At 38.2% G+C, this 144,179-nt stretch overlaps 6 protein-coding genes and 1 pseudogene across 12 annotated transcripts; 1 reads left to right on the plus strand and 6 right to left on the minus strand.

Annotated features, from left to right (window-relative positions):
* The first annotated feature begins 8,357 nt into the window (after positions 1-8,357).
* LOC122008307 (magnesium transporter MRS2-F-like) lies at positions 8,358-12,364 on the plus strand. Its single transcript, XM_042564007.1, has 6 exons — positions 8,358-8,890; positions 9,643-9,885; positions 10,428-10,556; positions 11,245-11,384; positions 11,561-11,693; positions 11,941-12,364. Exons 1-6 carry the CDS (start codon positions 8,492-8,494, stop codon positions 12,217-12,219), a joined length of 1,323 nt encoding a protein of 440 aa, XP_042419941.1. The 5' UTR covers positions 8,358-8,491; the 3' UTR covers positions 12,220-12,364.
* An 828-nt stretch (positions 12,365-13,192) lies between these two features.
* Positions 13,193-15,512, minus strand: LOC122008232 (V-type proton ATPase 16 kDa proteolipid subunit). Its single transcript, XM_042563885.1, has 3 exons — positions 15,298-15,512; positions 14,924-15,209; positions 13,193-13,581 (listed from the first exon to the last, which is right to left on the minus strand). Exons 1-3 carry the CDS (start codon positions 15,371-15,373, stop codon positions 13,449-13,451), a joined length of 495 nt encoding a protein of 164 aa, XP_042419819.1. The 5' UTR covers positions 15,374-15,512; the 3' UTR covers positions 13,193-13,448.
* Positions 15,513-16,430: 918 nt separating this feature from the next.
* On the minus strand, positions 16,431-18,982 carry LOC122008234 (probable alkaline/neutral invertase D). Of its 2 annotated transcripts, none has more exons than XM_042563886.1 (5): positions 18,904-18,969; positions 18,286-18,718; positions 17,675-18,106; positions 17,036-17,594; positions 16,431-16,947 (listed from the first exon to the last, which is right to left on the minus strand). In XM_042563886.1, the coding sequence occupies exons 2-5, from the start codon at positions 18,706-18,708 to the stop codon at positions 16,652-16,654; spliced, it is 1,710 nt and encodes a 569-aa protein (XP_042419820.1). In that variant the 5' UTR covers positions 18,709-18,718; positions 18,904-18,969; the 3' UTR covers positions 16,431-16,651. The 2 variants fall into 2 exon arrangements, with proteins under 2 accessions (XP_042419820.1, XP_042419821.1); XM_042563887.1 differs by having other exon boundaries at positions 16,432-16,947; positions 18,899-18,982.
* Positions 18,983-22,639: 3,657 nt separating this feature from the next.
* On the minus strand, positions 22,640-24,669 carry LOC122010648 (annotated as a pseudogene).
* A 5,920-nt stretch (positions 24,670-30,589) lies between these two features.
* LOC122008235 (protein disulfide isomerase-like 5-2) lies at positions 30,590-35,536 on the minus strand. Its single transcript, XM_042563888.1, has 5 exons — positions 35,207-35,536; positions 34,118-34,221; positions 33,505-33,875; positions 32,811-33,118; positions 30,590-31,014 (listed from the first exon to the last, which is right to left on the minus strand). The coding sequence occupies exons 1-5, from the start codon at positions 35,444-35,446 to the stop codon at positions 30,697-30,699; spliced, it is 1,341 nt and encodes a 446-aa protein (XP_042419822.1). The 5' UTR covers positions 35,447-35,536; the 3' UTR covers positions 30,590-30,696.
* Positions 35,537-47,936: 12,400 nt separating this feature from the next.
* LOC122008236 (ABC transporter D family member 1-like) lies at positions 47,937-88,522 on the minus strand. 5 transcript variants are annotated; one of them, XM_042563892.1, is made up of 26 exons: positions 87,987-88,522; positions 85,274-85,397; positions 84,856-85,144; positions 83,966-84,190; positions 83,194-83,391; positions 82,603-83,057; positions 78,619-78,757; positions 78,464-78,542; positions 76,510-76,748; positions 76,082-76,386; positions 75,895-76,003; positions 75,657-75,815; positions 74,784-74,883; positions 74,606-74,714; positions 73,038-73,128; positions 63,552-63,676; positions 63,293-63,442; positions 63,102-63,174; positions 61,695-61,875; positions 61,456-61,614; positions 51,709-51,855; positions 51,386-51,592; positions 48,898-49,040; positions 48,749-48,801; positions 48,584-48,662; positions 47,937-48,499 (listed from the first exon to the last, which is right to left on the minus strand). In XM_042563892.1, exons 2-26 carry the CDS (start codon positions 85,333-85,335, stop codon positions 48,413-48,415), a joined length of 3,963 nt encoding a protein of 1,320 aa, XP_042419826.1. In that variant the 5' UTR covers positions 85,336-85,397; positions 87,987-88,522; the 3' UTR covers positions 47,937-48,412. The 5 variants fall into 5 exon arrangements, with proteins under 5 accessions (XP_042419826.1, XP_042419825.1, XP_042419824.1 ...); XM_042563891.1 differs by having other exon boundaries at positions 51,709-51,870; XM_042563890.1 differs by having other exon boundaries at positions 51,697-51,870.
* Positions 88,523-113,229: 24,707 nt separating this feature from the next.
* On the minus strand, positions 113,230-115,619 carry LOC122008237 (GDP-L-galactose phosphorylase 1-like). 2 transcript variants are annotated; one of them, XM_042563895.1, is made up of 6 exons: positions 115,141-115,619; positions 114,934-115,046; positions 114,550-114,852; positions 114,246-114,431; positions 113,895-114,158; positions 113,230-113,782 (listed from the first exon to the last, which is right to left on the minus strand). In XM_042563895.1, the coding sequence occupies exons 1-6, from the start codon at positions 115,241-115,243 to the stop codon at positions 113,441-113,443; spliced, it is 1,311 nt and encodes a 436-aa protein (XP_042419829.1). In that variant the 5' UTR covers positions 115,244-115,619; the 3' UTR covers positions 113,230-113,440. The 2 variants fall into 2 exon arrangements, with proteins under 2 accessions (XP_042419829.1, XP_042419830.1); XM_042563896.1 differs by lacking the exon at positions 115,141-115,619 and having other exon boundaries at positions 114,550-114,869.
* Between the last annotated feature and the right edge of the window lie 28,560 nt (positions 115,620-144,179).

Consider the following 144,179-nt stretch of genomic DNA (forward strand, 5'->3'; position numbering starts at 1 on the left):
GGAAGAAAGTGAAGCCGGTCGGCGACGTCCGCAAGCTAGAAGCTCCGTGGGCGAACCCCTTCAAAATCATCGAAAAGCTTCGCTCGGGCGCTTACTATTTGGAGGATGAAGACGGGCGGCAGCTGGACCGACCTTGGAGCGCGAATCATCTCCAGCCTTATCGAGCTGGGTGAAAGGTGCATTGATGTAACTCATTTTTGTGTATATTCTAGTCGCCCATGTCCTTGTAATGCAGGACGCAGAAATGAATTAAAGGATGACTAGTGTGTCCGCCGAGCGGCTGTGTTAAAGATTAGCCCTTAAGGCCGTCGAGCTCCGACGTTAAATATCGAGAGACGAGCCGGCGTCTATAAACCTCCGAACGGAAGACCGTCGAGCTCCGACGTTAAAAATCGAGAGACGAGCCGGCGTCTATAAACCCCCCGGTCGGAAGACCATCGAGCTCCGACGTTAAATATCGAGAGACGAGCCGGCGTCTATAAACCTCCGAGCGGAAGGCCGTCGAACTCCGACGTTAAATATCGAGAGACGAGCCGGCGTCTATAAACCTCCGAGCGGAAGACCGTCGAGCTCCGACGTTAAATATCGAGAGACGAACCGGCGTCTATAAACCCTCCGGTCGGAAGACCGTCGAGCTCCGACGTTAAAAATCGAGAGACGAGCCGGCGTCTATAAACCTCCGAGCGGAAGACCGTCGAGCTCCGACGTTAAAAATCGAGAGACGAGCCGGCGTCTATAAACCTCCGAGCGGAAGACCGTCGAGCTCCGACGTTAAATATCGAGAGACGAGCCGGCGTCTATAAACCTCCGAGCGGAAGACCGTCGAGCTCTAACGTTAAATATCGAGAGACGAGCCAGCGTCTATAAACCTTCGAGCGAAAGACCGTCGAGCTCCGACGTTAAAAATCGAGAGACGAGCCGGCGTCTATAAACCTCCGAGCGGAAGACCGTTGAGCTCCGACGTTAAATATCAAGAGACGAGCCGACGTCTATAAACCTCCGAGCGGAAGACCGTCGAGCTCCGACGTTAAAAATCGAGAGACGAGCCGGCGTCTTTAAACCTCCGAGTGGAAGACCGTCGAGCTCCGACGTTAAAAATCGAGAGACGAGCCGGCATCCATAAACCGCCGAGCGGAAGACCGTCGAGCTCCGACGTTAAATATCGAGAGACGAGCCGGCGTCTATAAACCTCCGAGCGGAAGACCATCGAGCTCCGACGTTAAAAATCGAGAGATGAGCCGGCGTCTATAAACCTCCGAGCGGAAGACCGTCGAGCTGCGACGTTAAATATCGAGAGACGAGCCGGCGTCTATAAACCTCCGAGCGGAAGACCGTCGAGCTCTGACGTTAAATATCGAGAGACGAGCCGGCGTCTATAAACCTCCGAGCGGAAGACCGTCGAGCTCCGATGTTAAAAATCGAGAGACGAGTCGGCGTCTATAAACCTCCGAGCGGAAAACCGTCGAGCTCCGACGTTAAATATCGAGAGACGAGCCGGCGTCTATAAACCGCCGAGCGGAAGACCGTCGAGCTCCGACGTTAAATATCGAGAGACGAGCCGGCGTCTATAAACCGCTGAGCGGAAGACCGTCGAGCTCCGACGTTAAATATCGAGAGACGAGCCGGCGTCTATAAACCGCCGAGCGGAAGACCGTCGAGCTCCGACATTAAATATCGAGAGACGAGCCGGCGTCTATAAATCCCCCAGTCGGAAGACCGTCGAGCTCCGATGTGAAATATCGAGAGACGAGCCGGCGTCTATAAACCTCCGAGCGGAAGACCGTCGAGCTCCGACGTTAAAAATCGAGAGACGAACCGGTGTCTATAAACCTCCGAGTGGAAGACCGTCGAGCTGCGACGTTAAATATCGAGAGACGAGCCGGCGTCTATAAACCCCCCGGTCGGAAGACCGACGAGCCCCGTCGTTAAATATCAAGAGACGAGCCGGCGCCTATAAACCCCTCGGTCGGATAAGTATGCAGCGTGGCACAGGCCAATGGTAAGAGCATATCGACAACAGCTTGCTCTGTGAGGTCAATATACGGCTGAGCGGCACGCTCGTCAGCAAGGCTTTCCAAGTAAGGAGGTAAAGTAAAATATGATTAATGAATAGAGAGCGAGGGAATGAACGAGGTTCGCACGCCGAACGGTAATCGCACAGGCTCTTGGTGAAAAATACTTGCAAATAATCGGCTCTAATCCGAGTTAGCATATCGAACCGAACGGATAACTCGCAGGGAATACTTGGCAAAAACAAATTTCATTCATACCCAGCAACGAACAGACAAAAGTTGATGACAAAAAATATTCTGGCCGCGAGGATACGAAAAAGTTGATAAAAAAAAACACTCCTCACGCGTCAAAATCAAAAAGAGCATCAGGAATGGTGCCCATCACAGTAGCCAGTTCCTCTGGGAGGATGGTCAGCTCGGCGGGAAGGTGACCTTTAGTCTTTAAGTAATCCACCGCCGCCTTGATCGCCTCTTCGAATGTGAGGGAAATCTTGTCGGTGAATTTCTCTCCGAAGTCGTCCGAGCGGACAAATGCCTTCCTCACTTCGTCAAAGCGGGCCGACTCCCCATCCTGATACCCTTTGAGCGCGGCTCGGGAAGCATTGTTAGCGGCATGGAGATCCTTCAAGTCTCCTTCAAATTTGAGCAGATCGGTCGAGCGACTCTCCTTCTCGGTGGCCAGAAGGGCATCCAGATCCTTGATGCGTTGCTCTAGCCCTCTGATCTCCACCTTCATTAGGTCCATGTCGTCGATGGCCTTGCACTTCCGAGAGGTCGTCGTCTTGATCTCTTTATCCCGTTGTTTGACCACAGCTTCAAGCCGAGCGACCTCGCTCACTAGATCGGAAGCTCGTTTCCGTTCGGCTTCCAAAAGCTTTTTGCTTTTCTCTAGAGCAGCCATGGATTGCCCTTGGTTTGCCTCCGAAAGTTTGAATTTTTTCATTTCGTCCTCTAGCTTAGCCAGTCGATTGCTGACTGCGATCTGCTCTACCCAACTCTGCGAATAAAGGCAGTTAAGTTAAAAGCTAAAATAAAAAGTATCAGTAAAGCAAAAAGGCATACCCCGGTCGCCTGCTGCAGGTTACTGTCCCCTAGCTGACTGGGGGACATGAGCGCGACGCGTATGCGCGCGTCCTCCCAAACTTTGGCGAGCGGGCCGATGAGGGTTATTTGTTGTTCAGGGACTGCGGGCCGATCAGCGGCCGATAGATACTCCTCCGAAGGAAATCGGAGAACTGTTTTGATCACCCTCGGGCCGCTCGGATCTTCCTGAGACGCGGCGACCTGGCCAGAAGGCTCGCCGGTCAGGGCAGGACGCTCGCCTAGTCGCTTGAGGCGACGTAGAGGCCGGGAGGTGGAAGGCTGCGTCTCGGGAACGATCAGGGGTAATCCAACCTTCGTCGGAGTGTGCTCTGAAGAGACTGCCTCAGAGACCGCGTGAGCTGCATCACTCCGCTCGGAAGGCTGCGCATCTGATGAGATCGATTGAGGAGCTTGCTCCAGACGCCGGCGCTTTCGAGTCTCCAAAGGTGCCTCGTCAGCCGATCGACCTTCCTCCTCGACCTGGGCAGATGTTGTGATATTGACCGCGGCCTCGTCAGTGGAGACGCGGGCGGCCGAAGCCTCGGGAGCAACTTGAGTTCCCTCGCTCCCTGCAGTTGTAGGGCCGGTCAGGACCAGCCCTCGTTCGGCCGTTTCCTTGTCCTTCACCGCCTCAATATTGGCGGTTTTCAGCTTGAGCTTTTCGGTTGTCTTAGCACGCCACATAACTTCAGCTGCAGAAACAAAGAATAAATCAATTAGAACAAAAGAAAAAGGGGTGATAAGAATCGCTTACTCATGCTACAAGGCAGATCGGCTTGGATGGGAGACAAACCGAATATATACATTACTCCAGGAAGGAGTAACTTGTCGATATCGTAGCGTTGGCCGACCAGCTGGTTGGCCGCATGAAGATACGCCGGATGGCTCTTGAATTTGCCAAGACCCGGTTGATTCGGCACCGCCGTCTGCCACTTCGTTCGGAAGACCCGCCGCTCGGGGAGACGCATAAAAAAGAAATGCTCCTTCCAATGCTTATTGGAGCTCGGCATGTTGGTAAATAGAACGAAACCCGACCTAGATTGAAATATGAAGGTCCCCCACTCGGATTGTTTTGGGTAGAAGAAATAGTGGAAGATTTGGGGGTCCAAGGGAATATCATTCAATTTGAAAAGGACTATCACCCCGCTCAGCAACCTAATTGAGTTCGGGACTAATTGGCCGAGCGGGAGGCGAAAGTGGTTGCATATTTTGAGGATGAACGAATGTGGAGGAAAGCGCAGCCCGGCCAAAAATTGATCACGGAAAAAGCAAATGGTGCCGGGCGGTGGATCATTAGGCCGATCCGAAGGAGTGGCTACAACTATCTCATGGTCGGCCGGAATTTCATACGCCCGAATGAGACGCAGTGCGTCTTCTTCATCGAATCGGCTCTCCATAGTCGTATACCAGAGACTAGGAGCGCCGACTGTAGGCGTAGAAGTACTCACCATGATCGAAACATAAGAGATATTGATAGAAAAACTAAAAGAAAATGCCGACAGAATGAAAAAGAAAGCAATACAGGAGGCAGGGAGCTGAAAAGGAAGGCTTATGGGTACAAGAAAGATCGAGGAAAGGAAGAAGATGGCGAGCACACCAAACAGGCGGAGAATAAGGATCGCCGGAGAAGAAACAACAGCGGGAGGTCGAAGGTCGATGAAGAAGAAGGCGGCGGAGAGAGGGGGCCGCGAGATTTATAACGTTTGCCCCGTACGGCCTTAGCCGTCCGATTCAGGTCGTGAAGAACGAGGTCATCATCCAGCCGTTCATTTCAAACGGCGGCTGTCCCATCGGAGGTGACGCCACTGCCATACCTTGACAAAAGTAAGATTACCACGTGTCAGCAAGATACGGGTTACATTTAATGAGCGCCCCGTACCGCACTCAACGCACGTGGTGGGCAGTAGAGAAGAGGATTCAGCATGGATTCCAAGGGAATACAATGCACGGGCAAGATACCGCCGAACGGATGAGCATCCCTGAGCCTGGCCGAGTGGACTAATGTACCGGTCGTTACTCAGTCAGATCGGCAGTCTAGTCAGGGACTTCGCCTCCTTCGACTAGACTTGAGGGGGAGGCAAGTGATCCGGCGGTTAGAACAGGGGACCCCCATTCTGAGGGGTCAATGCCACGTGGGAGTCAAAAGGCCATGTGGCCGACCGGAGAAGGATGGGTCGACCTCCCGGTCGGCTGACCAGTGAATAACCGATGGCAAGAGGCTCCCCGACTTTTGTCGGGGTTCCGGCGCTCAATTGAACAGTAGCGAAGGGCCGAGCGGAAGGCCAAAGACAAGGTGACATACTGCTAGCAGTCCCCACAGCACCTTACCAGGATCTACCCAGCATACCGAGGCATACGAAGAGCCGGACGGGATGTGATTGTCGTCCGGCCTGGTGTAAGATGAGTGTCGGCCGGACGGACACCTCGTCATGGGGTAGGGAAAGGACAATTTATATCTTATGACAGTGGTCAAGTCCTATGACTAGGCCATACTCCTAATCTGACGACGAGGTGTTCTGCTGTCCCATCGAGAGCGCGCTTGGACTGTAGCAGTATGGTGTCAGGTAAGCTTTCTGACAAACACATACCGAGGTATGAGTTAAGGACACGTGTTTGCATCGATAGGAGTGCGTGAGCTCTTTCACCGTCCTATATAAGAAGCCTTATACTTCGCCGGAGGTACGTGTTCAACAACTTTGAAGCCACTTTTTTCACTGCTAGCTTGCCTGACTTGAGCGTCGGAGGGTCGCCGCCGGGAACCCCTTCCCGGCCCGATTTCTGTGCAAGTTCCCCGGAGGTTCGTGCAACCAGTCGAAGACCCACGTCAGCAACCGGAGAGCGCCACGTGCCCAGCGTCCGTTGATTCAGCATTCGGACGGGATCACGATGGATTCTCGAGTCCATTTAATACTGACTCGAAGGTTCATCGACCTCGGCTAATTTATATAATTACTTTATCTCTATCAATAATCTCAATATTATGTTATAATATTTTAATTTTGATAAAAAAAAAGGTAAGGGGTATTTAGTTGAATGACATAGAAATGGAGAATAGAGAATGTAAAATGAATGGAAAAGTAATACTTAATTTGAGGATTATGATGGGTTCTCGAGCCCATTTAATATTGGCTCGAAAGTTTATCGAGCTCGGCTAATTTAATATTTTAATATTTAAAATAATTATTATTTTAAAATTAAATAGTAAATTGAGGAGGTGTTTATGATTAAAGTATTTCATAAGATTATTAGAGGTTGAAGGTTTGAATTTTGATTTGTACACACTTGTTTTTACATTTAAATTCACAGTTGTTTTCGAATCGAACTTGAACCCAAGATTAAATAGCCGAGCTTGAGCTCAAATTCAAAAATTCGCTCGAGCAGAATCTCTTTAATTTTCTTGAACTCGACTTATTTACAGCCCCTATTCTCATTCTCAATCTCTTCCGAGAATCATGCACCATCTAATAATATTATAATAACTACAGTTATAATTGTTAACATTCAACGTAACTACAAATCATATTTACTACCATATAAAAATTTATTTATAATTAATACTGATAATTATATTATAATAAATACGATCATAACTATTACAATTAACTGGTAGGTTCTATCAAATTATAGATATTGTAGTTGTTATAAGGTAAAATTTGCATGTAGTCTTTATTGGTAAATATAATTTTGCATGTAGTCTTCATTGGAATAAATCTTTGTTTTCACTCCTTAGTCAAATATACTTACCTAATTGTCCCTGATATTTTAAGTATAAAAAATCTAAAAATGAGTATAATTCCTCTTAAATTCAATACATTAAACTAAAATCTAATATATTTTTTATCAAATTAAATACGATTCTTTTTTCACCTCAATTGGATGGAAAATATACTAGATTTTTTTTTAAATGATACTCAATTGGATATAAAATATACTAGATTTTCTTTAAATTGTGCTGAATTTAGATGGAATTATATTATGTAGGAAAAAAGTCGTACTCAATTTAATAGAAAATATACTCGATTCTAGTTTAAAGTGCTGAATTTAATAGGAATTATACTCATTTTTAGACTATTTATACCTAAAAATATGAAGGACAATTTTAATAGAAAATATACTCGAATATACTGGATTTTCTTTAAATGATATTCGATAGAAAATATATACTAAATTTTCTTTAAATAATACTTAATTAGATAGAAAATATACTAGATTTTCTTTAAATAGTATTGAATTTAAGAGGAATTATATTAAAACAGGAAAAAAATCATGCTCAATTTAATAAAAAATATACTCGATTCTAGTATAAAGTGCTGATTTTAAGAGAGATTATACTCATTTTTTGGATCTTTTGTACCTAAAAAAATCTGAGGGGCAGTTACGTAATAATATTTGCATGAGAGAGTTGAAGCAAATAAACTTTACATGCGGAGTGTGGAAACAAAATTTTTTATGAGTGAGAATTACATGTAAAATTCAAATTGTGATTGGAAATTTTTCTCTACTTTACTCTTGTTATAATTATATAGCAGTTATATTTTTATTATTATAATAACATTAAAAATAAAGATTATATATATATATATATATATATATATATATATAAGTAAAAGGACTGTTACCATAATAAATAGGAAAGGAGCATTATTTCTTTTTATGATTCTAATAAAAACATCCTTTTCATTTTTATCTAAAAAAACGTTATATGAAGGAAAATTAAGTTCCATAAAGTGAGACTATATATATATATATATATATATATGCGAAGTAAAAGGACTGTTACCATAATAAATAGGAAAGGAGCATTATTTCTTTTTATGATTCTAATAAAAACATCCTTTTCATTTTTATCTAAAAAAACGTTATATGAAGGAAAATTAAGTTCCATAAAGTAAGAAGTATTATATAAAATTGATACATATTTTAATAATTAAAATTTATTATTTTTTTAATTATTCAGCTACCCAACTCCTTCTATTCATTCTAAAGGTCAGTTCAATTTCACGGGAATATTTTTTATTATAAATCAGAAAGTATTTATGTTGGTGCATTCATTATGGATGTTCATAGATTTATCATTTCATTAACAAAAAAAAATTATGGATTGGGAGAATCGAACTTGAGATGTCTAGTTAACTTAAAATGAGTATTTAGAAAATTTAAGTTACGAAGGAAAAAAAAAGAAAAAAGTAAAATGAAAGTTTTTTCTAAGTTTTATTCAGACCGTAAAACTGCATCGTTTCCGTTAGTCCTTCACCAGTAGAAACTGGAGTCAGTTCGAGGCATCGCCCCTTCCCCAGTTTCCCTCTCGCCGACGACCTCCAACTACTACTACGCCACCATCGTCATCGTTGCCCTAATGTACCGCCACCAAACCCTACCTCTCTCTCACACCCCTCATGGCGACGCGCCGAGCGAGGGGTCTTCTTTTCTCCCGCGTCGCCACCGCCAACGAGACGCCGCTGACCGAAGTCGCCGGACGGAGGAACCCCAGCTCCATCAGGGAGTGGATGGTCATCTCCGCCTCGGGATGCTCGTATCAGGAGGAGGCCGGAAAGCCCTCGATCATGCGCCGCACGGGGATCCCCGCGCGGGATCTGAGGGTCTTGGACACGTTGCTGTCCTACCCCTCCACTATACTCGGACGGGAGCGGGCCATTGTGATCAGTTTTGAGCATATCCGAGCGATCATTACAGCCACGGAGGTTCTCGTCCCCAATTCCAAGGATCCCTTAGTCGCCCCCTTTGTCCGAGATCTCCAATCTAGGATTTTCACGTCGGCTAGTCCTCCTCAACTGGTAGAACATTAGTAATCTTTTATCTTACTCCATTCTTCTATCCAAATTTTTTATAATTAGGAATTATCTTTTTGAAAGGAAAAAAAAAACAATTGCTTTAGCTGAATGGATGTAGGTTCTTTTAGTGACTTGAATTTTGAAAATGTGCGTTGTTATGATCATCAATTAATGAAATCAAATAAAATCGTCAAACTTTTTTGGAAGAAAATGAAGAAGAAGAAAGAATCTCATTTCATTCATTTACTCAACTTTATTTCCACCCAAATAGTGAAAATGCACGGAATTGATATATACACATCTCGTAGACATAATTAAGTTAGAATTCTGCCTACGTATATTTGATACATGAAATAGAGTAAAAATAAGATGATATAATTCATTTCTTTTTTAACATTTCATTTAAACTATTTTATTTCCCTCGATTGCTGGTGTGAGAAAGATCCTTGTCTTGGTAAAGTTTTACTGAAGCTTGATTTAGATGGATAGAAAGATGGAGGATGTATCAGAAAGTAATACAAAAATGTACATGAGTGATTCATACACCAATCATAATTTTTTGACTCTTTTCCTTCTTCCTCGATGTTTACCTCCTGTTTTCGGAGTAAACTCAACCTATGAGATTCATTCAAGAATTAACTTTTCGACTTTTGCCCATGGACTTTATGATTCATAGAATTTTAGATTATACTTTTTTACTCACCTTCATGAACTGATCAAGACTATTGGCTAACACTTGGTTCTGTATTTGGAAGGATGTTGGCATCTCAAGGTCTCCTTCATTTCTGGATACTGATGGGCTGCAAATGGAGATTGCAAGGGATGCTTCAAAAGGTTGTGTGACATTGCAAAGGCTCATGGCGAATGATGATATGAAAGAGAGCAGCCCTCAATGCAATATGGATGAAGCGAGATATTTAGGGACAAAAATTTTGCCTTTTGAGTTCAGAGCACTCGAAGTATGTCTTGTATCTGCATGCGAGTTTCTTGAATTAGAGGTTTGGTTTTCTTCGTGCTAGTTGCCTTTCTCATCTTTTTGTAATTTAATTTAAGGAATAAAATAAAGTCGGCATTTCAAATATTCAGAAAACTAAAGAAAATATTGGAGGGATTCTTTGACAAAGTTTTTCATGTAAAACATTTGCAAAGGCACTATATGGTAGCCTTTCAAATTGTCTGAGAGCTTCTAATGAGTGTAAATCCTTTAGACATGCCCCTTTCCTTTCTTTGCTCAATTTGATTTATAGGCTTTACGATGCCATGCTTTAATATAACATTGATTCTGTTTTTTTCCCTTGAACTAATTATACATTTGATTATAGATGAATATCATGAGACTATGCCAAGCAACCAAGCTAGAAACTTGGATTCATGTAGTTTGATAATAAAATTTACCTTTTTGTTCAGAAATTTAATGTGGCTGGGTTTATTTTACTTGATCTTCAATGATGCAAAAATCCATTGGACAGTCAACTTACACATTGTTTATGCAATTATTTAAGATGCTGGGAACCCAACTTCTTAGGCATTTTCTTTTCAGACTACTGAACTGGAGAAAGAGGCATATCCTGCTTCAGATGAGCTGACTTCTAAACTAAGCACATTGAACCTTGAGCGAGTCAGACAGATAAAGAGTTGTTTAGTTGCACTATCTGGACGTGTGCAGAAGGTACTATACAAGAAAAAGTGAATTAAGAGATTTGTACAATATTTTGGTGGCTAAAGAAGTTAATACGTGGAATTTTGTCTTTAATCAAAAAATCAGTTTACACTTGTTCATAATTGGTTTCCCTTCTGCAATTCAAAGGAAGATATTCTATAGCAAGAACAAACTATACCTCTCAGGTATATCATGAAATTTTTAGACCATTCAATTTGAAGTATAAAAATTTGTAAGTACTTAATACTTTGACTTTTTATTCTGTACCAAATTTATGGATGTTTATTGTCTTGCCACAGACCTGTATGCTGAAAGTTTCATTTATTTCTTCGTTTTCATTTAAAGCAAGCAATTAGTTGGTTGTGAACTTCTTTGTCCTATTAACTTCTAATGAGATAATGTTTTCTATGACCATCCAATAGTCATTAAGAATTTAATAAGTATTTCAAAAATTAAACTTCATTAGCTAAGATATCTCTACTCCGTGAAGGTAGTTGTTGTTCTGTCCCATATGGTATTATTCTGTTAATGTGACTCTGTTTGTCTTTCAGTCATGTTTTATTAGTGTTACTTTTCATCTCCTCTCTTAGCTATGCATCTTCATGCACATCTATTTGACGTGACGAGAAACTTCATAAGGGTTTCATAATTTTGCTTTCCCATTTAGGTTATCATTTTGATTGTATTTTTCCTATAGGTAAGGGATGAAATTGAATGCTTATTGGACAATGAGATGGACATTGCCGGAATGTACTTGACAGAGAAGCTTCTCCATCGGCCAGTTGGAGCATCAGAAAGATTCGGAATGTGCAATAACGTTGAACTGGATGATGAAAGGTGCGCATTTTTAAGGACTTCAAGAAATAAAGGAATCTAAATGGATAAGTGGATAACCCTTTGGTTGAGCTGCTTCATTTAATTCACTGCACCTTTAACTTGAATTCTTTTACTGTTGATTTTAGGCCTACACCTGATCCAGTGCCTTCTATTTAACTTATCTCTTCTCTATGTAGAAATGAACTCGAATCTAATGCTGGAAGCAGTAATGGTGGTATAGTAGGTTTCAATCCTGACATCCATGAACTCGAAATGCTTTTAGAGGCTTACTTTGTTCAGATTGATGGGACTCTACGTAAACTATCCACGGTAAAGTTCTTTTTTTTCATTCAATAATATTTTTTTATATTTTTGTTTCATGTTTAAAGTTGACATTTCTTAACAAATCCTATCTAGTGGGATAAGATTTGGTTGTTGTTGCTTTAAGTTGACATTTCTAATGTGCATTTTGAACTAAACAAAACTGAAACTTCAAATAACTTAGATTTTTGTTCCTAATGTGCACAAGGTGATTGCGAAGACAAAGTCATGGACTGATATCTTTATTTTGATACAGCTAAAGGAATACATGGATGATACGGAGGATTACATCAAAATCATGCTTGATGACAAGCAGAACCAGCTGCTTCAGATGGGAGTTATGCTGACCACTGCGACCGTGGTGACAACTGCAGCCATCGTTGTGACTGCTGTATTCGGAATGAATATACATATACCGCTCTACAAGTCTTCTCCCATCAAATTTTGGCAAACGCTGGGGAGTCTAATAGGAGGTGGAGTAGTTATGTATATATTCGCCTTCTGGTGGGGAACCCAGAGTGGACTACTGCAGTGATCACAAACACAAGCAAATGCCCTTCCATTAATCTGGTCAGGCGATTGCAATTACTTCAGTGTTTTTATGGGTATTCATAATAATCACGGGATATCAACCATTGCCTTTAGCATTTAGTGATTGCCATTGTTGATGAAGCATGATATATGGCATTATGCTGTTTACTTGATTGTAATACTATTTTTATCAAGTTATATGACTTTTACACAGATTGCTAGTCCTGGTGAAGTTCATTGGTTATGATACTCAAGTTTGTACTACTCATATTAGTACTTGATGCCGTGGAAATCTATCACACACCATAGATCGATAACGAAGCTTCCTCTCAGGATGTGGCTGGTACTACATAGATTAACACGTGTTAGAAGACTCGTCAGGAGTTGTCCCAAAGAGGTTCCTCCGATGATTAAGTCATCATATGGTGCAATGGTAGATTTCGCTATATCAAAAAAAATGAGCGAAACACATTGAAAATGATGAAGAAAACCTGAACAAGGATCTTTCTCTCACTCACTCTCAATCTGACCGGCCTAACTCCGGACAAACACTTTAACACATTTTAATCTATGTAGGGCCGACCATAGACTGAGAGAAAGTTTCGTTATCATAGTACACAAAGATCGACCCATCATCATTATTATGTCATGCACTTATCAATTGAACCAGCCCTCAAAAAAGTTTCGTTATTGATCTACAGTTTGAAGGTAGATTTCTGCTGCATTACTCATTTAGAGTTCTAGTAACCAAATGCATTTGATATCTCATTCCTCTATTAGATCACATCTCATAATATTAAAATAAATATGCTATCCTGATTCAATGAGTCAAATGCAGACTCGTCTATACTCGCTAAACTTGACCCAATATGAGCATTCAGTAGAGAAATGATTTCAAAAGAAATAATAACAAGTATGCCTACCAGATATATAATCGAGCGCTACCTAAAGGAAACACAAACCGCAAATACAATTACTAAAGCAAGAAAGCAGAAGCATCTTTGAGTGGATCTCGTATAAGAATAATAACAATTATTTATCCATCAGAGATGATATTAGCAAATCTACATCACAGATTTGCATGGTAACCAAAACAATCTCTCAAAATATGTAGTTTGTGAAAAGTTATAATGGTACAAACATAACCATCAGAATGGATGCAAAATCAAGAAAAGGCCGCAAGTGCAAGGAGCACAAGTCATACGCAGATGCAATAAGTAGCAGCTTAGGTGACTAATCTGCCCTGGATTGACCGGCACGCGAGGAAAGAATGATACCAACAATGAGGCCATAGAGTGCCAGCGCTTCGGCAAAAATGAGAATAAGAATCATGCCGACAAACAACTTTGGCTGCTGTGCATTGGCCCTGAAATCAACACACACAGGTACATCAAACTGTTGATGCTGTCAAATACAGAATGAAATATCTATTTTATGTGATAAGGTTATCACAATAGCCTTAATTATGCTACTTTATCACTTTTACAACAAGAACAAAATGCTAGTGTACATGCTTGATAAGCGGTGATCACAATGACGATTTTTTAATCTTGGATCAAAAAATCTAGTTATTTGGGATTAAGATCTTGTCAACCATTGGGACCCATTTAAATTGGATCATCCACCTCCAAAATCTATGAACCTACAAGGAACAAGCTTGCATAACATGCCTCCAGTTTGGGGATGCAAACATTTTTCCATTATTATTTGCAACTCTAAATTTTTTAAACTGCTGATAAATTCATTTAGCATCTGAACGAGATATTTATTAGACGAAATCACTTAGAGAGGGGTATTTTTTTTGACAATAAAATGAAAATATTAGAGGAAACGGAAGCGCTGTTAGATTGTAAGGATCACTAATATACTAGTAAGAAATTCCACCAAGATATGATGAGGTCATTTGGGAAGTCATCAGGATCCACAGGAAATCAAAGAGAGTTCTAACTCAAAAATATGAGTAATTTTGATCAACAGAAGAGAACTAGTTGTAACTTTATAGGTGAAGAAACATAAACAAATTAAAATAGCTGATCAGAATATGTTGCTACAATAAGATTTAAGATAAATATGTAGAAAAGGATGAATCAAACAATGGAGAGGGAAATTAAGCAAAAAATTTGATAGCAATTCTCGAATCAAATTCCAATCTGGAGAAAGTTACTGCATCTTGAGCTAGAACTATACAGACATCTATATTCCCCATCGACATAAATGTCCAAATAGATCGAGGACGAACTAGAACTAAGAAACTCCAAAGCATTCCACATAGCGAGATCTACTGATTAAAAAGCTAATGCACAAATAAGAAAGTAGAAAATTAGTAATCAAGATGTCTTATATTACAAATTGATAAAGCTAGATGTTCAATGATGCACAAATAAGAAAGTAGAAAATTAGTAATCAAGATGTCTTATATTACAAATTGATAAAGCTAGATGTTCAATGATAGAAGAGATGTGCATCAACAAAATAAGTCTAATGAAACACTACAATGAACTATCCTAGCAGATTATTCAAGTCATTTACTCTGCAGGAAGAATCAAAATTATGGTTCGGAATGTTGAAATCAAAATAATCAGTATTATTTAAGTTGACAACAATCGTAAATGGATGCGTCTGAAGTAATCGTTGATGCGATTAGAATTCAGATCTAGAACTAAAATATGACAGAATTTGTAAAAGGAAAAGAGATCTGATGAAAATACCGGACGCCAGCATCGCCGACGATCCCGATCGCCATGCCCGCAGACAAACCGGCAAGACCGCAAGCGAGCCCGGAAGAGAGATGAGCGTATCCATCAAAGAGGTAGTACGACTTAGCCTTAGGGTTGATCCCGGTGCTGATGATCACAGCGATGATCAACCCGTAGATCCCGAGCACTCCTGCCATGACCACGGGCACGATCGACTTCATGACCAGTTCCGGCCGCATCACGCCCATCGACGCCACACCGACGCCGCTCTTCGCCGTCCCGTACGCCGCTCCCATGCCTAAAAACGGGTGGGAAACATATCATAGGGAAATAACAAGTACATAATCGTATTAACAACAGTCAAGATTGAGGGATCGTGTGATTACAGGAGAAAACGAGGGCGGCTGCGGCCCCGAGGAAACCGAAGAACGGAGCTGTCTCGTCGCCGCTGAAGGATGACATGGCTCCGCCGGGAAGAACAAAGAAACGAATCCTGAGAAAATTTGACCTTCCGATCGCGATCTCTTCCTCAAGTTGGAGATTGAGCTCGCGTTATCGAGGGAGGAAAGTGGAGTCGTCGGAGAAGATTCTCAAAATGCCCTTCGATCTCTTAATAATTACGGATGGCGTTGTGAACGAATTAAGTAATGCAGGGGAGGGTATTAATGGAATTCTAACGACAGCTCCAATAATGATCTCTTTCCTAAAATCTCCACCCCTATAAATCGTGATTATTATTTATTTATTACTTCGGCTACCAGTGCCTGAATTCTAAAAATCCCGTCCGTAATTTTCAATCTAGTTCAGCAATTACCAAAAATACCCTTTCTTTTTGTCGCTTTTCTCCTTTTACAATTGTATAAATTGTTTTTAGTATTTTATATTTTAATTTAGCAACAAAATTCAACTCAAAAGCAATCAAATATTTGATTTGTATTCCAATTGTCGAATTTGGGCCATGTTTGATAATTTTTTAATCGAAGTCGAATGTACGATATTTTATTTTCAGTAGTTAAATTACTATTTCACCCGAGGAGCAATGATATGCATAGTCAACAATTTTAAGAAAATATTTAAAGATAGACATATAAATTTATGCTGATAATTTTATTTTTTATGAACATTATTATTTTATATATTTATCATTTTTCTTCCTCTTAATATCTTTAGATGATCCTAGGGTGATCTCTAGATGATCCTAGGACGATGTTAAATTTATAGTAGTAAAAAATGAATACATTCGTTCCTAGCACCCTTGTCAATCTGTCTCAGGACGAATACGAAGAAGGTAAATCACGGACGATTACTAATCCTTGAAATAGTGATTAACATATAAAGAAAATATTTATTTTAATTTTATCGAAATTCTAATCTCAAATCTTATAATGATAATACTTCATACGTTAATCACTAGATCTACCCTAGCAAAACCTAGGACGATCTCTAGATGACCCTTGGGCGATCCTAAACTCATGTACCTTTTACCTGGGAGAAATCAGGCACGAGGCATTTCTGTTAAAAATGATCCAACCCTATTGCAATAAATACTTATTCAGACATCACTGCATTGACTCCTGTAAATATATTAACTATTTAAAAATTGGTGATGCCAGAGCTGTCCATCTACTGAAAGGAAACTACAAGACTTTTCTATCGCTATATTATACATTTACCATAAGGACATTTATTTGAAAGAACGGTGTAAAGCATTAGTTTTCTCCTTCCCAGGCTCTCCTGCCTTCAGTTAGTCCATGAAGCAGACCTCTTTACGGGGGGCTTCATTGCTCTGTCCTCCTCGAGAGAGACCATACCCAGATGCGAAGGGTCTTCCAGCATCATTTTTGCTACCAAGTAACCTGCGATCGACCATGTCTGAAACTTCCTCGCTTGTTTCCCGATGTACCGACCGAGCTTGCCGTCGTAGTACTCCGGCCAACCGTCCTTGGACAGCCTGCTTTCTGCTAGATGGATCGCGCGTCGGGCAATTTGGGGCCGACCGGTTTTGATACATGCTGCAGTGAAGAGCCAGAGGAGCACTGCATGGAATATCACCGAGCTGGTGTGAGAAATAGATCGATATTCATTCAACCTGCAAATCAACGACGAAAAAAAAATGTAACTCACCGGGCCAACTTCCTCCATTGTGGTAGCTCCATCTGGTGTTTTTAGGGTCAGATCCAGTTATAATCCGCCATTCATGACTCTCCAAAGCAGGGTATGCAATCTTCAGTGGCATCTCTCCGACGAGCTCCTCCCATCTTTCTTCCAGCAGATCCATGATCGCCGCAGACTGCTCCGGAGTCGCGAGAGATGATAGGATGGCAATGCAGTTGCCGAGAGCAAACCACCTAAAGTCCATTTTTGCAGGGCTCACGTTCCCAATGAAGTATCCACCGCGGCTCGGCATGAAGTCGAAGATCCAGTCGGGGATGGAGTCCGGAATGACATTGAACTTGTTGACTGCCGTGTGGGAGTACTCCTCTGTTTTGTATCTGTAAATAACGTTGAGCTGCTGGAAATCGAGCCAGAAATAGCTCCGCATGTGATAGCTCAGGGCTTGCAACCGTATGTCTATTCTCTCGATGAACTCCTTCCCTTCGCCGTCTTCTTTGAGCATGGATAAAGCACATCGCAATGCCATGAAGAAAAGGGCTTGGATTTCGATAGGGTAACCGTAAACGCCCTGCGAGATTAGTTTGTTGAATAGCAGCAACAAAATTGGAGATCAGAATAGAGGGAAAAAGAATCAATGGCTGAACTTACCATTCTTCGATCGATCATAGAGCATCCGTCTGCGCAGAGCAAGGTCGGGAATGTGTCGAAACCTTCGGACAAGCACAGAGCTAGTATGAGCCTCATCCCTCTCTGGCACGCCGGTGATTCTGCCAGAGTCATGTCCCCGGTAGCCTTTGTGTACGCCCGGAGAAGAATGATCCACCAGAAACCAGAATCCACAGGTGCAACCCTTCCGATTGCACTATCACCAAAATCTGCGATCAAATTGTCGGTTTTCCTAATGGGATCGTGGAGAACTTTGAAGCTCGCAGGCATAACACCTTCCCCGAGCTTGAATCGATCGATCTTCTTCTCCCACCCCTGGAGGTGGAGAGTCTTCACGAGGAAGTTTTTCACTATGTCATGCTCTCCGTTCATCAGGAAAGCCATAGCACTTGGTACAAAGTCACGGACGAAAACCTGAGCACAAGAGTGGAAACGAGATTGATTTTGGCATGGATTCCCAAAATAATTGAGTAAAAAAAAATATGTTTCAAGGATTGAATAGGTAAAATCCACGATTTAGGACTAGAAAGAAAGGAAAGGTTAAACTTTTCCTTCTCCATTGTATTATGGAAGCCCTATCGATAATCTGTTACCTGATCATAATTGAGGACCTCTTCAGATGAGTGATCCAAAGCGGCGATGGTGCCCACTGGTTGACCCCGGAAGAGCACGATGGACTTCCGGAGAGCGTCCCAGGCCTCCGCAAGCATCGGATGCGGTTCGAAAGAGAGGTACGTCGACGAGACCGGCGAGTCCAGCACAGATCTCGGCCCGCCGATGGAGAAAATGCTTTCGATGCTGTCGACCTTCCGGAGATTCCCCCCGGCCAAGTGCTCGCTTAGCGAGCGTTCGTCGAACGACCTCTTCCGCTCGATCTTGAGCCGCGGTCGGTCGGGCAGCCGCGCCAGGTCGAGGTCGTCCGCCTCCGTGATGGAGGCGCGCGAGTCAACCTTGCGCAGCACCATGACCTCGCGGCCACCGTTCTCCATTACTTCCACCATTCGCGAGGGAGACATCCCCGACGGTCTGCATCAATCCACCACATTCAGCTCCAGAACCAGAGAAAAATCACAAACTAAACCTAAAAACTAACTCAAATTTCTTCACCCACATACAAGCCATCTATCGGAATCATATTGGTCACGAAATCGCATAAAAAAAAACTCCACGGATATATAATCTGCAGAATAAAGGAGAGAATCGAACCTTACGAGATCAAGAACAGGGCAGCGGAGACGAGGAAGGAGCGATCGACCTTGAAATCTAGAAAACAGAGAGAGAGAAGGGTGAAAGAAGTGGATTAAAGAGAGGAGGGGGAAATTTATAGAGAAGAGGAAGGAAGGAACCGGTCCTTCCAATTTTTCCCCTGTTCTAAATGCGACGGGTCATAGCCGGTAAAAGGCTCGAGGGTGGAATGTCCCAGCACTGAGCGTCAGACATGTTGACTTCTCAACACACGCCGGCAACTTCCGGTTAATTATCCGGATTAGTATTAATAAATTGCCACTCACCAATTAAGTGCGATAAACAAGTTGGTTTATTGTTGTTTTGCGTGGTTCCGGGTGCGATTAACGGGTCACTAAATCCGATTGGAATTGTATCTTATCTCTTTCTATATTTATCAGTGTATAATTAAGGCAGAGAATTAAAAGATTATTGTTTACCTTATATAGTCAAAAGAAATCTTTTTATAATTTATCAAAATAATATTCCATTTACAATTTGATATTCAAAATATCTCTTTGCTTAAGGAGTCTTAAATAATAAATTAAATTAATTGATGTTATTCTTCTAATCAAGGAAATTGATATTTTTTAAGTAAAGAAATATTATTTCCCAAAAAAACTACAAAAAAAATAATGAAATAAAAATGGATAGAAATAAAAGTTGATTCACAGATAGACGTTAAATTTTCAAATCATACCAAATATAATTTAAAATTTCCTTTTGTCAAAAGTGAATTGAATAAATAAAAGTAAAAGGAAGAAAGGAAATGTGCGTTTGATAAACATTGCTACATATATCGCTTTCATATACAAAGACGTGTGTTTATTTTAAGAACAATCTTAAATAGTTTGAATTTTATAAGTCAGAATATATTTTATAAATTATTATTCAAAATATTTTAATAATATCATCTCTATGTATATTAATTATATACATGTATTAAAATTCAAACTTAGATAAATTTATCATTATTTTAATATTATAACAACCAACTATAAATACTACAATATATAATAATAAATTTTAGTTAAATTAATGTATATTATTATTATTATTATTATTATTATTATTATTATTATTATTATTATTATTATTGTGGTTGGTCAGTCAACGCACACGTGAGCATTATCAATGTCCAGAGTTGGCAGACGCGGAAGTCCACGTTAGCAGCAGCTTTGAAATGTGGCAATTGCGATGTGAAGACCGAAATAATAATTAAGATTTTAATTTTTAATTTTTTTTAAAAAAAGTGATATTGACTTGCTTTTCCGGTCAGTTCTATTAAGTAGAGTTGAATCTCAAATGAAGACCCAATCAAAGCTGAATCACAAAGCCAAATTTTATTATTAGAATTTATTTGTTGCATTAAAAAATGTTTGACGTTATCAACAGACCATTAAAAAAATTATCTATTAATTTATCAGACTCAATTTTTATTTATCTGAGAAACTGAGATGATACATCAGACCATTGTATTATTATCCTTTCGATCTTAGATCTTAGGATAAGTAAATAAGAATATTACTACGGATAAGTATTGCAAGCCTCTTAACCTAAAATGGGATCAATATGTCAAGTATTAAAAATATATAATTGTATGATAAAAAATATCATTTTTATAATTGAATTCAAGAAAAGAAAATAATTATTCATTTTTTATTTAATTTGTTAAAAAATACATAAGATAAGTAGATAAGGAAATATTATTTAATTTAACTTAATTTCATACCACACTAATTACCCTCCTAAATAATTATTCATATCCATCCTCTAAGTCCTCTAAAACCATCTATTATCTATCTTTGTGGCAAAAAACAAATACGCTCGTTCCCAGCACCCTCGCCAATCCATCCTAGGGCCAACACGGAGGAGGTAAATCACGGGCGGCTACTAGCCTTTGGAATAGTGACTAGCACATAAGGGAGGCATTTACCTCGACTTTACTGAGATTCGAACCTCAGCCCTTACTGTGAAAGCACCTCATGTGCTAACCACTAGACCCATCCGAGGGGACAAAAACTGTATGGGTAAACTTTTTATAATGATCGATACTATCGCCGAAACGACCCCTTATCAGAAACCCCCGAAGGGATTTTTGGATAAACTTAATTGATAAGAGCTTGTGCAGGGGTGCACCTCAGTCAAAGAGTACAACGTCATAACCAAAGCATCTCTGGTTCAGTTGTCATCTATTATCTATCTTGGACTATGATGTGACGGTATGATATGACAGTAAGAGGTGGAATAGATTCCCTAAATAATGAGGATTTAAATCTCAACATACTACACTTGATACATTTTAAAAAAAACTTATGATATTAAATTCTCTTCGTCTACACATCTAAATTTATCCTATTAATCAATAAAAAATTTATCTCAAACCCTAAAAAATTTCTATAGAATCAAACTAATCATCTCTATTATTATAAATAAATAAATAAATAAAACCGTTATTTTCCTCATGCGTGGTGTTGCATCCCAAGGCCGAAGGATGTCTCTTCTTAAACTTGCAAGGAATTCAGATGTCTCCTTCCGTCGAAGTTTGACCCAATAAAAATGAGAGATAAAGGCCGTTCAAAGCATCCGATTTTGACTTTGACCGCCATTTTTAAGATAACGTGAAGCGTGCAACAAGTGCACGGAATGAACAACTACATAACTCACCAAGACAAACTTTTCCACTTCGTAAAAATCAAACTGATTAATGAATTTGCCTAATAGTCAACGCCTCGTTATCTTTAAACTTTGACTAATGAGTGAATTAGTTTAATGAGCACCACGACTAACACACATTTAACACTTCGTCTTCCTTTTATTATTTTAATTATTCTATTAATTTATTGCCGACGACGTGGGAATGACTTGGATGAGTAAGACGTGAGACATATATTGCTTTCCTACATGCGTTCATTAATTATGTCAAATCCGCGTAGCCTTTTTGTATTAATGACATTTCTGATGTCATCAATACGCAATTTAACCGCCTTTATAAGGATAGAAAATATATAACATTTTACACGCAATTTAACTTGATTTCATGCAAATTTTCATCAGAATAAATCCAAAAATAATCAATCTTCGCGGAGCAACCAATGTTACAAGTAGCCACCTTAATTTAGTAACAGAAAATATTGTCTGAGGGACATTTAGTTCGAATTGATTTGCAATTAGACAAAAGCATAAACTCGTATTTGAGCATTGCATTAATGATGATTTAGCCTAAATGGGTTGGCAACTAGACTAATTAGGCAGGTAATGCCCCACTTAGAGAATTGGTAGTAATTAACCTAAAGTCATATCTTTTGTGGTAATGCCCCCACATAAACAATTAAAGTGAAAAAAAAAATATCTTTTATGATAATTTTAACATGAATGTTATTTAAAAAAGAATAGATATATTATTTGTTTAATAATTTTTAATGCATTATCTAATAAGGGTAAAATTGAAAATTTATTTGATTTTTATTACTAATGTTGATTCGAAATAAATATTATCAATTATAATCATATTTACTGATAATGCAATCCTTATTTTCATTCCTATGAACCCCATAATCAAACTCATAACCATTCTAGTTGATAAATTTGAACCAAATACTGCCCGAGCTGTTCATCTACTGAAAGAAAACTACAAGACTTTTCTATCGCTATATTATAAACATATATTTGAAAGAACGGTGTAAAGCATTTTAGTTTTCTCCTTCCCGGGCTCTCCTGCCTTCAGTTAGTCCATGAAGATGACCTCTTTACGGGGGGCTTCATTGTTCTGTCCTCCTCGAGAGAGACCATACCCAAATGCGAAGGGTCATGCAGCATCATGTTTGCTACCAAGTAACCTGCGATCGACCATGTCTGAAACTTCCTCGCTTGTTTCCCGATGTACCGACCGAGCTTGCCGTCGTAGTACTCCGGCCAACCGTCCTTGGACAGCCTGCTTTCTGCTAGATGGATCGCGCGTTGGGCCATTTGGGGCCGACCGGTTTTGATACATGCTGCAGTGAAAACCCAGAGGAGCACTGCATGGAATATCACCGAGCTGGTATGAGAAATAGATCGATATTCATTCAACCTGCAAATCAACGAGAAAAAAAAATGTAACTCACCGGGCCAACTTCCTCCGTTGTGGTAGCTCCATCTGGTGTTTTTAGGGTCAGATCCAGTCATAACCCGCCATTCATGATCGTCCAAAGTAGGGTATGCAATCTTCAGTGGCATCTCTCCGACGAGCTCCTCCCATCTTTCTTCCAGCAGATCCATGATCGCCGCAGACTGCTCCGGAGTCGAGAGAGATGATAGGATGGCAATGCAGTTGCCGAGAGCAAACCACCTAAAGTCCATTCTCGCAGGGCTCACGTTCCCAATGAAGTATCCACCGCGGCTCGGCATGAAGTCGAAGATCCAGTCGGGGATGGAGTCCGGAATGACATTGAACTTGTTGACTGCCGTGTGAGAGTACTCCTCTGTTTTGTATCTGTAAATAACGTTGAGCTTCTGGAAATCGAGCCAGAAATAGTTCCGCATGTGATAGCTCAGGGCTTGCAACCGTATGCCTATTCTCTCGATGAACTCCTTCCTTCGCCGTCTTCTTTGAGCATGGATAGAGCACATCGCAATGCCATGAAGAAGAGGGCTTGGATTTCGATAGGGTAACCGTAAACGCCCTGCGAGATTAGTTTGTTGAATAGCAGCAACAAAATTGGAGATGAGAATAGAGGGAAACAGAATCAACGGCTGATTTTTTTACCATTCTTCGATCGATCATTGAGCATCCGTCTGCGCAGAGCAAGGTCGGGAATGTGTCGAAACCTTCGGACAAGCACAGAGCTAGTATGAGCCTCATCCCTCTCTGGCACTCCGGTGATTCTGCCAGAGTCATGTCCCCGGTAGCCTTTGTGTACGCCCGGAGAAGAAAGATCCACCAGAAACCAGAATCCACAGGTGCAACCCTTCCGATTGCACTATCACCAAAATCTGCGATCAAATTGTCGGTTTTCCTAATGGGATCATGGAGGACTTTGAAGCTCGCAGGCATAACACCTTCCCCGAGCTTGAATCGATCGATCCTCTTCTCCCATCCCTGGAGGTGGAGGGTCTTCACGAGGAAGTTTTTCACTATGTCATGCTCTCCGTTCATCAGGAAAGCCATAGCACTTGGTACAAAGTCACGGACGAAAACCTGAGCACAAGAGTGGAAACGAGATTGATTTTGGTATGGATTCCCAAAATAATTGAGTAAAAAAAAAAGGTTTCAAGGATGGAATAGGTAAAATCCACAATTTAGGAATAGAAAGAAAGGAAAGGTTCAACTTTTTCTTCTCCATTGTATTATGGAAGCCCTATCGATAATCTGTTACCTGATCATAATTGAGGACCTCTTCTGATGAGTGATCCAAAGCGGCGATGGTGCCCACTGGTTGACCTCGGAAGAGCACGATGGACTCCCAGAGAGCGTCCCAGGCCTCCGCAAGCATCGGATGCGATTCGAAAGAGAGGTACCTCGACGAGACCGGCGAGTCCAGCACAGATCTCGGCCCGCCGCTAGAGAAAATGCTTTCGATGCTGTCAACCTTCGGGAGATTCCCCCCGGCCAAGTGCTCGCTGAGCGAGCGTTCGTCGAACGACCTCTTCCGCTCGATCTTGAGCCGCGGTCGGTCGGGGAGCCGCGCCAGGTCGAGGTCGTCCGCCTCCGTGATGGAGGCGCGCGAGTCAACCTTGAGCAGTACGATCACCTCGCGGCCACCGTTCTCCATTACTTCCACCATTCGCGAGGGAGACATCCCCGACGGTCTGCATCAATCCACCGCATTCAGCTCCAGAACCAGAGAAAAATCATAAACAAAACCTAAAAACTAACTCAAATTTCTTCACCCACATACAAGATATCAATCGGAATCATATTAGTCACGAAATCGACAGCAGAGACGAGGAAAGAGCGATCCGAGATGAGACAAGGGAGAAAGAAGGAGATTAAAGAGAGGAGGGGGAAATTTATAAAGAAGAGGAGGGAAGGAACCAGCAGCACTGAGAGACATATTGAACACAACTTCTTCCGGTTAATTAAGGCAGTGTATAATTAATTAAAAGACCAATTTTTTTTAGTAAAAGTATTCTTTTTATAATTTATCAAAAAAATATTTTATTTACAATTTAATATTCAAAATATCTCTTTCACTCAAATACTAAATTAAATCAATTGATGTTATTCTTATATAATCAGGTAAATTGATATTTTTAAGTAAAGAAATATTATTTCCAAACACAATAATGCATTAAAAGAGGATAGAAATAAAAGTTTACTTATGAAATTTTCAAATCATACCGAATATAATTTAAAATTTCCTTTTATCAAAAGTGATTTGAAGAAAGGCAATGTGTCTTTTATAAACGTTACTGTATCGTTTTCATCCACAAATACGTTTATTTTAATATTATAGCAGTCGGCTATAAATACTACAATATATAATAATTAGTTAAAGAGAATCTTATTGGCACCAGCTAGAAATCTCTATCTCCCAATTAAAATACATGTACATGCATATAATTAATATGTCCATATGAAATTACTAAAATACCCATGCATATATTCTAGCTGACCAGATTCTGACCATTTAGCAATACCCTTAGTTAAATTATTGTATATTATAACTACTATAGTTATAACTGCTATTATTATAATAATAGTTGCCGGTTAATTATTCGGATTAGTATTAATAAATCATTATTGACCATAATTAAGTAAAAAAAGAAGTTAGTTTATTATTGTCTTGTTCCGGGTGATTAACGGATTTACCGAAACCGATTGGATTTGGATCTTATCTCTTTCCATATTTATCCGTGTATAATTAATAAAGGCAGAGAATTAATTTTTTTTTTTACTTATACAGTCAAAAGTATTCTTTTTATAATTTATCAAAAAATATTTCATTTACGAGTCTCAAAGAATATCTCTTAACGAGTCTCAAATAATTATTCTTTTAATAATAGTATTAATAAATCATCATTCACCATAATTAATTGAGATAAAGAAGTTGGTTTATTGTTTTCTTTATGTGGTTCTGGGTGATTTGGATCTTATCTCTTTTCATATTTATCAGTGTATAATTAATTAAGGCAACGAATAAAAAGATCATTTTTTTACTTATATAGTCAAAAGTATTCTTTTTTATAAATTATAAAAAAATATTTCCTTTACATTTGATATTCAAAATATTTGATATTTTTAAGTAAAGAATTATTATTTCCAAAAAAAAACTAAAAAAATAATGCAATAAAAGAGATATAAATAAAAGTATATATGTTAACTTTTTAAATCATACCAAATATAATTTAAAATTTCCTTTTATCAAGTGATTTGAATAAATAAAAGTAAAAGGAAGAAAGACAATGTGCACCAATACGTTTATTTTAATATTATAGCAGCCGCTATAAATACTACGATATATAATAATTAGTTAAATTATTGTATATTACTTTAACTGCTATTATAAAAATAATAGTTAGTTGTCAGTTAATTATCCGGATTAGTATTAATAAATCGTCATTCACCATAATTATGGTGAATTAAGTGCAATAAAGAAGTTGTAGTTCTGGGTACAATTAACGGGTCCACCGAATCGGATTGATTTTGAATTTATCTCTTTCCATATTTATTAATTAATGTAAAATTTTAAAAGACCATTTTTTTACTTATATAGTCAAAAGTATTCTTTTTATAATTTATCAAAAAAATATTTCATTTACAATTTAATATTCAAAATATCTTTGTTTAACAAGTCTTAAATAATAAATTAAATAAATTAATATTATTCTTTTAATAATCAAGGAAATTGATATTTTTAAGTAAAGAAATATTATTTCCAAAAAAAACTACAAAAATAATGCGAGGATAGAAATAAAGTTTACTCACCTTAAATTTTCAAATCATACCAAATACAATTTAAAAAAGCAATGTGCCTTTTATAAATGTTATTGTATCACTTTTTTCCACAAATACGTTTATTTTAATATTATAGCAGCCAGTTATAAATACTTATAACTGCTATTATAATAATAATAGTTGCCAATTAATTATCCGGATTAGTATTAATAAACCACCATTTACCATAATTAAGTGCAATAAAAAAGTTGGTTTATTGTTGCCGCGTGGTACCGGTGTGATTAATGGGTTAACCGAAAGACCATTTTTTTACTTATATAGTCAAAAGTATTCTTTTTATAATTTATTTAAAAAATATTTCATTTACAATTTGATATTCAAAATATCTCTTTACTTAACGAGTCTCAAATAATAAATTAAATCAATTATGTTATTCTTTTAATAATCAGAGAAATTGATATTTTAAGTAAAGAAATATTATTTAAAAAAAACTACAAAAAATAATGCAATAAAATAAAAGAGGATAGAAATAAAAGTATATACGTTAAATTTTCAAATCATACTAAATATAATTTAAAATTTCCTTTTATATTTGAATAAATAAAAGTAAAAGGAAGAAAGACAATGTACCTTTTATAAAGGTTACTAACTTTCATCCACAAATACGTTTGTTTTAATATTACAGCAGCTAGCTATAAATACTATAATATATAATAATTAGTTAAATTATTGTATATTATAGTTATTATAGTTATAACTGCTATTATAATAATAATAATAGTTAGTTGCCGGTTAATTATCGATTAGTATTAATAAATCATTATTCACCATAATTATGTGATAAAGAAATTGTTTATTGTTGTCTTTGCCTGGTTCAGGGTGCGGATGCATGGATCAAATCTCTTTCATATTTATCAGTGTATAATTAATTAAAGCAGAGAATTAAAAGACCTTTTTTTACTTATATATTCAGAAGTGTTCTTTTATAATTTATCAAAAAAATATTTTAATTACAAAAAATATTTAACGAGTCTTAAATAATAAATTAAATCAATTGATGTTATTTTTTTTTTATAAACTATATTGCTTTCATCCACAAATATGTTTATTTTAATATTATAGCCCACTATACATACTATTTAGTTAAATTATTATATATTATAGTTATTATAGTTATAACTGTTGTTAAATTATTGTATATTATAGTTATTAAAATTAAGATTTTAATTTTATTATTATTATTATTTTTTAAAAAGTAATATTGACTTGCTTTTCCGGTCAGTTCTATTAAATAGAGTTGAATCTCAAAAGAAGATCCAATCAAAGCTAAATCACAAAGTCAAATTTTATTATTAGAATTTAGGGGTGTTTGATTGATGGATTTAGGAATGAAAAAAATGAATGATAGTAAAAGATAGTATCCCAATTATAAATTTAGGAATGACAATTTAGAAATAATTTTTAAATTTATGGGAATCAACCAAACTCATATAACTAGGTGGATTTCATTTTCATTCTCATTTTCATTTCACCTTACTATCAAACTTATACCCATTAGTCATTCCTATCATTTAACCAAATGACACCTTATTTGTTGCATTTAAAAAGATTTGGCGTTATCAAAGGACCATTAAAAAAAATTATCTACTAATTTATCAGACGCAATTCTTATTTATTCGAGAAACTGAGATGATACATCGTACCGTTGGATTATTACCCTTTCGATCTTAGATCTTAGTATAAGTAAATAAGAATATTACTACGAATAAGTAGGCAAAACCTCTTAACCTAAAATGGGATCAATATATCAAGTATTAAAAATATATAATTGTATGATAAAAAATATCATTTTTATAACTGAATTTAAGAAAAGAAAATAATTATTAATTTTTTATTTAATTTGTTAAAAACACATAAGATAAGTAGATAAGGAAATATTATTTAATTTAACTTAATTTCATACAACATTAATTCCCCTCCTAAATAATTCATCATATCCTTAGTCCTCTAAAACTATTTATTATCTATTTTTGAGACTATGATGTGACCGTAAGAGGTGGGATAAGTTCTCTAGACAATGAGGATTTAAATCTCAACGCACTACACTTGAGAGAAAAACTTATGATATTAAGTTGTCCATCAAAATACATCTGAATTTATTCTATTGGTTAGCAAAATATTTCTATAAAATCAAATTAATCATCTCTAGAATTATTCAAATCAAGTGGATTTTTATAAATAAATAAATAAAACCTTTATTTTACTCATGTGTGGTGTTGCATCCCAAGTCCGAAGGATGTCTCCTCTAAATTTGCAAGGAATTCAGATGTCTCCTTCCTTCGAAGTTTGACCGAATGAAAATGAGAGATAAAATCGTTCAAAGCATCCGATTTTGACTTTGACTCCCATTTTTAAGATAACGTGAAGCGTGCAACAAGTGCACGGAATCAACAACTACATAACTCACCAAGACAAACTTTTCCACTTCGTAAAAATCAAACTGATCAGTGAATTTGCCTAAAAGTCAACGCCTCATTATCTTTAAACTTTGACTAATGAGTGACTTAGTTTAATGACCACCACGACTAACACACATTTAACACTTCGTCTTCCTTTTATTATTTTAATTATTCTATTAATTTATTGCCGACGACGTGGAAATGACTTGGGTGAGTAAGACGTGAGACATATATTGCTTTCCTACATGCGTTCATTAATTATGTCAAATCCGAGTCGCCTTTTTATATGAATGACAGTTGTGATGTCATCAATACGCAATTTAACTTACTCGATTTCATGCAAATTTTCATCAGAATAAATCCAAAAATAATCAATCTTAGCGGAGCAGCCAATGTTACTAGCCAAAGTAGCCACCTTAATTTAGTAACAGAAAATATTGTATGAGTGAAATTTAGTTCGAATTGATTTGCAATTAGACAAAAGCGTAAACTCGTATTTGAGCATTGCATTAATGATGATTTAGCCTAAATGGGTTGGCAACTAGACTAATTAGGCAGGTAATGATCCACTTAGAGAATTGGTAGTAATTAACCTAAAGTGAGCTAATTGATGTACAAGATTTATGGATTAGAAGGCATCTATCTAGGCCAACCCAAATAAAAAGAGAGGTTTTCTTAGATTGATCGTTCTTACTGATCATTTTCTTATTTCAATAAATTTTGTTGTTTCAATAAATTTTGTTGATTAGAATCTAACCAACTAGAAATGAATTGTAATACATGCATACAATTAATATATAAATATAATATTCCTAAATACCATTGATAATAACTTAGTTGAAACTTCATCAATGAATTTCAGACCCCTAAAAGCAAAATAACCAAAACAACTAAATTTCTTCCCGGAAAGTTTTCATGATAAGCAAGTTTTCGCAGCACCCCGAATGGCCTCCTCCTTTGGAATAAGAATAGAAAGATGAAACTACTCTTTATATCTCAATTTTAATTTCAAATTGTAATGTAACTTCTAAATCATATCAAAACTGTACATATTTAATTACTAAAATTTCTTGCTTGGCCCAAACAATCAATATCTAAAATGGAAGACCATAGAAAGAATGTCAGATGAAATCATAATATGGTTAAAAAAATATAACAATTGTTAAATTAATAAAATATGTTAAAGCTGCATTAATAAGAAAATTTATATGCAAAAATTAAAAGCTAATTTTCTCAGTACTGATAAATTTGTATTAAAAAGTTGATATAATACCCAAAACCACTAATTATTCAGTAAATCTATTCTTTTGTATAAATAATCTAAAGCAAAATGACTGCTGATAAACTATAGATTTCTATCATTAAGTCTCAGGAAGAACTAAAGCGAGTCTTACGTTGGGAAATAAGGAATGATGTAACAAACTATTGAAATGGCCACCATTTCAATCTTCCTTGTCACCTGGTTGATAGCTTCTACTACTTTCGGTCTCGGAAATGCTTGCTTCTGTTCCTTCAGCTGCGTGATATGGTTGGGTTGGCGGGGTATCTTCACTTTGACTAAAGTTTCGAACAGCCATGATGATAACAACTATGAATACAATGAGGTAGACTGTCCTAATGCCGATCAACGAGTTAATGAAGCCAATGAATGAAGGGCCACCAATCTTCTTTTTTATTGTTCTTCCTTCTCTATATCCTTCAAGGAAACGACTTATCTGAGAACCTTGATCATCATCATCTAGGGTTTCCGAGCCAACAACCTTCACCATAAATTAGACACCATCATCAGGATACAGGGAAATATGATAACTGGTTCAGGTTGTTATAAAGGGAACAAACGAATCTTAGTAGTGAAGGCTATCAATAAAATTTTGTTTGACAATAAGGGCATATCTGTGCTAAGATAGAAAATGCACTAAAGCAAGTAAACGTTGCCAACAATATAGAGTTTCTTGTGCAAGATATTGAATGAGTTCATCTGCAATAAACTACTGAAATAAATCCTGTATAGGTTAATTTAGGTAGACATGAACTTCATTCGATATGCAATCTCACTAACAAACAAATTGAGTTTATGGCATCTATAGCAAAAAAAAAAAAAACAAATCACTAACAATCGGATCATATTGTCACAAGTGTGGACAAGTATATTAACTTAAGAAACCTCTGTTTTTCGGAAGAGCTTCTGCATATTACTAAATGTGAATATCTGGTTTCTGCTATGAGTGAAGCAGTTCTTACATTTGGTTTCGGGGAAATCCAAGATGAGGGTTTATCTTTAAGATGGTCTTAAGTAATAAAAAATGTTTTTTTAACTTATGGATGCAATTAATTACAAGTTTACAATCATGAATCAAAATATAAAAATAGATCATGTAAAATATTTGTTCAACCACACACCGCTCTTTATTTTAAAGTATTTAGTGGGTTTACTTAATCATATTCTGAAAAGGGTGGAACTTTGAAGAATATTTCCATGCAGCAACTTTGTTACTAATGTAGAGTATTACTACTATTTAGGGATTGCTGCCATTGCACTCATCTGAGCCAATGTGCGTCTTCCAAATGACGTCAACTAACAAAAGGAGAAGAACCAAGCCAGATCGTAGTCTCTAATTTAAACAAGTTTTTCAGAAAAAAGAGTAAAGTCTGGGAAAGAAGCACATGTCTTTTAGCCTGGATGGTTAGTGCATCTAAGCATGGTCCAATAAGTCTTGGGTTATAGCTCCTTCTATGGTATCTATGAGCACATTAAGTTCTTATAACTATTTTTCATAAATGAGAAAATAATGGAAAGAACTAGAAATAGCATGATGCTTCAATCTATCATCCAAATGAGGATAATACACAGAATGTGATGTCTGGGCCTGTTTTACAAAATATAGAACATGAACACAGTATAACTACTTAGCACAAAATGAAAGGTGAATGAGATGAGTGTTTCTTGTTTTTTACTTTGGAACACTTAGAGAGCGTTTGGTTTCATTTTCATTTTCTGAAAAACACACGTTTTCCCTTTTTAGAAAATGACTTCTAGACATACTCTATTTTCCCATAAAATGATATATCTTTTTCTAGAAAACAAATGTGGAAATTGCCAACCAAATAATGTTTTCCCTTTTCTCAGAAAATGAAAATGGAAAATAACCAAACCAAACGCTGTCTTAATTTCTCCAGTATTTCACATTCATTAGTTGGCTAAGTTTGAAATTCCAAATTACAGGAATTTGGCAGAATATGGTTAGCACTCCATCTGTACATCAAGTAAGCTTCTTATGAATGTAAATGTTTTAATGATAACCATCATAACTTTAAGCAACAGCTTCTGCAGCATAATGTAACTAAAAGTTATTGGTCAACTCAGTGCATAGAAACACTTAAGTAATTGGGACAAGAGATAAGATGAATTATATTTCAACTATTAACAACTAAATAATCAGAAGATTACATCATAGAAGCTTGGATGATAGATATATGACATTGGTTAACAAAAATGACATTCAATTACTAATTTAAAAAACTGGCTTAATTTTTATGAATGCAAGTACCTACTTACCACGTGGTATTCCTCATTTCCATCCCAAACAAGAAGCTTCGGAAGTTTTGAGCTCTTACTGACATCAAATGAATCAACAAAATCTCCCCATTGCTTTAACCCGACATAACCAAATATTAAATCTCGATTAGCATTGGCAGCAGACCTCAATGTTTTGACCAATTTTAGTGAATTTTCATCTAACTCATCCTCCACAACTGTCAACATGATTTTCCTCTCATCATCATTCACTAACTTGAGTGTTTGAAAGTTAATAGGAACAATAAGAGGCAGCTGGTTTTGCCGTATAAAATCTTCCAAGAATTCCCCTGCAAATTCAAGTTTGAGAACCAAATTCAGTCTTGTACGGAAAAGTATAATGTATGCGGTCAAAATATAGATATCTGAGAAGCATTTGATTCTTTTATCACTTCAACCAGCTTAAATATAGGACATGAAAACAAAAACAGATAAGACTTCCTTCTCTACGAATAAATTTAATAATTTCAAGCAACCAGTGATCATAAAGCAACTCACTGGCTTTGTTCAATTATGCCCTTAGCAAGCAGTTAGCAAGCAAAGCAACATAGTTAGACAGGCATTTCTTGAGGAACTATGTTTTATCTTTTATTGTACTACATCCTATCTCAACTTTTGTAGTTTAATAAGACAAAATGCTACCCACATTCTTTAGTTATTCCTTTTTTGAACTCACCTTCAAACGGGCCATAGAAAACTCCTTGTTCATTATATTTGGGATGAAGAGATACCAATGCTGGAACTTTGTCAAAATCGTATGCTACCATCATTTCCTCAGAGAAATCTTTTGCTATGGAAAACCAGGCCTTTCTCTTGTACTTGCGGGCGAGTTCCAGAATAACAGATTCATCCAATCCAAAGCCGATAAACAAAGGGAAATCGGAACCAGTCATTTGAACAAAGTTACGGACTGCATTATCAGATTCAAGGAATGAAACATCAGGAGCAACAAACTTCTTTAGAAATAGCACAAGCAAGTCAGCTTTCCTTGGGCCAGTGTACTCCATAGGCACTCCATACATAAAAACCTTCATTGTAGGAAAGCCACTGCACTTGACATAATGGAAAAAAAATAGCTTAATGTAAAACCAAATGCCACAGATCATGCATGATATATACATAGATAATACACATTTCAGTAAAGAATTAAGATCCCATTAGCCCATCTTCGACTTTCTCAACCTGTATCATATATTGTTTACAAATTTACTTTTTGAACAAGGCAGGATTCATGGTGCAGTGATAGACTAGGTCTTCAAGGAACTCAAAGTGAAAAGAAGAACATATACTCTATGTCGTATTTGGAAGCAAGTTTTCTGTATTTGTCAGCATTTATCTTAGCAATCACTATTGGTTCATTTAGCCGAGCCAGCACTAGAGCAGCCGCATCCAACTGCAAAATTGCAAAAATGTATTATTAATGCATCTTGAAATAATCTCATTGCCAGAATATTATATACATATATTGCTAGAAGAGTGTCCGAGTGTAATTTACAGAGCAAATGTTTTGAGTTCTAGGATAGTAATTTACTATCTTAATTGGATTCCAATCTTGAACCCTCAATCTAGAGGGCCTCATACCTTCAGTTTAATTTTAAAAAAGAAAGCAAAATCAAAAGCTCCAACTAAATATCATATGAACAAAAAGTAGCTTGCAGCATAGTCATTAAAGCTATTTCAAAGATACTGAGATACCACTGCATCTTGAAGTTTAATGTGAAGCATCTTATTGAAGCATGAGGAACTTGGTATGATGTTCGATAAGATTATAGCAATATAATGCAAAAACATACAACTAGTCAAAATCTTGATCTAGCTAAATAATAAACCCAAATATGTCGGAGTTCATGTAGCTATGCACTTGCTGTAGAACATACATAAACGTACTATTTAAGAACCATTAATGTAGAATCCCTCTTGATTTGGCTACCATGGACAATTTGAGAACAAAACTTATAAGACACTAAATCACTTACTTTCATTGTCAAGTCAATCAAGTAGTTAGCGAAAAGAAAAGAAATTTTCCTTTTGTATGCAATCCATAACAATCCAGAAAAACCTATCATTATTCGGTCAGTAAACTCCAATCAAGGTTTTATTGTTTAAAATGATTTGGGAATGTGCACAGTAAGAGATCGGTCAGTTACTGAAACCTAACTCTAGAAACTCCTCGTTAGGTTATTGATTAATCCCGAGCATAACAGAAAAATGCTCGAACCACATCCACTTGCATGAAATTCAAATAAAGGTTAGAAAAATAGGGTGAAAGAAAGTAAAACCCTTTCATCTCCTGACGCTCAGATCTCAGATCCGCTTCTCGAACAAACTCAACATAGATGAGAAAGAAAAAAAAAACGAACTTTGGCAGGGATGCGTACCTCAGGAGCAAGCCTCTTGCAGTGTCCACACCAGGGGGCATAAAAATCAACTAGGATATGGTCGAAGGAGGAGATCGCGCGGTCGAAGTTCTTGTCGTCGAGTTCGATGACGGTGCCATCCCTAGGGAACTCATCGGAAGTAGCCGCTACAGAGGCAACGGTGGAAAGCCACCAAAGGGAGGCGCAAACGGAGATCAGCGGTGGGAGTAGGCGGCGGCGGGCGTGCTTGGTCGTCTTCATCCCCGTCGTTTAGGGTCGGGGAGTTGTTCAGGTCGCAGACTCGCAGTTGGGAGCGTCGATCGGATCGGGTTTTACATTGGCAAAATTATTATTATCATGTAGTTATTTTAACCCCGAAATTATATGATGACGTGTGATTTCAAAGGCTAGATTTTATTTATCAACTTAATATCATTGCATATTAATTCATTTTTAATTAGCTTAATTCTCGGTAAATACGTAGATGAGAAATAATACATTACCAATGTACTCCCTCAGATATATATATATAATATAATAAACAATAAAGACTCCCCGGCTATGGTGCAGCTGTGAAAACTTCCTTGGAGCATCTTAATTATTATTTTTTAACAATTCCTTTCTGATTCACTTATCCGCTATAAATTCAAAACACAGTTTATATATACTTCTGCAAATTACTGAATAATACTCGGTAAATTTTAAAATTACCACATTCATATCACATGCTCAATTTGAGATATTACCACATTCATATCACATGCTCAATTTGAGATACGGTTCATTAATATAGTCTGTTATACTCTAACAATCAATAAAAAAAAATTTTGACAAAAATAATATTACTTCCAAATAATCGAGAGAATTAAATAAATAATTATAATATGATTCTATATCTTTTTTAGCTCTTTAGGTTTATCAATCGATTTTGATCGAAATCACGGATGGATCTAAAATGCTCAGAATAATATGAAATTAAATTTTATGTATTTATTTAATTCTCCTGAGTATATTTATGTCATCATTTTCATATATCTATTGAAAACGATAAATTTTTTTTAGCATGAATTACATTTTTTTTAATATATTAGTGATCAAAATTGATGCTTTTTAACATGACATATGGAAATAATGTTGAAAATCGATTAAAATCAGTTGATAGATTTAGAGAGTTAGTAATTATATGAAATCAAGTCCTATATATTTGTCTAATTTTTCTGATTATATCTATGCACTCAAATATCATTTTCATATGTCATATTGAGAGTAATATTTTTTTAACATAATTAGTTTTTTTTGTGCTAAAAAAATTAATGTTCTCAATATGGGGTATGGAAATGATGTTTGAGAGTGTTGACGCAATATCCCCTGGGTCAAGGTTGCCCGGGTTGACTAAGCTTGAGTTGACTCAAGCTTGACTCTTGATGTTTGGGTTTCGATGTTTGACAATACATGGAGATTGCAGATGCAATCGTCCGTTTAGAGAGATTGCTGGTACAATTCCTCTCTGGTCAAGGTTGACCAATTAGTAAGTGAAGAAGAGTCAAGTAGGTCAAAAGGTTGATCGGATACTTGACTGAGAAAGTCCTATTTGAAGGCTAGGCAGATGAAAAATCCTGGTGAATGAAGCCAGGTGAAAATTCTAGTGAGTAAAGCTAGGTCAAAGTCCTGATGAGTGAAGCCAGGCAGATGGAAAGTCTTGGTGAGTAAAGCCAGGTGAAAACCCTAGTGAGTGAAGCTAGGTGAAAGTCCTGGTAAGTGAAACCAAGTAGATGAAAGTCCTAGTGAGTGAAGCTAGGCAGATGGAAAATCTTGGTGAGTGAAGCCAGGTGAAAACCCTAGTGAGTGAAGCTAGGTGGAAGTCCTGGTGAGTGAAACCGGACATATGGGAAGTCCTAGTGAGTGAAGCTAGGCAGATAGAAAGACCTGGTGAGTGAAGCCAGACATGTGGAAATCTAGGTGGGTCAAGGTTGACCGGACACCTGGTGTTTGGAAGTCCAAGTAAGTCAAAGGATTGACCGGATATTTGGTAAGAGGAAATCCAGATGGGTCAAGGGTGACCGGACATCTGGTGGAAGGAAGTCCAAGTGGGTCATGGAGGACCGGACACGTAGCACGAGATGGTAAGTCCAAGTGAGTCAAGGTTGACTGGACACTTGGCGCGAGGAGAAAAAGTCCAGATGGGTCAAAAGTTGATCGAACACTTAGCGGTCGTAAGTCCAATAGGGAGTTGGCATAGAATTAAGAAGTTCGGACGTAGTAAACTTCCGAAGGCTATAACTTTTGACTCGGATATCGGAATGAGGTAATCTCGGATGCGAAACGAAGTTCATTTCAAGCTCTACACATTTTTCTACTTGCCAATTGATTGGCCAATCGATTGGGGGGTTCAATCGATTGGTTGACGTGATTTCATGCAGAAATGGTCTGGATCGATTGAGTAATCGATCAAAACTTCCTCAATCGATTGGCCAATCGATTGGAAGAGTTTCTAAGTGAACAGTGAGCTTCTGAATCGATCAGTTGATCGATTGGAACCTCCAATCGATCAGGCGATCGATTGGAGCATTGGAAATCATGCGATAAGCCTTGAATCGATCGGGCAATCGATTCAGGCGATTTTCAGAGAGCACATAGGCGCTCTGAATCAATCAACCGATCGATTCAAAGCCTCCCCAATTGATTAAGAGCAATTCAATCGATTGGGATTTGAACGTTGCGCAGGTTATAGCCGTTGGCAAGTGATTCCCTTGGCAGTTCTTCGACTTTCTTCTCCGCACGATCACAGCGACCTTTCTAGCGATTTCTCCACTCTCACAGCCAGATCTTAAAGGCTCTTAGAGATAAGTGTAGGTACACTTTCAAGGTTCAAGAGGCAACAACAAGGAACAAGTAAGCAAGAAGAAGGAGTTTTTATTTGCATCTTTTGTGTTTTCTTCTTGCGTGAGTTGTATTTGTTGTGTGAGTTTGTACAAGGCTTTTCGTCTTCGGTAGTTACTATAAAAGAGTGTTTTCATTAGTGGAGAGTGCTCGTGTGTTTGGATCCTTGGATTAATCACCTGTTCTTGAGGTAGATACCAAGTAAATCCTTGTATTAGCGTTGTATTTTTGTTTCTTGTTCTTTCCGCTGCATATCATCACCAAGAAGCAAGCAACGACGAGCGCGACGAGCTATTCACCCCCTAGCATATTTCGACCCTAACAGAGAGTATGTATATAATCAAAAGAACTAGACAAACACATAGGATCTGATTTTATGTTATTCCGAACACTTTAATTCCATTAGCCGATTTTAGCTAAAATCGATCAAAATCAACCAATGGACTTAGAGAGCTCGGAATGACATGAAATCATGTTATATGTATTCGTCTAGTTCTTTTGATTATATTCATACTCTCGTATATTTTTTTATACGTAAATATTTGAGAGTAATAATTTTTTAAACATGAATTGAATTTTTTAACCGATAGCTATAGTATAATAGTCGATTCGGTACTTTACTGTGCTTGTGAATAGTGTTCCGAATCGATTGCTACACTATAGTAATTGATTGCAGTAAATATAGGGGGACAAAATGAATATAGAGTGCATGATTTGAAATTTTGAATACCTATGTGATTTGGGTATTTGACAACTTTGACTATGTGGTTCAATTATTTATCATATATATTTAATTGACTTTTATAATATTCATCTTTATTAGAATTCAAGACCCCTCGGGGCGGTGCGATGATTAAGCCATGAGGTGTTGTTATATTGGGTCATGATGTTGAAACTCAACGTGTTCAAACATGTCTACCTCCATATCTTGGCCACTACACTAATGGTTAGCTCCTCCATGTTAATCTAAGAATGGGTTGACGGAGACACTGAGAACAAGTAAATTGCCTTTTTTGCCCATTAATTAGGATTGAAACTTTGAGTTTATTATTTATTCTCTTAAATAAAAGGAACCTTAGCCGATAGTAAATTTGATATTATGGAATCTAGAGGTTATGAATTCGAAACTCAAAAATAATCTCGGATAAATCAAGATAAAATTACAATGGATCATTTTCTAAGATCCCATATTAAAGAAAACCTAGACGGCCTTTTATTCTCCTAAGTATTTTATTATTGCATCACACTCATGAAGTGTCGATAATCTTTATTATTAGTTTCATTAAAAATATCCTTTTTAAAAAATCAAGATAATATTTTAATATATGTTTCTTCCTAAAAATATTTATTTATTGTAGTTATTAAAATTAATAGACAAACAAATTATTAAATCAAAATATTCATTAAAAATCTCCCTATTAGTATGGTGTAATAATAAATTATTCATATGAACAAATAGCTTAGAAGTGTCTAAGAATGTGCATAAATTATAATGAATTAGGGGAAAAAATTATCTAAATTAGTTTGACAAAATAAAAAGAACTCAGGGAATATAAAAAAAAATTACTTATTAAAATTATTTCACAATATAAAAAATCATGCAAGTAACGATGGTATCCCCGACTAAATATAATTCAGTTAGAAATTACCGATTGATTTTAATTCACTCAGAAAAATACCGATTGAATTTAATTAATCAGTCGGCGATTCCCGACTGAATGATAATTTCAATCGATAAGTAAAGACTGAATTTAATTCAGTCGGCAAATCAGGGCTTAAGGGTTTACGAGTTTAGGGGTTCATTAGGTGTTTATGGGTTGAGGGGTTATAGTTTACCGATGAAATTCAAATTACGTCAGTAATTACTGATGAAATTTGAATTCTATCGGAAATTGCCAACGGAATTTGAATTCTGTCAGTAAACGTAATTGGAAATTAGGGCACGCGATCTCCCTCTCCTCTCCCCGCGAACTTTCTCGGCAGATCTCTCTCTCCTCTCCCCGTGAACTTTCTCGACAGATCTCCCTCTCCTCTCCCCGCGAACTTTCTCGGTAGATCTCCCTCTCCTCTCCCCCGTGAACTTTCTCGGTGATCTCCTCTCCTCTCCGCGTTCTCGGCGATCGGTAACCAACAACTCAAGTATGCTCCTCTCCTCCTCCCTTATCTCTTCCGTTTCACGCGCACATGAGCGATCAACCGTCCCAGGGGCTTGTTCGCGATCGGCCGACAACCGCAGGGGCCTGCTCGCGGCTGGCCGTAGGGGCTTGCTCGTGGCTGGCCGGAGAGGCCTGCTCACGGCCTCTGTCGACTACTGCAGGAGTCAGCTCGTGGCCGCAACCGACCACCGTAGGAGCTTCTAGCGACCAGTTGTAGGCGCTTGCTCAGCCATAGAGTTCCTTAATTGTTCATTGCATATTTGTGGCTAATATTTATTTGTTTGAACCTATTTAAACTCATGCAGAGGATCTCAAATATTCGAGATAAATAAAACTTAGATATGATGTTCATATGGATTTGATAGTTTGCATGTCCATTGTTTTATATATTAGATTTATTTTACTTGCATTATCTTTTGTTTATTAGAGTTAGTTTCATTATATATATTGTTATTTCATTTAATGATATTCTAAGCAACAACATATGTTTATTAGAAAGTCTAAGTTTGTAATGATTCCCTAAGCAATAACATGATATTCTAAGTTTGTAATGATACTCTAAGCAATACCATTATATTCTAAGTTTATCATTGATTTGCTTTAGTGTAGAGGAGATTTTCGGTAATATGATACGAAGATCGTGAGATGAAATTGAGCTCACATGCTTTATTTAAGCTTATTTCAAATGATACAAATTTAATAACTTTTTAAATTATATTCTCATTAGGTAACAATGTATATGAACAAAGCTTGGATATACAATCGATTAGAAAATGAATTTATCATAGATGATTTTATTGTTGAAGTTGAACAGTTTATGAACTTTGCTAAAAGTCATCCAGAATTTATGAATGGTGCCGAGTTACGATGTCCATGTAATCATAAAAAATATCAAAATAGAGATTTCTATGATGAGGATACTGTAAGAATACATATATATGTAGAAATAATTTTGTGTCAAATTACTACAATTGGTACTGCCACAGAGAGCTTTATTTATATGAAACAATTGAGCCTTCTAGTGGTTCGTCATCTAGGACAACTGTTATCGCTCTTGAAGCATCAACTAATATTGATATTATAATGCAATCAATGGTTCACGATGCGATGAATGCAGTTGATTATTTCAATATAGATGAAATATCAACACCTGAATATCAGCAACTATATGAAATGTTAAAGGCTAGTGAAAGGGAAGTGTGGGAAGACATTCCTTCTGGTCATTCTCAACTATCAGCTACAACAAGGTTATTGAATATGAAAACAGAATATCATTTTTCTGAAAGATGTTACGAAGACATATGTCAAGTAATGTCAGAGTTGATCCCTGCTAATAACATAATGACTGATAGCTTCTATGAAATAAAGAAATTGATCAGAGTTTTAGGTTTGCCTGTAGAGAAGATTGATTGTTGTATAAACAACTGCATGATATTTTGGAATAAAAACAGTGATCTGAATAAATGCAAAATCTGTACTCACCCTCGTTTTAAGCATCGTACTCGCATACCAAGGAAGAAGAAGAAAAATATTGCTTGGAAAGTAATATATTATTTTCCGTTAACTGCTAGACTTCAACGCTTATATGCATTTGCCGCTACAACTTGCCACATGATTTAGCATCATGAGCATGAAGGAGGTATAATGTGTCATCCCTGTGATTCCCCTATATGGAAACATCTTGATATTGCATTTCTCTCCTTTGTAATGGAACTATGTAATATGAGATTGGGGCTTTCTGCAAATATATTTCAGCCATTTGATCAGTCAAGACAACAATATTCATCTTGACCAGTCATATTAACACCTAACAATTTATCGTCATGGATGTGCATGAAAGATGAATTTATGTTCCTTACCGTGTTTATTCCTAGTCCCACCAATCCCAAAGATAAGATAGATATTTTCTTTCAACCTCTGATTGTCGAGCTAAATAAATTATGGAATGTAGGGTCGGTAACGTATGATGTTGCAAGTAAAACTAATTTTACATTACATGCTGCCTTATTATGGACGATCAATGATTTTCCAGCATACTCAATGTTGTCAGGATAGAACACAGCTGGTAAATTAGCATGCCTACATTGCATGATATAGTCCGATGCATTTTCATTACCTTGCAGTGGGAAGGTATCTTGGTTTGATAATCATCATAAATTTTTACCAATTGATCACCCATTTAGGCGAAATAATAAAAATTTTCTAAAGAATATTGTAGTGAGAAAACCTCCCCCAATAGTCCATGCTTCAGGTGAAGAAATCATTGAACAAATAGATAGTTATGGATTTTTCCCAATATCTCAGCCTAATTCTGATGAGATAAATAAATATCTTGTTAGGATGTGCAAATGTGGTTGGAAGAAAAGGAGCAATTTCTAAGAGTTGTCTTATTAGAAGTATCTACTCATTTGACATAATATAAATGTGATGCATGTTAAGAAAAATTTCTTTGATAATATCTTCAACGCTGTGATAAATGTACCTGAAAGAACTAAGGATACTGCAAAATCACTAAGGAATTAAAAGAACTAGTCAACATATCAGAGTTACATCAGAATGAAATAACCAATAAGTTTCCAAAAGCTTGTTATACATTGGACAAAGATGGTAAACAAGCTTTATATAGTTAGTTGAAAGAAATCAAATTCCCAAATGGATATGCTTCAAATATGACTCGATGCATTGATATGAACAAGTTAAAGATGTTTGGAATGAAGAGTCATGACTGCCACGTGTTCATGTAAAGATTTATTTCAATAACTTTTCATGATTTAGTTCCCAATAATATTTGAAAAGCACTTACGGAGTTGAGTCTATTTTTCAGAGATTTGACAGTAAGGTGTATTATGACAATCGATATGTTTCGGTTAAAAGCAGATATTCATCTCATACTTTGTAAGCTGGAGCACATATTTCCACCTAGTTTTTTTTATTCAATGGAACATCTACTAGTATATTTGCTATATGAGACAAGAATAGTTGGTCCTGTGCAGTATAGATGGATGTATCCATTTGAATAATTTTTGAGAAAATTAAAGAATAATGTTCGTAACAAAGCAAGAGTTGAGGGGTCAATATGTAATGCTTATCTGGTTGAGGTAACATCTTCCTTCTGCTCCTATTATTTTGCTGATAATGTTAAAACCAGACATCGCAAGTGTCCTAGAAATTCCGATGATGCTCAGAATATAAACCAACTGATGCTTTCTATTTTCAAATTTTCTAGTAAACCAATGGGTGCAGCTATTTCTAGATGGTTAACTCAACAAGATTACCATGTTGCAAGAACATACATATTCTTAAACTATGATGAAGTTAAATTATATATAAAGTAAGTTGACTTCTCTAATCAAACATTTATCTCATTGTTTTTTTTTGTTTGATATCCTAATTGTCTTAAAATTACCTTCTTTCATAGCTTGTACGAACAACAATTATATCTACAAGATCTATCAATGGGTGCAAGTGAGATAGCTGAAAAGTTAGAGACCGAATTTGTATTATGGTTTCAAATATAGGTAAGTTTGAGAAAGTTTCATAAATCTTCATTAAATTAAGTTCGATCTTAATTTATATAATAACTATTTTGAAAGGTGAAAAATCGCAGAATATCAAATGTGCAAGATGATAGAATATTGAATCTTGCATCAGGACCCCTCCGTCAAATCATAGTTTACTCTAGTTACTATGTTAATGGTCTCAAATTCCACATGACACAATGAGATTCACGAAAATTAACTTATAATTCTGATGTTTGCGTTAAAAGATCTATCGATAACAATAACACTGAGTTTGATTACTATGGTATACTTGAGGAAATCATAGAGGTTGAATATCCTACATTACCTATAAAAAGGTATGTGTTGTTCAAATGTTCATGGTATAATCCGACCCTAAGAACATGCATCAGAATACATCCAAATTATAATTTAGTTGAGCTTAATGCAAATAGAAGGTTCAATAAGTTTGAACCTTTCATTTTGGGGTACAAGCGAGTCAAGTTTTTTATCTTGAATATCCTGCGAAGAGAAGAAGATCTAGTAAATGATTATATGTTTGTCAAATGAAGCCTCGTTCGACCATAGAAATGTCGAACACCATCACTGCTCAAAACCATGATACATTTCAGAATGACGAAGTAGAGAGACATTCCATTGATTCACAATTTGAATCTACATCACAATTACTTGTAGATGTTAATGTCACTTACGAGGAGATAGATGATGGAGAAATATCTAGCAGTGAGGATCTTATTGAACTAACAGAGTCTAGCGACAATGGCTTAGAAATTGTTAATGTTGAGTAGAAATGCCTCTAGAGTCTAGTATTGATTAAATTTTAGCATTATTATTCATCAAGTTGTGCTTCAATCATGTTTTGTTACTTAATTATTATTTAGTAAACTTTATTATGATTGGCATAATTAATGTTATTTTGTAGATATTATATATCATGGCAGAACATCCAACACTACTCTATAGATTTACAGTGCTTAGGGTTGTTGGAGAGTCGTAAGTATTTTTTTATTATTAGTAATTCAACTTTTTTATTTATATAATATATATCTTATTTCTTAATATTTTTTATGTGCAAATTTACTCTTGATGGTCATCGAGTAACATATATTATCAGAAAATTTAAAGAAATAGTTTGCATTTCTACTACTACATGGAGATATGTAGACCAAGAGACCAAAGATTTTATGATTGTATTTTATATTTGAATTTTGGACGGTTATGATTGTATTTTGTATTTGAATTTTGGATAGTTTGATTGTTTGTACGTTGTGAGCATTGTATTTGTATTTGTGAGTATATTATATGGATTGTGATTTATGTGTGGATTGTATTTGTCTCGCCATCGTTTGTGATGATTTTTATTGATATAAAAATTGTATATAGGATACATTCTAAATAAAAGGAGTTATTTTTTATTTTTTATTAAATTTTACCTACGGAAATATGATTTTGTCGGTGAATTTCGACGGAAAATACCATACTGTTGGTAAAATATCGAATTGACACAGTAAACTTTCGATATACCGACAGAATTAACGATTCAGTCAGTAATTACCGACGGAATTGACGATTCCATCGGTAAATTTCGTTATCATCTGTTTACTCTATAACGACGGGATAGTTACTTTATCGTTAAATTTTACTGATAGAATATAATTTTTCATCGCGGAATATCATTTCTATCGGTAATTTGCACTTTCGACGTAATTACTTTCGATATCACAAATTTCATCGTTATTTCATTGATAATTACTTTCTTTGAATAATATAATAAATGAGATGCTTAAACCGATAGTCAATGCAATATGTAATAAAAAGACACTAAGCAACTAAATCATAAAGCAATAGAAATAAAAAGGTAAGGAATCCTTTCAAAACATTTTTTTAAATTTAAATTCATTTGAGAAAAAATCATGCTAAGGCTTAAAATGGTTTTTTTATAAAAAAGGGTTAAAGAGTAAAAATGTCTAAGCAACATTATTTGTTTGTTTACTTGAACTCCTAGTCAGAGCGCACATGGATGAACAATATCATTTCAATTTGATAAGAGAAAATATTTATTTTTTATTTTAAAAACTATAAAAGTAAAACAAAATATTCTAAAGTAGGAGGCATAATAGAAAAGGTAAATAAATTAGGATAAAAACATCCCACATGAAGAGAAACATTAAATTAGCATTTTTTTTAAAAAAAATAAATGGGCGCCCTCCCATGATTTTATTCTAAAGATACTTATGAATTTAACACTAGTGTAAAAACTACCAAGTAGTTTCTATAAGGTGTAAACACTACCAACTAACATTTACAATATGTAAAAATTAATAAGTAGTTGTTACATGTTGTAGAAGCTATATGTTAGTTTCTACACGCACGATTATGATTAGATTACATTTTTGCCCCCACAGATTACCGTAGTTGCTACTTATATGAGTGCTTGCTTCAATAGATCTTAGGGTCAATTCCTAACGAATGTAAAATGTATTTTTGGGTGTCTGACCTCCCTCATACAAAGAGTCACTGCGCTGGGATAAAATACCCTCTATGATTTATCCGCTTGCATCTTGTCGTGGGTCCCACGATACTAGGTCGCTTGGGTGAGCGATATTACCTTTTGCTCTAATGATTAAATTACGTTCATTCAAACTATAATGAGTGTCATAGAGTGTACACATTTATTTTGCTTATTGAAGTATTATTTTAATTAGGTTATCACTCAGAGAAATAAAATCAAAATGATATAAAGTCATTATTGTAGAACTAGCAACTAGCTTCTTCACGTTATAGGCGCGACATGCTAGCTTTTATATGGTCAATCGTGATCAAATAATGTTCATTTTGAAATGTAATAAGTATCATGGAATCCTTATCATTTATTTTACTCATTGAAATATTATTTTAACTAAGTTATCACTAGAGAAACAAATTCAAATTATATAAAATCAATATTATAGGATCAAGCAACTAGCTTCTACCACTTTAGAAGTTAATTGTTAGTTTCTACGTAATCAAATGATCTCATAATGTAAGGATATTTTAGGCCATTCATGTTAAATGGAGCACCTATTTGATTTTAATTAGAAATGGGACGCCCATGACAATTTTACAAATAGTGGGTGCTCATATAATTTTTGCCCAGTAAACTATACGAGAGAAAATCAAAACCTTTTCTGATTATTAGATATCCTTCCTAATGTTTGTTGACATCTGAACCCAATGGGAAAATAATACCATCAAAAATAACTCTCCATGTTTTAACTTAATTGCAGTTGAGATCTTTACACTGATGGTGCTCTTCCTCGCACTCGAGTCGCTCTTCTCCCTTTCTCCTTGGAATTGCAGCGGGTTCATTCTCTGACTAGTCAAAACTCGACGGCCTACAAATCAAAGTGTGTCAAGAGAGGCCAACGTTGTTAGCGTGGCACCTCTGACGATCAAGTCAACTTCGAGATCGATAGAGAGAGCCATAATGAGGGAGAATAGTAGTCTTCACTTGAGAAAAACAAAAATCATATCTTTACCTACCTCAGGAAAACCTTATATAATTGAGGAGAGGGATTATCCACGTAGATTGTCACACGAGTCCTAGGCGGGCCACATTGGCGACTGTGCAAGGGAGGCTTTGCTCGCTGACCACAAGTGTGGGGATAGTGCGTTAAGGCCTTAAGGGCAGTAGCTGTTGAACTGTACCTCTGGCACTGTCGAGCTATTAGCCAGGTATCACTCTTACCGTAGGCTACCTTGTTAAGGGCAATCTCGCGTCAAGGAATGCTAGAAGTTGAGACTGAAGAGAACCCATTCGGTAAGGATTCTCTATAATCAAGGAACCACTGTGGCCGTACGAGTATAAGAGGCCGGGGCATGATGGGACCCGATGATTTTGAGGGCATGTATGAGACAGATGGGGAGCGACAACCCCAATCTGGCCAGGTTTGCCCGGGTTGTATCATACACATTCAAGCTGTCTATCCAATGGCATACACAATGTTTACTCAAAAAAGAAGATAAGAGATAAGGGATAAAGGATAAACACTAATACAGAATTTCTTCCTTCCATACAAGTATTCATAGTCTTCCCATGCAGTCTATGCTATGTTTCCTTCAAGGTGCAGATGGAGGAAGGAAAAGAATCCTTACGGAAACAAAACCCTTCTAGCGAAGGAAGAGAAAAGAAAAGAGAGAGAAGAGAGAAGAGAGAAGAAAGCTGCATCAATCACCATTCTTTGATAAAAGGATGGAGTCAATTCTAAGAACAACTCGATCATAAGAAATGTGGTGACTTGCGTAGGAGTCGGGCTGAAAAAAATGCCAATACTATGAACTAGTTTACATTAATTGGAATGAATCAGACGCAATCTTGCAAAATCCAATCTGTACAATGTGCATTGGTAAAAAGCGCCCTTTAGCATACAACTTGCTGCATGTGTATTGCACTATTCCGTAACTAATCAGAGATTTCTCCATGGCACAAATAGGTATTTTCCATAGATAATAAAGATCATTTGCCTGTAATTGAGAACCATAGTCCACTAGTTAGTCGAGTTGGGAACTGGATCAGTTTATTATCTGAGCTTCAATTTATGTTAACTCGATATAAGGAATCAGAAGCTTTGACATATCTGAAGTGTTAGTGCTAAAAATGCCAATAAATAGTAATCCAGAGTATACAGATAACGTCACTGGCTAAGTTCACATAACACCCACTTTCCCCTGCCATCAACAAGTGTCAACTCCATTGCATGGTATGGTACCAGGGCAGGTCGCTGTAATAAAGCATATCAGTCGATTGACATGAGCAGTACAAGGATTTTGAGTTTTGAAGGGAAATAATGAACGTTGTAGCCTACCTGGGAGGATGTGATAACTGTTATCCCCATTTCTTTTGCTAGGTGGTACAGATGTTCTTCAACATCCACGCTGATGGCACTGTAACACAGTAAAAGAATGGTAGTTTCAGCTAAAACCATTTTAAAAAAGGGTCTGAAAGATTTCAAGGTCAATGATATGGTTACTTTGTGCATTCGTCCAAGATACCAAATTTTGGGTGATGGAAAAATAAGCGAGCCTGGAAAGAATTAAAAAGCAGTCAGTGATTAAGATGCAAAAATTTGAGTAAGAATGGTTATTACGGAATGCATCATAGAAGGATAAATGAAGTTACCACTCCCAGCCTCTGCTGTTCTCCTAAAGAGAGAACTTCTTCCCAATTGGCAATAGCATCCCAGCCTTCTCGTTCAAGAAGATAAACTAATCTAACTCTCTCCAGAATCACCGTCAGATGATCATCTAGAAGGAAGTTGTGACCTGAAGATAATGAACATAAAAGAATGAGAGCTCGGTTCATTGCCGTCGCCTTAGCGGCCCCTCCAAGGCAGCCCCACACTCTCTGGAAGGGGATAAATCACGGGGAATATTTGCCCTAGCGCAGCTGCCCTTTGCATGGGGAGGTCGGGCACCCAGCGAGGCATTCTACACCCGCTGTAAATTAACCCCAAGACCTATTGGAGCAACCACCCATGCAGGTATCAACTGCGCCAACCCGTGAAGGCAATGAGAGCTCTGTTCATGCACAAGATAGTCAAAACATCAATACATGCAGCAGTAAAGAAACCTTACTGGAAATTTTCCAAATACTTGCAGGGGTAGAGATGAAGTCTATATCGATCAATTTAATGCTAAATAATAAAATATCAGAGCACATAGTATTTCATCATAAGGCCATGAAATGTTCATCATCATTAACACAACTTTAGTTATCATTATAAAAGATTTTTGGTAATTAATAGTCTTAGCATTGTTGGCACAGCATGATTTCAATAAAAGAGACATGATAAGAGAATGACATATTTTCATGATGAAATCAATATAGTTCACAAAACACAAAGTAACAAATACCAATAAATGATTAGTTTTTCTACATAGCTTTCTTTATTCCCATCTCCTGCCTTCTAAATACCTAGTGTGATGATTAATTAACATCTTTCTAATATCAGCAATTGTACGAAAAGCAAAAGTAGGAGTCCCTATTAATTATATATTAGTTGAGTGGTATTTTCGTTCTGGATGAAAATTGGCAAGAATAGAGTCAGCATCTGAGTTGCTAAGAAGTGATAATTAATTGAATGATAGTTCTAGCATATGATTCAAATAAATATTGTGCCAAATAAGAATATTGCTCAATATTGTGCCTACTGCCATTATGCAACGTCAGTTGTCCACGTGGTTCAAAAGTTTCAGAAACTAAACATCTTATTGTCTACATTTAAAAGAAAATGAAGCCAGTTTAGAAGTTTGGTGAAGTTGATATAATCCAACTGTGAAAGGAAGCAAGATGATTATATCTCATTTCATTATTCTACTTGATCTAGACTTTTCACTAGTTATTCCCTTATTTTTATGCTAAAAACATGCATTTAGGTATGAACGGAGGTAGAACCATATAAGAAGAATACCCACAGAAGAACAACCGGCTGTATCAGTTCTTAGCATATAGCCTTTTTAGTGTTATTACAGTACAATTATCCTATCGGTCTGACCAGGCATAGGAATAGCTCAAGATGTGAAACCTTAGCAGATACAATCTTCAACTTAATAGTAGGATAGTGTCATCCTTAATTCTTGTTCCCACATGGATAATAGCAATAAATCAAGACAATTCAAAAATTTCTAAAGGACATAAAACATTAATATACATGACTCACGACTAGCCATAAACTCGTAGAACTAAATGTTTTTACTAACACTTATATTTACAAATGACAATGCATTGATAGCAGTAATAATATTTTTTCAGAGTTGTAATAACAATAATACACAAAAGTAGCTAACAAATATTTTCAAAAGTTATATTCGATCATGTAGCAACATTACTAGTTTTCACTGCACAATCTGCGGATGTTTTATACAAACTAATATTTAGTATTCATACATGTCAACAAATTAATTATGAGGTGGATTTAAAATTATTCATTTAAAATGCTCAGAAATAAGATTTGTATTTAAAGATAGTGATAAGTTTATATTTTATTTTAAATTCATAATTGCAAATCTAATCAATAATATTAATAATAGAAGTTTAAAATAAATTTACAAAACATCAAACTACTTAGTAAATTCAGAATTATTTGGACGCATATAGGCCATCTCACTGCATCTTCTAAGAAAGCCTGACATTCTTCACATGCAGTTCAGCAACCCAGCTATGTATTACGTATAAACACTAGCTTTATAAAAGTATGCAAAATGCCCCTCAGAATACATGTAAACAAATTAATTTTAAGGTAGATTTAAAATTATTGATTTAAAATGCTTAGAAATAAGATTTGTATTTAAAGATAGTGATAAGTTTATATTTTATTTTAAATTCATAATTTTGAATCTAATCAATAATATTAATAATAGAAGTTTAAAATAAATTTACAAAACATCAAACTACTTAGTAAATTCAGAATTATTTGGACGCATATAGGCCATCTCACTGCATCTTCTAAGAATGCCAGACATTCTTCACATGCAGTTCAGCAACCCAGCTATGTATTACGTATAAACACTAGCTTTATAAAAGTATGCAAAGTGCCCCTCAGATTTATGCTGAGGAACAAGTTAGGATAAATAAGTACGAACATTGGTGGTTTGAATCAGTGAATTACCAGTTCTCACCATGGTAGTCATTCTCAGTTTTGCTTCATCATGTGAAAAAGGATAAATGATTTGATCCCTCAAAGTCCCCGGACATGTGTATGGTCTCTGTGGAACATAAAACACACTATGGCAGGGCTTCATAAGTCTACCAGATCCAATTGGCCATAAACCTCGAAGAATTCTAAAAATGGATGTTTTCCCACTTCCATTTGGACCTGGAGAATGTCAGAAATCCTATTAAATTTTTGTTAAAATAAAGGAATGTTTTTTTTTATTTTGAGGGAAGTAATGCTTTTGCACTACGGTAAAATATCTGAACCTTTGCACTGACCAGTAACAAGTAGACTTTTTCCAGGAACAACATCACAAGTCATCTGCTTAGCCAACAGCTTCTGAGATGGAGTAACAATGTCCACCTTGCAGAATGTTACAATATCTTGAGAAGCCATTTCGTTTTCTTCAGAGCATACACAAGCATCTGATAATAAAACATCTACACTTTAAAGTAGCATAAAGTGGTCAAAATTTAAACGAATCAGTTCCTTGACACATAGTCATGAAAGAAAAAAGGTAAGTGAGCAAAATTCTCAATAAAGATGGAAAAAAAACTACTTAATGCTGTGGCTTTTGGTCATTAAAAGTCAGCATCTAATGTTCCTATGAAAATGTAATTGGAACCTAAATGAGGAAAATGATAAAACCTGCAACGGAAAGCTTAATCGAAGAACAATGACACGTCAGTGTAACTCATGTTTGTAAGGATACATGCATTTCCTCATAGACATTAGTTGTCGTCATCATCAAGCCATTTAACTCAATTATACAGGATTAGCTACATGAATCTTTATCCTCCATTGAGTTGTATACAAGGCAATATCACTTGGACATTAGTTTAATTGTTTTACATAAAATTTAAGCATGTATTCAATACTTATGTGTTCCTGCAGAAAACTTCACATGTGACCCACTCCCCTCCTCTCTCATGAAATTGCAACACCAAATGTTGTGATCCTAAACACCTCTTCATGAATTTTCTTGCAACAGCCCAGATCTGCGACCGAGCAACCTTGCAACTCTGACTCCTTCACGAAACCATTAGCAGAACTCCCTCTTCCCATGTGTTATCTCAACCTGAGACCGTGCCACTGCCAACCTTATTTATGTCCCACACTTTGCGATGCCACTGGTGTAAGGCCTAGTAGTTGCTGACTCGCTGTCGAACCCCTTCTCCCCTTTGAAGTGCTTTTGATGTGTTTCTTTCTTTAAGCTCTCCTTGTCGGAGCAATTGTTCTCTTTTCCAATGACTTAGCAGAGCTTCCTATCAATGCTATTCATTTTCCTTTCCTTGACTTCTTAGATCAGTGGATCCTATAGAGGGAGCCTTGATCCTTCTTGCGCATCAGTCATAGCGCTTGTTGAGGCTAATACCAGAGAGCCTCTTGTCAGCTTGCTATCATATAATTCGTGTAACTAAAACAAGACAAGAGACAAGTTATGCTCTTTATCTAAGTATCATGTTATGCTCTTCATCAATTTTAGCTACACTAATTATAACAAGAGGCATGCTATAATTAGTGTAACTTAAACAAGACAAGAGACATGTTGTGCTCTTGTTTTAGTTATTGTTTAGTATCATTTTTCCATTTTAGTTATCATAGTCTTCACCATTGGGACCTTTGTTCCACTGCTCAGTAAGACCCCTTCCTTTTCCCTTGTTTTAATTTTTTTACTGTACCGAGAGCTTTCTGTTGATGGAAACACAGCAGGTATTCTTCACAATTGGGAGCCAAACATGTTTTCGTGTGTGAACGTATTAAAGATGATCAACAAGGTACAAATCTGTCCCATACTTGATATTATTTGCTTATGCCTTTAGGGTGACATTTTGTTCCATTTAATTCAAGTAATAGTTGGTATTGATGTTATCGTTTTTCATTTAGGGAAGCAAACAAAGAGGTCTCTCCTAACTTGTATGTTGTTTATTGGGATGATTCTTTTTTCTTATGCCATCTAGTGTAGTATAGCGGCCTACACTTTGTATAGTGTCAACTCTCCCTCTTTATGTACGTTTCTCTTATTCAAAATGTATATAAGAGCAGCATTGTGTTCATAGCTTATTTTCTTGCTTTAACCTTTTATATTATGGTTAGAAAGTAATACGTGTTTCTTTTGGTGTTTCCATGTATAGATCCACCAGTTAAAGCAGTTTAGAGTTTCTTGGGGAGAGCAAGTACAAGTCTGTGTCTTTGTTCATATGGGTGTTTCCTACTTTCTTTAAATATATCTTGTGCATCATTCATTGTATAGCATGGATGATATGAGATAACTTCAAAAGGGATTATCAACTATATTGCTCAATTATGAAATGGGAAATAGATAAGAATGTAGTAGGGTTAAACAAGAGAATTAAAAATCAATTTCTTTTCCTTTATTTTGCCTTATGTGGGTATATTGTGCAGCCGGGTGATACACACGTAAGACATTGTTTTCAAAAGCTACTCTTGCTCTGTCTGTTGCTACTTATCTTTCAGTCCTATTGGTCCTTATATTTATATCTACCTCTAATAATTTTAAACATTTCCATGTGGAATAGTAAATAACAATAAATCATATAATTAGTGTAACTAAAACAAGACAAGAGCTTAACATGATACTTAAAGAAAGATACGGGATAAAGATAAAGATAACGCAAAAATGTGAAACTTGGTGACATTAGCATAACTTATATCGAATTAAGAGAACAATTGGTGATATACATGTTGTGAGCCTGAGCTCTAAGCTCCAAAGGAACCTTGGATGCATTTGCATTTTATGTGGCCTTCAACCATTCCTTACAGGGTGGATTTGGATTATTTCTTACTATGTGGATTATGGGACGTTTACCCTTCAATATGTGGCAAAAGGCGATTCACTCGCCCCCAGCGCCCCCGCCAACCCGTCCCTAGGCAAACACGGAGGAGGTAAATCACGGATGGCTACTAGCCATTAGTGCAAATGGTCAAGACATAGGGGAGGTTATGCTCGATCACGCCGAGTTTCGACCCCAAGACCTCATGTGGCAACACCCCATGCCTTAACCATCGCACCGCCCCGAGGGGACCGTTTACCTTCAATATGAAATATTATATGGGGGCTTTATTCATTCCTTATTGAGTGAATTGTGGATCATTCAATCTTCTATATGATATATTTTTATTTTTAGATAAAATAAAGAGGAATAATCAATAAGAGCGTAGAAGAGAAAACATGAGAACAAAGTGAATTTAAAGAGATAATAACAAGAAATAAGATGCAAATGATTATTTGAAGCTAAGAAAAAATGAAATTCATTTGAGACCAAGGTTCAAAATCTTGAACCATGCTAATTTCGATCTTTGACTCAAACGATACTGTTTTGATATCATGTCGATGTTTCAATGCATGGTGTCGGTAATGGATTAGAGTTGAAGAAGGAGATGAAGCATAGGACAAAGACATTCTTTGTGTCAAACATGATTTTAAATCTTATACCATGCTAGGTGAAACGGTCGAAACATATCATTCCGATAAATTTCCAAACCTCGATACCACTCAACACAAATAATTTTTCCTTTTCTTTATCTCCTTTCTCCTTCAACTTCTAATTTGTCATTGACATTATGTATCAGAGCATCACGATACTAAAATAGTATCTTTCAATCAAAAATCAAAACTACGGTACAGATCGAGATTTTGAACCTTAATGTCGAGTGATATCAAGTTTTAGTGATTTATCATAACAATACGTTTTGAATGCTTCACCCGACAGAATAACACCATACGAGATTTCCCATGTTTAAGACATTGATTTTTTTTGTTTTGTTTATGAGATATTATATCATGCATATCCTCTCTTATTCCACTTTGCACTTGTGTGCTCAAGCCCTACTTCCTTTTAGTTCCAACTTTACAGACTTGAGGTGACCACTTAAGGTTGGATTTTCTGCTTCAGATTAGGTCGTATCCCAGTGACTATACTGGAGACGGATTTAGCGTCATTTCATTTTCATGTTGTCCAATGCCTATATTATTTTTTAATGTAGTTATTTTAGTACATATTCTTTTTTGTCAGCATGAGTTCATTTGTTGGCAGCACGAGTCGAGATAGATGTATCAACATATTTTCAATTTATTAATTAACAATACAGCATTTATTATTATTTTATATTCAAATATTCTTTTGGTGGTGTTACTATTTTGGGGTTATGATGCAATCATGAATATTAACTTTGCCCATAACGAATCAATCATAGCCGATCCCAAGTCCAGATAAAGGAGGAGGGTTACGTTAGGTTGTCCACCAACATTAAAATTATGACAATGAATGGATCCATTAAACTATTGTGTTAATGCTAGATTGTTAATGCGTTATAGCGTCCGACTGTAACGTTTCGGAAAGGACCACTACATCTCCAGAAGTCGGGTGTAACGCTAAATATGCAAAAGTTCATGTTGTACGGTCCGACTGTAACATATCGGCAAGAGTTCTCACACCATAGGTTGAATAATAATAAATATGATAGAAAAACTAATAGTGTAAGATTTGGAACATGAAACATAGGAATTCTTACTAGTAGATCAATGGAGGTAGTAGATATGATGATTAGGAGAAGAATTAGTATTTTGTATGTACAAGAGACAAAATGGGTGGGCGAGAAGGTAAAGATGATAGAGAATTCGGATTTTAAGTTATGGTACGTGAGAAAGAGTAAACCAAGAAAATGGAGTGGCTATTGTTGTAAATAGTTCGTTAAAAGATGAAATTGTAGGAATAGTTAGAAAAAGGAATTGAATTATAACCCTTAAGATAATAGTGGTGAAAGAAACTATAAATATAATAGGGTATATGCACCACAAGTAGGACTAGATGAAGCTACCAAATCAAGGTTTTGGATGACTTAGATGAAATATTATAGAGCATTCCACCAAATGAAATGATTTTAATAGTAGGTGATCTAAATGGACATGTCGGAGTAAAAATTAAAGAATATGAGAGGGTACATGGGATTATGGGTTTGGAACGAGAAATAAAGAAGGGAAAACTATATTAGATTTTACGATAACATATAATCTTATATTAACTAATACATTTTTTTAAAAAAGAGAAGAACACTTAGTGGGAATAATAAATCACAAATTGACTTTCTTATGGTTAGGAAGAAAAATAGAAAGTTTTATAAAAATTACAAAGTCATCCCTAGAGAAAGCTTAACTACCCAACATAGGTTAATAGTATTGGATATACGTCTCAAGCATAATATCAATAGAAAGAAAATATATACGACTCCTAGAATTAAGTGGTGGAAGTTAAAAGATGGAAAGCAAAATATATTTAAGAAAAAGATAAGAGTACAAGTATTAGGTGAAATATATGGTGATTCTAATATGACATGGGATAAGATGGTATCAAAGTTGAAAATAGTAGTTAAGAGTACTCGGTGAGTCAAAGGGACATACACCACTAAATAAGAAATTTTGGTGGTGGAATGAGAGTACAAGAGAAAATGAAGAAAAAACGAACAGCTTATAAAAATTATATATTTATAAGAACGAAAATTTTTTTTTAAAAAAAATACAATAACCCAGAAAAAGACAAAGAAAGTAGTGAATGATGCAATGAATAAAATTTTTGAACAATTATATCAAAAATTTGATATAAAAGAAGGAGAAAGAGATATTTATAGAATAGCTAAAGTGAGAGAAAGGAAGAAAAGATATTTTAGCTAAATAAAATGTATTAAAGATGAATATAATAGGGTACTAGTAAACGATGGAGAAATAAAAGAGCGGTGAAAGAGGTATTTTTATTAACTTTTTAATGAATATTTTGATGACCAACTTAACTTAAGTAATTTAAGTAAATCAAATGAGTATAAAAATTTAAATTTTTATTGTAGATTCAAACTTCAAAAGTAGAATAAGCTTTAAATAGGATGCACAATGGAAAAACCATTGGACTAGAAGATATTTCGATAGAAGTATGAAAGTGTCTAGAGAAATAAAGTATTGAATGATTTACAAAATTATTTAACATGATATTGAAAACGAAAAAAAATATCTAATGAGGGTAAGTACTCTAGTTCCCATATATGAGAATAAAGGAGATAAACAAAATTGTGTCAACTATAAGGGTATTAAACCAATGAGTCATACCATGAAACTTTAGAAAAAAGTAATAGAAAAAAGATTAAAGAGACCGTGGTGACCGAAAATCAATTTGGATTTATACCTAGAAGATCGGCAATAGAAACTATACATCTTCTCAGACAACTAATTGAAAAATATTGGGAGCAAAAACATGATCTACACATGGTATTCATTGACTTAGAAAAAAGCTTATGATAAAGTCCCAAGAGAAATTATATGGAGAATTCTATAAAAGAGAGGTGTTAGCATAACATATATTAAACTAATTAAGGATATATATGAGAATATAACGATCAAAGTATAGACTTCACGTAGAGAAACTGAACCATTTCCAATAAAGATATAATTACATCAAGAATTAGCTCTAAGTTACTATCTTTTTACACTAATTATGGAGGAGCTCACTACACACATTTAAGACATAGTATTGCATGTTGTTTACAGATATTATTTTGATAGATGAAACACGTGAAGGAGTAATTGCTAAACTAGAATCTTGGCAGAAAACACTAGAAGGGAAGCTTTTAAGCTTAGTAGAATAAAGACAGAATATATGGAATTTAAGCTTAACAATATTAGACGTAATAAGACAATTGTTAAGATAGGTGAGGATGAGTTGCCCGAAACCGAGAGCTTTAAATATTTAGAATCATTTTTGCAAAACGATGGAGGAATTGACAAAGATGTCTTATATAGAATGCAAGCAGGATGGTTGAAATGGAAGAGAGCATCGGGTATTTTATATGACCGTAAAGTACCTATAAAACTTAAAGAAAAGTTTTACAAAACCACAACTAGATCTGCTATGTTATATGGAGCTGAATTTTGGACTATAACTCGAGCGCATGAGTAAAAGATAAGAATTACAGAGATAAGGATGTTAAAATGGATGTGTGGACATATGAGGATAGACAGAATAAGAAATGAGAGCATTAGAGAGAAAGTTAGAGTTGCATCTATTGAGGAAAAACTCTGAGAGAAACGTTTAAGATGGTACGAACATTTACTTACACGACCAATAAATACTCTAGTTAGGCGATGTGAAACTGACAAACACACATACAAGGAAGAGGAAGACCAAAAAAAGACTTGATTAGCAACAATAAAACAAGATAAAATTTATTTAAGTATAGATGATATAGTTAGAGATAGCTTAATAGCGTAAAAGGATCCATATAGTCGACCCCACCCACCTAGTGGGATAAGGCTTGGTTGTATTTGTTATTGTATGCAATTATGAATATTGTCATGAGCAAGGAATCTATCCATATAGGAATTGACCCCTTCGGGTTGTAATAAAAAAACATCATCAAGACAGTGACAAACAAGACATACCAACCAAACCAATGTCTCATATCACAATTTTAATAAGTCTGAATGGTACTGCATTGGTGTTGTGTTGACACAAATCCAAGGTTTAAAAATCTTGACCCATGCTGAGGTTTCGACCTTAGACTCGAACAATACAGTTTCGGTATCATATCGTGCCGATACGGTTTCAATATTTTTTTTTTGTTATATAGTAATTATTAGATAAATATGTTTATTGTGTATAATTTAAAAATAAGTTTTATATTGATTTTATATAAGTTCTCTATTATTAAACAACTTAATATTATTAGAAAAAATAATTAAATATAATTTTCTTTAAAGAAAATTGATCTATCAATAACTCGAATTAAAATTGATACATCATAATATGTTACTTTACTTGATGCGGATGTATAAAAGGGGGCCCCACGAGGATTAAGAGAGAGGAGGGAGACAAGGGCAAGGAGGTCTTTTCACATTGGGAGGGTTTTGGTTTTAGGAAGGAGGGGGAGGGGGCACTGTTCACGCGAAGGGGAGGGAGGTTTTCTCCCTTCCGTGAGGGATGCCGCCATCCACTGGATCAGCCACACCACCCTCCCCACGCTCGACACCGCCCAGCCTCCGACGTCCACTCTAGCAACCACCTCCTTTTCCTTCTCACTTGCCCATGTTCCTCTCGTCTCCGGCACCATCACAGCAGAGGGACGCTTCTTCTCCTTTCGATGTCGCTCACCGGAGCAAGAAGACTGATCATCTTTTTCTCTCCGGCCAATGCTTCCTCACCTCTCGTTGCCCGTCACCTCCATCTCTCCTCTCGCTGTCGCCGAGAAGAGAAGGGGCAAACCCCTTTTCGGAAAGTCTCCCTTGAAGACCTCACCACCCTCATAGGCCCAACACCTTCTTCTTCACTGCCGACCACGCCGGTAGCAGATCCAGGCCATAGTCGCCTCCCTTGACACCTCCCTCAATGACGGCCAAGTCTGTGCCGATCCGCCACAAATCTACAGTGCCGCCCACTTCTGGCTTAGATCTGACTGCCTTCAACAAAGATTCACCGTTGTCGCATATCGGGCCTTCGAGCCCTGGTCGTACACTGCTGTTCTATTTTCGGCCCGCGCGTCGTTATATCCCGGCCTGTGTTATTATGGTCCAGGCTACGAGTTACCATTATGTTCCAGCCCCTGGCTCCTCGATCTAGCTCCTCATCCAACTCACATTCAGCTACTCTTCTAGGTCATAACGACTCGATCAACATTTCAACCGACTCACTAGTCTACCAGAGCCCCTCCCCCCCAAAGTTAGGGGGCTAGGACAACCCGATCGCTGTTTGCAGGTAGCATTGACCAGAGGCCTTCTGACGACTTGGTCAATATAGAAGACAACTCATCATACCCTCTCCCTCTAGGTCATGACAACTCAGTCAAGATTCCAACCATATCATTTCGATTGTTCCGTCTTCTTAGCTTTCAAATAGGATCATTACTAAAACCAAAAGAAGTAGCATGAATCAGATGCAAACATTGGTTCTTGTAAGATTCTGGTTAGGTCAACTCTATAGTTCTCCAACGTCCAGATTAAATAATCATAATTATATAAATTAATACAAAGATGCTATTTTATATATAATAATTATATAAATTAACTTTTTATTCATTTAATTAATTAAAAAAAAGGTAGTCCGATGCACGAAGCTCCTACCATGCGTGGTCCCAGTAAGGACCCATTGTACACAGTCTTTACCCTAGTTTTTGTAAGAGGCTGTTTCCAGAATTTAAACTCGTGACCTTTAGGTCACAAAGCAATAATTTTACCGTTGAACCGAAGCTCCCTTTCATTTAATTAATTATTAATTTAAATAATATATATTTAAAAAAGTAAAGAAATATTATAATATCAATTAAATAGTAAAACAGTAAACAATATAATATATATATATATATCAAAATATATATTTGATTTATTAGAATTTTTTTAGAATTTTTAAATAAAATTTTAAATGGTAAAACCAATTTCAGAATATCAATTAATAAAATTTATTAATTTTTTAAAATTTTAAATATATTTTATTGGGATAATTTAATTAGGGTTTATGAAAATCTCTTCCAAACATCACACTTAAGTTGAGAATTATATGAATTAATTAAATCATAATATTAATTTTGAACAGAAGTGTCATGGACGCTTCTGCGCAACGCCTCCAGGACGCCTCCAACCCACCTTATGTCGTGCACGCGTGACACGTGATGACACACGCAAAATTGTTGCACATACGGTGCCGGTTTCACTCCCCTGGTGGAACGGAAAAACCATCCGTGGTGCACAGCACGGAATGATATTTTAATCATTGCATGAATCATTCAATACCTAATACTAGTTGACACCGGTATGACCTTACCAACCTATGTTTTTGCATCAGAGGAAAAGTTACACAGCCATGATTGCCATATGCTGGAGATACGGCATAAATCAACAGGAACTAGAAAATAACTTCTAATTAGGACAAAGAGACAGTTAGATAAATCAAAGGATTGTAATCAGAAACAAATATTAATTAACTGAGTCGAGGAGAAAATTTATAGCTATAATACTGCTCAGCACTTACCACTTTGGGCAGCTTCAAGAAGTTCGTCTAACTCAAAAATCCTGTTTATTCCACCAGAGAGTTCAAGATACTTCTTATGCAACTCAATAATGTCTCCAAATGCTAAAAAGCTTTGTGAGACAACAGAAGCTAAAAATCGCATTGCATGTGCGAGTTCACCTGTGAAAGAAACTATACTTATTCAAAGGAAAATTTTAGTCACACAATTAACTGAAGGAAATGACCTCATGTTTTTGAACCTTGAGTAGAAGCCAATGCTTGATCAGCTTTATGCTCCAAAGCATACAGTAGACTTAATATCCATGTTACATTGTGAGGAAGTTGTTTAGTGATGAAGTCGTCTACTATAGCATAGAGACATTTCATTCTTAAACGGATCTTACGGTGCTGAAGAAATTCCCTGAATCCTGAATCAATCATCTTCCCAGTAACAAAATGTAGAGTATCAGGAACAATGCCAAAGAACTATAAGAGCACTAGAAGTCAATATGCACCAGATACTAGGTCCAAACACATAAATTTTCAAGTCATCCAATCAAACATTCAATGATCATTTTTCCAGGCAGAGAGTTAATAATATAAATGCCATTGGCTTGACCATTTTAAACAAGAAGACCACACAGCTGACCTTTTTTGAGAGAGATAGGAGGCCCAGCATAATATAATAGAACATGCACCGAAATATGATGGCAACCTATAAAGAAGGTGCCAAAATGTGAGAATGACAATCTTTGGATTGCACTCACTTGCCTATGCCACAAGGACACAAGTTATCGTTTCAGAAAGATCCCAGTGCACTTCTTCTATTTTACAAAATTGCTATGCTTGTGTTGAAGTACAGATAAGATAAAATCACAAAATTTAACAACAATTCTCCCTTTTTGTGATGTTCAGATACACTACCAGTTGATAACCTTCGAATTAGAACAAGTAGATTTCGCATCATCTCTCAATCTAAGATTGAGTTTTGACACGAGCAAGTAGGCATCATATCTTGTTCAAGTTCTAGATGACCCTGTTACAAGCAGCACTACCAAGTAAATGTTACATTCTGAAACTACAGTCTTAGGTTAGCATGGTCAATCTGGAAAGGGAGAAATAGTCAATTAAGGAAGCAGGAATTTCAATCAGTCCAAATGGTTTTCACATGCCATATTGATGCAACAAAAGAATGGAAATCACCATAATTTTATATTGCATCCTTATGCTTTTTTATGGTTATAATGCATTGTAGTTAAAACCTATTGGAATCCTTTTTCTATTTATCTTATTGTTAATCTAACTTGGGAGGGGTATCCTCTTCCATTTTTCTTGAAAATCAGTTTGAAGCTCAACAATTGCACTCGAATAGAAATGTTGCAAACCTAACAAAGCATGGAGTTGGTATACAACAGAGTGCAAGCATCCAATTCAGTGTTTTCAATCATTTGATCATACAGTAAGAAGCCTCTAGCCTTTTCAAATTAACAAGGTGGAAGAAGAGTAGAAAATCACCAAAAGAATGAAATAGAGAAACCATGAGAAATCTGAACACCTATGTGCAGGCAATGAAAATTGATACCAATATGGAAAATGCATTAAGGATAAAATGAAGAAGCAAGTTTCATCTTGGCATTAAACTAATAGGAGAAATATATTAAACTCACGACTTTCTCCCGTGAGCCACCACCAAAGAAAGCAATGGACTCTGCATGTGTGCGCAGTCTTGCATGCATATACCTAGGAAAAAGAGAAATGCTTGATAATGAAAGTAATTTGAAGAACTAAAATTGTAAATTACAAAACATGAGATATAAAAAGTAAAGAACCTCATTGACCAGGAGTGTAAAACTTTTACCTAAAAGCCCCATCAAGCTGTTGTTCCCTACTTGATAGGGCACCAAATTCAGGAGCAATGCCCCTTAGGAATCCCAAACCAAGAATCATATAGGCATATAATATAGTAACTCCCCTCCATCCACTTAAGAGTTTCATCCTCCATGTGAACCTTTGTTTCAAGCATTGCCAGCAGACACAGATTTACATTAATTATTCATAATAATTCTTGGGTAGCAATAAAGTTTACAGACAAGCTACTTCACAACCAAATGACTTACCAAAGAATGTCTACACATGGCTTTACCATTCCAGTAACCAGTCCTGAGAGATCAGATGCCAATTTCTCAACATCTTGGGTTATCCTCTGATCTGCATCAATATGTTTACTAGACATTTGGAACACCTGGAATAAAGGCTACCTGATGAGATCACACAGCTGAAGCATTCCACAAAATGTACATTTTCAACCTGGCATTTTGATTTTTTTAATTTAATTTTAAGGAGAACAAATTCAATGTTGATTTAAAGAGACCTAACCCCTTTGTTTCTTTTATCTTCCAATTAATAAAATGAATTATCTTCGAGAGATTAATTTCACCTATGATATGTAGGCTTTCAACATACACCATCTATCCTACTATCACTGTGCAGAACCTCAGCCAACTGATGTGACCTCATCAAATTGACAACATTATACTCTAACTGCTGCTGTCCATGAGATAAGGATAATGGCTTCAAGGGAACTTCGAAGAGGGATGAGGACAAATGAAAAGAACTCTTAAAAGGTTTCGTGCACAGACTAAACAACAAATATAGTAGCAGTAGGCCTTGACCTGTAGACTGAGTGAATGACAGGTCTATTGCTCACTAGATTAGATGGACATGGTCAGAAATGAAAAAAGAAAAGGGACAAGTCAGGCATGTAGAAGAGAGCACAACTCCAAGAGGCTCATGGGAAGCAGAATAGGCAGACAGCGATTATCCACCTGGCTGCGAGACTTATCCTACATCTTCTACTGCTTAGCCACAGGCTCACAACAAGACTAGTACAAGGGCTGCAAAAGGGTTACATTAGTACTCCAACACCTTAACGATCCTTGTCAATTAGAAAATACCTCAACAATGTACATTCTGATATTCACTGATGATTATTATAAAATGGAATGACCATTCTTAGTGAAAGAGAATGGCAGAATTATTCTATGTTTTATTCTCTTTACAATGAGACAAAAAATTCGAATTTGGCATGTCCATTAAAAAATTCTTATAAGTGATACTACTAAAAAAAATATTTCTCATATGACTTCCAGCTTGTCCTCTCTACCTATGGTTCCTTTGAAGAGTTGCTTTATTCCCACACTTCAAAAGAATGATGTCACTGAGAGAAAGAATATAAACTTTGAGACAACTTGCACTTTGTTACTTCATATGCGAGTCCCTTTGAAGCTCTGCAACGATGCAGTTTCTACTGCATGCTACCTTATAAATTGTAGACATCCTCAATTCTACATCACCATGTACCCTATTCCTTTTCCTTATGATACTTTATCGTCTTTCCCGTGTGTATTTGGTTGCACTTAGTTTGCTGATCTCCGATCTCTAGGCGCAGACAAACTCTCTCCCCGGTCTATTGAGTTTGTGTCCCTTGGCTACTATCATACTCAAGACTTATCATTGCTACTGCAAAGAATCAGTGTGTTTTTATTTTTACTGTGTGATTTTATTTGTACTGATCTTAAGTTCTTTGAATATACTCATTTCCATGGAACCCACTCCTTGTCTTCCCCTCAAACTGTAGCTGAGTTGGGTAACATTCCAGTCGAGCCAATGAAGTTGTTCCATGACAATCGAGCTGCGACACACATTAGCTCAAATCAAGTATTTCATGAGAGGACTACATATATGATATATACAAATTGATTACCAGTTCCTTGGAGAAAAGTTGCAATTTATGAAGATTGTGAGTTCCAATGATCAGTTAGCACTTAGAATGTTTATGTTTATTGACTAAATCCTTAAGTAGGTTTATGGTGTGTTTATTCTCTCATAGAAGAAAGGAAAGGAAAAGGAAAAAAAATGAATTTCATTCCCTTATTTACCATACTTCTTCGACAGAGAATAAGAAGAGTGATTTGGATCCAAATTAGATGCAAGGAATTGGCACAATTTCCTTTTTCCACTCAATTTCATTAGAGCAAACACAACCTTAGAGTGAAATACATTTGAAACAAGTTGTCTTTTCAATATTATTGAACCAACCTAAAGGGAAGTGTTAGAGACTTACACGTAATTGTAGGGACCTAGCTATGAATATGCATTCACCATGAATGTAATTGTAAATTTAAAATAAGATTAATCCAGATACATGTTAGAGGGGACACCTCGGATAATCTTATCCTAACAATTCCCCCAATACGATTTCACCCTCTCTGATGCTTTACCAAACAAGACCTTCACAGAAATGCAAAGTATTATATTTTTTATACTATGCCAAAATATGTCCTACCTTTTAAAATCATTTTCCTATTAGAAAAATCCAGATTAACCATTCTCCTCTTTATGAATGTTATTAATTCAATAGCGCTAGCTAGCAGTAAAGAACTGGAGGTTTCCCAAATTTCCCAGCGTGGTCAACAAGCATTTACATCTTTTCTTAACACTTTCCTGTCTTCTGATCTCTTATTTTCATCTAATCATGACTTCTAAGCAATCAGAATCAGTCAATTCATGTGGCAAATTTTCATAGAATTTACAACCCATCACCAATTAAAACATATGAGCATGCAGGTTGCACTAACCGTCTTATTTTGATGTACGACAAATGGGTTAAAGTTAGATGAGTTATTTGTCTAATGCTTCTACCAAATGTGCACGAGTTGACTGGTCTGAAGGACCTGACACCAAGCTGAAATCCAGCTAGCTCCGTAGGGCCCGATAGCTGGTGGGAAATCCAGCTAAGTCTGCGGGACCTGATAGCTGGTGCGAAGTTTAGATAGGTCCGCGGGGCCTGATATCTAGCGGGAAGTCCGGTTAGGTCCGTGGGACTTGACAACTGGAGTTGGGTCTGCGGACCTGACAACTGACGGGAAGACCTGATGGGTCAGAGGCAAGTCGAGTGACTGCAAGTGATAAGTAAAGGTTAGCAACTGGAGGAGAGATCTAGTGAGAACGCGCTCCCGTCGAGGAAACTATAGGCGTCGATCCAGCTTAGGTCCATTTAAGAAACCTGAGCTGAGACCTTGACTAGATTGTGGTCTCGAGGAGACAGGATCTAATTACTACTCATATATTGTGCTAACTCTGTTTTGCAGGGAAAAATTTATTTTTAGGTTGTCCAGGACTAACCTTTTCTGCAGGGGAAAGCTGCTGAAGAAAAGGGCTCCGGGCGCCCGAACCAAGCTCACCTTGGCGGGCCGTAGGTGCTCGAACCCGAAACTTCATCCACAAGCTGACGTGGAGCATGTCGATTGGCCGAGCCACGTAGTCCAAGCGTCCAGAGGGTTTCCAGGCGCCCTGAATGGACCTATATAAAGGCCTTCGACCCAGAGCTTCAAACAACAACTACAAGTTTTCTTCATGCTCGGTACTCCGAAAAGGCTCCCGCAACGCTGCTACTCTCCACCGACAACCGGCAACCAAGACTTTTCAATTCTATTGTTGTTGTTGGTAACTTTTTCCAGTTCTTGTACTTAGCTCCTGTAATCTTTTACGAACTGTTAGTGGATTGTCCAACGAAAGCACTCGATGAGTGCGGGCCTTGGAGTAGGAGTCGTCGAAAGCTCCGAACCAAGTAAAACTCGGTTTGTTAGCATTGGTTCATTTTTTTCTTCCGCTGCGTACTTCGATTAATTCGCTATCGATTTTTACGATCGCTATTCACCCTATAACGTTCTTTTCGATCCTATAAGTGGTATCAGAGCATGTACCGCTCGGATTTGGTGCAACCACCAATCAGGCAAAGGGGGTGATAATTTTTTTTTCTTTTTTCATCTTTTTTGTTTTTTGTTTTTTCGATATAATCCAAATTGGTACAATTACCTCTTTGGATAATTTTTTTTCGTTGCAAACTACTCTGAATTGGTGCAACACTAATTCAGTCTTAATATTTTCATTTTTCTCTAACACAAAGTTAAACCAAACCCTGAAATTCAATTTAACTCATCTTACAAAATCATAGGATCCCTCTTGTTTGAAAATTTAGACTGGTGAGATGAATAGGATAATTTAAAAGTAAGTTAATAATTAAACTAAAATCAAAATAATTAATTCATTGATATTTTGTGCAAATAAGTTTAAAGATATTGCTTGTGTCTGAAAAATCTTAGATTAAGGGGAGGATATTTATTTGGATAATTTTTAAAATTCTAGGAAAATTTATGTACTTATATTTTCTAAAAATTTCCTATTTCATTAGTTTTCCAAAAATTTGTTTTGGCTTTAGCCTAAATCAAACCCCCAGAAAGCATGATCTTATAGATCTAGAAATTGAGCATCTCACAAACATACTAAGTTACCCTGATTGTGTATGTATAAACACAGAATGGTGTGAGATGTGTAGGCATTTTTCCTGAACTTCAGATGCTCATATGCATCAACACAAGTCTGGGCGAAAAATACAACAGAATATTGATGAAATCAAGTAATCCTTTTTCAGTAAATATCTAATTGGACATAAATACTTGATTTGACTAACCAGGTAAACATTGTTATCTTCTGATAGTTAATTAGTAACCAAGGGTTAGACAGTTAAGAACCAATGATAGATGAATAGTTTTAACTAAGTTTTTATTACTACCATTCTTAAATTTTTATCTCAATTAGTCTTCTAGCCCATGTTAACTTAATCTTTAACTTAATTACTAACTTAAATTAATCTTCAATTAATTAATTAATATAATTAACTCAAAATAACCTTTAAACTTGAATTAATTAATCCTCAAGTTAATCAATTTAATTAACCATTAATCAAATTCATACTTTTTCTTAAGTTAATCATTAATTAACTTCTTAAGCTAATTAATCATCAAAATTAATCTACGTTAATTAACTTAAGTTTTAACTTAATTTCACAACTTGAAATTAACTTATAACTTACACAACTTATTTAATTTAATCAATTCTATAAATCTACTTAATTGTTAACCTAAATTAAAGAATTGACCTAACCTAATTATCTCTTAACTTATTTAACAAATTAATTAATCTATTAAAACTCTCAATTAAAATCCTTAACCTTAACAACTAAATTAACCATTTTAACTTAATCATCTTCTTTACTTAATTTTCCAAGTTCACCAAATAAAAATTAATTAAACAATTTAACTTGAATCAATGTCATTTAAATTAATTTTTAACTTAATAAATTTTAAATTAAATAGATCCTAAAACTAAACCCCTAACTAATTAATTTAAATATATATATATAATAAATAAATAAGAAATAAAAATAAATAAATAAATAAATGAAAAACCACGAATGGGAGCACAAAACCAGTGGCGCCCGCCCTTGGTATTTGGAACTGGGTGCCCCGCACCACGCCCAAATCCAGGCGCCCAAGCCCTCGGAATGCCCTATAAAAGGGGGTAGGGGCGCCCCCAACCTTTGCCCCTCATCCTTTTCTCTTTTGCAAAAAGCCTCTCACCGGGTTTTACGAGCAAAAGCAAGAAAAGGGAAAATATTTTTTCCTAAAACTTTCTTACTTCGGTTATCAAGTCGTGCGTTGCGGATCAACCGAAATCGTTAGTTCTTTTATAAATATTCCCTATGCCTCGGTAAATTGTTTTTAACCTTAAACTTTAATTTTTTTTTTTTTGCTTAGAATTTCATTTTTAGGCTATTATTTGTTAATTAGGAAACGATCCCGTTCTGATGCTGGCCCCTCGACCGTTAGTACAAACCATAGATTCCCCACTGATGAACTTAGGGATAGATTTTCCTCTACCATTTATGTTCCTATACCTTCTAGACTTTTAAATAGACAATTTTTCATGCGATCATGTATTCCACCCATAGAAATTATTGATTATTACAGCTTGCATCGATTAGTTTATTGTTCCAGTTCAGTTAACATAGGTCTGTCTGCTAAGTTGTATAACAACCTAGTTAGAGTCGATGATTTTACCTTACTAGGGTTGCCGGTACAGATATGACCTTATCTCCCACTATTATTCGTGACTTTTTCGGATTACGTCCATCCGCATGTCCCTTCCAGTGCTAACCTCCTCGAGATCTACCATTTGGTGATCCCTACTCACATATCACACTTGATACGATCTATTCGTATTTTTTTGGGGTCAGCATGTACCGACTGTGACCCTATTTAGATCAGTTACCCTTAGAGTCCAGGACTATATCCTCTATCGAGTCCTAGTTACATGCATTTTTCCCCTGACCACTCGCGACGTAGCGATGATGCGTCCTTTTCATTCCTTTCTCCTTTATGCATTATGTCATAGATTAGATATAGACATTAGTTTGCATATATTTCAGACAATCCTCTATTAGGCTAGTATTGCCACTAGTCGGCGGGTCCACATACCTTATTGTCATATTTTGACCGCAAACATTGCCTCATTGGACGTTGATGTCATCGTAGGTGATGTTAGAGCCCTAAATGAGTTTGACATGGTAAGTCCTAGGAACTTCTCCTTAGGGGATGTACATATAGATGATGAGGATGTCCTGTCCTGGAGGAGAGCGGCACAACACTAGCCCGATCCAACTGCCCTGCCCCAGCCTGATCCTGAGGCCCAGGATCAGCTTGATCCAGCTTCAGATAAGGAGACAGAGCTAGATGCGTACGTTGCTTATCTCTTTGGGGCACCGACACCGGCACCTCAAGTCCCTCGTACGTTAGACGACTGAGTTACCGGACTTAAAGCTGCCATGACGAGTCTTCGACAGGAGGTCTCCGATCTTCGACGGGACATGTCTAGTTCTCGAGAGGAGAACCAGACTCGTCATACTGAGTTGATGGACTTCTTGTGCTCCTGGGATTCCGGTCCGTCTTCCTCGGCTTCGTAGTAGTACAGTCCTTGATTGTTTTTTTTTTTTTTGCTTGTACATATTGATTTGATGTGACTTTACTTTCATTTCAATTACTAGTATTTCATCTCTCTTTAGCCCATTTCACTTTAGTAATTTGACTTGCTATTGCTTATTACATATTGATTGATCTCACTATGTTATCAAATTAAGGGGGAGAATTTACTTATATAAGTTAAAAATGATTTCTAAAAATGATCTCTCTCTATTTTTTTTTAAACATCTCTCTTTGGAAAATGTTTTGAAAAATACTTTTAGAATATTTTGAAAATATATTCCACATTGAATTTTTTTTAAAAAAGAAGTTATTTTAAACATTTACTTCAACAATGCTCTTATATACATACCTCCTTAGAAGTTTTGCTTTAACTTCCTTTTACTTAAACATTTCTTTCCAAAATTTTTTACTTAGAAAACTTTGAATTTTTTTAAATCATTTTGGCAAACAACTTTAAAATATTTTTTTGAAAGTTATTACTTTTAAAAATCTTACTTGCAAATTTCTCAAAATATTTATTCCTCCCTCCAATTAAACCCTAATTATTTAAAGTAATTAATGTTCAAAATTCCTTACATTGCCATAATTCTTTGAAACTTGTTTAAAGATCTCTGCTTGCAATATTGTTCCTATTTTTTTATGCATTATGCCTTAATTTTTTTATGTATGCCAAAGGAGGTTTTTTTTATGTATGCCAAAGGAGGAGGATAGTGGATTAAGTTAGGAAAATTGAACTCACTTTTAAAAAAATAAGTTAGGAAAATTGAACTCACTTTTAAATCACTTTATGCTTTATTGCTTTATTGCATTGCTTTCTCTAATTTTAACTCAGGTTGTCATTACATCAAAAAGGGGGAGATTGTTGGTGCAGGTTGCACTAACAGTCTGGTTTTGATGTATGACAAATAAGTTAAAGTTAGTTGGATTGTTTGGCTAATGTTTCTACCAAGTATGTAGGAGTTGACTAGTCTGAAGGACCTGACACCAGGCTGAAATCCAACTAGGTTCGTGGGGCCGATAGCTGGTGGGAAATCCAGCTAGGTCTGCGGGACCCGATAGCTGGTGTGAAGTTCAGATAGGTCCGCGGGGCCCGATATCTAGCGGGAAGTCCAGTTGGGTCCGCGGGACCTGACAACCGGCCGAAGTCCAATTGGGTCTGCGGACCTGACAACTGACGGGAAGTCAGAGGCAAGTCGAATGACTGCAAGTGATAAGTAAAGGTAAGCAACTAGAGGAGAGATCTAGTGAGGATGCGCTCCCCGTTGAGGGAACTGTAGGCGTCGGTCCAACTTAGATCCATTTGGGAAACCTGAGCTGAAACCTTGACTAGATCCTGATCTCGGGGAGACAGGATCTAATTACTACTCATATTCTATTATGTTGTGCTAACTCTATTTTGTAGGAAAAAATCTATTTTTCGATTGCCGAGGACTAACCTTTTTTGCGGGAGAAAGCTGCTGAAGAAAAGGGGTCCGAGCGCCCGGACCAAGCTCACCCAGGCGGGCCGCAGGCGCCCAGGCGGTCTAGGCGCCCGGAGTCGGTCTAGGCGCCCGGAGTCGAAACTTCATCCACAAGCTGACGTGGAGCGCGTCGGTTGGCTGAGCCATGTGGTCCAAGCGCTCGGAGGGGTTCCAGCCGCCCGAAATGGACCTATATAAAGACCTTCGACCCAGAGCTTCAAAACAACAACTACTACAAATTTTCTTCTTGCTTGGTGCGAAAAGGCTCCTGCAACGCTGCTATGCTCCATCGACAACCGGCGACCAAGACTTTTCAATTCTATTGTTGTTGTTGGTAACTTTTTCCAGTTCTTGTACTTAACTCCTGTAATCTTTTGCGAACTGTTAGTGGATTGCCCAACGAAAGCACTCGACGAGTGCAGACCTTGGAGTAGGAGTCGTCGAAGGATCTGAACCAAGTAAAACTCGGTTTGTTAGCATTAGTTCATTTTTTTCTTCCGCTGCATACTTCGATTAATTCGCTATCGATTTTCGTGATCGCTATTCACCCCTCCCCTTTCTAGCGTTCTTTTCGATCATACACAAACAAGGTGTAACTACCACCATCACAACAATTGTTCTACAAAATATTCTTGAATAGACCAAGGTATAAAATGTCATTCAGAGCTGGAGTTTCGGAGACTGTTTCATGATGTGTCACCCATGTCAACAACACAAGTGGCATTGTTGACACTAGAGAAGCCTTGACATCTGTCCTATTTTGAAGGCTTTGAAGGTTGTTCTATTGCATGGAGGACCTTGATGAGATCACAAAGCTGATGAATTAGGGTTTCACCCTACAAATAGTAAGGCTGAGGACATCAGGAATAGTGGTGTGGTGTCAATGCTAAAACTTCTTTCAAAGTCGCTCAGAAGATGGATCAAGAAGTCAAGAGATAGTGGTGCTAGTTTCAATGTTGTGCCATGTCTCGGTGTGCAGGGCTTGAGATTTTATCACATGGAATGGACATTATTTTACCTCCTTTTGGCCAACTTCATGAGTATGTGAATTAGACGTGTTAAGACTATGGAGTATTAGTGTTGATCTAGTTTGATTTTTGGGGGGATCATTTTTACATCACATAATTAACACTTAATGGCAAGCCAAACACAAACAATTTCTTCTCAAAATAGTCACTTCTATTCAAAGAGACTTTAAGGTCTCTTGAAATCCCAAAGGCAAGTAAACTCGTGATAGTCAAGTAGTAAGAGGGTGGATTACCTTGTAAAAAGCATTTCCCTTCAGATAATTTTTCAATAAATGCTGGGTTAAACATATTCTCCATCCAAGGGCAAGCCTCACAGTTAAATGCCTATTGAAAAAGTCAAAACTAAATTTAGCACTTCAAGAGCTTAACAGAATTATCCATTCGATTCAAATAGTTGCAAAGTTATTTTTCAGAAAGAAAGTTGTTGCAAAGTTATGAAAGCAAACAAATTAAATCTATGCAAAACTACGGTGAATAAAATAAAAGAAACTAGATGATGGAAGAGTACACAAGGAATTGCATATGATATAAATTATATATCACTGATCATTACAGGTCAAGTATCTATGATGCACAATTAATGAGTGATCAAACTCATGTAGAAAGTAAAGCATACAAGTGCACACTGTGACAAATGGCCAATAGATACAGATGAGTGAACATTTGAATACACTAATGCACAAGGTTAGGAGAGAAGTGAAAATTTGATCACACGACATAGATGCAATTATGCAGATAATTGAAAACTACTGATTTAATTTTAAAAAGGAAGAAACGTAGAGAAACAATGAATATGGAAGATTAAATAGCAAAAGTTTGTTCAGTATTCCATTGCAAGAAGCAAATTCCTGGGAATACTCCGAACCATAACATCAGTGTTTATGTGATGAATCATTTGCATTTCTTGAATAGTACACTAAAAACTTAAACCCAAACACAAAACTTTATAGTATATGGGATATATCCACTCAACATGTGATTTTCGAATGCGACAGTATGAAAAGTACTAAGACTATTAACACAACCCACAAATGTGTGTAATTACCAAGATATTGCCTTTATAGCAAACCATATATCACATCATTATAGAAGCTCCATTCACTTATCTCTGGCCTCCTAACTAGTCCAACTTACAATTACAGAATAGTATTCACAGAAATAATAACTAATTCCAGAAAGTAATAAAAATATACAATGCTAGAATTATATCTGTCAATCCCATTAATTCAACTTAAATAATACTACAACACAGGTAACAAAAAATTTAAACAAGCATGCTAGTTGGAAGGAGAGTTGTTATGCAAAGAATTTTTTCAAAGATCCAATTCTATGATAATGAAACACAATAGCAGCAGCAACAACCATTCTTTTAAATCGATTTGAAATAGGCAATATGAACCTATCCCGACATTCAATTCAACAACAAGGGTATACCAGTAGCGATATAATTTTCGTTGGTCTTCATTTTAACCATCATATCTTAACTCTAATTGATTTAGATGCAATATCCAGATTTTTAACTCACTTTTAGATTGTAATAACATTAAATATAATTTTTTTGCTCTTCATTTTAACCATGATACCTTAACTTTAATTGATTTAACTTGTCTAATTATATAATGCATTGGTTGTCTTGTAACATACCCATACCAACTTAATTTATTTTCTCTTGTTTTATCATATTGTTAAGCTACAACCAATCACTACTAGATAATCAGTGAGAATGAGACAAAATCTCTGAATTATTAGTTAAAAGATTAATTTAGTACTTGAAGTACATAGTTACAAGTGAAAGATATACCTTAACGTGGGTGCAAGAAGAGAATTAGCGGCACTTTGAAGAACACTTACACCAACCAATCGAATAAAGGCTGATTTGTCCTGTTCTAGGACATATTTTACGGTGGTCCCTGTAAAGTTAATTCCAGATATAAAGAGAACTTGTTTATGGACTGAGAAATTAAGTCACATAATCATACCATTCAAAGAAGCAATACGGTCGGAGATCCATGTTCTAGACCCAATAATTAAAGCAGCTGCTAATAACCTCATAGCCTGTTTATCAAAAGGGGAGGGAACCTGTAGAAGGATCCAACAAATAGAATAACTCGAATTGGTTCACTTCGGGTTTTTGACCAAGCACGAGTCAAAAATCATGATAAACTTAATTGGATAACCACTTATCTCAAAATCCCGAGCAACGAAGAAAATGACTAATTATACATTTATATGCCAGCTTAACACTCTCCTTTCAGTACAGATGAGTATACTTCTGATTGGCTCAGACACATAATGATAAGATTTTTTTTGTCAACACAGAATTTAACACTGGCCCAGCTGTTCTAATGCCGCATAAAATTAATTGAGTAATCACTTATTCCAAAATCTCAAGCCAGTAAAAATCAGAAATCTAAAACTTGTGCCCTTCTCGATAGCTTAAGTTTTTAGTATAAAAGAATACTAAATTGTATATTTAACATGGACCACAAGTCATGAAACCAAATCACAGCTTAATCTGTATTATTGTTCAATTAAGTGCCCTTGTTTAGTCAATCATCATGGACATGTCCCTACAAAATAATTCGGCTTGCAGCCTCATCAAATTAAGTTCATCTTAGAGGAAATGTTCAAAAAAATAAACATAAAAATTGAGTCCTTCAATATTGATATTTGAGGCAATGGCCATTTGATCAAATCTATAACATGGTTGATGAGTTCCAATTTTTAAGAGAAATCTTTCCCTAATAAATTGTCAGATAGGTATGGAAAAAGCATTTAATTAATGAGAACAACAAATAATTTGTGCAAGGTGAAGAGTGTCAAAGCAGATAAATGTGACAGAAAAAACGCACCAGCACTTTAAACATTGAAGAAACTCTATGCGGCAGAACCTTTAGTGGTTTCTCCAGTTGTGGAACACTAGGAAGGGGATCCTCCTTGTCTATTTCAGGTGAAAATGCAATAACTTTACTTGAATATGAATGCCCATTAGATGTCAATAACATATTTTCCTGCAAAATGAAAAGTATTTTAAAATTTTTTGTTCTTTTAAGTAGAATTGGAATGATGGTATTTTGCATAGACAACTACCTCCCCACTTGTAGAAGTTCTATGAACAGCACATGCATAATCCAGACAAATAGTTCCCGAAAGTTTTTGTAAATCATGTTTTGTTTTATAAGGGTGAGACAAAGCATCCCTGCAAATCAGTAAAATCTGAGAATGCCACTCTTTTTTCTGTCCAGAAAGAAAGAGCAAACTAATCACCAAAAATAACCTCTTATACTGGACTCTCCACCCTCCTTCCCCATCCAATGCCAAAATCATGTCATGGAATGCAACTAATGCAGGTCGGTGAGAGATCGTAATGCAGGATGTTCCCATAGCTCGAACCTTCTCACAGAAGCGTTCCTCCATTTTGGTTGTGACTGCACTTGTACATTCATCAAGAATAGCAAACTTAGGCTTGTGATAGAATAACCTGGCCATTCCAAGTCTCTGTTGTTCACCAAGAGAAAGCTCATCTTCCCAGTTCATTTCCTCGTCTAAGGGATAATGATCCAGCAAATACTCAAGATCAACCTACCAAAGCAATTTTATATCAAATATTTTTAAATAGTAATGAACCGGTATGTAGAGTAAAATACATGCAATGATTAATTGCGAGGTAGAATTAGAAAATTAAGTAGACCGAGGAAAAATTACATTCTTCAGCAGCTCAACCATTCCGTCATAGGTGAGTGGTTCAGTCTCCTGATCTGTAGTAAGAGGATAGATCAATTGATCACGGAGTGTCCCGACTACTGTATATGGCCGCTGTGGAACATAAAAGATCTCCTTATTAAGGCCTGAACCAATCCCAGGTTTTACAAGGTATCCAGATATAAGTGGCCACAGACCTCCAAGAACGCGGAAGATGGAACTTTTTCCACATCCATTAGGACCTTAACAAAAGAAAGATATAAATATATCAATTATCAGAAACCACGATGCATTATTGGAATTAAAATTCTGATGTTAAGAAAGCAGAACAGAAGAAAATTGATATCCTAGACTCAAGCTAGATGGTGTTCCTGCATTGGAGAAAACACTTAGTTTGCTTGTGCAAAAACTGCTTGAAATTCATGAGGATTCATAAGGAGTCCGGGTATACAGAAAGCTAACTCCCGCAGATGATGTATAAGCAACAGTTTGTTGAAGTTTCTCCCTCGTTTCTATCTATTTTTACACTATGCCATTGAAGTTTCTTAAACATGAAAACCATAAATATCTTCAGCCAAGCAGAACTTACCACTTCAAGCTAGCAGTTTCTGTCAAATTATATGGCTGACATGCAAAGCCATAGATTAGAAGGTTTTGAGGGTCTGCTTAATTTTATCTGTTTTTTTTTCACCATTTCATTAACTTAGAATTTTCAAATTCTTTCTTTCTGTTTCTTTTTTGAAAACATATTTTGATCTCCACTTAGCTGTTACATTTAGAAGCAAACAAGCAAAGGTGTTATTAAGTATGGCATGGAAGAAAAGGATAAATAGTGAAGAGCAATACAAGGTTCAATACACAAAATTCTTAAAATGATAAGAACACTGACAGATCTCAGATTTATAAACTACCCAAACAAGTAACTTGGGTAAGTGAAAGAGATGAGAACTAATCCTAATTACCTAGTGAGCACATGCTATCAGAGATGAGTTGTTTTCTCCTACATAACAAAGACTAAGACAAAAGTGTTAAAAACATAAATGGGTTTGCAATAAGAGTTCTTTAAGGAACACTACTTCACCCAGAAATGTATATTTATATACATGTTTTTGCAATTAGAGCTATATTTCAAGAGTCGACAGGTTAAATGGTTAATTATATTGATAAAAGAAATCCAGTGTTCTAAAATGAGATCCAAGTTGTTGCCTAGGCAGTAAGGGGACTGCTTTGCCTAGCCAATAAATGGTACCCTTTCGGCGGAGGACCTTCTGTGAAGCAGCACACCTAGGCGATCTAGACAGGTATATATGTGTGTGTACACACACACACACACACACACATATACTTTATTTGAGAGACTAATTTTTCAATAGTTTTACTCCTAGAAAGGACTAGATTTGATATTATGATTGATTGATTGTAAAATCTAAACTATGTTTTTGAATGTTGAGATTATAGCATGACCCAGTTATGAATTATGTTATATTTTTAGGTGTTTATATTGTGTCAATATGGCTTGGATATTTTGTTTTGTACTTATGTTTTTGTTATATTATGTGTTTTTGTAAATTACAATGTAAACTATGATAAGTGTTGTTGTTGTTACGTATTTAGTTATTAATTATCACTATTTACTTACCATTATAAATCTATTTTGATTGAGCAATTACATTTTTAGTCATCTTAATGTTACTATCAAAGTTTTTTTTTTAACATTATTTGAATATTAACCACCTCAGCTCTCTCAATTATGCCTAAGTGTTTGTTAGTGGGTCGATTACCTAGCACCTTAAATCACCTTTTAAAACATATGATTAAATCTTTGAAACTAATAATTTATCTTCAAGAGCTATCTTTATTAAAAAACTTCAAGAGAGAAACAAATAGGATGAACTTGCAACAACCCTAATTAAATCTATAAAATCCAAAGCAATGCAAATATTTTGCAGGAAATTACCTGTAATTAATAGATTTGAACCTGAGTCTACCTGCAAACTCAAATCATCGACCAATACATTTCCTGTTGGTGTAACTATCTGGAAAACATCAAGTATCAAAAGGTTCACAGATAGTAAGGACAGACAGAAAATCTTTCAAAATTTTTTAAACTACCTTAACACAAGAAAACTCAATATAATCTGCTTCATAGATATATTTACTGCTAGAATTTCTCTGGATTAATGACTTGTCACCAATGGCACGTAGTTCCTTTGAAACAATCATTAGTTCATGAATGCGGTCAGCAAAACCACTGCATTAAAAAAATTCAGTTGAAAGATCTCCAGAAAGTATCATACACCAACAAAATAAGTTCCATGTTTAAGATTCACAATAATTAAAGAATAGAAACTAGAGGATTAATGTACTTTAGGTGTTCTATTAAAAGGGCAGCCCGGTGCACGAAGCTCCCGCTATGCGGGGTCCCGGGGAAGGATCCATTGTATGCAGCCTTACCCTACTTTTTGCAAGAGGTTGTTTCCAGGATTCCAACCCGTGACCTTTTGGTCACAAAGCAACAATTTTACCGTTGCGCCAAGGCTCCCCTTCCAAAACGGGAAAACAAATCCAAAGTTTAGCTGAGTTTAGAGGAATTTGGAGGTAGTGAAATTTAGAGGGCCAAATTTAGAAAGGAAAAAAAGACAAATGTCAGAAGTTATCTATATTTGTAATTTATTAGTGGTAGTGATATTATTTGGGGTAATTTAATTCAATTATTTGGGATAATAAGACCAATGTGCAATCCCACTTTAGTGTTAGTGGATCTAACTGGTGAGTCTTGTGATTAGGATTAACTGGAACCTAGAGCTCTTTACATGGGACCTTTGCTGCCACCGAGCATCTCTTCCTCTCCCGATTTATTTCTCTCTCCTTCTCTTAGTCTCGCCCTTGCAATTGTTGGATCTTCCTCAAGCGAGTATCATTTGTGCCTAACCCCTTCAGCCTGAGCACTGTACCCATCCATGGTCCTCTCTCATCAAGTCCTTGCAGCGAGTAAAGAACAACCAGCATTTGGCAATCTCACCCGTGCAATTAGATCGAGTGCTAAAAATCTTTGACCTACTTCCTCATCAGATCTTTAGTCATAGCCCCTTCATCTGCTCATGAGCATAGAGGACCAGCAGGCTTTTTTCTTCTGCTGAGAGTGGCAACCTGTTGATCAGAGAAAATGTGTACAACAAGCTAAGTTCCCCATTTAGCCATCCACGATAAGGATTGTAACTCAAGCAAGCTTCCAATCATGATCATACTCACTGATTTTCTTCATTTGTGAGTGTTGCTAATCACTTTCTCAACAAGTGGGTTACCTGACTGATGTACTCCTATGATGTTCAAACTTGACCTCTTTCGATGTCATGGATTTCTTATCCTACTGGGCTCTAGATTCAGTGATCTTGTGTAGAATGGTGGCAGTTCAATCTGAATTTTCTTGGGTCATTACAGTGTGCTCAAGGGGGGCCATTTCAAGTCAAGAAATTGAATTTAAATTGAAGAACCCTTATGACATCCTTCAACTATTAAGGAGTATATATCGGCCTAAATGAGGGAGAAGTGAAGGATCATCTTTTCTTTTGTCCAGATTAGCAAATTTAGAGCTTCCCCCTATTGGGGAAGCATGATCTCTTGATCTATCACATCCAATTATATCTGCACCAGCTATTCTTGCTTCTTGGTTGACCTGTGACCATTTATGTTCCTATTCTAGTTTGGAAGTTGCATTCTTCAACGGAATAATTCTATGGAAACAAATGAAAAAGCTCAAGGTAAGTATCTTAGAAATAGTTCACTAAGAATTTCTTTTTGAGTTTTTTCTTCATTTTCACTTGTGTTTTAATTTTTGGCTTGCCTTTATTAGCTCTTCAATCCTGAAGATGTCTTCACCTACTCACCAAGTACATCCTCATAATCAAAGGTTCACTCAATAGAATCAAATCAATCTATGAATGGATTGGGCTGAATCTGTCCTTCAATTTTGAGGATGTCCACCTTGAGATCAAAATCGTGTTGGCAATAATTGTTTCAAGTACATTATCAGGAGAGAACCTCTTCATTACCATTGTGAAAGGGATTGTCTTCATCTTCCACTTTGGTCTTCATTTTTTGAAACATTTTAAGTAGCATATCTCAAAGTCTCCATTCGTGCTAGGAGCTCTTGGAAAGTATTAACTTGCCTTCTTAGCGTCATCATCTCTACATGATGCAAAGCATGCTTATGAACTGAAGGAAGATGGAGGTCAGGGCCCTAACAATTAAGCATCCCAACCTTGGCTTGGACATTAATTTAACACTAGATATAATAATAAGTAGATAATAAGTAGTTGGTTCTGCACTAGATACTCCAACTTCACCAAATGAAAGCTTTCTCATTACAAGGAATCAACCATGACGAGAAAAAAAATAACCGTGAAGGAATCCACCTTCAAGAGAGAAGAAATTCACCTTACTCAAGAGATATGAAGAAATCTATCTTCAAAAGAAAGCATAAGTTAATTCATATGTTCAAACTATCATGACCAGAAAAAATTTGCAATGAGACCTTTATAAACTTAGGCAAATTCAGAGAGTACGAAAAAAAGAAAATGATCTTACAAAAATTGCATCCATGTAATCCAAGTACCCATGTCACTATAATAAAAATTCTCACGACAAAAATTGCATCCATGTAATCCAAGTACCCATGTCACTATAATAAAAATTCTCACACATCAAAATAAGTATGCAAAAATTTTTAAATACCCAAATAAGCATTTTTACATATTTTCATGCAATGAATTCCACATGGTGACTCTTTTTAATATTTGACTAGAATGGAGTAACTTGGCAGCTATTTAAGGAGTTGCTCTGATTGTCATGTCGACCTCTACAATCGAAGAGACCAGAGAGTCACTTGGTTAAAAGGTCTGATGCTGGGTGATAGAAAAGCAGAGAAATCAAATTAGTGGCTCCCACTTCCCACAAGTCCTATGCTAATTACATTTCTGGCCCACATATCTTAAATGAGAACAAAGTTAATAGTAAAACTATTATTAAGTAATTTAATAATTTAATGAGTTAGTTCACAAATTATAAATCAAAGAAAATTCGAACATATGGAGGGGCAGGACAAAACGGCAAGGATGGAGGAGTTACCTAACCAATGTCATTAGCTGATGAGCATGGCCCCCTCTCTACTAGTGATATTGAGAGGATAAGATATTGGTGTAAGGTTAGGAAAAAGGAAAAATATTATAAGACATGCTCAAAAATCCTAAATCGAAAATATAAATTTTTGACCCGAATGCATGTGCTATACTAACGTGAGGACCATCATTAACTAAGGATGTCATGAACTGAGATGGAACACACTAAGAAGTTTCTCACTGAAGTAACCTCCTTAATTAGTATAATAACAGTGCGTCTAATATTAAAAGTCACTACCGAGAAGACCAACTTGAAAATTTTCTTGTTGCATGATGTTGCTAAATTGTGAGACTCCCTTGACGTCAATTAACTCAACATGATAAACAGATAAAGACATTCAAGTAAACTTGTATCGATGATACTGTAAGAAGAGGAAGAAAGCCATTGTATTTTAAGATCAGCTGGTGTGTAGTTAAGTGAAATTGATACACTCCTCTCAAGCAAGCTCTCCCACTCTGGCTATATCATCTTTCCACTTCACTCTTCCTTCCCACCTCTTCCACGCTCCCATAGCCCTCCCCTCCCACCCCTTGCTTTTTTTTTCTCGTCTCCCCCTCCCCCTCCTTCCCATCTCTCTTTTCATGACAAGTAGCAATGGAGGTCAGCATCACAAAAATATGAAAAAGAAGAAAAATGATAAAATCATCAAATATATAAAATATAGACATTTGAAGGGGAGCTTTGGCGCAATGGTAAAGTTGTTGTCATGTGACCAAAAGGTCACGGGTTCAAATCCTGGAAACAGCCTCTTGCAAAAAGCAAGGTAAGGCTGCATACAATGGATCCTTCCCCGGACCCCGCATGATGGGAGCTTCATGCAGGGCTGCCCTTTTTTATAGACATTTAAAAAAAAAAAAAGTTACCTGCTCAATGAATGCATAATTTTATCCAATATAAACTGGGAGAATTAGTAATAACCTGAGGCGGTTCAGTCGCCAAGAACTGGTGGAGAGAGTCCCAAGTGATTGAAAAAGGGATGTTATCACACTTGTATGATAACGAAGATTACTCAGCATTTTTGCTCTTCCAAGAGTAGAGGCATCAAGACTGAGTGCACCAGCAAAAAAAGGCTCAATAATCAGCACAACTGCAACTGTAGCACCAAGATATTTCAAGAGGAAATCTTGAATTATTCCAAACCACCATTGATCACGATGAACAATATTCAAATGTTTTACAAGAGCCTCAAACTTCTCGTTGATATAAGATGCTTCTCTAGTCTCCCCACCATAGAATGCTATACTTTCAACATGAGTCCTCAATCGTGAGTGAAGCTGCCGATAGTTCCCTTCTAATTGTTGCTCCATGGACATTAGATTTCTAAAATCTGGAGAGAAAACCCTAATAGAAGCACCTGCCCCGATGACATATGCCTGAAAGCAAACAATGAGTCTTCCCAGAAAACTAAAAAAATAGATATCAAACTATGCCAACAAAGGCAGAAACTTAACAAATATAAATGAGAAAATTACTAATTCATTTGAAAATTGCAAGAGAAAAATATGCTACCAGTATCCATAGCACATATTTTGGACTTGCATAAGAACATAGGCGCCAGGTATATGTCAGGCCGTCTGTTACTGCTGTGAGATCATCCTGTATAATTTCGCTAAATTCAGAACAAAACTTTCTTATATCACTAGCAATCCTCTGCTCTGGGTTGTTGATGCGATCATCAACATGTGAGATTTTGTAGTATACCATGTTCTGGATTTTACAACTAGAATTAATTAATAGAAACAAAACTTAACCTAAAAAAAGTACCTTAAACAGGAAAATATAAATCTGATCTGATTAAGCGAGGACAAGGAAAAACAAGCAAATCCACGGGCTAAGACACCACCGGGAAGCCTCATCAGTGTCCAAGGTTAAACAAACCACATCCCCAGTTTGACTGGGTTATATTGAAACATGGCATGTGCACATCAATAAAACTAATAAAAAATTAAATGGGTCTAACAAATATAATTAAAACATAACCAAGTCATTTTGGGTTTAGATTTGATAAAATGCAAAAGCAGGCATTTGGAAAAGCCTGTGTAGCTTGGATTATCTCAGATACTAACCCTTTTAACTTTGATCAATCTCCACAAATCACACATTGAAGTATTAATGAGACCAGTTAAGAAATAGCCCGTATTAGCAAATACAAACTTAAATGAAAAATTCTTTCAAAAATTACTTTCAATTAAAATAAAACTATGTTGCATTGAGCTTAAGTGGCGAATAAAAGAATAAACAAAAATTTTATACAACCCATAATAACAGAACATGTCTGCACCTCAAAATAATCCTCATGTATGAGCTCTGTCAAGATTTTTCGGAAATGCAGACTTAAGGACCCTGTCAAGTATTTTGATGTCGCATATAAAGTGGACTGAAGAAAACATAAAAGAAGATTCTCAAGAATTAAGCGCAAAAAGGTGGGTACACGCCGAAGGAAAGCAGCTTGAAACAAAAAACCTTGAACTTTTGCCAGTCTATTACTCATGGTAGTTCTCAACGCCTGCAATTTGTAAAGTTTACATTTGTAAGAATATGTCCTACCTAACCAACAAACGAGTACTACCAATCTTTGAATGTAATGTGTGTAACAGGAAAAAAACTGAGACCAAGTTTGCAAAAGAAACATCAAAATTTTGTCTGAATGAAACGGCTACAAAATCATTCATAATTGTTCAGAAGACGAAATGCAAAATTAAATAAGTACACCATGATTCAAATGACCGAACCAAGGTGCCTTTTCAATTCCTGTATAAACTAATTTATCCTTTTCAGTATCATGCTAAATCTAACTGAATTGTTTATATGCATCTTTTACCACTGGTTAAGCTTCTTAGAAGAAATATGAAAACTAATTGTTTTCTTTATGTTGCTTGAAATGTTGGATTCACTGTCAAATTCTTCAAGGCATGCAGACTTTTGGTAAAGTATACGCAAAGAAATATCATATGGATAATCACTGAGTTGCTCCTTGCCTAAACTAAATGATTGTTATGTTCCAGTTAAGAATAAATGAATTGAATAAGTTGCTTGTACAAATTTGATCATCACACCATTTTTTTTCTAATGCGTATCAACCATCAGTATTTATCCAATAATCAAGTACTGATGCAACACATATTAACCATAGTGTAATTAAACCAGACAAGACATAGTCAAAATGCTCACCACTGTAGTCACTAAGGCCATAAGATAGTGTCTACCATTGGGGCCCATTGACGAGAGCAGCACTGAGGCTAAAGCACGTAAAGATCCCAATCCTTTTCTTCTCTGCCTTGCATTATGAACTTGCTGATCACCAGCACTATTTAGGCTCAAACTTTTTACAGTCTCACTGGAAGTGGTGCAATTTGCAGAATTCTCTGTTTTCAATAATCTTCTTCTGTTGCGACATGATTGCATATATGCAACTGTTCCACTAGCCACTAGAACAGCTGAGACTGCTGCAAGCATTCTCCTGCTCGAAAAAGCATTCATCTATTGGAGACAACTCTCAAGTATAGACTTCAAGAAATGGAATTTTCAAGAATGAGAATGTGAAACATCATCAGTGAACAAGGGACAAGAGAGAAAGGAGTAGAGATACCTCCTTGATGCCAGTAGGTTACATCCACGCTCAGTTAACTTTAGTAATTGTAAGGAAGGCATTTTGTGAGGATTAAGCAACCAAGCTATGATAAATGAAACAAGAGCTCAGAAGTGAATGCACACTGCGACAGTACACAGGAATTATTAGTCTCCTAATAAAGAGAAGATATTATACATCCTTCCGTAGCTAAAAGATTGCATGTAGAATAGAAGAAAAATAGATGTGTAGAAAAAACCAGCAAAGAAAAGAATGTCGATTCTCATGTTTATGTAGAGTGACACAACTATTGTCATTGTTTCAGAACAACCTCCCTCATCAACATTTAGCCAAAACCTAACTGCTAGTAAATTGTGGCATAGATGTCATGTTACAAAAAAGATTAAACCAGCAATCCAAAAAAAGGCTTTGGCCTCATTGTCTTTGTAAATCATATAGAACCAAAAATGAGCTACAGAGCTACTCGGTGCAAGGGGTTTCGATCATTATGTAGCCCAGGGAGAATTAGATGTAGGAAACTTCATCTAATTTGAACAATTAAATGATTGTTTTTCTAATTTGAACTCATACACCATATGTCAGGTTGCAAGTCCTCTCTGCAGTATCATCCTGTTTGGTCATGAGGGGCCCAGAATCCAGTTGGGTTAGCAACCTTCATAGTTTACAAGTTTACCTGAAACTGTGAGTTGCAAAACGTGGAATTCTATATTAGAGGAATCTAGTCTGGACAAATGCTTAGATCATATGAAGCAATTGGAGTTTATGTGCATGGACTTCTCAGGAGCATGTTGAATATCAGTGCCTCAAAACCTATTTTGATTACCTCCACAAGAATAAATCTGCCCATTGTTCTCTATGGGCCAAAACTAGATGGATCAAGGATGGTGGTGCAGATACTCTTTATTTTCAAAGGGTGGTTTGTCAGCATGAAAAAATGGTGAGAATTACTAACATTTCAAGAGTGCAGAATGCAGTTGTGGGGCAAACAAATACTTTTGTAATTTTCACTGAACATTTTAAGGCTTTATTAATTATTATAGTTGTCAAAATCATATGATTCACAATTCATATCATACATAGAGGAGACCATTTGGGACATGTAATTTTAACCATAATTTCCATTAACTTTTCATGGTATTAGAGCCTTCATGATATTTGTTTCTTCCCATGCCAGTGTCGATGTCAACCAATTCCAATCACGTGAGGATCAGTTCGTTTCTTCTCCCCATTCTCCATGTCCCTTCCACATGCACTGCATCCCCTAGTGACCAACTCTAAGCAGCATAACTGAAACTGAAGTTGGAGTTAGATTGACAACGGAAACTGGAGTTGAACTTAGATTAACACAACTGAAATTAAAAGAATATAGAAACATCTTATTTTTGAACTCTAGCTTCACTTTTAATGGTACATCTTCTCATTTCCTCCTGTCTCTTGTTCGTGATTCATCTCCTTCTCATGATCGACAAAACAAAATTGAAGGATAAGTCATTAAGAAAGAATCTTTTTGTTTCAACCAACTGTGTCCTTAGTGCTTCTCCTCTTCGTCTTCTCTTTCTTTATTGTGTATCATCTCCTCCTAATACCGCTGAAGGTTGACATAGGAAAAAAAAGTCTTATATCAGTCAGTTCCAGACAGTATCACTGGGACAAGCTTGTCTATCGACATCGATGCTACTAAACCTGTAGGCATGGGCATTACAATCATATTTACCCATACCAACACAGTATCCACAAACAATTGAAGTGATATGTTCCTGCAGTATCTACGTACCAATCAAAGTATGTCCATCACAAACGCACTAAGATTTGAGCCTACATAAGACCTAACAAGTTGACTGGACTAATTACATGATAATCAATTTACCCTTAACCTTGAACATATTAATCGCTTCACAATCTCAAACCACCCACTAGGTCCAATGGCACTAAATCTTACATCCTCCACTCTAATGATTGATATCTAACTTCGAGTGATATACATATTGGTGATTGATATCTAACTTCGAGTGATATACATATTGGTGTCTTTGACTCTACCATAAGCACTTGTACAAGCTTATGGTTATACCAACAAAACCACTTATACTTCACTTTAAGGACCAAAGCTTCTATAACCATACTAAGGTTCCACCATGATATCACAATCCTGAAGTAGATCATACTAGCTAAACTCCTAGAACGGTCAAACATTGTTTGAATCTTCCTCGCAACTGCTCAAGTTGGAACTCAGCACACATCTCATCCTCTCCAATTCCCTAATCCCCGTAATGGGTGCAATTCCCAATCAACTCCTAGACAGCACAACTGTAAGGATTGACGTTAACTCATCTACAACATATTCTTACAGCAAATCCTCCAACAAGTTCTAGGATGTAGATGAGCACACCATTCCCATGCTAAAGAAAAACACACAACTCAATTATGGTACTAGGATGCACGCCATTGGACATTATGCCACTCACTACTACTCATCTCCATGATTAGTCCACCTCATCGCTAGACTGCCTTAGGTTAGAACCCCTAACTCAATGAAAACGCCCCCACAAAGAAGACATGCCATTGCTGAGAAAAATAGGCCAAGGTCAATATTCTGCATCTTAGCCAAGACAAGGAGAAACAATTAGGTACACAAGAAAGGGACGACAATCATTTTTAAGGGGAAAAAATGAAAGCCACAAAGCACGAAACCTCTCTATAAAACAATTATTACTGTTGAAAGTCGTATGAGCAAGCTTTCAAATGTGCTATCAACAGTACTCCATCTCGCGACCGAATGCAAGCAACAAAGACCCGTAGTTGCTCACTGATGGCAGAGAAAAAAGGCTCCACCGCTTGCCACCTCGGATGGTGGCTGCGGGCATCGACATTGCTTGCTGAAGTAAAAAGGTCGACACCGTTGGACGACTGACGCTAAGAGGGAAGAGGACTCGTTTGAGCGGCGGCTGCTCGTCGGCCAACAACAACGGACAAAGGGAAGGAGATCATTGATTGTTGCAGCAAGGCTCGCCAGCCTTGACACAGGAATCGAACAAAGTTGGTCGGTGCAAGAGAAGTAGGGGAAGGCTTAGCCAGCACTGCTTTCATCTTCTTCCTTGACGAGACGAGCACCTACGCTATAGTCGCGTTGATCGCAGCGGCGTGCGACTCGGTCTTGGTAGACGGGGCAGGTGTGAGATCCAGAAAGGGGGAAGAGTGGAGGAGCGCTCGACCCGGACGAGTGGAGGCACCGAGGACGCCTGGTTCAACGGCGAGGCCAACACTCGATAAAATTGTGTAAACATATTTCTAATATAAAACGTTCTTTACTATATATAAATAAATAAGACTATAAAATAGGGAAGTTCGGCTAAATTTTATTTTATTCAAATCTGAGTGGGATCTCAAATGAATATAGTTGTTTAAATTTAGCTTTTTGTTTTTTATGACTTTAATCTTATTTAAGTTTAGTTTGGCTTAATTCTTTTAAATATATATTATCGAGCACTTAAAATTAAGTTGTTTAAAATTTTTATATTTTCAAATTTATTTGGTTAACTAGTGAGTTAATATTATAAACTTATTTTTTGTTTAAGAATTTTATTTATAAATTTGAAAAGTAATTAGTATAAATATATATATATATATATATATATATATATATATATATATATATATATATATATATATATATATATATATATTAAATCAACACTAAATTTTAAGGGTTTAAACGAGCCATGCCAATCCAAGTTAATTGTGTTGAAGTTTATTTATTTACTACCGAGTTTATTCAAATTTGTCTATTAAAAATCTTTTCGAACTTAGTGAAACTCAAGTTTATCCCTGAAAATTGTTCATGAATATTCTAATAAAACCTATTCAAATTTTTTAATCGAGCTCAAGTATTAATTTGTTATTCTTATAATTTATATTAAATTTATATCGATTCATAAAATTTATATTATTTTTTTATGTTTAACGTATTATGAATTTTAAATATAGAAAGAACATACAAAAATTTATAAAATCATTCATATATATTTTTTTGATAATTAAATTTTATATAAATTTATTCATAAATTATTCACCAACATTATTAATAAGTAGTAATGAATTGAGCTTACTAGTATTTAAATTATGGACGATCACTTGAGTGTAAGAGGTGCTATGAATTTTAAATATAGAAAGAACATACAAAAATTTATAAAATCATTCATATATATTTTTTTGATAATTAAATTTTATATAAATTTATTCATAAATTATTCACCAACATTATTAATAAGTAGTAATGAATTGAGCTTACTAGTATTTAAATTATGGACGATCACTTGAGTGTAAGAGGTGCCTAGTAAATCATAGCCTATGTATAATCAAATAAATATAAAAAAAATTATTAAATTAAATATCAAACTTATGAACATTTGATTAGTTTATCATTTTGTAAGAAAGTACTTAAGGCCTCATGAAAGTTTTTTACCAGTAAATTGAGTAATCTAGAAATCTAGTTATAGAAATTAAGAAAAAAAATAAATTAATTATATTATTGAATCCAAAATTGATCATTGGAAATACAGAGTATAAGGTATTTATATAGTTTAGTTAAGAAACTCTAAACTCTAAACTCTAAACTCTAACTATAAAAGAGAAAAAGATAAAATTGTTCTAAAAGCTATAAATAAATAAATATATATAATCTAACATCTTCTCAAACTCACGGTGCTACAGTTAGAAGCATTGAGAGTTTCTCGGATAAAAACAAAAACGTGAAGCAGAATGTCACTTGGTAAACATATCAACAATATGTAGCTTTGAAGGAACAAAAGGCAATGTGATTATACCAATATGAAGATAATGACGAGTTACGTGACAATCAATTTCAATATGTTTCGTCCGCTCATGAAAAACTGAATTACATGTAATTTAAATAGCACTCTGATTATCACAATATAAGAGCATCCACATCAGATACCCTATTCAAAAATTTTACTTTAAATTTTGGATAGGGTAGCTAAAAAATATTTACATCAGCTACCCTATCGATTCTCTAAATTATGCATTTATGAACAGTACTTCTCTAAATTCAGGGAATGGATTACATTCCCTAAACATTATAGAGGAGAGAGAAGAAATAGAGAAGTTGATATATGATGTATTGAAAAGTGGATATTCAAATTTAATAAAGTAATTTTTTTTTACCCTAAATTATGCATTTTGGATAGGGAAGTTGGTGTGGATGGTCTAACAGAGTAGGTTGATGAAAAGAAATATTCATATCTGCAAGCAACTAGAGGTGTAAATGAGCCAAGCCGCTCGTGAGTTATTCGAAACTCGATTCGATAAAAGCTCGTTTGAGTTCGTTTAATAAGGCTCGTTAAGATAAACAAACCAAGCTCAAGCTTCAAAATATTCGGCTCGTTAGCTCGTGAACATGTTTGTTAAGCTCACAAATCAACTTTTAAATAAAAACAATAATAGTTTTGATAGTGAATTTATAGATTTTACACTCTACTTATGAAAAATATAGACAAATATATTAAATTTATTTATTAGAATAAAATTATAAATTTTAACAAGAATATTATAATTTTTTAAAAATATATAATTTAGTTTTTATTGAATATTTAAATTTATAATTTATATTTATTAAGCTCGTTTAAGCTCGATAAAAGCTCGAATAAACTCGTGAGTCATGAATATATTCGTTAAATAAAGCTCGGCTCGATTATAAACGAGCCAAACTCAAACATCCAAGAGTTCGGCTCGGCTCGATTACACCCCTACAAGCAACCAACACAACCAAACTATCTCACAAGTAGTTGAGGTCATGGCACGATACTCAACTTCTGTGGAAGAACTAGAAATAACATCTTGCTTCTTACTCTTCCAGAAAATGAGAGAATCACCAAGAAAAACACAGAAACCAGTGGTAGATTTGCGATTTGTATGATCACCAGCCCAATCTGCATCAGAGTATGCACGTAGTTCAAGAAATAAAGAGAAGGAAATAAAAGACTTTGAAATTGAGTGCCCCAAAGATACCTGAGAATACAAAAAACAACAGTCCAATAAACTGTAGTTGGTGTGGCGACAAATTGACATAATATCTGTACGAGTTACAGTTGTTAGGACCTTCGGACGCGGCTAGAGAGGGGGGTGTGAATAGCCGACCTCAAATTCTCGTTTCTTCCTACAATTTTAGTTAGCGCAGCGGAAATAAAAGGTAGAAACGAAAATGGAAAAGATCAAACCTCAAACGCGACGATATAACGAGGTTCGGAGATGATACTCCTACTCCTCGGCGTGTCCGTAAGGTGGACGAATCCTATCAATCCGTCAGTGGATGAGACCCCGAAAAACCGGCTAATGAAAACTCCTTCTGGGTGGAGAAACCTCGCCACAATCTCTCTTGCAACAGCAAGATCAGTGTACAAGAAATACAGCAAGATGCTAAGAACAATATGAATGTAAAAACACTAGTTTGCTTGCCTTCTCGTCGACTGGTGATAAAGCAACCACTTCACGCCAACAACAACAGCAACTGATCAGTTGGAGTCCAGCCGAGGGAAGCTCACACGAAGCTTCAGCAGTGGAGAGCTCAGCAAAGCTCTGATCGCTAGGAACAAGAAGGAGCAAGAAGAAGAAGAAAGAAGAAATCTAGCCGTTGTGTCTCAACGGCTAGACAACCGATCAGGCTCCACCCTGATCAGTCCAGGATGGATCTGATCGGTCAGGGGACCGATCAGGCCCTACGCTGATCGGTCCCCAGACCGATCCCAACTCTCACAGAGAGTTGGTTGCGATCTGATCGATGCGTGGACCGATCGGGCCCTTGATCGGTCCCGGACCAATCCCAACTCTCACGAGAGTTGGTTGCGACCACGATCGATGCGTGGACCGATCGAGCCATCCTCTCCCAATCTGTTTGGTTACTAATCGGTCACCGGATCGATCGGTGACCCGTGTATCCTTGGATCGGTCGATGAGCCGATCCAATTTCCGACCTTAAACCTAAAGCCTTCACGATCTGAGAGCGAGCTCAGAGCCCTCTACGATCTAGTCAGGAGAATGAGCTCAGGCCCTCTCCGACTTCCACGTCCGGTCCGAGCGAGCTAGGCCCTCTCGGACCTGGTCAGGAGAACAAGCTACGAGCCCTCTCACCTATCAGGAGGCAGCTACCGAGCCCTCTCAGACTCCATCCAGTCCAGAGAACGAGCTACCGAGCCCTCTCTGACCTCCCATGACAAGCTTCCAACCTTGGACTTTTCCCCGTGCCAAGCTCCCTGCTTGGACTTTTCCCCGTGCCAAGCTCCCTGCTTGGACTTTTCCCGTGCCAAGCTCCCTACTTGGACTTTTCCGTGCCAAGTCTCCATACTTGGACTTTTCCCGTGCCAAGCTCCCTGCTTGGACTTTTCCGTGCCAAGTCTCCATACTTGGACTTTTCTCGAATCAGATCAAACAATCTCCCCCTTTTTGATGTTTGACAAAAACCATAATCAAGTTAGGTTAACCCGATAACCTAACTTAGGTTTTCCAATAGTTCTCCAATGTTCTTCCTTGAACATTCTCCCTAAACTCCAATGTTCTTCCTTGAACATTTTCTGGACATTCTCCCCCTTTTTGACACACATCAAAAAGAGTGAATAAAGGTCAAGAGTTTCTTCCTAATGAAAGTCTCATACCTTTCATTGAAACCCTTAATTTCCCCCTTGATACTAAAGTCAACTATCAACTTAGTGATAATCTCGTATCACTCATCCTCAGAAATCTTGACGAGTAAAAACTCCCCCTAAAGGTCAACTCCTCCTTGACCATTGCACCAACAATGTCTTGGAGAGTTTCAACCCTTTAGAAATCTAAAACACAAACTTCCACAGCTGAAATTTCAGACAACAGTCGAAAATCAGCATTTTGGCACGCTCTGATCGGTCACCAGACCGATCAGGCCTCCACTGGATTGGTCACCAGACCGATCCACACTGCCCTGGATCGGTCCAGTGACCGATCCAAACTTCCCTGGACCGATCAGAATCTTCTCTGATCGGTCCACAATTCTCTGATAAGAATTTCTGATTTTTCTCCCGAAATTCAGAAACCCCTAAACAATTACAGAAAATTCTAAAAATTATAAAATTTTGAGGATACATTCCTCATAACATATATTATCATGGAAAAATAGTTTTCTATGAAAATAACTCTCATTTTTTAATCTTGATACAAAGTTCGAAAGACTTTGAAATAGCTCAAGGTTAATCCAACTTTGTATCAACTTGCTCAATGATGAATGCTATCACTAGAAAAGCTTCATCAAGGTTTTTCAAATCAATTTTGAAATGATCTTAAACCATTCAATTTAGGACCACAATCTTAGGGCTAAATGTACATGACTTGTACACAAGTTTTCCCTATGATCCTCAAATTCGAATTAGGCTCATCTAGGTACAAGAACTATGCACCTTGATGCTAACTCATAATCCTAATATCTCACACACATCTAAGGTGTATCAAACACATCCAAGTCAATTTTGATGTGAGATATGGGTTTAGGTCATCTTAAGTTCTCATGCATTTTCTAAATAACAATTTAATCTCCATATCAAATTGTGTTTTTATCCTTAAATCAATTTAATTGATCATGAATGTAAGAGATGATGACATGACATAAAATAATATCATAAGTGAAAACATGTGCCAATGTCATGATGTCATGTCATCAAGTATGAAACTTAAATAAGGCATGACATATAACTAACCTAAGCATTATCATGACATTTCAAATGATAATAAAATAAATATGATGTCATGACATGGCATATGACAAACAATGTATGGCAAATAACATATAAAGGTATAGAAAATACCTAATTCTAGCCTTAGTTGTCATTTTTGATAATTTTGATCATTTTACCATAAATTCTATATTCCTAAGTGTAATAGACCTAAAATCATATACTAAAGATTTTTAGATCACTATGTGTCAATTAGATTGACCCTAGAAAACTTCTCAAATGTGGTTGGCACATCCTAATCACCTTAGGAATAATTCTTAATTTCATTTTCAAGGCTTGATTATGTTGGTGCAACCTTAGGTCAAGGTTGACCTGGTTGACCCGACTCGAGTTGACCTGACTCGAGTTGTATTTTGATGTTTGACGAGAATAGAAAAGGTGTATCTTGATGTTTGACAAGAATACAAACTTGGGAGATTGTGGGTGCAACCTTCGGTCAAGGTTGACCTGGTTGACCCGACTTGAGTTGACCTGATTCGGTAAAGTCCAAGTATGGAGACTTGGCACGGGAAAAATCCAAGTATGGAGACTTGGCACGGAAAAGTCCAAGCAGGGAGCTTGGCACGGGAAAAGTACAAGTATAGAGACTTGGCACGGAAAAGTCCAAGCAGGGAGCTTGGCACGGGAGAAGTCCAAGTATGGAAGCTTGGCATGGGAAGTCGGAGAGGGCTCGGCAGCTCATTCTCCGGACTAGGTCAGAGAGGGCTCGGGAGCTCGTTCTCTGGACCAGACAAAGTCGGAGAGGGCTCGGCAGCTCGTTCTCCGGACTAGGTCAGAGAGGGCTCGGGAGCTCGTTCTCTGGACCAGACAGGGTCAGAGAGGACTCGGTAGCTCGTTCTCTGGACCGGATGAAGTCGGAGAGGGCTCGGTAGCTCGTTCTCCGGACTAGGACAGAGAGGGCTCGGTAGCTCGTTCTCTGGATCGGATGGAGTCGGAGAGGGCTCGGTAGCTCGTTCTCCGGACTAGGTCAGAGAGGGCTCGGTAGCTCGTTCTCTGGACCGGACGTGGAAGTCGGAGAGGGCTCGGTAGCTCGTTCTCCGGACTAAGTCAGAGAGGGCTCGGTAGCTCGTTCTCTGGACCGGACGTGGAAGTCGGAGAGGGCTTGGTAGCTCGTTCTCTGGACTAGGTCAGAGAGGGCTCGGTAGCTCGTTCTCTGGACCGGACATGGAAGTCGGAGAGGGCTCGGTAGCTCGTTTCTCCAGACTAGGTCAGAGAGGGCTCAGTAGCTCGTTCTCTAGACCGGGAAGACTTTAGGATTTAGGGCTGGGAAGCTCTAAGGCATTGGATCGGTCTGGTAACCAATCCAGTGATACTCAGGTTTATCTGATCGGTCTGGTGATCGATCAGTAACCAAACAGTGGTTCGCTGTAGGTTATCTGATCGGTCCACAGACCGATCAGAAAACGATCAATAAGCTACTGATTGTTGCCTGATCGGTCCACAGACCGATCAGGCTTTAAAGCCTCACAGAGAGATGTGGCTGACCGGTCTGGGGACCGATCAGCCTAGGGCCTGATCGATCCACAGACCGATCAGGGATCGGCAACCTCTCTTCACACAGATGTGGCATCGGTCTGGGGACCGATCAGACTAGGGCCTGATCGGTCCACAGACCGATCAGGGATGTCCTGGACCGATCAAGCTATGGCCTGATCGGTCCAGGTCTAGCCGTTGAGACACAACGGCTAGATTTCTCTCTGTGTCTTCTTTGTATTCTTCGCAGGTTCATATAAGAGGGTTTCTACAGGGAAGGGTTCGGTTCTCTGGCTGCCTCTCTTTTCTTTCTGATCTTACTGCAATCAGAGCTTTCCTGAGCTCTCATTTTGCTGAAGCTTCGTGGAAGCTTCCTTCGGCTGGTTCCTGCTATTGTAGGTGTTTCGTGAAGTTGCTGCTTCATCCAGTCGACGAGAAGGCAAGCTGTGTTTTTACATTCTTACTGCCTTTGTATTGTGCTGTATCTTTGTACTTCTATCTTGTTGTTGCAAGAAGTTTGTGGCGAGGTTTCTCCACCCAGAAGGAGTTTCTACTAGCCGGTTTTCCGGGGTCTCATCCACCGACGGATTGATAGGCTTCGTCCACCTTACGGACACGCCGAGGAGTAGGAGTTTCATCTCCGAACCTCGTTACATCGTCGAGTTTAAGGTTTGCTATTCTTTGTTTCATTTCTACATTGTATTTCCGCTGCGCTAACGAAAATTATAGGAAGAAACGCGAATTTGGGGTCGGCTATTCACACCCCCTCTCTTTAGCCTCGGCCGTCGATCCTAACAGATTACACCTTGAAAATTCCTAAAATGCCACCTTTTGCCATGAGTAGGTTAACTACCTATCTAATCAAGGTTGGCACACCCTAAACCATCTAGCGTGAAGGAATCACGCTCCTAGGAACCCAATACCTATTTGAGCTCATTGGGTTCACTAAATATTCACTAGGGATGACTTCCCTAGCAACCCTCCTAATGACCCTCCTAGGCTTTAACGCCTTGGTCATTTGGGACTCATCAAGATCAACTATAGGAGTGACTCCCCTTGTGACCTTGGTGATGGTCTTCTTAGCCCTAGGTCTTGTTCCATAATCGAATGGAACATTATGATAAGTGGGCTTGACCACTTGAGACTTAGGTTTGTGACTCAAACCTCTCATGTCCTTGGGCTTTGATTTTTGACCCTTAGACCCTAGAGTTGACTTCTCCAAATTCTTAAGAGCCTTTTCTAAAGTGTCAAGTCTTGACCTCAAGACTTGATTTTCCTTCTTTAATACCTCAAGCTATAATTTTTCATTTTTCTTTGAGGTATTCCTAGGCATATGTCTAGTTGTTTTGGGATTCCTATCTAGGTTTTCCTTAATCTTAGATGAGTTAATTCTAGGGTTGGCATTTCTAGTATTGTTCTTATCTAGGCTAACATGTTTGGCACCTAAGCACATGAATCGGTTTCTATGGTTATCATTCTTATCATTATTGACAATTGCAATAAAACTACTAGCATGTGTCTTATTAGAATTGCGAGAATGTGCCTTAAAAGATACCTTAGGGTTTGCCTTAGCTCCCCCTATAGATGTGCTTGGTCTCTTGTCCTTGTGAGGTTGCCTCCCCCTTGGACATTGACTCCTATAATGTCCCCTTTGCTTGCATTGGAAGCACACCACGTGCTCCTTGCTCTTGCGTATCGGGACTTCGGCTTCCTTGACTTTTAGTGCCGGTGGAGTCTTCCTAATCCTCTTTGGACATTATTTTTGTAATGCCCATATTCCCTACACTCAAAGCACATTATATGTAATTTACTTGAAATTAAGTTGCTTGAGTTACCTAGGGTTGAGGATGGATATAAGCTCTCTCCTTCATCCCTTCCAGAGGTAGAGGCTTCTTCTTCTTGCTCCAGTCTTGAAGAAGAACTCTCCTCCTCTTCTTCCTTAGATGTTGAGTAGCCCTCAACTTCTAATTCCATACCTCCATGATGTGAGTTACTTGGCTCACTTGACTCCTCTTCATGACTTGAATTGGAGCTCTCCTCATGGAACTTAGCCAAGTTGTTCCACAACTCCTTGGCATTGTTGTATCTACCTATCTTACACAAGATATCATTAGGTAATGAAAATTGATTATGGATTGGTGGATTTGTTCCTTCGTCCACTTCTTCTTCTCGAGAGGTTCTCCTTCTTTATCCACCGGAGGAATCAAACCTACTTGTACACAATTCCAATTTACTAGGTTAGTCATACGAAAATACTTCATTCTTACCTTCCAATACGCGAAGTCGTCGCGATCGTAGAAGGGTGGAATCGTGACGTCTTCTCCAAGTTGATCCATTCTCTAGCTCGTGCTCCCCCGGGTGTTAATCAGACGAAGAGCGACCTTGTTCTGATACCACTTGTTAGGACCTTCGGACGCGGCTAGAGAGGGGGGTGTGAATAGCCGACCCCAAATTCTCGTTTCTTCCTACAATTTGAGTTAGCGCAGCGGAAATAAAAGGTAGAAACGAAAATGGAGAAGATCAAACCTCAAACGCGACGATATAACGAGGTTCGGAGATGATACTCCTACTCCTCGGCGTGCCCGTAAGGTGGACGAATCCTATCAATCCGTCGGTGGATGAGACCCCGGAAAATCGGCTAATGAAAACTCCTTCTGGGTGGAGAAACCTCGCCACAATCTCTCTTGCAACAGCAAGATCAGTGTACAAGAAATACAGCAAGAAGCTAAGAACAATATGAATGTAAAAACACTAGTTTGCTTGCCTTCTCGTCGACTGGTGATGAAGCAACCACTTCACGCCAACAACAGCAGCAACTGATCAGTTGGAGTCCAGCCGAGGGAAGCTCACACGAAGCTTCAGCAGTGGAGAGCTCAGCAAAGCTCTGATCGCCAGGAACAAGAAGGAGCAAGAAGAAGAAGAAAGAAGAAATCTAGCTGTTGTGTCTTAACGGCTAGACCTGGACCGATCAGGCTCCACCCTGATCAGTCCAGGATGGATCTGATCGGTCAGGGGACCGATCAGGCTCTACGCTGATCGGTCCCTAGACCGATCCCAACTCTCACAGAGAGTTGGTTGCGATCCCTGATCGGTCTGTGGACCATCGGTCTGATTACTGATCGGTCCCGGACCGATCCCAACTCACAGAGAGTTGGTTGCGAGCCCTGATCGGTCCGTGGTGATCAGGCCATTCCTTCTCCCAATCTGCTTGGTTCTTGATCGGTCACCGGATCGATCGGTGACCCGATGATCACGGATCGGTCGATGAGACCGATCCAATTTCCAACCTTAAACCTAAAGCCTTCACGATCTAGAGAACGAGCCGAGCCCTCTCTGATCTAGTCAGGAGAATGAGCTACGAGCCTCTCCGACTTCCACGTCCGGTCGAGAGAACGAGCCCTCTCTGATCTAGTCCGGAGAACGAGCTACCGAGCCCTCTCCGACTTCCACGTCCGGTCCAGAGAACGAGCTACCGAGCCCTCTCTGACCTAATCCGGAGAACGAGCTACCGAGCCCTCTCCGACTCCATCCAGTCCAGAGAACGAGCTACCGAGCCCTCTCTGACCTCCCATGCCAAGCTTTCATACTTGGACTTTTCCCCGTGCCAAGCTCCCTGCTTGGACTTTTCCCGTGCCAAGTCTCCATACTTGGACTTTTCCCGTGCCAAGCTCCCTGCTTTCCAAGTATCAGTCAACTTAAGTCAGGTCAACCTTGACCAAAGGTTGCACCCACAATCCCCCAAGTTCCTATTATTGTCAAACATCAAAATACAACTTCTCTATTCTTGTCAAACATCAAAATATACCTCGAGTCAGGTCAACTCGAGTCGGGTCACCCAGGTCAACCTTGACCTAAGGTTGCACCAACAACAGTGAGATAAACCAAGCTTCCAACAATAGTTCTGTACAAACTAGGATCCGACAAAGGTGAGCCATCAGATAGAGAATATCGAGCATTAGTCTCAATAGGAGTATCAACAACTTTATTATCAATAAGACGAGCACGCTCAAACAAATCAGATATATACTTTGACTGGGATAAAAAATAACTTTTCGAGGAATAAGCAACTTCAATGCCTAGAAAGTAGCGTAGTATACCCAAGTCTTTCATTGTAAAACGATGAGCCAACTCAAATTTCAGGGAAGCAATTCCATCAGAATTATCACTAGTAGTAATCATGTCATCAACATATAATGATAAAAGAATACGACCTGCACTCGTGCATCTAACAAACAAAGTTGAATCATGATTACTAGGATGAAAACCAAGCGAAATAATCACTATAGAGAACTTCTCGAACCAAGCACAAAGGTACTTGTTTGAGACCATAAAGCATTTTACGAAGCCTGTAAACTTTACCAGGTTGGTGTGAAATACTAGAAGGAGGTGTCATATAAAATTCTTCATGAAGATCACCATTTAGAAATACATTCTTAATATCCATCTGAGATATTCTCCATCAACGAATAGAAGCAACAGCAATTATAGTACGAACAATCGTCATTTTTACAACAAGAACAAATGTTTCCTCATAATCTATGTCATACTCCTAGAATAACCTTTAGTAACAAGATGAGCTTTGTATCACTCAATAGATCCATCAAATTTAGTTTTGATCATATCTACCTAATGAGAACCAATATATAGTGTGTTTTTTTGGTGGCAACAGAACCAAATTCCATATATGAGTCTGATGCAAAATAGTTAGTTCCTCAGCCATAACACTCTGCCAAAGTGGGTTACAAATAGCTTGTCTATAGGATACAGGCTCATAAAGACAATGAATAGATGCAACAAATGAACTAAAAAAATGAGAATAACAAGAGTAAGCAAAATCTGACAGTTTAGTAGACTTACGAACACGAATGAATTGACGACGGTGGAGAGAAAGATCATCCACAACCGCAGGAGATGATTGGGTAGTGACAAAATGAGGAGAATGTTGAGTGGATATCTCAAGAACCAAAGTACCAGATTCAGTTGAGCTACTAGTAGGAGCTATGAGTGAAACTTCCCTAGTGTCAGTATTGAAAGGATCAATACAAAGTAGATCTGACTTTGTCATATTATGCGAACTAGCTGGAATATAAAAAAATGGAATATGCTCAAGAAATACAATATGACGAGAGGCATACAATTTTTGACTAATGGGATCAAAGCAACGATATTTTTTTTGAGTAACACCATAACACAAAAAGACACAAAGAGCAGACCGAGAGGCTAATTTATTACGCTCGACAGATGGATCAAGGACAAAGCAAGTACAACTAAAAACACACAAAGAGGAATAGAGAGGAGCATGCCCATATAATTTTTCAAAAGGTGACACGCCTAAATTGTGTGAGGTTATAATTCTATTAATCACGTGAGAAACAGTAAGGATTGCTTCCCCTCAAAAGGTACTAGGAACACCGACAGACAATAAAAATGAACGAGATGTTTCAACAAGATGTCTATATTTTCGTTCAGTCACACCATTATGTTCAAGAGTATCTGTACAAGAGGTTTGATGAATAGTATCATTAGAAGCAAGCAATTGTGAAAACGGATTCGAAGTGTATTCACCTCCCAAATCATAACGAAAACATTCTGACACTAGAATGTTGAGTTTTCACAAAAGCTTTAAAGTTGTTGAAAATGGTAAGATAATCAGACCTGTGTTTTATAAGATAGACCCAATTGTAACGAGTGCAATCATCAATAAATGAAACATAATACCTTGACCCCCCCTCTCCTTTTGTAGGAATAGGAGAGAGTCTCCACACATCAGAATGAATAAAATCAAATGGAGCAGAAGAAAAAGAAAGACTTTTAGAAAATGGTGAGGTAAAAAATTTAAAATCAGAAGATGAACAATTCAGATGAAAAGATAATAAATCCATACTCAAAGCTACAATTTTTGGTACTTTGAGTTGATCTAAAATATAGAGTCCTCCTTGCTTACGACCTATCTCAATCAACCTTTTGTTAGGACCAAAAGTAGCTAGAGGGGGGGTGAATAGCTCGTCGCGTGCCCGTTGTTCGGCGTTGCTTGTTTCTTCGAAGATGTGCAGCGGAAAATACAGAAACAAATCACACCACGCTAACACGATTGATTTACTTGGTATCCACCTCACAAGAGGTGACTAATCCAAGGATCCACACAACGCACGCACCCTCCACTAATGAAAACTCTCCTTTATGGTAACTACCAAGGGCGGAGAAGCCCTACAAGACTCAATACAAGAAGAAGAAAGGGTAGTAAAGAAATACAAGCTTACAAGCTTACAATGAGTGCACAAACCCTAACCCTAGTTTCTTCTTCTTGCTTTGATCCGCCTCTTGACTTGGAAGAGCCTCCAAGAACCTTCAAGAACTAGCGATCTCGAGCTTGAGAAGAGCTGTGGAGGAGCTGGTGAAGATCTGAAATGAATCGGTGAAGAGATGCCGCAGCCATCGCACGCCTGCAGCTCAAATACGACGCAACGGTCGGATCCCGATCGATTTGAAAACTCCCAATCGATCGGGGAGGCTTTGGATCGATCCACGGATCGATCTAGAGTGTCTCTGTGCTCTGGAGAAAATGCCTGGATCGATCCACGGATCGATCCAGCGCTTATCGCGTGAACCAGCAGCGTCCCAATCGATCGGCTGATCGATTGGGACCTCTGGATCGATCCACGGATCGATCCAGAGGCTCTCTGTTAGCTGGGAGAGGCCTGGATTGATCCACTGATCGATCCATCTCCTGGATCGATCCACTGATCGATCCATCTCCTGGATTGATCCACTGATCGATCCAGCTCTTGGTTTTTGCCCAAAACCAAGTCCCAAACCTCTCAATCCAATATTCGGTCAACCTTGACCTATTGGTATATCATGCCTAGCATCTGGTCACTCCCTTGACCTGCCAGGACTCCCCACCAAGTGTCCGGTCAATCCCTTTGACCCACTTGGACTTTTCTCTTCCTGCCAAGTATCCGGTCAATCCCTTTGACCTACTTGGACTCTCACCAGATGTCTGGTCAACCTTGACCCATCTGGATTTCTCTTGCCTGACTTCACTCACCAGGACTTTCCCAATTGTCTAGCTTCACTCACTAGGTCTTTCACCTGGCTTCACTCACCAGGATTTTCCAATTGCCTAGCTTCACTCACTAGATCTTTCACCTGGCTTCACTCACCAGGATTTTCCTCCTGCCTAGCTTCACTCACTAGGACTTCCTTTCTGCCTAACATCCCAGTTAGGACTTCACAGTCAAGTATCCGGTCAACCTTGACCTACTTGTCTCTTTTTCATCCAACCTGATCAGACCCTGATCAGAGGGGAATTGCACAAGACAATCTCCCCAAATGCACAACTGCATTGTCAAACATCGAAACTCAAACCAAGACTCAAGCTTGGTCAACCAGGTCAGCCTTGACCTGAGGGATATTGCACCAGCAATCTCCCCCTTTTTGATGTTTGACAATAACACATTTAAGTTAGGCTAATCCCATAGCCTCAACCTCCTTCATGCCACTAGGTAATGAAGACATAAGTTAAGCCCTTCATTCTCCCCCTAAGAGGGCAAACTCCCTCTAGGTAATAAAGGCCTAACTTACTCCCTTTCATTCTCCCCCTATTGGCACACATCAAACCATGCCCCATTTTTGGGTACACATCAACAAATTCACTTGTTGAAAACTCTCCCCCTGAAAAGTTGCTCATCGTTGTTCACAACTTCACTCGTTGTGATCAACATGATAATGAAGATCTCATACCCTTCATTATCCTTAACCCTACATTCTCCCCCAATGTAGGCAAATGCCCATCCTTGAGCATTATCCACTTGAAACCACTTGAACAATGAGGATATCCACTCCCCATTAAAGTTCAAACGCTCAACCTTGAGCATGTTCTTAACGGAAGGTTAACCACCTTCCAATGTTCATGAAAAATAATTTTCATGTCTTTAAAGAGTCCCTCCCCCTAAAGACATGGTGGTAACTTCTGTCATTGCACCAACAATGACTTGGAATCTCCAAACTTTAGGAAACCCAATTTTAGAAGTTTTGAGGTTCAAATATTCAAAATTTGAAACAAACCTCAACCTAAACTTAAACTTAGCCTTCCTTAACCAATCCATCCTTGTTTTCTACACGAAAACACCCTTTTTATGTATACAATTGTATTTTCAGGGGTTTGGAATGGTTACCTAGACTAAAATAGGTTCAAAATGCTAAAAATAAGCTTTCCCAGCCAAAATCAGCATCTTCAATCGATTGGAGTTGGGTTCCAATCGATTGAACCCTGCTGAATCGATCCACGGATCGATTCAATCTTCTTGGATCGATCGGCTGATCGATCCAACGAGCTTCTGCTCGCGAGAAATGCCTTCTCAATCGATTGGCTGATCGATTGAGGCACTCCAATCGATCCACTGATCGATTGGAGGCCTGAAATTGCTGAAATGTGATGTCAGCCATTCGAAAACCCTAGAAAATTCTACAAAATTCCAAAAATCGTAAAAATTTGTGTAGACATTATTTAGGGTATAATTTATCATGGAAAAATAGTTTTCTATGAAAATACATCATATTTTCAAAGATTGACACAAACTTGAGAACTTGCAAAAACTTTAGTGTTTTCTTCAAGTTTGTGTCTAACTATTCAATGGTGATTACTATCAAAAGATAGCCTTCACCAAGGTTTTCCAAAATTATTTTGGAAACATTTTCAAAACCAATATCCCACCATGTTCCTTGGGCTTAATGCACATGACTTGTACATTAGCTTTCCCAATGATGGGAAAACACATAACTATGTGTTTTAATGAACTTAAAACTCAAGGAAATGCACTAACTCAGCATGTTGAGTTTTGTTCGTCTTCCTAACATCTCACTTGTATCTATTGTGCATAAAACACATACAAGTCATCTTATAGGTCTTTGTGAGATGTTAATTTTAGTTTTGCTCTAACCTAGGGTTCATGCATATTTATCTAGTCATCTTGTGGATATTGACCATCCACCTAGGATGTCATTTGGTATGCCACTTGATGATAACTGCCATTTGTCCTTAATTTTAAGGAAATAACATAATGCATGATAATGTTATGGCATACATCAAAAAGAAATAATTTTCAGAAGAAAATTTCCTATAACTACATGATGTATGTATGTCATGACATGGTATTTTTGAGTTTTTCATAATAAGTCATGAATGCACAAATAAAACATGATGTCATGGCATTTAATGGGCAACCAAACATGGCAAGATTTTGCATAATTAAAATATACCTAGATTATCTATCTAAATATCCTTAACCCTTAGCTAATCCTAAAGCATAAACCCTAGATTGCCCAATTTCCTTAGGAAAATGCCAAAACCCAACTTGACATTTCTTTAATCTCTTGAATTAATTATGCCAATTAAAAATTTAAAATATTCCTCAAATGTTGGCATATTTCATTTTCCCATAAGAGTAATCACTTTAAATTAAGGCTTAGATTTGCCTTAAATTCCTAAGACAATACCAAAGTCCCAATTTGGTATTTCTTAACACTTGATTTCTTGTGTCATTTAAAGTCATCTCAAAATTTCTTCCTTTATAGCACATTTTACTCTTTCCAAGAGTAACAATAAATCCATTTCATTTTCAAAGGTTAACAAAAACCTTGAAAATGCTCCTTGAGTGTCAATTTCTTCAAAGTTGGGTTAACTACCCTTCTTCTCAGAGTTGACACTCTCTAACCCATCTATGGGATAGAGAAAATGCTCCTAGGAACCCAAAACCTATTGGTGCTCCTTGGATGCTCTAGGTATTCACTAGGGATAACTTCCCTAGATACCTTCCTAGTGACCTTGTTTGGTTTCTTAGAAGTCTTGGTCACTTTTTCTAGGTCAACTCTAGGGATTGCTTCCCTTGTAACATTCTTTGTGACTTTCTTAGACTTCTTAGAAGTTTTAGTCACATTTGTTGCAAAAATACTCTTAGGGATAACTTCCCTTGTATTTTTGGCTTGACCACTAGACCTAGGGTTGGTTCCATAACTATATGGAACCCTATGGTAAGAGATTACATCCTTCTTAGCCTTTGGTTTGTATCCCAAACCCTTATGGCCATTAGATGACCTTTGTGCTCCTAGACCTAGGCTATGCTCATTTTGCCCTTTTAGGATATTTTCCATCCTTTTTAGGGTCTTTTCCATTTTATCAAGCCTTGACCTCAAGACTTGATTTTCTATCACTAAGTCCTTAGTTTTTGGTTTTCCATTAAATTTATGAGCATTTTTATTTCTAGGCTTGTAGCTAAGGTCCTTAGTGTGATTGCCTAGTTTTTTATCTACCTTCCTAATCCTAGGTGTGGTAGTTTTAGCATGGTAAGCTACATTATTTTCCTTAATTTTACCATGCTCTCTATTCTTATGGTAAATAGCATTAAAATGATATAAGTTAGAACTAGCATGCTTTTTACCATAATGTAAAGGGATAGGCTCAATAAAAGTTACCTTCCTTTTTACCTTAGAGGCTCCCCCTTGACTTGAGCTTCCTCCTTGAGCCTTGACCATCTTCTTCTCCTTAGGGCATTGACTCCGGTAATGCCCCTTTTGATTGCAAGAGAAGCACACAATGTGCTCCTTGCTCTTCTTTGTTCCGGGGATGGTCTCCTTTGGCTTCTCCTTGCCTTTAGGTGCCACTTGGCCCTTCTTCTTGGCCAATATAGGGCACTTGCTTTTGTAATGCCCATGTTCCCTACATTCAAAACATATAATATGATTCTTATTATTAATTGAACTATTTATACCTTCTTGTGTAGGGGTGGCACTTGCTCCTCCATTTGATATGAATGTAGAGGCTTCCTCTTGATCCGAAATCGATTTCCCTCCAATTGATTTATCTTGACTTGTGGAGGTGGAAGCTTCTTCATCCTCTTCTTCTCTTGACCCGGATGTGGAGGATTCTCCTTCTTCTTGATCCGGTGTCACCAAGAGTTGCTCCCCCTCAATCCTAGAGGTGGAGGCTTCACCTTCTTCTTCATCCTCTTGTACATGAAACAAAGAATATGCTCATTCCTTGCTCTTTTGATTACACTCCCTTGAGAATGAAGCTTCTTGGATTTCCTCTTCTTCGGAAGTTGAGCATCTCTCAACTTCGGAGTCCTCCTCTTGATCTTGCTCCAATGAGTCACCCTCTTTGGATTCTTCTTGGTTAGGTACAGTGGAGGGGATCTCATGAGCCTTTTCCAATTTGCTCCATAGCTCTTTGGCATCTTCAACTTCTCCAATTTTCTCCAAGATGTTGCTCGGCAATAGATTGACCAAAAGCTTGGTCACTTTGTCATTGGCCTCACATCTTTGGATTTGTTCTTGGCTCCATTTGCTCCTTTTGAGAACTTTGCCCTTTGAATTCCTTGGAGCCTTAAAACCTTCAATTAGAGCAAACCATTGCTCTATCTCCATCATCAAGAAATTTTCAATTCTTGATCTCCAAGAATCGAAGCTTGTGGATGTGTATGGTGGAGCCACCCTTGTATCAAATCCAAGTCCATCTTGGAATTGCATCTTGAAGTTGAGCTTCTTGAATTCTTTGACTTTGATGAATTTGCTCCAACTTCTTCACCTTCTAGCTTTGCTTGTTATGTTTGCCCCTTCCGGCGGTGATTCCGGTGAAGAGCAACCTTGCTCTGATACCACTTGTTAGGACCAAAAGTAGCTAGAGGGGGGGGGGTGAATAGCTCGTCGCGTGCCCGTTGTTCGGCGTTGCTTGTTTCTTCGAAGATGTGCAGCGGAAAATACAGAAACAAATCACACCACGCTAACACGGTTGGTTTACTTGGTATCCACCTCACAAGAGGTGACTAATCCAAGGATCCACACAACGCACGCACCCTCCACTAATGAAAACTCTCCTTTATGGTAACTACCAAGGGCGGAGAAGCCCTACAAGACTCAATACAAGAAGAAGAAAGGGTAGTAAAAAAATACAAGCTTACAATGAGTGCACAAACCCTAACCCTAGTTTCTTCTTCTTGCTTTGATCCGCCTCTTGACTTGGAAGAGCCTCCAAGAACCTTCAAGAACTAGCGATCTCGAGCTTGAGAAGAGCTGTGGAGGAGCTGGTGAAGATCTGAAATGAATCGGTGAAGAGATGCCGCAGCCATCGCACGCCTGCAGCTCAAATACGACGCAACGGTCGGATCCCGATCGATTCGAAAACTCCCAATCGTTCGGGGAGGCTTTGGATCGATCCACGGATCGATCCAGAGCGCCTCTGTGCTCTGGAGAAAATGCCTGGATCGATCCACGGATCGATCCAGCGCTTATCGCGCGAACCAGCAGCGTCCCAATCGATCGGCTGATCGATTGGGACCTCTGGATCGATCCACGGATCGATCCAGAGGCTCTCTGTTAGCTGGGAGAGGCCTGGATTGATCCACTGATCGATCCATCTCCTGGATCGATCCACTGATCGATCCAGCTCTTGGTTTTTGCCCAAAACCAAGTCCCAAACCTCTCAATCCAATATTCGGTCAACCTTGACCTATTGGTATATCATGCCTAGCATCCAGTCACTCCCTTGACCTGCCAGGACTCCCCACCAAGTGTCCGGTCAATCCCTTTGACCCACTTGGACTTTTATCTTCCTGCCAAGTATCCGGTCAATCCCTTTGACATACTTGGACTCTCACCAGATGTCTGGTTAACCTTGACCCATCTGGATTTCTCTTGCCTGACTTCACTCACCAGGACTTTCCCAATTGCCTAGCTTCACTCACTAGGTCTTTCACCTGGCTTCACTCACCAGGATTTTCTAATTGCCTAGCTTCACTCACTAGATCTTTCACCTAGCTTCACTCACCAGGATTTTCCTCCTGCCTAGCTTCACTCACTAGGACTTCCTTTCTGCCTAACATCCCAGTTAGGACTTCACAGTCAAGTATCCGATCAACCTTGACCTACTTGCCTCTTTTTCATCCAACCTGATCAGACCCTGATCAGAGGGGAATTGCACAAGACAATCTCCCCAAATGCACAACTGCATTGTCAAACATCGAAACTCAAACCAAGACTCAAGCTTGGTCAACCAGGTCAGCCTTGACCTGAGGGATATTGCACCAACACCTTTGAGATTGTAGGTCCTAGACATAACGATTGGATAAAGAAAAAGAAACTAGATATCCAGACTAATATAATTGACTAACAGAAATAAGATTTAAAATAAGACTCGAAATATAATAAACATTAGTAAGAGATAAACAAGATGTAAAAATTGAACCGATACCTACTAATGACATAAGAGTACCGTCAATAGTCACAATAGATATAGATGAACGGGGAGAAAAAGAAATAAAAAAATAATAAATTAGATAACATATGATGGGAGGTACTAGAGTCCAAAATCCATAAGGATGAAGATATACCTGAAATATCAGACAATGACAAACCTATATGAGAGGAAGCTGACATGACAAAGGGTTGTGAAGCAAGGAACTGTTGAAACTGCTCCAACATATACGTATCATATTTCCATGAATCATCTGCACGATCAGGCATGATGATAGAATGAATAATGCTCAGAATAACCAAACTATAATGATACACATCTGTACGATCTGTAAAAACTAGTGTCAAGACGACCCGTGGTCTCATAGACAATGAGGCAGAAAAGAATGTCAAACGTAGAAATCAACAGGACATGACGTCGGTGTCGAAATCAGTCGAAAATGACGTCAATACTCAATACTAAAATCGGTAACACAGGATGTCGACATCGAAATCGACAGAAAAGAACATCGGCATTGAAATCAGCAGCATAGGACATTGGCGTCGAAATCAGTAGAAAAGAGTACCGGTGCCAAAATCGACAGGGCAGGTTGTCGGTGTCAAAATCAGCACGACAGAGTGTCAGCGTCGAAATCGACAGCAACAACAGGAGGAGACGGTAGCGGTAATAATAAGTAATAATAGGGGACGACAGAAAAATTAGATCAGAAAAAAGAAAATCTTACTTTAATATCATATAGAAATTAAGAAAAAGAAAATTTTAATTATATTATTTAATTCAAAATTGATTATTAGAAATATAAATATAACGTCTTAATATAATTTAGTTAAGAAATCCTAAATTATAAATTCATAAGAGAAAAAGATTAAATTATTTTAAAAATTATAAATAAATAATAAATAAATAAAATTTAACACCAATATCCTGAGTCTCATCTGAAAAAAAAAAATCTCTAAACTTTTTTTATAAATATATTGTAACTCAGAATCGAACCTCAAACGTCTATACGACAACTCGATACCGAGATAAATTCGAATCCTAATAAAGATTAATATTTTGAAGACGGAGGTGCATAAATAAATTGTACTTTCAATTTATCCAATAAACTAATCTGGATAAAGATCGCCTACTTCAAAGATTAATCGAGCGAAACTAACATCTGGATTTTAAAAAAAAAACAGTGCCTTTGAAACATCAACAATGAGGGAGTGGTGGCAATTCACCACCTTTTTTCGCTCATTGAAGATCTAGCAGAGCTTGCACAATTTATTGAGCTAAGTAGAGAGGTTACATAATAATCTCTAGCAACACAAACAACATCTTCTTAACCAATAGAAGGCTTCAACATTAGGTTTTCTCTCCATTCCATTGAAGGAGTGTTGCTCACCACTTCGCCTTCCGCTCCTCTTTTCCCTTCTTCACTTAAGCGGGGGCATCACCATCGCCGGCAAGGATAGCGGCAATGAATCTCTAATCCATAGTCCAACTCCAACCAAACATAAGAAATGACATTTAACATTCCATTTTGTTGGACAATCTTACTTCTCAAGAATGTTACCGGAGATATAGGATTATACTAAATTAAATCAGACGTATATGTTGAGATATCTTAAGCTAATAGTCTCAAGTTGTCAATTTGAGCTAATTAGACCAAGCTGCTTCAGATTATTGAGTGCTCCCAAGTATTTTCTGAGTCCGAGTAGGAAGCTGCTCAATGTCGAGTCCGAGTCAAGAAGTCGAGTGCCTAGTTGGCTGATTGGCGATCGTCGATTGCCGAGTCAATATGAGTCACTGCCTGAGTTCCAAGTATGGAAAACCAAATCGTTCAACTGTCGAGTACCTGAGTTGTTCAATGCCAAATACTTGGGCATTTGGTGAGTCGCCAAGTCGAGACGTTGAGTACTCCCGCCAAGTGACGAGTCGGAAGTAAAGTGTCAAGTCTGAGACTGAATCCCCCGGCTACGAGTTGCCAAGTTGTAGAGTCGGAAAGAGAAACGGAGACCTACATTTGATGTAATTTCTTGAAAACAAATTCATCCCCTCCAGTTGTACTTCAAGGTCACATTTGATGTTTATTTCCTAGGATACAACGGGAAGACAACACAACCAACAAAGTACTGATTGTTCGTAGCGAACTAAATATGTACCCGAGCATTATTTCAAATAAAGCTATTGAGCGGAGCGCACGAGAGAAAGAATGAAGCAAGGGGAACAAAGGTGAAAGGACTTTTACGATTTTGGGTATGCTCCTGTTCAAGGTCACAACCTCCTTTTACATAAGAGCACCAACTTTTGTAGTATTAAATGGTTGGTTAATAGCCATTTACTGCCTGCACCCTCCGAGCTTAAAACACTAAAAAAAAATATAGTTTTATCGACGGGAATACCGACGGAAAACAATTTTCGTCGGTATTATTCTTCAACGCCGACGGAATAGTTAATTCCGTCGGCGTTATTTTCATTTCCGATGGAATAAAAGATTCCGTCGGTAATTCCTGATGAAATCTTTTATTCCGTCGGGAATGGAGTTTTTTATAAAAATAAAAATAAAACTATACCGACAGAATAATATATTCCGTCGGTAAATTCGTTTTTACCGACGGAATACAGATTCCATCGGTAAATCCGCCTAAAACACAACCCTAGCTTCTTTTCATTCCACTCGCGCACCGATTCCTTTCTTCCTCCTCCCCGATTTCGCCGTTAAGCTCCTCTCCCTCATTTTTTTTTCCTCTCCCTTTTTTTTGCTCTCCCCGCAGCCCTTTGTGACGGACGGCGCTGGCCGTCTGTGCCGGCCCCCAGCGGGTAGCACCGGCTGGCATCAGGCCGCTGTATGTGCCGGCCGCCAGCGGCCCGCTGGCTGCTGTGCCGGTTGCTTGTGAGTCGGATGTTCCAGACGTTGCCTTGGTGATCATTGCTGCGTTGGACACTGCTGTGTTTGTCGATGATAATAATTTATGCTTTGTACTTGTTAATTTTTAGTTAAATTTTGTACTAAGGTATTTTTATTTTTGTAAACAGATAGCATTTGCTGCTCTTCTCCGGTTGACATACACATCTTCAGGTATATTTTAGTAAATTGTACTTGATATTATTTAGCATGATTTAATTTAGATATATTCGTATATTATTCTGTAACATAATATAGTTATTTCATTTGCAATGTGTTTGTACGTTAATATTTGCTAATTTTCAATTTATTGGTTTAAGGTCAAAATGTCTATGAACAAAGCTTGGATGTACAATCGTTTGGAAAATGGATTTATTAGAGATGATTTTATTGCTGAAGTTGAAAATTTTATGAACTTTGCTAAAAGTCATCCAGAATGTATGAATGGTGATGAGTTACGGTGTCCATGTATCAATGAAGTGTTAGAATGTTATGATTGTTTAACTGTGGATTGTGTAAATGTGATGTTTTAATTTATGTGTGGATTATATATGTTTGTGTGGATTGATTGTAATGAATTATATTTGTGATGGTTTGTATATTTGGAAATTGTATATACAGAAATTGTCAAAACAGATCGTTCATGGAAATTTTTTTTTAGTTTACCGACGGAATACCGACGGATTTAGCAATCCGTCGGTAAATATCGAAAAAAAATCTACCTTCCATCGGTAGATTGATACGTTACCGACGGAAACACCTGTTTCCGTCGGTAATTATCGACGGAACCATTCTTCCGTCGGTAATTCATTCCTGGCCAAAAGACACTGTTCCGACAATGTTTCCGACGGAATTATGGTCCGTCGGTATATTATTACCGACGGAAATAAAATCTTCCGTCGGTAATAACCTTTCCGACAAATCGGTTTCCGACAGTTACAAATCGGTCGGTATTCCGTCAGTAGCCTATTATACCGACGGATAATTCAGTCGGTAAAACTATTTTTTTTTTGTAGTGAAATGTCACCATCAACCATCAATGATCAATCGATTCACTCGAACGATTACAAATATACCATTAACAGTCGATCATTTCGACTATGGCACATTGATGCATTTGTTACACAATTGAGTATGTAGCAAAATAGGACTATGTCACATTGATGCATTTATTACACAACTGAGTATGACGTTGGTTGATTAGCTTGAGCAAATTTTATCTTAATCGATCCAAATTTGACACATGCATATCGTTCGCACACGAGTCACCTTGATTCAACACAATCCGGCCATGAATTTGCACCACTACGGGACCACTGTGAGAAAGTCTCCCCGCAATTATTATATTCATGACTAATTGTGATTCAATATAAATCAACAATAAAATCATGAAACTCTCAATGTAGTGCTAAATTCTCATTCACGTAATCTCCTTACTTTCTACCTCTTTTCCATTGACATTTTTACAAGACATTTATGATTCGTCTCTAATCCATACTACTTTCATTCTATTTCATTTATAGATACCAAACGCAACCTTCTTGGATAAAGATAAGGTGTGAGTATTGGAATGTGCATAAACTTAAGAACTACCAATTAGTATTCATTGTAACTGAATCAATCTCAAACTACTAGAGTTTGAAACCATGGAGCATTAACCTTTAGCAATACTTGCACAAACTAACAATTAGGGGACGCAAGAAAATATCTGCACTTATTCCTCTTGGAAACAACCAAGACAAGCAAATAGCTACGGTCATAAGCAACTTACAATGTTATCTTTCTCACTGCAAGACTAGGCAACCTTCTGCAAGGTTACAAGTAGCTCGAACGATCGGAGCTGATGACTGAAATGAGGTTTCCTTTTTCTCTTCCAGCTTGATATTTTCCTTCTTAGATTCCTCTAGCCCAATGGCCCCAAAGATGTAGTCTTTCACTTCTTTGAACCTTGCCTCCGAAAGAGAGACCTCAGCTAATAGCCTCCAAGCATATTGCTCTGTTGCCTCTTCGAAGTCTTTCTTGCGCTTCAGCACCATATGCCCACTGATCTCCCACACAGCAGGGTTCACTCGAGTCTCTAGGATCTCCTCACTCACTTCGCCCAAGGCTTGTTTTTCGGCATAACACTGCAAGAATTATACGATAAATAATAACTCTTTATTGACTGATAAATCTAAGAGCTATATTTTGAATATGACTAGTAGTTCATGTAAACACATATCAGAAATAGAAGTTTACCTGGGGAAAGAGAAAGATCCTCCAGCCTGAATCAGAAATAAGAACATTAAATGGGATATTGTTCTCTTGAAGACACATGCAAGACTTGGAAACTACATCAGATAAGTCTTTCAAACTAGTTCCTCCCTCGTAAACAAGGCCCCTCACTGGATAGTTCAGCAATAGTGAGATCTTCACTCCACCATGGCACAGCAGACCTTTAGCAATTGGAACTCTTTGAGTAGGAGCTCTCTCCACAGGAAAAGGCATGGACAAAAAATAAGCCTGTAACGAACTTGCTCGATCATTTGAGAATTCGATAAACAAATTAGCACATCATTGGATTCTACTGAGCAAGTCTGGAGTACTCACCTGGAAATGCAGGTGATTGATGGTGGCAAAGGCACCCAGGCTATTGTAGCCAAGCCTGAAGTATGGGCTTCCAGCTTCCACGGCCATATGAAGAGCCAGCAAGAAACTATCGGGGTCGATCCGCTGCGGTAAATGATCCAGAACCAGGGGGATCAGCAGAACATGGCCGTACTCAATAGGACTCACCTGCGCGAGCACCAGAGCTCAGGATTATGTTCCATGGAAGAAAAAGTCTAAAAGAAAGCAGAGTTAGGTGACTCAAACGAAGATCACAGAACAGAAGAATGCTGGAATTAGCTCTCACGTTGATCGCAACAACATTGGGGGAGTTGTCTTCGCCAACTGGGGCACTCTCTAGGAAGCAGGCTTTTCCACCTTCCCCTGCCCCGAAGCATAAGAGGACCTCCTCCTGGCCGACCTTGGTGAAATTAAACTTGGCAGGATCGAAGGGCTGGAGGACACGGTCGATCAGGAATTCGGTGGGCCTCTTCTTGAGGTGGCGGCCCTCGTTCAACTGAGCGATGAAGCCATACTCCCCTGGGATCACCTTCGTCTCGCATGCTGTCACGTCGTATCGGAACAGGCCACGGCTCATCCGATCCTCCCACTACGAGATCCCTAGGACTACATTAGAAAACTGAAAGAATTCAACAAAAATCAAAATTGATGGATCCGGTTGAAGAAGTACCTGTGCCAGTAAAAGGCTGTTGAGGAAGAAATCGGGCGGCGTTTCGTCCACGCCGAAGGAAGAATTTCTGGGATTTGCATCGCCATTGAAGGCATATAGTGGAAGTTTCGAAACTGCAAATAAAACAAAACATAAAGAAAATTTCTACGAAAAAAATATCAAGGGAAAAGGTCCTTTGAGCAATCAAGTTAGGGTTTTGCGCATTACTAGGCAAACAGCACTTGCCGAGGCAGTTCCGGCCGCAACGGCGGGGCTCGGCCGCCTCTTGGTAATTGGAGAGAACCGTAGGGATTCTTTTAAGGATCATCATCCTTCCTACTGCAAGCCGAAAGAAAAAAGAAGGTCAATGACTAAAGCAGGGCATGCAGGTAAACGGCCGCCACCGGCGAGGAAGAGGAGGTCAGAGGGGCTTCCGCCAGCGGAGGGTAGGGCGCCGCGACCACCGTGGGTGGAGGGGATGCGCTCCTTGTCCAAGTGACGACGGCGTTCGGGAACTTGCGGACGCCGGCCGAAGCGCCGGTGGGATCCCCACCGCCCGTTTCCAAAGCTACCAGCCGTGATTGCCCAACTCGATCTCGCCTCGGAAATCGAATGCCTTCCGCTCCGACGTTTCCTTCTCGTCGTCTCCTCCAATTTATGGAGTTCGGGGAGTGAGCGCGGAAGCAGGTGAGTGTCGGCTGCCTCCAATTTTCATATTTTAGATAAGAAATACGGATTCTAGGTTTATTAAAATAGCTACGGCGGTAAATAATGGAGCCTTTATCTGCAAGTAGGGTCGAGCCGAGATGAATTTTAAGATGTTGAAATTTATTTGATAAAATAATTAAATTGTGTCGTGTGAAATTTAAAATGAATTAAGTTTTTGAAATAAATATTTAAATTTGACTTGATTTGTTTTTTATGAGTTTAAGATTATTTGAAAGTTAGTTTGAGCTTGGTTCATTTAGATATTATTAAGTTATCAATTCAAGCTTGGCTTGAGCTTGACTTGAACTTGGTTCGAGCTTAGTTCATTTAAATATTATCAAGCTCTCAATTCAAGTTTATTTGATTGTTTGAAATTTTTAATTGTTTGATTGGTTATTGAGAATGATAATTTAAATTTATTTATTTAGCATATTAAAAAGAGTTTTATTAATGATTATAGTTTATGAATAATGTTCACGAATATTATTCACGAACGTTATTCATGAACATTAACAAACTGAACATATATGTGTTTAAATTTATTTATATAGTTTAATGAGTTGTTCAAACTTATTTATTTAATTAATCTTATATATATTGAACGAACATAAATAAACTCTTATCAAATCGAACACTAAATTTATTCATGAATGTTTGGTTCATTTATAACCCTACCTGTAAGTTTGTTGTTGGATTTGCTTACAAAATAAATAAACTTAAATCACTAATTAAATTAAATAAATAAATAAATTTATTTATGTAACGTGCTTCTATTTTTTTTCTATTTTTTTTTAATGATTTATATTACTAGCTTTGCAACGTGCAAATTATAGGTGTCCTTCATCTATTTTATTTATTGCTGTTTGTTGGAATCCGGTTAGATTCTGAAGGAGCAAGATCGTGGAGGGTCAAATCAAGGATCTAGACCCACGTGAACTCGATGGAAAGAATCTAGAGCTGCTTTCCCCAACTCCTGACACAGCCCTCTCCATCCCCATCTAAAGATATGCTTACACTCTTTATATGTCACTTTTTTTTTAAAATTTATTTATTTTTTTATTAGTTTAATTTTAAAAAATAAACAAAACCAATAAAAAACTTTGTTGGGGCTGAAAAAAAAATGTTAAAAAAATGTCAAAAAAATAATTAAAAAAATATATGTTGGTAGTGTGAAAATTAGGACTGCAAATGAGCCGGGTTCATATCTGCTCGAGCTCGAGAAAATTGAAAAGATTATGCTCGAGTGAGTTTCGGAATTTAAGCTCGAGTTTGGCTTGAACTCGGTTCCAAAATGAATTTTAATGGAAAAATAAATTGTGAAAATTGAAATTTGAACCTTCAACTTCTAACAACCCAATAAAAAATTCTAATCACAAGTACCTCATCAACTTGTTAAATTATTTTGAAATAATAATTATTTTAAATATTAGAATATTAAATTTTAGTCAGGCTCAGATAGGCTCGACGAGCCCTCGAGCCAGTGTTAAATGAGCTCGAGCTCGACTCGAATGTTAAACGTGTCGGCTCGAGCTCAGTCAAATTCGAACTCGAGTTGAGTTTTGATTAAGCCGTTCACGAGCAGTTCACGAGCGACTTGACTCATTTACATCCCTAATAAAAATTAAAAAAAAATCAATAAAAAATAAAATAGAAGCATATAAGGATATAAATATAAATACAATTAAATTTTATGGTAAGATCAGAAAAGGGAGTATGTGTAGGGATGACAATTTCACCCGAACCCGATGGAGGATCCAACATCCGACCCGAATGGAGGAGGGTATGGGGGACTATCAATACCCGATACCTGACCCGAATACCCGATTAAATAATATATATACATATTTTAAAGAAAATTTTCTTTTTCTAAATCGACTTACTATTATTTTGTTGATATTAATAGGAGACTATATAAATGTTTAATCTATTTTTTTATTATATATATATATATATATATTAATAGGATGTTAATTTTAATATGCTTTAATTGAATGATAATAGTTCGATAGAAAGAAAAAAAATTATAAGTATAGAAGATATCCAATCCTGTAATGGGTATGGGTATATCCATCGGATATCCTATACCCGATGAGTATGAATACGGAGGATATAAAATTTGATCCGAACATGACCCATTTCCATCCCTAAGTATGTGGAAAGAGTGGGAGAAGCATTTTGGAAAAAAATATCAGAACTAGGTCATGTTAATTCAGTCAATAATTAAATCAAAATAATTTAACTTATTTAATTTTATATATCAAATTAAATCAAAAATTTATTAAAATCGAATTAGTTAACATTAAATTAATCAAATTTATTTAAAAAATTTAAAAATATACAAAATATTAAAATTTACTATTTTTATTGTAATTCAATTTAAAAATAACAAAAATTACAAAAATATTAAATATTAAATAAATATTATAAATTATATATAAAGTCTAATAAATAAAATTCAAATTTTTTTTTTTTTAATAATTTGGTTAACCAAAGTTTTTAAGGACTCAATCTAATTAACTGATTTTAAAAAAATAAAAACAGAACTTTCAAATTGATAAATGGTTGATTTCTTTTTTTATTTGACCGACACCTACCAAGCACCAACAACTAGGGATGGCAATGGGTCGGATTCAGGTCGGATTCTATATCCTCCGTCCCCATACCCATCGGGTATATGATCTCTGATGGGTATACCCATACCCGTTAAATGATCGGATATCTTCTATAGTTATAATTTTTTTTCTTTCTATCCAACTATTATCATTCAACAAAAATATATTAAAATTAACAACCTATTAAAAATATATATATGATTAAAAAAATAGATTAAACATCTATATAGTCTCCTTTTAATATCAACAAAAAATAGTAAGTTGATTTTGAAAAAAGGAAACTTTCTTTAATATATGTATATATATTATTTAATCGGGTATTCGGGTCGGGTATTGGGTATTGATAGTCCCTCCATTCCCTCCTCCATTCAGGTCGGATGTCGAATCCTCTATCGAGTTTTGGTGAAATTGCCATCCCTACCAACAACACCCACACCCTTTCTCCTTTTACTTAAAAGAAGAAAGAGAAAGATTTCTATAAGTGGAGAACTTTTTGACAGGCAACAACGCCTTCAAATTGATGTGTTTTATTTTTTTAATTCAGGTATGTATTTTTTTAATCGATTAATTCTAAACGAAATCGATTCAATTTTATAAAAAAAAATTATCAATTATTTTCATAAATTAGAAAATCCATCTAAAGGGTCAGCGTTATTATAATTATCATTCTATCAAAAAAATCCCTATAATATACTGTAATTAGAATTAATCTTTATATATATATATATAATTAACCGTTTGAAGGGTGTGATATTTGATTGTATATCTCGTCCTAAAGTCTTAAAATGAAAAGTTTTTGCTTATTTATTTTATAAAAAGTAAATTATTTTTCTGTAAATTCTATAGATTGTTCTTTTAATATTCTTTTCATATCGACAAAAAGTAATTCAGAAATTGACTGAACTACTTTATGAAATATCTAAACTACGTACATGGGTTTGGAAATTCTAAAATTATATAGAGATGTAAATGAATCAAACGGTTCATGAATTATTTGGAGTTCAATTCGATAAAAATTTTATCTTGATATAGTGAAGAGATAAGAGGGCATTTTGGGCATTTTAGAGGAATGGGGTTTTGGTCTTAAGGAGGAGGACTGTTCACGCAGAAAGGAGGCGTTTTTTTGATCCGCCGCCAGGAAGAGCTTCTTCCTCCCTCCTTGCCAGCGCCGGCAGCCGGCCGCCTCCCGCCTCTCTCCTCTCCCTCCTTTCCTCTGGCCTGCACCCCAGCGCCGCCAACAGGAAGAGAAGCTGGGCTTCCTTCGTGCTTTTCCGTCGTCGCCACCTGCGGTAGCAGGAGGGCCTCCACCACCATGGAAAGGAGCAACCGGTTCTTCATCATCCATGGCCGCCTCCTTCGAGGATGGTTGCCGACGAGCCACCTCTCCCTCCCTCCTCTCCACTGGCCGACGCCGATGCCATGGAGGATCTGTCGGCGGGCGTACCCGCTGCCGCTGCCGCCTCCAGCGGGCGCCAGCCGCTGCCATTGTCGCCGACGACCATTGTCGTCGCCCCAGGCCGCCTCCAGTGGCTGCGGATGTCACCGCCGTCGCCCCCAGTGGGCATCGACGCCTCTCCCACACTCCCCGCAGCGAGTGCCTCCGTCGGCCGTGACTTCCAACGACCGTCAACGCCTCCCACCGGCCATGTGCCTCCTCCAGAGGCTGCCGCTACCGGCATCTCCTGCTGTAGCCACTGTCGCTGCCGTCTTTGGCGGCCAGCACCTCCGGCGTCCCGCGCCGTCATCTTTGGTATCCACTGCCGCAGCCGCCGACAACTCCGGGCAGCATCGTCACCCTCCGAGCAGTCGCCTACCGAGGGCTCAGGTATCGTGCTATGTCTTAATGTCTATATACCGGCCTGCGAGCCGAGAGTGTATTCGGCCTTCGTGCCGTTATTATATCCCGGCCTACGAGCTGACGGAGTGTGCGACCTTCGTGTCGCTGTGGTGCTTTGGCCTGTGAGCCGAGATTGTAGTTAGATCGCGCGTCACCCTGCGGATCCACATCGCATCCGGTTTCGAGCCACCAGAGCCAGTTACTCACCCGGCGGATATTTATCTACTATCCAGAGTCGAGCGACGACTTGATCAGCTCATCTATCCATCCGAGGACGCCCCCCCAGGGCCAGGGTACGTTCCTGTACTCATATCTCGTTTACGTCATTATTCTACTAGTCATTTATTCGACTGCTTATATATTTGTGGAATTCGCCTCGAGCACCGAGGTACCAGAGACCGGGGCAACCCGGTCGATGGTTACAGGTATTGTTGACCCGAGGATTCCAGGCGACTTGGTCAACACAGGAGACAGATCACCATCCGGGTCATGGGGATGCGGTCAACCTTCCAGACACGTCACACCGGCAGGTTCGTCTTCTCAGCTTCCCGACAGGATAAAATTGGCGCCGTCTGTGGGAACGCACCTGGTCTGGAACGTGAAGACGAACGACCCGGAAAGTTCCGCCATCCTCATGATTGTGAGGGGTTCGACGAGTATATCGTATCCTCACTCCACGGGTATTCGGGAGTCGAGAAATTGAATCAAATCCTCTGCTGGTCGGCAGGTTAGTTTTCAGCTGTATTTTCTTTCGATTATAGAATTTATCATAGTTTCTCGAGCGAGAACTCCCGTGCCGATCGGCCGGGTTTCCATCATATCCGAGCCACCGGCTCGATGCCAAAGGTCCCCTTGTCAGTCGGCCGGACGTATATTATCCGAGCCACCGGCTCGATGCCAAAGGTCCCCGTGCCGGTCGGCCAGGCGTATATTATCCGAGCCACCGGCTCGATGTTGAAGACTCGTGCCGGTCGGTCGGGCGTATATTATACGAGTCATCGGCTCGATGTCAAAGACCCCGTGCCGGTCGGCCGGGCATATATTATCCGAGCCATCGGCTCGATGTCAAAGACCCCGTGCCGGTCGGTCGGGCGTATATTATCCAAGCCATCGGCTTGATGTCGAAGACCCCGTGCCGGTCGGCCGGGCGTATATTATCCGAGCCATCGACTTGATGTCGAAGTCCCTGTGTCGATCGGGCGGACGTATATTATCCGAGCCACCGGCTCGATGTCGAAGACCCCGTGCCGGTCGGCCGGCCGTATATTATCCGAGCCATCGGCTCGATGTCGAAGACCCCGTGCCGATCGGCCGGGCGTATATTATCCAAGCCATCGGCTCGATGTTGAAGACTCCGTGTCGGTCAGTCGAGCGTATATTATCCGAGCCACCGGCTCGATGTCGAAGACCCCGTGCCGGTCGGCAGGGCGTATATTATCTGAGCCATCGGCTCGATGTCGAAGACCCCGTGCCGGTCGACCGGGCGTATATTATCCGAGCCATCGGTTCGATGTCGAAGACCCCGTGCCGATCGGCCGGGCGTATATTATCCAAGCCATCAGCTCGATGTCGAAGACCCCGTGCCGATCGGTCGGACGTATATTATTCGAGCCACCAGCTCAATGTTGAAGACCCCGTGCCGATCGACGGGTGTATATTATCTGAGTTGCAAGCTCATTGTTGAATACCGTCGAGCGGCGACATTAAACTCTAGAGTCGAACTGGCGACTATAAAAACCCCGGCCTGAAGACCGTCGAGCGGCGACGTTAAACTCTAGAGTCGAACCAACGACTATAAAAACCCCGGCTTGAAAACCGTCGAGCGGCGACGTTAAACTTTAGAGTCGAACCGGCGACTATAAAAACCCCGGCTTGAAGACTGTCGAGCGGCGACATTAAACTCTAGAGTCGAACCGGCGACTATAAAAACCTTAGCCTGAAGACCGTCGAGCGGCGACGTTAAACTCTAGAGTCGAACCGGCGACTATAAAAACTCCGGCTTGAAGACCATCGAGCGGCGACGTTAAACTCTAGAGTCGAACCAGCGACTATAAAAACCCCGGCCTGAAGACCGTCAAGCGGCGACGTTAAGCTCTAGAGTCGAACCGGCGACTATAAAAACCCCGGCCTGAAGACCGTCGAGCGACGACGTTAAACTCTAAAGTCGAACCGGCGACTATAAAAACCCCGGCTTGAAGACCGTCGAGCGACGACGTTAAACTCTAGAGTCGAACCGGCAACTATAAAATCCCCGGCCTGAAGACAGTCGAGCGGCGACGTTAAACTCTAGAGTCGAACTGGCGACTATAAAAACCCCGGCTTGAAGACGGTCGAGCTGCGACGTTAAACCCCCGTCTTCACGGACCAGCTTATCAGTTATTTCAACTCCCCCGTTCGGGGTTGAGCGATTATTACTAGTCTCGGATCGACTTATCAGAGCATCTATCTCCCCCGTTCGGGGTCGAGTGGTCTTCGCTGGTCTCGGACCAGCTTATCATATATTCTCTCCCCCGTTCGGGGTCGAGTGGTTTTCACTGGTCTCGGACCAGATTCGGTTATTTCATCTCCCCCGTTCAGGGTCGAGTGGTCTTCACTGGTCTCGGACCAGCTTCAGTTATTACATCTCCCCCGTTCGGGGTCGAGTGGTCTTCACTGGTCTTGGACCAGCTTCGGTTATTACATCTCCCCCGTTCGGGGTCGAGTGGTCTTCACTGGTCTCGGACCAGCTTCGGTTATTACATCTCCCCCGTTCGGGGTCGAGTGGTCTTCACTGGTCTCGGACCAGCTTCTGTTATTACATCTCCCCCGTTCGGGGTCGAGATTATCAGTTATTACATCTCCCCGTTCGGGTCGAGTGGTCTTCACGGTCTTAGACCGCTTGATTATTACATCTCCCCCGTTCGGGGTCGAGTGGTCCTCACTGGTCTCGGATCAGCTTCAGTTATTACATCTCCCCCGTTCGGGGTCGAGTGGTCTTCACTGGTCTTGGATCAGCTTCGGTTATTACATCTCCCCCGTTCGGGGTCGAGTGGTCTTCACTGGTCATAGACCAGTTTCGATTATTACATCTCGACTGGTCATAGACCAGTTTCGTTTATTACATCTCCCACGTTCGGGGTCGAGTAGTCTTCACTGGTCTCAGACCAGCTTCAGTTATTACATCTCCCCCGTTCGGGGTCGAGTGGTCTTCACTGGTCTTGGACCAGCTTCGGTTATTACATCTCCCCCGTTCGGGGTCGAGTGGTCTTCACTGGTCATAGACCAGTTTCGGTTATTACATCTCCCCCGTTCGGGGTCGAGTGGTCTTCACTGGTCTCGGACCAGCTTCGGTTATTACATCTCCCCCGTTCGGGGTCGAGTGGTCATCACTGGTCTTAGACCAGCTTTGGTTATTACATCTCCCCCGTTCGGGGTCGAGTGGTCTTCACTGGTCATAGACCAGTTTCGGTTATTACATCTCCCCCGTTCGGGGTCGAGTGGTCTTCACTGGTCTCGGACCAGCTTCAGTTATTACATCTCCCTCGTTCGGGATTGAGTGGTCTTCACTGGTCTTGGACCAGCTTCAGTTATTACATCTCCCCCGTTCAGGGTCGAGTGGTCTTCACTGGTCTTGGACCAGCTTCGGTTATTACATCTCCCCCATTCGGGGTCGAGCAGTTTTCACTGGTCGCGGAATAGCTTATCGGATCTCATATCTCCCTCGTTCGGGGTCGAGCCAGCTTTAATGACCACTGACCAAAGTGTCCACTGGTTTCGAACCAGGATATCTCACGGGCTCTATGCCCGCTCGGCTAAAGACTTTCGCATCTGTGCGCCTCTATTTCCCTGGCTACGCTTCCGTTCAGTTCACGGGTGATGCGTCCGCTCGGCATCGTCCGCCCGATATCTATTCACCCGATCGACATTCTTCCGATCGCCCGGTCGGCATCTTCGCGGTCGCACGTTCGGCATCGCCCGCCTGACATCTATTCAGCCGATCGACATCCTTCCGACCGCCTCGATCGGCCTCTTCACGATCGCGCGCTCGGCAATCGCTCGCGTACCAGTATACAATGAGTTCAACGATTTGACTTTAACATCGAGAGCGGTCCAGCCCTTTGCGATAGACTGTCCAGTCAGTCGGACTAGCGCCTTCTTCGACTAGACTTGAAGGGGAGACTTGTGATACGGTGAAGAGATAAGAGGGCATTTTGGGCATTTTAGAGGAATGAGGTTTTGGTCTTAAGGAGGAGTACTGTTCATGCAGAAGGGAGGCGTTTTTTTGGTCCGACGCCAGGAAGAGCTTCTTCCTCCCTCCTTGCCGGCGCCGGCCGCCTCCCGCCTCTCTCCTCTTCCTCTTTTCCTCCGGCCTGCACCCCAGCGCCGCCAACAGGAAGAGAAGATGGGCTTCCTTCGTGCTTTTCCGCCGCCGCCACCTGCGGTAGCAGGAGGGCCTCCACCACCATGGAGAGGAGCAGCCAGTTCTTCATCATCCATGGCCGCCTCCTTCGAGGATGGCTGCCGACGAGCCACCTCTCCCTCCCTCCTCTCCACTAGCCGACGTCGATGCCATGGAGGATCTACCGTCTCTAGCGGGCGTACTCGCTGCCGCCGCCGCCTCCAGTGGGCGCCAGCTGCTGCCATTGTCGCGTGGCGACCATTGTCGCCGCCTCCAGTGGCTGCGGATGTCACCGCCGTCGCCCCCAGCGGGCATCGACGCCTCTCCCACACTGCCGGCAGCGAGTGCCTCCGCCGGCCGTGACTTCCAGCGGCCGTCAACGCCTCCCGCCGGCCATGTACCTCCTCCAGAGGCTGCCGCTACCGGCATCTCCTGCTGTAGCCACTGCCGCTGCCGTCTTTGGCGGTCAGCACCTCTGGCGTCCCGCGCCGTCATCTTTGGTATCCACTGCCGCAGCCGCCGACAACTCCGGGCAGCATCGTCACCCTCCGAGCAGTCGCTTACCGAGGGCTCAGGTATCGTGCTATGTCTATATACCGGCCTGCGAGCCGAGAGTGTATTCGGCCTTCGTGCCGTTATTGTATCCCGGCCTACGAGCTGACGGAGTGTGCGACCTTCGTGTCGCTGTGGTGCTTTGGCCTGTGAGCCGAGATTGTAGTTAGATCGCGCGTCACCCTGCGGATCCACATCGCATCCGGTTTCGAGCCACCAGAGCCAGTTACTCACCCGGCGGGTATTTATCTACTATCCAGAGTCGAGCGACGACTTGATCAGCTCACCTATCCATCCGAGGGCGCCCCCCAAGGTACGTTCCTGTACTCATATCTCGTTTACGTCATTATTCTACTAGTCATTTATTTGACTGCTTATATATTTGTGGAATTCACCTCGAGCACCGAGGTACTAGAGACCGGGGCAACCCGGTCGATGGCTACAGGTATTGTTGACCCGAGGATTCCAGGCGACTTGGTCAACACAGGAGACAGATCACCATCCTGGTCATGGGGATGCGGTCAACCTTCCAGACACGTCACACCGACAGGTTCGTCTTCTCAGCTTCCCGACATGATCAAAACTCATTCGAATTCGTTCGTTTAACTTATCGAGCCGAGCTCGAGTTTGATTTTGAGCTCGACAATTTTATCCAATCGAGCTCGAGTTTAAGGATATTCGGCTCGTGAGCTCATGAACATATTCGTTTGTAGGCTCACGAGCTAAAAAACGAATCTTAAATCGAGTCTTAAACGAGATCTAAAACAAGTCAAAAAATGAATTCTAAAACGAACTCTAAAATGAGTCCTGAAAATGAGTTTGCGCTCGCTTAACGAATTAGACTCGTTAACTATGATAATCGAGCTAATAACGAGCCGAGCTCGAACTGTTCGTGAGCTTGATAATTCAAAATCGAGCCAAGCTCGAGCCTTGTAATAAAAGTTTGATTCGAGCTCAAGCCGAGCTCGAATCCGAATATAACTTAAACGAGTCGCGCTCGAGCCTAATACTGTTCGATTCAATTCGACTCATTTACATCCCTAAAATTATATAATTATTTTTTATTTTGCCCCTCCTCTCACGAAACAATCGTGTGCGTCCAAACCAAAAGTCAAATATGAACCAGTGTATGCGCCTTCCTCATGAAAAGGTAACATGTGTCCGAACCAAAACCGACGATGGACAGAACGATGCACCTTCTTATACAAAGGTGAACAAAGAAAATCTAAACCTAAACATCACGCCATCTCCCAATAGCCGACGACGTGTCTATTTCCAACCGTCTTCACCACATTGTGGCAGCTCCTGAACACAAGCGTCCCTCCCGACGACCAAAGTTCTAACAGGTGAAACGCAATGTCCCTCCCTGCCAGCTCTAACTGTAGTGGCTACTCTGTTCTTATCTTCGATCAACGCTCAAATCTTTTGACCGGACGAAGCTTCCTTAAAATTATCACGCTCTAAAATTTAAAAGGTAGCATGGAAACTACTCTCCCGGCAGTTCCAAAATTCCAAACATTTCATAAAATCCTAGTGCATGTGTCATGGTAACATCTAAACTTTTGTTCATGGTGGTAAAAAAATGAATATATTCGTCCCCAGTGCCCCTGTCAATTCGTCTCAGGGTCAACACAAAGGAGGTAAATCACGGACGGCTACTAGCCTTTAGAATAATGACTAACACATAAGGGAGGTATTTACCTCGACTTTACTGAGATTCAACCCTAAATCTCATGATGACAACATCTCATACGCTAGCCACTAGACATCTAAACTCTTGTTCATGCTCTTACCAATGCGATCGTCGGTGATATCTCCTTATTCAGCTTAATTTTTTTTTCACTATAAACAATCCTTTCATAAAATCGATGATCTCTAAAATCAAACTTTACGCTTTAATCAATCATAAAATCAAACTTTACGCTTTAATATGTATGCCTTCTTGTCCCCAAGATTGACGTAATTATTATCTGCATGAATGATTATTTTAAGGGTGTGTTTGGTTCAAGTTATCATGTATAATCTTAGTTATGTGATTATCAAATTATCACATAACTAAAATTATGAGGAATAAAATATAACCAAATATTGTTTGATTCAATCTAAGTAATGCAACAAAACTTATTTATTTGAAGATTTTAATGAATAATATAGTTTAATATTTCACTATATTATCCTTAGTTACAAAATCAATCATATATTATTATTATTATTATTTAAACTCTAAGTTTTGTTTTTATTTTTTCTTTTTCACGTTTTTCATTATTTTTTTGTTTTTTTATTTTTTAAATTTTTTTTTACGTTTTTTTATTTTCCCCCTTTTTTATTTTTTATATATTTTTAAATTTTGTACACTTTTTTATTATTTTGTACGCTTTTTTTAATTTTTTACTTTTCCCCCCTATTTTCCTTTTTTTTTGTGTTTTTTTATTTTCCCCCCATTTTCTATTTTTTATGTTTTTTTATTTTTTATTATTTTAATTTTTCCCTTTTTTTTTTTATATTTTTCTTTTTATCATATTTTTCTCTTATTCGAGAGTATTTTTGGTAAAAAAATTTCGTTAACTCCCGAATTAAGAAAAATCTCAGTTTTTCGAGGTTTTTCGATTCCGGGTTACATGCCCTTTTTACTGACGTGTCGGGTATGTAACATTACTCGGGAATCATCGATTACCTAAATCAAATAAAATTTTCGTTGATAACTTTGGATGAATAACCTTCAACCAAATGTACCCTAATAGATCTTAAGATTAATTCTAAATGAATGCAAAATGTCTTATATATTAGTATCTAACATTTCTCATGCGAAGATATCCTAATACAAAATATCTCTATAATTTATTTGCCTATTATCTTATTAACGATCAATAATAGTGAACCATTTATAATGAGTTATATCACATTACGTTATATAATTTTTTCTTATTTATAAATTAGTATTATCATTTGTTTTCACTCGCATCGGGACTTTCCTATGTCATTTTTTTTTCTTTCCAAAGTTATATTTGACCGATGTTAACCTTTTGAATAAAAAATCTAAGTATGTTTATGATCTAAAAGTTGCTTGTTTCTAAAAAAATAAACTCTAAAATATCATAGTACAATTTTAAGAACATATACATTTTATGATCTATGACTTTCTCCACTCAGATAGTATATTTTTGAAATATTCACAATCTAAATGAATTTTTTTATTTGTAATATGATTAATTTTTAATTATATCAATGCAGTGAAGATTTAATTTCTGGCGATGCTCTCAGTTATATGTTATCTATTGATTTACAATTATAGAATCAACACGAACTATTCTTCAAATATAAATATGAGTATTACCAATATGTCAGCTTCAACTTCCTCTAGTCTTGTGATGAATGCTAGGAAAAATATTAATTATAGACTCAATTTGAACAAGCTCTGAGTTTTGAGAATGACCCAGGCCGTATGAGTATAGGATCAGAAGATTTTTTTGAGGACTGAACAAAAATTTAACGACAATAGAATAGAAGTGAAAATTAAAAGGGAGGTCTCCGACGATGAATTCAAAGCAAATAATATATACTATTCATTAGATAAGTCAGCTAACACTATACTATTCATTAGATAAGTCAGCTAACACTAACAAATATAGCGACCTTGAAGAGCTATTTCGATTAGTTGAAGATGCATAGGTAATGAACTCAAAACTTACTTATTGCAAAAGCAATTAGAACTAGATGATAGTATTGAATTTTGTATTGGTCCGGTAATGTATTATTTTAATTTTCATAATATTAACTCAACTCAACTCAATTTAAGTAGTAATAACATAAATATATGTTAATTATTGTTGTAGGTTTACCCAATATAAAAATATTCTAAAAATACACTTGCTAAGTATGGTATCAAAAGGCACTTCACATACAAAATAAAGAACACCAAGAATATCATAGTTAAAGCTATTTGTGAGAGAGAAAATTACACATGGATAATAATTACAAGAGGAGATATTGAGTTCATGGTTATAAAATATTTAGAGCATCGTGCGGCCTTGGTTTGAAAACAGTTGATCATCCTATATGCACATATTTTATAGCTTCTCGATTGAAAGTCATTTTGTGTCATTAGATGATTAAAGTCCCAGAGCGATTCAAACAAAGATAAAAGCATGATTTAAAGTGCAAATATCATATTGAAAGACATACTATGCATACCAGAAAGCTCTAAATAAGGTGATAGTGACTTTGATAAGGATTATAGTAATCTCCATAGACTTTTACGTGAGCTAAATATAGAGACTTAGATACATACGTTGAAAACAAATGATGATAATAAATTTTATAAGTTGTTTTTAGGCTTTAGGTGCACTTGGAAGAGTTTTTTGAATATATATTCATAAACTAATTGGAATTGATACAACACACTTGAGTGACAAGTAATTTGGTGTTTTATTGATGACTACAATAGTAGATGGTAATGAAAATCTTATTCTAGTTGATTTTGCAATTGCCAAGGTTGAGTATGACCCAATTTTGGAATGATTTCTAAATCACATAAAGATATTTCTTGCCGTCAATCCATCAACTATGACAATTATATCTGATAGACAACTTGAAATATTATATGTAATGAGTAAAGTTTACCCTCATGCCCACCATGGATTATATTACTATCATTTGTTTTATAATATAGCTACAAATACTCATGATAGACCTACATTAAGATTGTTTTGGGTTGCATCTAGAGCAAATACAATTCTCCAATATGATCGAGTCATGCCGACTATGTCAAAGAAACATGCAAATGCTTACATATGGCTACAAAATATAGAAACTACAAAATGGAAAAATGCACATTTTCCTAGAAAAAATGCACACCGTGTGCTGGCGGCCAGCACACTGCATGCTCATGGCTGGCACACTGCGTGCTGGTAGCTGGCATGGCTGTCAGTCGTGTGTTAGCGGCTGACACATCTGCTAGCCGCATGCTGGCGGCCGACACATTCGCCAGCCGTGTGCTAGCGGTCGACATATTCGCCAGTCACGTGCTAGTGGTCAACACATCCGTTAATAGCATACTGGCAGCTGGCACATAAGCCAGTCGCGTGCTGGTGGCAGGCACGCAAAGCCGCCAGTCACATGGTGGTGGCCGGCACAAAAACCTGCTGGGTGCTAGTGGTCAACACAAAAGGCAATCGCGTGGTGGTGGCTGACACAAAACCCAGCAGCATGCTAGTGGCTAGAACAAAAGCTAGTCATGTGCTGGTGGCCAACACAAAATCCGGTCGCATGTTGGCGGCAGGCACAGTTGCTAGCACACGTCGTCAGCCGCGTGTTGGTGGTAAGTACAACTGCCAGCAAGCACCGCCAATCACGTGCTGGCGACCAACACAGTCGCCAGTTGCGTGTTGGCCATCAGCACAGCTGCTAGTCGCGTGCTAGCGGCCAACACAGCCATCATCAGTGTGTTGGCAGCCGACACCCCCGCCAGCCACGTGCTGGTGGTCGGCACAACCGCTAGTCGCTTGCTAGCGGTTGGAACAACCACCAATATAGTCAGGCATGTGCTACTAGCTAGCACAACTGCCAGCAGGGCCAGACGCGTGCTGCCGACCGACACAACCACAAGCCGCGTGCCGTGCTGGCCGCATGTGGCTGTCGGTGTAAGGAAAAGGGAGAGAGGGGGCAGAGAGAATTCACTAAAGAATCGTCGGAATGCTCAAGATTGGGGAAGACCATGCGCATCTAAGGAAAATTGGGGTCGTGCCCTAGGTTTTAGGCAGACTTACCAATAGAAACAATTATGTCGGTAATTCATCGGTATTTATAGATGAAACATAGTATCCATCAGTAATCCCTATCCGATATTACTGACAGAATCTGTCAGTATTTACCGATAGAATAAATGTTCTGTCGGTAATGCCTATTTGGTATTACCGACGAAATATGGGGTTCGTCAGTGGTTACCGACTGAATTGATATTCCGCCGGTAATCCCGCTGGTAAACTTAGGGTTCTCAGGTTATGACTATAATTACCGATAAAAATAATATTCTGTCAGAATTTACTGATGAAAATAATATTTCGTCGATAATTACCGACGAAATAAAATTCCATCCGCAATCCTGTCACTATTTTGGGATATTTTGTAGTGATTAACTAAATAGACCCTTATATAAACTCTAAACCTTAAGACCAAATAAATAAAATAAATCTCAATATATAGACCCTAATTCCTAACTTATAAAGAAAAAAAAAGAAATCCTACAAAAAAAAAAAAAACTTATAATCCTAAAATCTCTAAACATATTCAAAATATAAAAATACAAAAATAGAAATTCTATATACAAAAATTGACTATAATAATAAAAAATAAAAATTATTTTTTCGATTTACTTTTCTATCTATATCATTAAAATTGTTTTCTCGATCTGCTGTTCTATCTTCTATCTGTATCATTAAAATTATTTTCTCAATTTATTATTCTGTCTACATCCAGAAGCTAGTTCATTTAGCTAGAAAGATATTGAGGCCATTATGATGAGATTTTTGGTAGAAGTGTTTATATAGGAAAGACACTGATATCCGCTCAAAGGGCGTAGACAGAGACTCAATCAACGAGGGGTAGAATATAAAATCTTTTTTAAATGGATGACACCCTAAGAGCTCATGGAGAATGATAGGAGTAAAGTGCAAATTATGACGAGCAACACGGGTCTGGTATAGAAGAACAACACCGAACGGACATAGGTTGTTATAAAATTTAGAAACTAAGTCAAAATTAAAATCTCATTCACAATAGACTATTGATTCTAACTAATAATGTCAAATGATTCTAACCACATTAAAGCAATAGTCATTGAAAAATTTACATCCAGCGACTAAACTGCAATAAGCTAAAACCTATGAGTAGATAAATTTTTTGAAGGGATTCATTGGATGAGCCCTCACTGAATGCAATTTGTTTACGTTTTTGCCTAAATATGCATAAATGATGCATGAATCGTAATGTACCAACAATACAATCATGTAAATGCCAAATTGATGCATGAATGCAAACCAAATGACATCATATTAGTGAATAAAAGAAAAGTAACAGAGTTAAGAACAAAAGTTGGAATTAGCGTTTACTTTGGCGCCATTTTGAGGAGCAACGTTCACTGTAGATTTTGAAAGATCTTGAAACACTAAACTATTTTCGAAGAACAAACCATAAGTCACTGAAATCCTGACTTTCTTTGTGAGCACGAAGAGGAGATGGAGGTCCCATCAAAGACCAAATCTGGGGTTTAAACTAAAAACATGCAACTGGAACCTTAAAAGAAAATATCTAAGGCTTACCAATCTGTGAATTCCCTAGAGAGGACACCAACGTAGGAGGGCGACAAATGCAGAGAAGGTGACAGGTGCGGAAATTGCATTTAGGTGAATCAATTTCTAAGGTTTGTTTATATAATTGTGTTAAATATTCGATTGGTAAAACCCCCAATTGATTCAAAATGGTGATATTCCCATTAACATCATTCCAATCAATTGGTAAAAACCTTAATCGATTAAGAATAGCTCTGTTCCCATTAGCAGTATTCAAATGACGTTCATGATATACATGTGATAGTAAACACAATCTACCCCAATTGATTGTTTTAGTGTAGTAACCTATTATGTGCAGTGACTTGATTGTGCGATCGAGTTTGAAAGGTTCTATGACTATGAATATTATCACTAATCGATTGACATATTATAGCAGTCAATTGGTAGCCTTACCTCAACAATGTGATTAGTTCAAAAAGGTTTTGTGCCCATGTATAGTTTAATCCAATTGATTGGTAGAAGTAACTCGATCGGCTGATCGATTCGAGCTTATTGAAAGGATGCTAGAACTAGTCATTGACACTATACATATCTTCATTGTACTACTTTCTTTCATTACATGTTAATTTTTTAGGAATCTAAATCTCCTAGTTTAAAATACATTGATGCACTTATCCAACTCTGATTCAATATATTCCAATGCTTTTAGGTTTCTGTAGTGCACCAGAGTCCAAATGTGCTCTCCTTTACTGTTTAAAGGTCTTCCCAGTAGTGCTCAAAAGATTTTTAAACTTTCACAACTTTGTTGTCCTGTTCTTCTAAGAACAACACTGTATTATTGTCGATCTTTGAAAATCAGCACCACCCTGTGTGAAAATAATAGAATATTATGGGTGCTGATTTCGGAAGATCAACACCATAGTGGTGGAGATCTTCCAAAACTAGCACCAGTGTTTGTGCCAATTAGCACACAACCATAACTTCATTTACAAGGCTCAAGACTAGGATTGCACATCATATATATCTTCTCCACATTCATCTCTTTCATCTCATGACAATTTTTCACAAATCTAAATTTCTTAGGTCCATCAATGAATTTCAGTCAAAATTCATTAATAACCTAGAGATCTCTGATTGGACTTATTCCAACTCCTCTGGATTTATGCGGTGCACCAGAGTCCAAATGCGCTCTCATATACTTTTTAAAGGACTTTATAGAAGTGCTCAAAAGATCTTTTAACTTTTAAAACTCAATAGTCCTATTTTTCTAAGAACAACGTCATAGTGGTGTTGATCTTTTCAGCACTCTTGTGGGAGAGAATAACAGAACACTGGTGATGGTTTTGGAAGAACAACACTACAACGATTTTGATCTTCTAAAACTAACATCAATATCAGTGCTAATTGGCACACAACCGTAACTTCGTTTACTAGGCTTAGGACCATGATTGCACATCATTTATACATTCTACATACTCACCTCTTCCATCTCATAGTAATTTTTTAGAAATTTAAATTCCCTAAGTCCATCAATTAATTTTGATCAAAATCTATTAATGAACTTAACTAGCTCCAATTAGATTCATTCCAACTCCTCTAGATTTATATAGTGCACCGGAGTCCAAATATGCCATCCTTTTCTATTTAACGTTCATGATATACATGTGGTAGTAAACACAATCTACCCTAATTGATTGCTTTACTGTAGCAATCGATTATGTGTAGTGACTTGATTGGGAGATCAATTTTGAAAGGTTCTATGACTATGAATATTATCACTAATCGATTGATATACTGTAGCAATCAATTGGTAGCCTTAATTCAAAAAGGTTTTGTGCCCATGTATAGTTTAATCCAATTGAATGGTAGAAGTAACTCGATCGGCTGATTGATTCAAACTTATCATAGGATGTCAGAACTAGTCATTGACACTATAATACCTTCATTGTACTACTCTCTTCCATTATATGTCAATGTTTCAAGAATCTAAATCTCCTAGTTCATAACACATTGATGTACTTAGTTAACTCCGATTAGATCCATTCCAATTCTATTGGATTTCTACAGTGCACTAAAGTCCAAATGTGCTCTCCTTTACTGTTTGAAGGTCTTCCTAGTAGTGCTCAAAATATTTTTAGACTTTCACAACTCTATGATCCTGTTCTTCTATGAACAACCCCATATTATTGTGGATCTTTGAAAATCAACTCCACCCTGTGTGAGAATAAAAGAACATTATGGTGCTGATTTCAAAAGATCAGCACTATAGTGGTGCAGATCTTCCAAAACTAGCACCAGTGTCTGTGCCAATTAACACACAACCATAACTTCATTTACAAGGCTCAAGACTAGGATTTCATATCATATATACCCTTTACACATTCATCTCTTTCATCTTATGATAATTTTTTCAGAAATAGTTTATCAATGGATTTCAGTCAAAATTCATTAATGGACCTTATTGGACTTATTCCAACTCCTCTAGATTTATGCGGTTCACCAGAGTCCAAATGTGCTTTCATTTACTTTTTGAAAGACTTTATAGAAGTGCTCTAAAGATTTTTTAACTTTTAAAACTAAATAGTCCTATTCTTCTAAGAACAATGTCATAGGGATGTTGATCTTTTCAACACCTCTGTGTGAGAGAATAACAGAACACTGGTGCTGGTTTCGGAAGAACAACACCACAACAGTGTTGATCTTCTAAAACCAACATCAATATCTGTATTAATTGGCACACAACCATATCTTCGTTTACTAGGCCTAGGACCATAATTGCACATCATATATATCTTCTATACACTCACCACTTCTATCTCATGGCAATTTTTTAGAAATTTAAATTCTCTAGGTTCATCAATGGATTTTGGTTAAAATTCATTAATGGACTAAACCAGCTTCGATTAGACTCATTCCAATTCCTCTAGATTTATATAGTGCACCAAAGTCCAAATATGCCATTTGATACAGGTTGTATCGAGCAAGCTCCAAAGATAATGTGAAGATTCTGGTTAAGATGGTGTGGTGGTTAAAGTTGAGATAGAAAAGTAATCCCCATCTAGTTCTGTTTATCACCCAACTTTCGGGTCTTGCTTAGATGACTCTAGTGTAAAATACTTAGATGGGGTCAACTTGAATGAATATTAAGTTCCCTTGGAACACCCGGCCCGGTAAAGCCTGGGCGGGCCTAGAGGTGCTTAATCTTATATGTAGCTCTTGATACATGTTTGGTTGGGTAAAGACTGGGCGAACATAAGGTTCTTTGTGAACATCTGCTCGGGCAAACTCCGGATGGACATAGAGACATTTAATCTTATATATAACTCTTAATACACGTTTGGTCGGATAAAGGCCGAACAAGCATAAGGTTCTCTGAGAACACCCGGTCGGGCAAAGTCCGGACGGACACAAAGACGTTTAATCTTATATATAGCTCTTGATACACGTTCGACGGGGTAAAGGCCGAACGAGCATAAGGTTCTCTGAGAACACTCGCCAAGCAAAGCCCGAGCGGACCCCGAAATACCTAATCTTATATATAACTCTTGATATACATTTGGTCGGGTAAAGGCAGAATGAGCATAACGTTCTTTGAGAACACCCGGTCAGGTAAAGCCTGGGCGGACCCCGAAATACCTAATCTTATATATAGCTCTTGATATATGTTCAGTCAAGTAAAGGTCGAACAGACATAAGATTCTCTGTAAACACTCGGTTAGGCAAAGCCTGGACGGACCTAGAGATATACATTCTGCCGAGTAAGACTGAACTAGCATAAGGCTCACGGTAAGCACTCGACCAAACAAGGGCCGCACATGCTTAATAATATTTCGTCTCATAAAACTATTTATGCATACACTATCGTTGGGTTGAAGATAGACTGAACATATAGCTCTCTGTATATGCCTGACCTGGCAAAGGTTGGACTGGTTTAAATTACCTGAAGATATAGTACCCCTAAAATATAGTTCCAACATACGTGCTTTATTATATAACTCCTTAAGTGAACTTATGGTATAATATGAGTATTATATTAGTTTTTGAGCACGTTTTTGTAATATTTAATGTATGATCAAGCAGATTAATACAATAGCAAATAACGCGGCCAATCTTGTGGAGCAGTTGAGATGCATTCAGCAGGTAAATAATAGACAACATTTTGATAGCCTGCCATAATTGCCAGGGGATATTCCCTTGAAATCTCCTTTGAAGACTATTTGGTTTTTCATTGATGAATCAGTTATAACAGCATTCTCCTCCAACAACCTCAGTAATGATACGAAGCATAAATGATAAAAGAGGTACATCTGTGGGTAGGAAAAAAATTGCTCGTACTATCATGAAACACCCAAGTTATACTTTCTTGCATCACCTAACAAACTCTAATAAACCAGGGACCACCTTACGATTATGGAGGTTACATGAAGTGGTATAAAAAAAGAATCCTCTTTGCTAGCGAGGTACGCAAACATTTGCATATGAACCTAACTTTTTTGGGCACTTTCTTTACTGTTCTTCTGCCACCTTCGAGAGAGGAGACTGACTTGAGTGTCGGAGGGCCTAGCCAGGGATCCCCACCCTAGTTTTATGTTACTAACGCTTTGTTGGCTCATCTGATTATGCGCAGAATCATTGAGGTGTTCCTTTAGATCTCGAAAAGCTTACTACTCTTCGACCAACCATCCATCGGAGATAGTGCGCTATCTCATAGCTTTCAGACAAGATCACCATCCATTTCTATTTGAAGGCCTTACCAGTAGTGCTCAAAAGGTTTTTAAACTTTCACAACTATGTGGTCTTGTTCTATAAGAACATCACCATATTGTTGCTTCAAAAATTAGCACCACCCTATATGAGAATAATAGAATACTATGGTGCTAGTTTTGGAAGATCAGTACCATAGTGGTGCTAATCTTTAGAAACCAGTACCAATATTTATGTCAATTGGCACACAACCATAACTTCATTTACTAGGATCAGGACCAAGATTGCAAACTATATATATCTTCAATACACTCCCCTCTTCCATCTCATAGTAATTTTTTAGAAATCTAAATCCCTTAGGTTCATTAATAGGTTTTGATCAAAACTCATTAATGGATCTATAGAGCTCCAATTTGACCTATTTCAACTCCTCTAGGTTCATGAAATGCACCAAACTCTAAATGTGCCCGCATTTTAAGGCCTCCCTAGTAGTGCTCAAAAAGTTATTAAACTTTCAAAACTTAATGGTCTTGTTCTTCTAAGAATAACATTATAGTAGTGTTGATATATGAAAACCAATACCACCCTGTGTGAGAAGAACATAATACTATGGCGTTGATTTTAGAAGAACAACACCATAGTGGTGCTAATCTTCTAAAATCAACATTAGTGTTTGTGTCAATTGACACACATCATAACTTCATTAACTAGGCTCAAGACTAAGATTGCATACCATATATGTGTAGCTCTATTTATAGTCCTCTGGTCACAACTAGTTGTTTGCTGACATGACGCTTCTTAGGCACTTGGACTAGGTCCGGACACTTGGACAGGTCGACTCGATTCACTCTGTAACAGCTTCTTTTCCAAAAGTTATCACTTCCCCGGTGCCTAGACCCGGTTGGGCGCTTGGAGTTGGCTAACGTGGACTCTGTGCTGATCCTCTTCGAGCAATGGCTTGCTGACATGGCGAAACAATCCAGGAAGCTAGACCCGATTTGGGCACCTAGAGTCTAGGTGCCTAGACCTAGTCTAAATGCCTAGAATATAGGCGCTTGGACCTGGCCTGAGCGCTTGGACATGGTTTGAATGCCTGGACCTGGTCAACTCAGGAGTTGACTTTGATGATTCTCCGATCGTCCAGAGTCGAGCTCACCTAACCCAACTCCAGCTTTCTCCTCAAGCAATTATTCTCCCTAGCTTCTCATCCCTAGGAAATGTCGCGCGCGCTTTTCTCATTTATCAGTGTTCTATTCCACAGCTCCTCATCCCTCGGATGCACCAATCCGTTGACTCGCTTCCTATGCCATCTTTCTCACTTGTTGCTCTTTTGCTCAATTTCTCGTGTTCCTAAGTCCCTTCACACTTAGACATAAGTGATCAAATCGTAGAGCCTAAATTAAATTGGTTGATCACATCAAAACTCGCACGCGATACTTACAATATGTTAGGATGTAGCATGACGGATGTGTGGATAGGACATGTTTCTAAAATGCACAGCGAAAGTAAAATAAAAATAAATTACTTTATTACATCATACGTATACAAGATACAACATGTCAGATATAACCGCATAATTAAATTTTATAATAATTAAATTATACCTGACGAATAAAGTGGAGTGGAAATAATATCAACCAGCAATGCTATGAAGCCTCACCTCTATTCGTATCCACGTTGAGAAATCATCGAGATGACTTCACAAAGTCACGAGTCTCGATTCCATCTTTGGTACTAGCCGATGAACAGAGACAAGTTGTTCGAGAGAGAATCCTGGCTCAACTTTGTGCCCGACAATGAGGACAACCTGGTGGCACAAAGAGAGGGAGAAGGGAACCGAAAGGGGTTGTTGTTCGGAGAAGAAGAAAAGGTTGTTACTTAGATCCCTTTTTATCGCTGTCCGACATCCACGAGGTTGTGTTATGAGTCGTGCGGCCGACAAGAGGAGGGTGAATTGCCTATAAATTAAAAATGGACCTTTCTCGATCTTTCAAATAAGATTAGTAGAACCATTAAACTAAAGTAATTTAACAACTAATAAAATAAAGAGGTAAAAAAGTTACTTGATTATAACTTAGGTGGTTGTTAATCCAAGGCAAAAGAAAGTACTAAAAATCTCCTTCAATGAAGGTGGAGAAGCATCTTATACTCGTTGAACGCTTAGAAAGTTACTAGGAAATGAATGCTTGAGTTGTTGAATATTTCTTAGGTTCAGGGGTCTTTTTATAGCCCCTGGAAAATCTTATCCGAGGTTGGAAGACGCCTCCAACAAGGTAAAAAGTGCCTCTAGCGAGGCAAGTGAAGATAAAGTTTTATTTTCGCTAACGGATAATTTTGCCCAGTTTAAGGCGCCTTCCATAGGTAGTTGAAGGCGCCTTCCCACAGAAAAGCGTGGAGGCACCTCCAACCACATTGAAGGCGCCTCCTGCAGCTCCGCAGCTCCCCGTTGGCTCTTCCGCCACGTTAATCGCCTGGGTGATTTCGTCTATCCGGAATTGGGTTCATCCGAACCCATCTTTCGGCCTTCTCCTCGAGCAAGTTTCTGCTCTGACTTCTCATCCCTTTGAAACACCGCGCACTCCCTTCTCATATGCGAACACACTCTTTCGCAACACCTCATCTCTGAAACACACTGAGCCCGTCGACTCTCTCCCGTGTCATCCTTCTCGTTAGCTACATCTTTCGCTTGACTTCCTGTTCTCCTAAGTTCCTGCATACTTAGACATAAGACATCAAATACACATAGGATCTAACTCAACTCGGTTAACTACATTAAAACTACCTCAGGGTACTAACATGTTATTACCGACGAGGGATAATGTACCCTGAGGCATCGGGGTTTTGGTGGCAACATTTGCTCACCAAAATGAACCGGGGGGGGGGGGGGGGGATTAGAGGCTGGCTGCCAGCGGACAGATTCTAGTTGTCAATTTCTCTTTGCTTCGGTGGCGGTACTTAGTGTAGGTCCCTTTGGAGGCCGACAAGAGGGGATGGGTGAATTGCCCTACAAAATAAAACAAAAAACCCTTCTCGGATATTCAACTAACTTAAAATAACTTGTAATTAAAAAGGCAGAGACTAATTAAAACAGAAAGAAGACACAGAGGAATTACTTGGTTTGCAATAAGAGGATTGCTAATCCAAGGCAAAGAAGGCGCACTAATTGATTCTCCTCTGGGCGGAGTAGCCTCTTACAGCGTTGAAAGCACAGAAAGAAATAACACAAATGAAAGCACTGGATTACATGTAGTTGTTCTTGATTGATAATTGCTTCTGGACCAAGGCTATATTTATAGTCTTGGTCCGGAGTTCCGGGTGCCCTGGGGATAAATTTTATCCCCCAACGGTCGGATCGAGTCAAAACTCGATCCTGTTGAAAAGTCGATTTCGGGCGCCCGGAATGGTTCCGGGCGCCCGGAGCCCTAAGGTCAACATAAGTTGACTTTTCGACTCCGGTTCAGCTCGTCTCGATCCAGCTCATCTCGGTCCGGGTCTGTTCGCTCCGGCTCCGTTTGCTTGGGTGATCTCGGCCTTCCGGAATAGGGCTCACCCGAACCCATGTTCCGGCCTTCTCCTCGAGCAGCCTTCCTTCCCGGTTTCTCGTCCCTCGAACGCCGCGCACGTTCTTCTCGTCCGCCGGTGTACTCTTCCGCGGTCACCTCGTCCCTCGGACGCACCGAGCCCGTCGGCTCTCTCCCCGTGCCGTCCTTCTCGTTAGCCGCGTCTTCCGCTCGACTTCCTGTGTTCCTAAGCTCCTGCACACTTAGACACAAGGGTTAAACAAACGCAGGACCTAACTTAGCTTGTTTGATCACATCAAAACACCTTGGGGTTCCAACAATCTCCCCCTTTTTGATGTGAGCAACCCAAGTTAAGTTAGGGTAACCATATGCAATAAAAACAATTTATATTCCAATAAGTTCAAATATTTTTCAATTGAAAAATTATAGTACCTCCCCCTAGACTTAACATACTTCTCCCCCTTTGATCACATAAAAATTGGGGTTAATGTAAAACATGTAAAGACACTCTTCAGAATTTTTCTTTCGAAAGAGAAACATTTAAGTAAAACATTTTTCAGATAAAACAGTCATAAGTGTTAAAAAAATTTTAAGTTTTGAAACTTATCTCAACATTCAAAAAAAAAAAATTCTAATTTAAAAAATTCTAAGTTAATATTTATAAGAAACAATTTTAAGTTAATTTTCATAAAAATTTCTAAGATAAAAAAATTTCTAAGTTAAAAAAAAATTTAAATTTTTATTTTTCTAACATAAATTGAATAACTCTTTTAAAGCATTAAGTAATTTGAATTAATACTTTTTCAGTTAGTCAATTAAACTTTTCATTTTGATACTTGACTTCCAGGTCGCGGCGAGGCACTAGGCCTTCTTGGTTATTGGAGCAACAACCACTTCCTTAGACAAAGCCTCATAAAGAAATTAGTTGTTTAATTTCCTTGCTGAAAATGCTAAGTCTAATTTTAAATTAAATAGGTTTTTGGAACCCAATAGAGGTTCCTACCTACAGGATTTACCAAGTATTTCCTAGGTATATAGATTTTTGATATATTTCTAATTTGACTTTGATGAAATCTATAATACCAATTTAAACCTCTATAATATCTAAAAGTAGAAAGATTTGAACCATTAGATTTTTTCAATCTTTCTATTTCTTCTTTTAGTTTTTCATTTTCAATTTTCAGTTTTTCAAAATCTTGTATAAGACATGATTTTGTCAAAATTCTTTTTGTTTCTAAAATTTCATTTTCTAATTTGGCATTTTTATTTTCTAATTTATACATGGATTTAGTCATAGCTTTGATACCAAAGTAAAGTTCATCAGGGGGTAAGAGGCATACCTCACTTACCATATCAGACTTGAAGCCTGAATCTCCCCCTGCTTCGCTACTTCCATCTGAGGTCGCTCCCCCTTCATCGATGCTGGGTTCTGATGTACTTTGTCCTTCGTGGCTTGCCATCAGTGCAATCCCCGCATATTCTTGAGCTTCTGATTCAGATGAAGAAGTGTCATCCCAAGTTGCTTTTAGGTTGTGTTTCTTGGGTGTCTTCATTTTGATCTTCTTGAGTTCTGGGCAGTCTTCCCTTAGGTGTACCTCCTTCTGACACTGGTAGCACCGTACCTTTCTTCTACCTTTTTGATTCTGCATTTTAAATTTATTAGATCTAAAAAACTTTTTAAAGTTTCTTACCATGTACGCTTCTTGATCGTCTTCGGAATCTGACTCGGGTTCATCCTTGTTGGTTGTGTTCAGCGCCATAGTCTGGGTTGTGTCCTTTGACATCTCTGCATATCTAGTTTCGTGTAATTCAAGGGTAGAAAACAACTCTTCTAAAGTACTTACCTCCAGGTCTTTTGAGATGTAGTAAGCATCGACGATTGATGTCCACTCTGGAGTTCTTGGAAACGCGTTGAGCGCGTAGCGTATAGTGTCCCGGTTGGTTACCGTTTCACCAAGGTTTTCGAGACCAGTAACTAGTTCTTTTACCTTTGCATGTAGACCGGCTACTTTCTCACCTTTCTTTAGACGGATGTTCATCAGTTTGTTGCGGAGGATGTCCCTCCTCGCGAGCTTTGCTTCGGACGTGCCTTCGTGGAGTTCCAGGAACTTCTCCCAAAGTTCTTTAGCAGATAAATAGTTTCCGATGCGGTTGACCTCTTGAGGCGGTAACACGCTCAGCAGGTGATGTTCCGCACGGCTGTTTGCTACCGACTCATTCTGCTCCTTCTTTGTCCAATCGCTCTCTTCTTTTTCTTTTCCATCTTTATCTATTGGAGCTACAAAACCATATTTCATAATAAACCGAATTTCAAAATCTATTTTTAGGAATACCTCCATACGACGCTTCCAGTCTGCGAAGTTCCCCTCGAATTTTGGTGGGACGATACTTTGGTCCATCCTCTTGTTTTCTTCGGTTAGTTCTTCCTTTGCGATACCACTTGTAGATCCCTTTGGAGGCCGGCAAGAGGGGAGGGGTGAATTGCCCTACAAAATAAAACCAAAAACCCTTCTCGGATATTCAACTAACTTAAAAGAACTTGTAATTAAAAAGACAGAGACTAATTAAAACAGAAAGTTGACACAGAGGAATTACTTGGTTTGCAATCAGAGGATTGCTAATCCAAGGCAAAGAAGGTGCACTAATTGATTCTCCTCTGGGCGGAGTAGCCTCTTACAGCGTTGAAAGCACAGAAAGAAATAACACAAATGAAAGCACTGGATTACAAGTAGTTGTTCTTGATTGATAATTGCTTCTGGACCAAGGCTATATTTATAGTCTTGGTCCGGGCGCCTGGAAGGGTTCCGGGCGCCCTGGGAGGGATAAATTTTATCCCCCAACGGTCGGATCGAATCAAAACTCGATCATGTTGAAAAGTCGTTTCCGGGCGCCCGGAAGGGTTCCGGGCGCCCGGAGCCCTAAGGTCAACATAACTTGACTTTTCGACTCCGGTTTAGCACATCTCGATCCAGCTCATCTCGGTCCGGGTCTGTTCGCTCCGGCTCCGTTTGCTTGGGTGATCTCGGCCTTCCGGAATAGGGCTCACCCGAACCCATGTTCCGGCCTTCTCCTCGAGCAGCCTTCCTTCCCGGTTTCTCGTCCCTCGAACGCCGCACACGTTCTTCTCGTCCGCCGGTGTACTCTTCCGCGGTCACCTCGTCCCTCGGACGCACCGAGCCCGTCGCCTCTCTCCCCATGTCGTCCTTCTCGTTAGCCGCGTCTTCCGCTCGACTTCCTGTGTTCCTAAGTTCCTGCACACTTAGACACAAGGGTTAAACAAACGCAGGACCTAACTTAGCTTGTTTGATCACATCAAAACACCTTGGGGTTCCAACACTTAGCCGTAGGGGAACTATTCTGGTGTCCTTCTAGCTGGCGAAGGCTTGTTAGCCAGATGGGAGGTGATGACCGAAGTTGCTCGACGACAGACCAAGGAGGACACTCCTCCTTAGTGGCCGACGACACAAAGAGGAGAGGAGAGGAGAGAAGAGGAGAGGGGCTCCAAGAGATTTCTTATTTTTCTCTCCATCCTAGATCTATTTATAGATCTAACGAGGTTAATTAGTGAATCCAAACCCGTATCTGTAAACTTAAAATCCAAACTAATAGCCTTAAGTTTGGTTCTAGACCAAACCATTTGGTTCAATAACCAAACTCCTTTTAATTAAA

Source organism: Zingiber officinale, chromosome 8A (assembly GCF_018446385.1).
Source record: "Zingiber officinale cultivar Zhangliang chromosome 8A, Zo_v1.1, whole genome shotgun sequence".
NCBI lineage: Eukaryota > Viridiplantae > Streptophyta > Magnoliopsida > Zingiberales > Zingiberaceae > Zingiber > Zingiber officinale.

Bases quoted from the DNA above. Each gene is read 5' to 3' on its own strand.
- LOC122008307 (XM_042564007.1), top strand. From the start codon at position 8,492: ATGGCGACGCGCCGAGCGAGGGGTCTTCTTTTCTCCCGCGTCGCCACC. The intron at 8,891-9,642 runs GTAGAACATTAG...TGTATTTGGAAG, and splicing joins CGGCTAGTCCTCCTCAACTG to GATGTTGGCATCTCAAGGTC. The intron at 10,557-11,244 runs GTACTATACAAG...TTTTTCCTATAG, and splicing joins TATCTGGACGTGTGCAGAAG to GTAAGGGATGAAATTGAATG.
- LOC122008232 (XM_042563885.1), bottom strand. From the start codon at position 15,373: ATGTCATCCTTCAGCGGCGACGAGACAGCTCCGTTCTTCGGTTTCCTC. The intron at 15,210-15,297 runs GTAATCACACGA...ACCCGTTTTTAG, and splicing joins AGCCGCCCTCGTTTTCTCCT to GCATGGGAGCGGCGTACGGG. The intron at 13,582-14,923 runs GTATTTTCATCA...TGTTGATTTCAG, and splicing joins GTCGGCGATGCTGGCGTCCG to GGCCAATGCACAGCAGCCAA.
- LOC122008234 (XM_042563886.1), bottom strand. From the start codon at position 18,708: ATGTCTCCCTCGCGAATGGTGGAAGTAATGGAGAACGGTGGCCGCGAG. The intron at 17,595-17,674 runs GTAAGTTCAGCC...CTAATCTCGCAG, and splicing joins CTATGATCGATCGAAGAATG to GGCGTTTACGGTTACCCTAT. The intron at 16,948-17,035 runs GTGAGTTACATT...TATTCCATGCAG, and splicing joins CAATGGAGGAAGTTGGCCCG to TGCTCCTCTGGCTCTTCACT.
- LOC122008235 (XM_042563888.1), bottom strand. From the start codon at position 35,446: ATGAAGACGACCAAGCACGCCCGCCGCCGCCTACTCCCACCGCTGATC. The intron at 34,222-35,206 runs GTACGCATCCCT...GCAATTTTGCAG, and splicing joins GCAAGAGGCTTGCTCCTGAG to TTGGATGCGGCTGCTCTAGT. The intron at 33,119-33,504 runs GTGAGTTCAAAA...TTGAATTTGCAG, and splicing joins TTTCTATGGCCCGTTTGAAG to GGGAATTCTTGGAAGATTTT.
- LOC122008236 (XM_042563890.1), bottom strand. From the start codon at position 85,335: ATGCCTTCCTTACAATTACTAAAGTTAACTGAGCGTGGATGTAACCTA. The intron at 76,387-76,509 runs GTAATTTTTCCT...TTGCTTTGGTAG, and splicing joins TGGTTGAGCTGCTGAAGAAT to GTTGATCTTGAGTATTTGCT. The intron at 51,593-51,696 runs GTTCAGATATTT...GACATTCTCCAG, and splicing joins TGTTACTGGTCAGTGCAAAG to GTCCAAATGGAAGTGGGAAA.
- LOC122008237 (XM_042563895.1), bottom strand. From the start codon at position 115,243: ATGATGATCCTTAAAAGAATCCCTACGGTTCTCTCCAATTACCAAGAG. The intron at 115,047-115,140 runs GTAATGCGCAAA...TTTTATTTGCAG, and splicing joins CGGCAAGTGCTGTTTGCCTA to TTTCGAAACTTCCACTATAT. The intron at 114,159-114,245 runs GTGAGTACTCCA...AGTTCGTTACAG, and splicing joins TCAATCACCTGCATTTCCAG to GCTTATTTTTTGTCCATGCC.